General features: G+C 47.1%; 1 protein-coding gene across 2 annotated transcripts; it reads right to left on the bottom strand.

Moving 5' to 3' along the window:
- Positions 1 to 86,630: 86,630 nt before the first annotated feature.
- Positions 86,631 to 137,980, bottom strand: Lpin1 (lipin 1). 2 transcript variants are annotated; one of them, XM_042680787.1, is made up of 21 exons: positions 137,871 to 137,979; positions 129,814 to 130,014; positions 128,350 to 128,445; positions 126,842 to 127,149; positions 125,555 to 125,680; positions 123,751 to 123,858; positions 120,464 to 120,593; positions 118,655 to 118,961; positions 118,213 to 118,306; positions 117,358 to 117,548; positions 116,667 to 116,760; positions 115,419 to 115,488; positions 111,787 to 111,879; positions 109,479 to 109,558; positions 103,548 to 103,674; positions 102,326 to 102,474; positions 100,494 to 100,580; positions 96,244 to 96,396; positions 93,416 to 93,530; positions 92,635 to 92,738; positions 86,631 to 89,104 (listed from the first exon to the last, which is right to left on the bottom strand). In XM_042680787.1, exons 2-21 carry the CDS (start codon positions 130,003 to 130,005, stop codon positions 88,945 to 88,947), a joined length of 2,784 nt encoding a protein of 927 aa, XP_042536721.1. In that variant the 5' UTR covers positions 130,006 to 130,014; positions 137,871 to 137,979; the 3' UTR covers positions 86,631 to 88,944. The 2 variants fall into 2 exon arrangements, with proteins under 2 accessions (XP_042536721.1, XP_042536723.1); XM_042680789.1 differs by lacking the exon at positions 123,751 to 123,858 and having other exon boundaries at positions 137,871 to 137,980.
- Between the last annotated feature and the right edge of the window lie 6,199 nt (positions 137,981 to 144,179).

Here is a 144,179-nt window from a genome sequence, read left to right as displayed (position 1 = left end):
CTCCTGAGTAGCTAGGATGGCATTGGGCTGGAATTGAAATCCCTTTTGAAGAAGTGCTTCTCAACAGCACCATGATTTGACTCATCCTTTGTTTTGCCACCTGAAAAGTGATGTGAGTGGTCCTACAGTACAGATGGTTACTATAGTGAAAAAAAAAAAAAGGATTGATCCCAGGAAAATACAGCAATATAGCCATTGATTCCAAAGTGAAGAACGGAAGTGGAAAGCAAACACGATCTCAGGTCAAGGTATCTGTATTTTAACAGTCATGATATAATCCATTATTTCTTGGGGGGAATTACACTCACCCCCCCCCACAGGAGACAAAAGGGACAGAAGAAATAGAATACTAACTTTCATGCATGCTCTCGTGTGTATGCACATACATACACACATAAATGTGTATACACACAAACCCAGAGACCCAGGCATATACACATAATCACTCACATATGCATAGATGTATGCATGCTCACATAGGCATACCCTCACACACATACATACACGCAGGTGTACAGACACACACACAGGTTCCCATGTGCACATGCCCACATATTCATATACATAAATACATATACACATGTAAACAAACAAACACACATATAGACACACACATGAAACCAAATCCTAATCAGGAGGTCTGCAGTGACCTGCAGTCAGAACAGGACAAATAGACCTATTTTCAAGTCCCAGGGACGAAGTGCGCATGGGCAAGGCTGCTCCTTGACAATGGAGCAAAATGAAGGTTCTTCCTATAGAACAGAGGTTTCCCTGGGTCCTTTCTAATGGCCCGAGGCTTCCTCTTACAAATACTAGCACATTCCAGTAGATCAAAGAGGCCTTTCTGTAGGTGTTTGCATTATCTTGTTCTGACTTCCTCATGTTGACTTTATAATTCAGCTTTCAGAGACAGTCCCAAATGCACCACACGCATACACAGGGCACTGGAAGTGAAAAAGGGGATGAACACAGTAGGTTTTTAAGAAGCAATGAGGAAGAGGAGGAGGAGGAGGAAGAGGAGGAGAAGGAAGAGGAGGAGGAGCAGGGTGACTACAAAGTGATATTATTTCCTGCATTAGTAAGAAATCACATATGTCCTTAAACTAGGGGATATTTTTCAGGAAGTAGTAGCAGATGTATAAAAAAATGGAAAATAGGTAAATTAGAAGTTACTGTCATTTGAAGGCTTCTTCAAAAACACAGCCTGTCTCCTAACAATAAGAATGGGTGTGTGGCCTCAGTTGAATGAGACTGTTATAGCAATGGATATGGCATAGTATTGAAGCCAGCTGAAAGGGTCCTTCATAAGACCTTGTAAGGAGGCTGGGCTAGGGTTCCCTGGTATTCTGGACCTGCTCAGAGCAGTGAAAGCACTTTAGGAAAATGTCCATGAAGGTCTATACATGTAAGAAAGATCCAGTGTGTTCCGTGGTTCTCAAAGGAGGGAAGCACTGGAACTGCTGGATAGGAGCTATGTTACAAAGGACTGTATCTCAGGGTAAAAGTTCATGCAAGTCCTTGTGATTTATCATAAAGAACAGAAGATGACCTGTTCCTCTGCCTTAATACTAACTCCTCCCGAACAGAACATGTAAGTACACAAGCAGACCATCCAGCAATACATAAGGACCTGAACAGATAGAAAGTCAGGCATGGCAAGCACTCAGCTTCCAGAGAGACTGGATTACAGAAATGCAGGCCAGACCCAATTAACCTTGGAAAGGACTTGGATATGAGCTGATGTGGTATGACACTCACAGAAGGTCCACAGGAACTCATGCATGAAACAACCAAGCTGAGAGACTACACCAAGAAATTATCAACATGATCCACAACATTTAGACAGGACCCCGACATCTAATTGAATAACATAAGAGTCAAACGGGCCAGGTTAGAATTCAAACTCACTCCACATATGAAAAGCTAAAAAAGTCTCAATCAACAAAGGCCAATGCCCAGATATCTCAAATGGGAGTCTCTGAAAAGACATTGAAGATCAATTACAACAGTGCACACAAAATCACAAGTGAAGATCAATTACAACAGTGCACACAAAATCACAAGTAACCACAAATACTCCTGAAACCAATACAAATACAGAAAGCCTCGGTAATGATATAAAAAAAAATTGGAAGGGGCTGGGAAGGTGGCTCAGTGGTAGAAAGCTTGCCTTGCATGCATGATGTCCTGGATTCGATTCCTCAGCACCACATAAGCAAAAAAAAAAAAAAAAAGCTAGAAGTGGCGCTGTGGCTCAAGTGGTAGAGCGCTAGCCTTGAGCTAAAGAGCTGAGGGACAGCGTCCAGGACCAGAGTTCAGGCCCCACAACCAGACCCAAAAAAAAAAAAAAATTGGAAGAACCAATTGGAAATTGGTTCAGGAAGCTGATACCTAAAGGAACATGGTTCAAAGCCACCCTGGGGAGAAAAGTCCAGAAGACTACATCTCCAATTCACCAGCAATTCACAACACCCTCAGACTCCTAGATACAGATGGTTCTGACTTTCAGTGGGTTACATCCCAATAACCCCACTATCTGCTGAAAACATCACCGAAAATCCACTGAACGCGTGTAACCCAGTAGCCATCACAGCTCAGCCACACAATGCTCTCTGGTTTGCTGCATGGTCCCCACAGAGCTACAACTCACAGCACCGGGGCTCAAACGACCTATTGCTCACCCATGAAAAGATTAACATTCAAATTTTGAACTATGGTTTGCTCCTAAATATGGGTTTCTCACCAATATAAGGTCATTTAAGTCAAACCATGGTAAGTTGGAGACATATAGTCTTACAAATAAACAAATGGAAGTCCAAGCACAGTCATGCATTTCGATAATCCCAGCTACCAGGAAGGCAGAAATCAGCAGGATCATGGTTTTGAGGCCAATCTGAACAAAAAAGTTCACAAAGCCCCATTTCAACCAATTGCTATGTGGGGTGCACCTGCACCTGTCATTCTAGCTAAGTGGGAAACATAAATAAGAGGCTGTCAGTCCGTGCCAAATGGGACAAAAATGCAACACATTATTCAAAAAACAACTAAAGCCAACAGATCTTGGGACTGTTGCTCAAGTGATAGAGCACTTTCCTGGAAAGCGCAAGGCCCTGAGTTCAAAGCCTTGGACCACCAAAAAAGAAAATTTAAAAAAAAAAGAGTTTATAATGGCTCCTCCCAAAAATTAAATCCTTAGATACAAACTTCATAGGTCATCTATAAAGGAGTTAGCAAAGGGCCAGAAATAAATGTCTTGAGTTTTGTGGACTCCCGATAAATTCTTCTTTCTTTTTGCGTTGTTTACTTTTGTTTTTGTTGTACTGAGGAAGAAGGGATTATGGCCTTAAAAAGAAAAATGTAGCCAGGTACCAGAGGCTCATACCTGTAAACCTAGCTACTCAGGAGGCTGAGATCTGAGGATCACAATTCAAAGCCAGTCCAGGCAAGAAAGTCTGTGAGACCAATTAACCACCAGAAAACCAGAAGTGGACCTGTGGCTCAAAGTGGTAGAGTGCTAGCCTTGAGCAAAAGAGCTTAGGGACAGTGCCCAGGCCCTGAGTTCAAGCCTTACAAACCACACACACACACACACACACACACACACACACACACACACACACACACACACACACACACACACAAAAGTAAATATCCTTCTTGGCTCACTAGTCTAACAAACTAAACCACAGAACAGATTTGGCTGAGGGTGAGAGATTGCAACTTTTGAGCCATGGGATCTGCATACTAAAAACTAGTAAACTCTAACAAAAGAAATTAAAGATAAACTAAGCAAATAGTGAGACACACTGTGTCCAGGATTTGGAATATTCAATAAAGATGACACATCTCCCAGAAATGATTTGTAGATTTAATATAATATTGATCAAAATCTCAGAAGAACTTTCTTGTAGCTGTAGATAAGCTGATTCTAGTGTTTATATGGAATGGCAAAAGAACTAGAAAAGCTAAAACTTTTTTAAAGAAAAAATTAGTTTGTAAAAGATCCTTCTTGGCTCACTAGTCTAACAAACTACTTCTGGTATAGACGGAACCAGAAGTTTTCCTCCAGAAGGAAAATGGCTGCAACCACACTCTTCGTTCAAGTCTATTACCAGAATCTTGGTAGGGTCTATAACCACCCAAGCATTTTCTCAAAAAACAAAAAAAGGAAGCTATATAGAAGAGAAACACTTAACTTCAGAAAACAATTATCTTCTGGCTGGATTTAACAATAATTCTTGGAAGTGTTTCTTTCTCCTGAAAGCCTTCCTCTGACCCTTCTCATGTTAGAAGTTAAATTAAAGTATCACTGATGCATTTTCTTTTTTTTTATTGTGAGAATACCGTACAGAGGAGTTACAATTACAGGGGCAAGATAACAAGTACATTTCTTATCAAGCATTGTTGCCTCTTCTTTGTTTCCCCTTCCCATCCCTTCCTATACTCCCCTCCACCTCCCCCCCCCCCAACTAAAGTTGTAAAGTTCATTTTTCGACATAACGACTTGTACATCTCATTGTTGCAATGGGTCCACCTGTATCCCTAGTTAAACAATTTGTTTTTGCCCTTCCCCTCCACAAATTATACCAACATCAAATACAGTGAAAGCAGGGGTTATACCATGGGGGAGGGACATACAAAGCAACATAGGAATCATCTTATAAATATGTTAGAAACAATTGCATGAAAGAAAAAAACATTTAAATACTTATCTTGGGGTTCATTCCCCTAACATCAACTTATCTGACCTTTTCTGCTTGACTCAGACATATACTAGTTATTGCAAATAAGGTAAGCCTTAGGACCTATGTTTCTTTGGGCCTGGCTTACTTCACTTAATATAATTTTTTCCAAGCCTTTCCATTTCCTAACAAATGGGGCAATGTCATTCTTTCTGATGGAGGCATAGAATTCCATTGTGTATATATACTACACTTTCTTGATCCATTCATCTACTGAGGGGCATCTGGGTTGGTTCCATATCTTAGCTATGGTAAATAATGCTGCAAGCTACTTTAGAACCTTGGCCAGCAGGCTTCTTCTTGTGCAGGATGGGAGTTGTGTATAAGAAATATCTTCATACTGTTCCTACTAAGAGGTAGAAAATCCCTAAATTTCACAGCACACTAGGGAAAACACAGATGCACTGGTGAATCCTCTTCAGGGTAGCAAGAGAAGATATGAACATATTGTACATATCTCAGCCAGGTCTTCCCCTCATTCTGAGCTCAGCCTATTCAAGCATATTAAATTCTAAAACCTTAATGTATTGATTAAATGTTCAGTTTATCCACTTCTTGGTGTTTTAGCTATCACTTGATCTGTGCCCCTTTTCTGGACCCTAAGTGTGAACTCAAGGCTTCCTATGTGTTCAGCTTACTGGGGCTCATCTGGTGCTTTACCACTTGAGCCATGCCTCCAGCCCTGCTTTTTGCTGGCTATTTTGAGAATGGAGTCTCAACACGTTTTCTGACTAGGTTGGCTTTGAACATTGATCCTCTGTGTCTCAGACTCATGAGTAACGAGGCTTACAGACTTCAGTCACTGAGGCCCCATAATCTGCTGTATTTCGTCACAACTAGCCTCTCCTTGGTTGGGCTCTGAGGGATCCAACTGTTTCTTTTCCAGTATTCTTCATTCCAATCCTATTAGAAAAACTCAAATAAAGGAGAGAATGAGGACACACCTGGTAGACAAGGGAGAGGAAGAAACCTGCTAGAACCCATAAAAATTAGACAAAAGAGACAGTCTTCAACTCATGTGTACTCTAACTGAACCATTCTGGAAGTTTTGGCCCTCAAAGCTGTATGGACACATACTCCAGAGAGAAGTTGTCCAACCCTGGTCAAAGGGAGATAGACTGGATCAATGGCATTGCTTGTAAGGAACTTTTCCAAGCTCTGCAAGGTTTGTGTGAAACAGTCTTTGCTTGGGTCAGGATTTTATTACCTTTCCAATGGTCAGGATTTCACTGTCATAACTGATGGAAAACATTTGTGCAATCCTCCCAGCGCTGAATGAATAAGTAGCTCTCAGCAAGCCACATTTGTGGGGAGAAATGGGAGCAGGCACTGCAGTCCAAATAGCTCAGACCCAGCCAGACCACAGCACTAAAGTGGTAAAGTCCAAAAATGCTGGGCCTCAGAGGCCAGCCCAGGACCACCAGCCACAGAAGCTAACGTGTCTGAGAGACAGGGCTGATCCCAAGATGCGATTCACTCCGGTACTCACTGGGGTCTTTGGTGGTAATTGGAGACGGAAGCTTCCTGGACTTTTGGAGAGCCAAAGAATTTCACTTGGCCAAACTCAGGGTGTGGTGGTTAATTTTGTTTGTCTTTGCCTAGAGCCAGTAACTGCAGATCGAGGGTGGAATTTATTGGATTTTAAATTGAGAGGAAGAGAGCCAGATGAGCTCTTCCATATTAACCAAGGAAGGCAGAAAGAACCAAGAAAGAGAGAGAAAGGTGGCCAGGAGAGAAGAAAGTCCTTGTACTGAGGATTTTACTAATGACATCTCATCATTATAGCCAAGACAGACTAAAAGAGTGTCTCGCTCTTGAATTCCTGTGACAATCATTGAAAAGGAGGCTATTCAAACTGGAAGGACCTTTGCAATTGAATGGGTTCTAACCTTCTGTTTTTCAGCAGCAGCAGAACCTTTGTCGATGTGAAATCAAGAAACCACAGCTACAGCCATGAATTGGTACAGGTCTATATATCCAAGCACTCAGGTAGCGGAGGCAGGAAGATTGAGAGTTTGAGGCCAGCCTGGGCTACGTAATAAGACCCTATCTCACAACACAAATACACCATGCACACATACACACACACACACATACACACACACACACACACACACACACACACACACACACACACACACACACACAAAATCCCACAGTTCAAAAGCAGGTAAAAGTATAACCAAGGTCTGAGTTTCCCCAACAAATTACAGAATTGATCAAAGAACCAGGCAGGAGCTCTGGTCACTGAAAATCTCTAATTCTTCCCATCACATCCTACAGCTTCCTTCAGCAGACCTGATAACTCTCCCAGAATTCGCAATTCATCTCACTGATAAAATCATGAGCCTGAAGGCCAACTTCAAATCTCACCTACTGCTTCTCCCCCCCTCCCATAGACAGACAGGGACGGATCCACACACGGACTCAAGGAACATCTGCAAACAAACCTTGGACCTTTTTCAGCTACACCTATAGACATAGAGCGACTCTGAAGTGTGTTGAGCTGTGAGGTGGGAGCCTGGCACTTCCTGCCTCCACCTGGACGAGCCTTCTCCTCTGGGCGGAGGCTGGGTGCTTTCTCTGTGGAAGCAGCAGATTCAGGGAAGGCCCCCCTGGGACAGGGAAGTCAGACAGGTGCATGCAGGTGATGTCACCCAGAGTGGCTTCCAGGCTTCGTGATAAGGAACAGTCACTTGCCATGGGGGTGAGGCTGGTGCACACACCCAGGGAATGGGCAAGGACACGGGCCATGGTGGCAGTGGTACTGAGTGAGAAATGGACCAAAAAAAAAAAAACCAATGCCTTCTAATGGTGTTGCTATTACATGTGCCAGAAAAGAGTCATCACTTGGATTGTGAGCATCTCTCCCTCTCCCTTAATTGTTGTATAACAGAACTAGATAGAGTGCGGGCTTAGGAGATGGGTGTAGGCCTGGGTCCCATTTAATAAACATTGGCAGTGTTTTGTTATAAGCATTTTGCATTTTGCAATTATATTTTGCTACAAGCCAAGATACATATTCCCTTTGCTTAGAGATACAAATAGATGTAACTTTCCTTCCAGAGAAGAAAACCCACATACCTACCTTCAAATAGCAAAGACTGTGTTTCCGAGAAAATGCTTAGGTAGTGTCAGTATATAACACTGTGTCTGGTACAAAAACATGTTAGTTGTGCATTCAAGGGAAGAAGGGAAAGGGGGAGGAGAAGGGAGTGAGGAAAAGTGGGGAGGGAAAGAGAAGGCAGGGAGATCAGGAAGGAGAGAGAAGAGAGGAAGGAAGGAGGGAGAGAGGGGAAAATAGGGAGGGATGAAGAGAGGGAGAAAGAAGGGAGGGAGGAAAGGAAGGGGACAAGAAGGGGAGAAGGGAGAAAGGTAGAGAGGAAGAAAGAAAGGAAAAGGGGAGGGAGGAGAAAACAGATGCAGGAAGAGAGAAAGGGAAGAAGGAAGAGAGGAGAGAGGAAGAAGGGAAAGAGGAAAGGAAGAAGGAAAGAGGGAACAGGAAGGAAGAGAGGGAGGAAAGGAAGATAGAAGGGCTGAGAGTGAGGGGACACAATTGTGGTGCTGTGGGAGGGGCAGAGGAGAAATGAGCACGGTCTAAATACGATTTGGTAAAAAATTTAATAAATGTGAGAGGAATCCATACGTGTTAGAGCACCCCCATGAAAGGCGGCATTTATTCTCACACCAAATATGGAAAGTGCCACCGTGTCTCACTTTCTGCACCAGACCAAGGAAATGCAAGAAACAGCCCAACAGTACCCAGCTAGCAAGTCAGAGCCGGAACTCCAACTCATTTCTTCAGACTCTAAATTGGTTTCTGCAATTCCCACAGGCCCATGCTTCCAACAAGAGTTGACAAGCCTCCCTACTTGAAGACTACAGTTTGCAGGTGGGCCCTAAGTTATTATTCTAACTTCCAAACTGGAAGATTGGAGAACCTTACTGGTATAATTTCTGGGGCCTCCTTCAATTGTGGTAGCTAGAATGTGCCTATAAATCTATAAGTAAACACACTGGGTGGTATGTAAGTGGTTACAAATGAATTAACCGAAGTATAATAGACTCTATGGAGAGTTCAAATAGCATAATTCTTTAGAAAGACTAAGTCAAAGCCCAACAAAACAAGTACCAGGAAATGGGTATTTCAAGAGGGGTGGGGTGGGGAGCAAGGGGGAAAGGGGTAGAAGAATAAAGGGGTAGAGGAGGGGCCAGAATGCAGGCAAGAATTCATTGTATAGACCACAGGATTGAGAAACATAAAGGCAGGAGTGGATGGGAGGGGGTGAAGATGTTGGAGAAATGACACAGATCAAGATGAATTGCACACATAAACTGCTCTGTTAAATGGCAAAAAAATTCAATACATAACTCAAAACTTAAGACAAGTAAGAGAAGAGGTGGGAGAGTTGGGTGAGAATATTGAAAAGGGTATCATTGATCAAGATGCACTGTATTCATAAATTGCTTTGTTGAACAGCACTCCCTTTGTACAACTACTTCAACATAATTTTAAAAATTCAAAAAAGAACCTTGGCTTTCTCTTTCTCCAGCCCCATCACTAATGGTGAAAAGAAAGCCAGCTTTTGAGTTATGATCATCTTCAGGAAGAAAAACTCATTACATGCACGCAGAATGACATCACACATAGACCACGGAGGAATTATCAGCCAGGTATTTATTTATTTTTATTATTGTGAAAATACTGTACAGAGGGGTTACAATTACATGGGCAAGATAATGAGTACATTTCTTATCAAGCATTGTAGCTTCCTCCTTTGTTTCCCCTTCCCATGCCATCCTCCCCCTACCCCGCACCCAACCCTCCTCCCCCGCCTACCAAAGTTGTAAAGTTCGTTTTCGACATAACGACTTGTACGTCTCATTGTTGCAATGGGTCCACCTGTATCCCTAGTTAAATGATTTGTTTTTTCCCTTCCCCTCCACAAATTATACCAACATCAAATACAGTGAAAGTGAAAGTAGGGGTTATACCGTGGGGGAGGGACATACAAAGCAACAAAGAAATAATCTTATAAATGTGTTAGAAACAATCGCGTGAAAGAAAAAAAAATTTCAATACATATCTTAGGGTTCATTTCACTAACATCAACTTAACCTACCTTTTCTGCTTGACTCAGACTAGTTATTGCAAATAAGGGAAACCATGGGTCCTGTGTTTCTTTGGGCCTGGCTTACTTCACTTAATATAATTTTTTCCAAGTCTTTCCATTTCCTAACAAATGGTCAGCCAGGTATTTAAGGGAGCAGTCTGGTCCCATGGTTCACAATCTTCGGCTCCGTGGATTCCACTGTGTGAGACATTGAACCATGGCTTGCACTTAGCTCCTATACTTCCTTGCATGCCAATGAGAACTAAGACCTCTGCTAATAAGAACTCTGAACACAGAAGCACGAAAACGTGGCACCGCATGGATAAGACGGCTATTTGCAGTTGTTTAATTACCTGGTTAATTATGGACTCATAAAGTCGGAATGGGCTGGGGAGCTAAAGGGATGGCAGAGCAAATGCAATTGATAATCTTCTATTTCATATCCAATTAAGATTCTTTCCCTGTGTATAATTGCTTCTTGAAGTATATTCCCTATTGCCTACCTTGTCAAATCTTAATGAATCTGCCCGGCATTCTGAAAGTCTCCAAGACCTCATTCCTCCTTGTAGGAAGGTGATGGGAACAGAACATGGAGGGTAGAGGGCGGATTCTATCATGGCAAAGCCCAACCCTTGCCTTCCTGCCTTCCTTCCCTGTCCCACTTGGTCCTCCCTCAGCTACCTCATCCACAGGCTGCCAGCCAGAGACACAGTCAACCCCAGTCAGGCTCAGTACTTGCTTAACATTGACTGGAGCATCTGTCCCTTTCCAGCCCAGGGCAGAGCTCTCCTCTCGCCTCTGCTAGAACCACCACTGAATCACCAGCCTCCTCAGGTACTGCCAGGGTCATCCGCGAAGATGTGAATTGAATCAAGTCACTCTCACCTTGGAAACCTTCTCTGTTCTCTATAAACTTGGAGTCACTGTAGAGAAGTCAGGAGCCTTCAGCCACTGTGTCTATGTACCATTTGCCATCTCTCTTTGATTGGAAAAAAAGCTGTGAACTGGGTATGGTGGTACATGCCTGTAACCTCAGCTACCGGGGACATAGAAGTAGGAGGATCAAGAGGTATAGAACAGCCTGGGCAAAGGCAGAGAGACCTTATCTCAAAACCCAAGTGAAAGCAAAAGGATTGGGGACATGGCTCAGGGACAAGCCCAGGCCTTAGGCTCAATCCAGAGTATTACTCAAAAAATGCAAATGCTGAAATAAGGATACAGGTTGACCCACTGTAACAATAAGCTGTACAAGACACTATGTTGAAAGTCAACTGTACAACTTGCGGGGGAGGGAGGAGTTGGGGAGGTGGGGAGGGCAGGGATGGTAGGGGAAAAACAAAGGAGGAGGTAACAATGCTCCATAGGAAATGTACTCATTACCTTACTCATGTAACTGTAACCCCTCTGTACAGTATTTCTACAATAAAAAACACTTCAAAAATGCTATAAATAACGACACCAATCACACAATTACCAGCAATATTTACATATTTTTGAAGTTGGGTTATCTTACACTGTAAATACAGAGAATGGAATAATGTTTCCCTGAATACAATGTTACTATTAAATTGATAGTGATTTTAGAATAAAAAAATGAACTATGAAGGGAAAACTGAAAAATGTTGCTCCACCTGTTTGGAAATAGAAAGGCTCATACGATAGCTTTGTGATATTTAACAGATATTTAAAAGGCTTTAAGGTTGTCAGGCCCAAGTTCTACGCCATGTTATAGCTTTAACCTTGGCAAAGTTATTTAATATGTTGAAGATTGTTGTCTTGCTCTGTAAATTGGATATAATGATGCCAACCTCACAAAGAATTGAATTATAATAAGGAAGCACTTCATCAAATGGAACTTACAATATTGGGATTCACATTATATTATTAATGATATTACATATTGTTTCCTACCATAAAAGTACTGCCTAAGTATCACATTGCTATTTCTTTCAGTTTGTTATTAATGGCAGCCAAGGAAATAAGTTGTAGCTGAATGAAATAACCACATAGTTGTTTATAATACAAAAATACATTTTTAAATTCTAACTTAGAAAATCATATCCTAGCCTAGCATCAAGAAATAGAAGTTTTGGTTTGTTGTTGTGGTGGTGGTGGTTGTTTATGCCAGTCCTGAATCTTGAATTCAGGGCTTGGGTGCTATCTTTGAGTTATTTTGCTCAAAGCTAGCTCTCTGCCGCTTAAGCCATTGCTGAACTTCCAGCTGGCTCTAGCCTTACATTTATATCTTTTAATTTTGAGATGTCCCATTAAATATAAATAGGATACTAGGCATCAGTGGCTCAGACCTGTAATCCTAGCTACTCAGGAGGCTAAGACCTGAGGATCGCAGTTCCAACCCAGCTGGGGCAGGAAAGTCCATGAGATTCTTATCGCCAATAAACTACATAGAAAAGACCTCAAGTGGCGCTGTAGCTCAAGTGGCAGAGCACTAGCCTTGAGTAAAAGAAGCTCAGGAACAGCACCTAGGCCTTGAATTCAAGCCCCAGGACCAGACCAAAAAAAAAAAGATATAGGATGGGGATGGATCTCTATTTAACACTGCTTAGAATCAAACTGATGGATAGAATTGGGATACATATTAAATTTAATGGAAGTCAAAATATATTGTCCTTCTTTTTCCAATCACATTGGACATGGAGCAGATGAAACCCTTCCTAAGCTTGCCCTTGTTGGTTCCACTTGGATTAATTCAGCACGGAAGCCAGGACGAGTTGCTTAAGTTATTCATCGATGGGAGGTAGAAAGCAGAGCACAGTGTGAGCAGGAAATCACCAAGACAGCTCTGCCCACCTCCTCGGCCAATCAGAACACAGCCATTCTGCAAGAGACTTGGTCATTGTAAATTAATCAGCATATTCTCCACCCCATATTAGCAGGGCCAGATGTGAGTAGAGGCAAGAAAAAGGAGCGTACATCCAATTGATTGAATATTGCAGGAATGTGGGCCAACCTCATGCTATCACACATGACTGGCACAATAGACAGGAGCGGGAGGGGAGAAGGAGGGACTTTAATTACAAGGTGTTCAAGCACCCAGGAGCTGCCCACCAAGGGAGACCTAATGGGTGTCCACACAGTCACAGATCTTCGCACACGTCTGAAAATAACAGAGTGTGACACAGACACAATTGCCATGTTGTCATCTCATCTGCACAGTGATTTGACATACTGGGTATCAGTGCAGAATTAAATTAGTGGAGAGACTGCATGGCAATTTCCCAAACAACGTCTCTGACAGCCAAGGGCAAGCAAGGCCAGAAGTTGTTCTGACAGCTTAGACACCCCTCCCTGTACCCAGCACTGGCTCTGGACACAAACAATAACAGAATCCTGAAGGTTTCACCTCCTTGGGCCATCTTGAAAAAATGCAGATTTCTAGGTTCCCAACTGAAACCTACTGACCTGGCATTCTTGGAGGGTGAAATCTAACAGTCCAAATGTGTAACCCATCCTGAGCTCCTAAGGAAACCAGCTGTGTGCCCTCCCCAGGCTGGAACGCTGGGGAGTTCTAGTTGATCTGCAAGTGATCGTTGTAGTTCCGAAACTACTGCTATTGTTTTAACCTTAATCCCATACATCATTTCCCAGGAGCCTGTAACTACTGGGTGATCATATGTACACTGCTGTCATCTGAGGGAGGGATCACTGGGCATCACCGGCCCTACCCCACCTTCTTAGTTTTTATTATCTGTGAGGAGTTGTACAAAGAGGTTTCAACTCAATGTGTCTGTTTATGATTACAAGGCACCTTGATCAACATCACCCCTTCCCATCAATCTCGCCCATCACTCCCAGCCCCACCCAGCCCCCCACCCAGCTCTGTGCTCCCACTACACCTTCCAACTCCTTACCCTCCCCACATTACCCCAGGTCACAATGTTTACTGGTCCCTCTGCACCATGAGATGGTAAGTCCCATGAACCCATGGAGTCCTTTCTTGCCTGTCTTGCTGTTTATTGGATTTCCGGGGAAATAACTACTGGCTACTCAATAGTTCTACTTTAATATCTACTTCCTACCCCTAACATCTGAATGATCCAAAAAAGGAGACTCCCAAAGCATAAGTAAATCTAAGATCGCCTCATGCGCTGGTGCTTTTTATACTGTGTTCAATGTTCTTATCTAAAGGGATGGCCTTCTTCCTTGCAAGACAACTTGAGCAGGCATCTCAGCTCTAAATTTCAACCCTATATTCTTGGCAAGTCAAAAGACAAATGTCCTAAGAAGACAAGCTCACTCAGATCTTCAATTGCTGTTGGTCAATGTGACCAAGGACATCAAGTCTTAGGAGAGGCTCATCAAACCCAGGGAGCTTGGATTTCCAAGTTAGACTATGAGAGCACCCTACCCCCTAGGCATTGTCTAGTACCCCACCACTGAGCCTGGCCATCAATGGGCAGGTGTTCAGCCTGCTTCAAGAAGGATGACCATAGCCACAGATGAGGACACTGAGACACAGAGAAGTTACCTGCCTTAACTATGCAGCCAGGGACCACAGGGGACCGCAGCCAGTGAGTGTACAACTACACCTAGGTGCTCTCTTCCAGGCAAAGAAATCAATGGCAGATAGACAGGATATCGACTTCCAATTCTTTTTAGATTGCAATGACCTGAAGGCAAATTGGCTTTTCATCTGATGCTAGGAGATTGTATAGGTTGTTGGCCGAAGGTTGAGTTTGGATTAGGAATTCCACGTCATTCTTCGCCCCTAGAGCCTCTCCATCAATATTAACTTGGTTACTGATCTATGCTACTTACAAGACAGTCTTCTGATCTCTTCATCCTTGTGGCTTCTGACTGACTCACTAGTTGAAGTTCATTAGAAAACAACATTAGTAGTTTGTGACCCATGTGTATACATTGCTGAAATGAACAAGCTGAACATTCTAAAACAGGGCACAGCCAATCCAGGTAGCGGCGGTGTGGAGTTTCACTTCCTCTTTTTACATTGGTTAGGCAGAATCCTTTTCCTTTCAGGGTTTCAGATATCATTAAAATATAATCTACCCATTGGGAAATAGAAGCTCTATGTGAAATTTGTTTTTCTCTATTTCTAGCTGGGTATTTAAAACAGACTGAAGGGAAAAATCTAGGGAAATTGAAGGGATGGGTGGGTTGGGAGAGATGAGAGAGAATGATGTAAGGTGTGATATTGATCGAGATGCATTGTACTTATTGGCTGACCTGTTGAATTGTAAACCCTTTGTACAACTACTTAAAGATAATGAAAGTATAACAATAAATTATTGAATCTTAAAAATAGACTAAAACATCCAGTTTGAGTAAGGTCACTATGCCCTAAGTAGGGTGCTGGGTGTGTCTACAGTATAGAGGGAAAAGGTTGATAGCAAAGTCATTAGTGTGGTAGCCTACTTAGCTAACATAGGAAGCTGAGATCTGAGCATCAAGATTCAAAGCCAGCCCAGAAAGGAATTCCCATGAGACTCTTATTACCAATTAGCCAGCAAAAAGCTGGAGGTGATCTGTGACTCAAGAGTCACAGTGCCAAACATGAGCAAAAAGCTAAGGAACAGCACCCCAGGCCCTGAGTTCAAGCTCCAGTACTGGCAAAACATTATGTATGTATATATGTACGTATGTATGTATGTATGTATGTACATGAGTATAATATATTATATTATATTATATTGTGTTATTATATACTATATTAATATATTAATGTGTTCAAATATAGTCATATACATTATATATTATATACTATATTCATAAACTGGTATGTTGAAAGCCCCTTTGTCCAGTTTAAGATAATAAAATAATTAAAATTTAAAAAAATCAAATGAAAACAAAATAACCCACTCCATCAGCCAATGCCCATAACCAAGCCCCTTTCAGCAATAGTAAGTGACTCCTTTATCTGTCACACATTGTGAAGAACAGGAAAATGCAGGCAGACGTAGGCTGAGTCTGAGCTACACACTGTGCTCTTACTATATCTAAACCCGGGGTTCTCCCTGATCCCTAAAAGCTCCCAGCCCATTTGCAGGTCTATACCAGGGCCTGGGCCTCAAGTTCTCAACCCAAAGCATCCAGCTCAAATCCCCAGGTACCTCCCTGGCTTTTCCAACCCTAGAGCGAAAAGCCCCCACACACACCATCTTTCAACACTAGCTCACTCTTCATTGAACTGACAGCTGTATAACCATATGTAGATTACTAAGGCAATCATGTGTAGATTGCTACATATGCTAATCAATTGTTATTTATGATTACACAAAAAGAGATGAAATGTATAGACAAAACCATACCAAATGATAAAACATGACCCCCACTTAAAAAATATTTTTATTATCTTTAGGTAGTTGTACAAAGGAGTTGTCATTCAACGAAGTTTCTGAATATTGTGCCTTTTGATCAATGTTACACCTCTGAATATTCTTACTCACCCCTCACTTTTCTTATTTTTTCAGTTATGCATTTTAAAGAAAGAAACCAAATAGACAAATAAATAGACTTAACATATATTGATCATTGGCCTCCAAATGCAAGGAACTACTCATTGCATTTCCAAATTACTTTAGAAAGATAAATATCATACTCTGTCAAAAATAAATAAATAGACCACTTCAAATTCTTTCTGGCTTCCTTGCATCCTCAGTCCAAAGAGAAATATGACATGGAAGTTTCTGGTGCTGTTCTTTTTTTGGTTTTGTCTTGTCAGTACTATAATTTGAACTCACAGCCTTACACCTGCTCTGCTAGTACCTTACCACTTGAGCCACAACCCCAGCTCCGCATATTGCTGATTACTTTTGACAGAGTCACACTAATATTTTTCTGCCCAGTTGGCCTTCAATCTCGATTCTTCTGAGCTTGGTCTCCTGAATGGTTAGGATTACAGGTATAAGCCACCAGCACCTAGCTGAATTTTGAGTTTATCAGCTTACACTAAAAGTTATAATGAACAAATAGCTCAACAATGGTGAAAGTTGGTATAGTTGAGGGCTTTAAAACAGAAATATCGCCCTTTACAGTCTTAACAACAAATAGATGTACTGCAACATAACAGAGGCTAATTATGACAAACCTATAGCCATCTTATTAAATAGGGAAAAACTGAAATCATTTCCCCTGGAAGTCAAGCTCATAAACTTGTTTTTATGTTGATGTATGAGGCTGTGGTTAATTCATTTTGCCAAGGTACACTGTCCATTCCATGGAAAAACCACTATGCAGTCATGCACTCTCTTCCTGACAAACAAGAGCTGGGTGGCCTCCAGTGTTTGCTATAACAAATGGTGCCACTGAGACCTCAGTCCTGCAATCCTGCTGGTGCACATGAGCAAGAAACCATCTGTATGCAAACCTGGGAGGAGAATTGCTGAATCAGTGGTGTCAACATCTGCACCTGAGGAGATAAAGCAAGTTTTCCAACATAGTTAGACAGTTTACAATCCCGGCAGAAGAATAACCTCTGTCTTCTCTGCTTTTCTTCAGTACAAAAGTTTCACCAGTCTAATAGGGATGAATTGGTATACCTCCTGGTCACTTTAATTTCTATTCCCATGATAAACATATTTTGAAAAGCTCAATGTTTTTGTACTCTGATTGCTTGAAGTGTGCTTTGAAAAGCAGGCATTTCTGGCTTTGCTGGAACTGTCTTTATTGTTGTTTTAATGGAAGCTCCATTGTTCCAAGAGTATTTGTTAAAAAGACATCCTTCTTCTCATTGGAAATCAATTCCCGTGCATGCTGGGTATATTCCCAGATGCTATTGATCTCCATGCTTACCCTTGTGCCAATCCCAAAGTCTGGCTTGCAGCGGTTTCATGTAGCTTCAGATCAGCTATGTAAGTTCTCCAATTTCCTTCTGTTTTGTCTAAGTTGTCTATGCCGTTCTACATCCATTGTGCTTGGGAGAGGTGAGCTGTGCTGCCTCTGTGCTGGTGGTTTTTCCTTCTTTGGATGAGAGAATCTGTTCTCCACAGCTTTGTAGTCTTGCATTTGCTGGCCAGAAATTCCACCTCAAACAACAGCCTAGATCACACTCCCACCATTAAAAAAATTCTCCAGGAAAATACACACTTTTAATCAAGATTCACCTGTAGACTATCAGTAACAAAATCTTAATTCATTTCTTTACTATAATTATCTTCAAGTAGCTGTATAAAGAGGTTTCTATTCAAATTTTTCAGTTCATGAGTACAATGCACAGTGATCAATGCCAATCCTCCCATCCTTCCCCCCATCTCTCTCAACTCCCATCCCCTCAATTTTCCTACTGCTCTTTTCACGCATGTACATTGACTACTGGGACTGTTCTCCACCCTTCCTCTTTCCATTTGTCTACCTTGACTTCCCTTTCCTGACAACAGGTATTCAAGCTTCCTGGAATTTTTTAAACTGTAACTCAGTTGTTCAAAGGAGTTATGCCATTGGGATCCTCCCCTGCATCTACCTCCCTTTCACTAACATGCTGTGGATATGTGCATAGACCCCTGTATATGTTCATATACATATTTAGAAATTCAATCTCACTGACATATACGAGAGAAAACATGAGTCCTTTATCTCTCTAATCTTGACTTAGTTCATCAAATAAAATTTTTCTAGATCTCTCCATTTCCCTACAAATAATACAATAGCATTGTTTGGATGAGTATATGTACATGTATCTATGCATACACATACATGTATATGTATATATAGACACATATATATAGACACATATATATGTAGATATGTATACACGTGCATATAAGGTATATGTGTGGATATGCAGATCTATGTACAAATATATATGTTACATTTTTTGGGTCCATTCGCCATTGAAGGACATCTGGACTGTTCCCATAACTTGGCTGGGGTGACTAGTGCAGCAGCAAACACGGCTGTGCACGTGGCTTTCATGTATCCCGACTTGGAAAACCTGGATTCTCAGGAATTAAGTCCAAAACTTGAAGCCTGACTGTTTACACTTGAACCTCCATTTCTTTCCAGAAGTGTGGCCTGGGGAAGTCCACACAACTTCTCTAAGCCTCTATTTCCTCATCTAAATAAAGATCTAAACTATAAGTCTATATGAAGTCATGTACAGAGCCATACACACACACACACACACACACAAGCATATTAACTAAAGCATAGTAGATGCAGGGGAGGATTCCAGTGAAGGAACTCCTTTGAACAACTTCTCTTGTTCCAGCTTCCAGGAAGCTGGAAACATGTGTGTTGTTAGGGAAATGAAGTCAAAGGAGGAGGCAGACAAGTGGAGAAAGGAAGGATGAGTGAATACCGTTGTAATATTCAATGAATACCGTTGTAATATTCAATGCCCATGTGTGAAAACAGAACCAGGTAGCTTGAGGGGAGGGGTGAGGTTGGGAGAGGAGGAGAATGATGAAAGGGATGACAATGATCCAGATGCATTGTGTTCATAAACTGACATGTTGAATTGAAGCCCCTTTGTACAAACTACTGAAGGATAATATAAAACAAAAAACAAATAAATAATAGTGTCTAATGATACTAATTCTTGTTATCTCTCAAGGCAATCGAGTGCTGGTCACACAGATATCAATCATCACAATTGTCACAATAAGATACTTAAGTGAGAGCCAAAAATGCAAGACCCCAGGAAAAATCATTTTTGCAACAAAGAAATAAAAACAAAATGAACTGCCTGAATTATTCCCTATTCCGTGGGCTGTTTTGGCTTTTGTGGTGAGCCCAGTGACTTAGATTCTAAAAACCCAGCTTGATTTTGCTGTTTGATAGGCTGGATACTGCAAGCGATCTGCGGAACACCATCCGATAAAATTACTGCCAACTACCGGGAATATCCCAGCCAGACCATGCACACCCTCTTAAGCAATTCCAGAATCAAAGCATTTCAACCTCAGCCCTCCTCCACAGGGAAGAGGGCACAGGAGGGACAGGCCAAAGATGCTGAAACTATTTGTGACTAGTCTTCTCTGTGTGCTAAAGACTTATAGGAATGTTTCCTCAATCTGTCCACACAATTGCCCTGCAGTATAGGTACAATTTCTTCCTGTAAAGCCTGAAAAAAAAGGGGGGGGAGACCTTTAGAAGTGGAATGTTGCCTAAGAGTTCCAGTTAGAAAGCATCCAAGCTGACAATCTAGCTCTGTTCTGAGTCAAATCCAGCTTATTCCTGCCCCACACTGTCTCCCAAGTTGAACCCAAACAAACCATGACCAAAGGATTCCACGCTCTGCACGAAGCATTTATAATTTCATCCTCACTTCTTCCATTTGTCGGGGAAGGCTTGCATGTAATTAACTTAAGGATGAGTTTTCCATAAATTATACTTCAATCTGATTCGATATTTGAATAATTAAGTTTAGAACAGAAAGACTAATGAAACTAATGGTTAACCAAATTACTAGATTCTGAAAATCATTGATTTTCTCATTTGCCTGCTAAAATAAATGGATCTCATTTGCATGTACAGCTCCCACTTGCTTTAGCTTGGAGAATGTTTATCTTCCAAGTTTTCCTACAAAAGTTGCAAAATCCAGTCCTATTTCAATTATGCTCATTTGCATGGAAACCAAAGCCTTATTGCTCTTCTAATTATCACTATTATGGTTGTTCCTTTTATTTGAATACAATGTCCTTATAACTTAAAGAATACAATTTAAAACTGGCCAAGTAACTTTTTTAAAAAATGCATATGGAAATGATCAGTGTAATACAATTTCTTTCGGTAAATAAAATAAATAAAAGCAAATTCTCCTGTTACAAAACACCAAAAAACACTGTGAAAGACTTTTTCAGTAATTTCTACAGCAGAATAGGCAGAGGTATTGTGACCACATGATTCTGAATGTTTATACTCCGCATGATGAGAAGGTATTTCCTGGAATATTTAATGAATAGGGTAAGACCAGAGGGATTTCCAAGAAATACAGAAACATAAGTCACCAGTGATTTGTAAAGGAACTAAAAGTCTTCCAGTTCACTGTTTTTCAAAGTAAAGGTCACCACCTATAAACCTGATGGGTTATGATCGGCCTTTCATATTCAATAAAATACAAACATAATAGAAAACGCAGGAAAAACAACTATGGGTCTGTAAAACTTTTGCTTCAGTGAATCAAGGTCAATAAACTTGAAAACTATGCATCCAATTGATCCTTGGTCTAGGCAGAGTTTTGAAGGGCTGATAGTTCCGAGACCCCAGAAGATAACAGAGAAGACATTGGATACAGACAAAAGGGTTCAACCCTTGGCCAGCATTTCATTTTCGGTGTCGCCCTGGTAACAGGGAGATAATAGTAATTGCTGGCACTTATTTTCAAAGATGGAAAGAGATTGTGACTGTCAAGTTCAATATAAGGCATGGCATATAATAAGCAACGAAGATTGGCTGTCATTTTCCTGAATGGTCCAATAGCATTTTTGTCCCTGCTTCCAGATGTAGCCATTTTTCTTCATATGACACCACTATGTGCCTAAGTTTTCATCCTCTGTCACCTTCAGTAGCTCCCCTAGATAGCCAAGGACTAGGAACAGAACTCTGTGCCAGTCAACTCTCCATTACTCTGCTGACTGATGCTTCCTGCATACTCCACTCTGCTTTACTATGTTTTTGAAGCCATTCTGAGCCCTGTTAGGATTAACACAGGCTCCTGGGAACTCAAGAAAAGTCACGAGGAATGGTTCCATACTTCCCATTGGTTCCAAAGGTTAGGTGGGTCCTGCTCCCAGTTGGGCCCGGCTGGAACTCTGGCCTCATTCTCTGCTCCTGCCTCATTCTGCTGTCTTGAGTGTCTCTCCTCTATTGAATTTGGAACTGACTCCACTCAAAAGCCTAAAAAGGCTTGGCTTCTAGATGTGAGCCCTGCAGGTGGGCAGACAACTGCCTGCACTGGTGAATGGTCATTCTCTGAGGAGGGGCTGGGAGAGCAAAGGTAGAGACGTAGCATCTGATCAGAGCTTGCTCAGGGAGGACACTGTCCCTGGGTCTTGCTTGTTCCTGGACTTTCCAGGTGGGCAGGAAGTGAGGAAAATGAACCTGGACTGGGGATTAGATTTTATTCTAAGTCATAGCTGGTGACAGTAAAGCAAGGGTCCAACTCCAGCCATCTAGCTCCAAGGCTAGGCTCTCTCTACCAGTCCCCAGAGCCGGTCATCAATGACAAGACAATGTCTACGCCCGGGGCATGGTCAACTCATCCTAAAATGCCACATCTCCATTTCCAGGAGTCCCCACTTCCTAAAGAGAGACCTACTTTAGGGGATCCTGAGTGCCTTCCTGCATGGATGACTGAATTGAAGACACAGTACGCATGCTCTCTGCCAGTTCTGTTGATCTGGCTCCTCCACTAGGGCTGGTGAAGATTTCCTCAGTACTAAGCATAACTCTGAAATAACTGAAAATCATTTACTAAATTATAGTATGGTATAAAGCCATACAGAAGGGGGCTGGGAAGATGGCTCAGTGGTAGAGTGCTTGCCTTGCATGCCTGAGGCCCTGGGTTCGATTCCTCAGCACCACATAAGCAAAAAAGAAAAAAGCGGGAAGTGGCGCTGTGGCTCAAGTGGTAGAGCGCTAGCCTTGAACTGAAGAGCTGAAGGACAGCACCCAGGCCCAGAGTTCAGGCCCCACAACCAGACCCAAAAAAAAAAAAAAAAAAGCCATACAGAAGGAAAGACACAACTCTATCTGGTTACAACCATTTCAATATGGCCTGGGTTCAAGCTCATCTTCCCTCAGCAGGCACCCGCTGTGTCTCACTTCATACCTTCTCCCAACCTCTCCCCACCTGGAAACTCAAGATCACCACTCCCTTAAAGATCCTTACAAGACAGAATTTCATTCTTGTTCTCTATCAGTCTCTACTAGGTGACGCCTTCCTACCACTTCCTACTCTTTGCTCTGCTGTGGTTATACAAGGCCTGTGTTATCTTTCTTGTTCTATCTTGTTTCTGGTAGATGCTTTGTTCTACACATATCTTAGAACTATCCTTTTATTCCAACTGATTATATTGGGGATCCCATTTCCAGAAGAAGATTCACTTGTTTTTGCATACTCCTCTATCTAAAAAAGCTAGACAAAATTTCCAATCTCCTTAGAGGTATTGGGAAGCAAACAAGGGAGCAGGAATTTGAGGGGCTAAAGTCTGAAGAGAAAGAATAGTCTAGAAAGACACTCACATTTGACTTTAGTCACCAGCCAGAGAACTGGAGAGGAGAGGCTGGGACAGCACACAAAGACTTCTACAGTATTAGTGAGAAAGGGCTCTGCAAACACCCAGGTTTCCCATTTGAACCCCAGAAATGAAGTATTTGAAATACAGCTATACAAACTATATTGATTACCAAGAATAAAAAAGGCATAAAACTGAAGATAGAGAAAGGCTATCAATAAAAATGGATTTTAAAAATTCATGAAAACACTATCTAAAAGAAATAGTGGTCATGCTGTGCTATTAAACATGCAGCAGGCTGAGAACATGGCACAGCAGCGGAGCCTGGCATAGGTGAGCACTGGGTTCCATCTCCAACGCTGCCAACCTAAATAAAGAAGGAGTAGCTTTGCCATCAAGGAGAAGAAAAAAAAAAAGCATTCCTGGAAGTATACAGAGCTATCTCCTCACCATTAAAGGAGACAGCCCAACGGGAAAATGCCAAAATTCAACGTTTGCAAGGACTTGTATCCATCAGAACTCAGGCGAGGGGTCAGAAGCTATATCAGAAACCTGAGCGAAGAATATTTAACACAAAGAATCAGGAATGTAGGTAAAAGGGTAGACTGGATGTAGACATATGGCAAATGTGGGAGCTATAAGAAAAGAACCAAGTAATAACACTTGGAAACACACTGGATTGTCACAAGTCCTGTTTCCCCCTCCAAAATAAATTATTAGTGATTCAAATTATAGGGCCCAGAAATGTTTCATAAATCCATCACCAAAGGTGGATCTTTCTTGCTCTTGTAAATTTGTCACAATTCCCTTGTAACCTTACCCCAAACTCCCTTACAAAACAGAAGAACTTTGGAAACCATTCCTACACAAATTTCACTTCCTTTTCCTTTCTGTGATTCCTGGCCTCCAAGAACTTCCCAGGACCCCAGGGACTGTCCCCATGCTTCTCGGACAGATGGTACGAATGAAAACATCCAGGCAAGGAGCTGGTGGCCGAATGAAATGTATGTATAACTCAGTGAGTGGGAACATGCAGTCAGCGGCCTCTGTGTGCTCTAAGCAGCCTGGGAGCCGCTGGGAATGGCTGACCCAGCTCACCCTCACACCCACACCGGCCCTGCTGCAAGTGATGTTCATCTCGGCTCTGGATGTACACAAGCTGCAGGACTTGGGCTCCTGCCTTCAAAAAAATAAAACAATGTACATTTTCTCCTTGGGGTTCAGTTCTGGACTCACTGCCTTTTGTATAATTCTTCCTTGCAGCCATTCAAGCTTTAGAACTCTCCTTCCTGCCTGGAAGCTCAGGGTTGGAGGAGCAAATGGGCAAGACGGAGGAGGCCTGCCAGGTAGACACTTCCTGCCCACCGTCAGGAACCAGAGTTTCCTAGTTGAGGAATGGCTTCCTTAATACCCGCCCTGCACCACACTGGGCTGGGACCAGACTCAGCAAGACACGAGGATGAGATGAGTATTTGTGTTTTTCTACTGTGGACCACTCCCCTGGAGCTGACAGAGGAGACAGAAAATCAATCTCAGACCTGCACTCCCCTGGGCCTAGCTGTACAATCTGCCTGGAGTGCTCACCAGGCCTAAATACCTCCTCCCATCCAGGCCAGAGGTCAGGATGCCCAGCTGGTGATACTCTTAACCACGGCCTTGCCTGTGAGTTCCTCTGTGAAGACACACCTCTCACCCACGGAGGGCCTTCACAGTGTTCTTAGAATAGTGTCAAGATGTCTTTAACCTCAAAGGGAGACTTAGCACATCACCTATCTTCCCTGAGGGGGGTCTCGATGCAAATGAGCATGTTACAAACAGATTGAGATATAGTAGTAAAAGCTACATGTTACTAGCACTGGAACAGACACATAGACCAACAGAAAGGAGTAGAGGACCTGCATGTTACAATCACCTGATTCTTCACAAAGGTGCCAGAAACGGCTGGTGATGAAAAGACAACCTCATCAACAAGTTGTGCTGGGAAAATTGGGCATCCACATATAGAAGACTGAAACTAGAACCTTCTCTTTCACCCTGTATCAACTTGGAAAGGATCAGAGACCTTAGTGCCACCGCTAAAATTATAAAACTACTAGAGGAAAGCATTTCAAGACATGATCAGAGGCGACAATTTTATAGGATTCCAAGGAAATAGGAGATGAGTAATTGACAAATTTTGCATCAGATTAAGAAGGTACTGAGAGACAGTTTACAGAATGAAGAAAGCCTTTGGCAGACATCATCTGACAAAGAATTAATATCCAGGATACATAAACAAAAAAATCAAACATCAAGAATTTAATCAGTGGGCGAATGAGTTAGATAAACAATGCAGTTCTCAGAAGGAAGTGCAAAGAGTGAAAGAATATATGAAGAAGTGTTCAACATTATTAGCCATAGAGGCAATGCAAATCAAAACAACAGTCAGAATGGTCATTTTTTTTGGGGGGGAGGGGGTCAGTTGGAGGGCTTGAATTCAGGGTCTGAGCTCTGTCTTTGAGGTCTTTTACCTAAGACCACTGTGAACCACAGCTCCTCTTCTGGTTTTCTGAATGGTTAGTTGGAGAAAAGAGTCTCACAGAGACATTTCTGCCCAGGCACAGATCTGCTGCTGAGATCCTCAGATCTCAGCCTCCTGAGTTGCTAGGGTTACAGGCATAAGCCACTAGCACCCGGCTTCAGAATGGTAATTATCCTAGCTACTCAGGAGGCTGAGATCTGAGGATCATGGCTCAAAGCCAGCCTAGGCAGGAAAGTCCATGAGACTCATCTCCAATAAACCACTAGAAAACCAGAAGTGGTGCTGTGGCTCAAGCGGTAGAGCGCTTGCCTTGAGCTGAAGAGCACAGGGACAGCACCCAGGTCCAGAGTTCAAGCCCCATGACCGACAAAAAAAAAAATGTAGATGTGCATGCTATAGAGAGACTTGCACCCCATATCCACAGAATAGTATTCACAGTGGGCAAATACAGAACCAGCCTACGGGCCCATCAATGCATGAATGGATAAAGCAAACATGGTATATACAACAGAGTATTATTCAGCCATAAAGAAGAATGAAACGATGTCATTTGCCAAAAAAATGGAACTAGAAATCATCACGTTAAGAAAATAAGACACAGAAAGACAGATATCATACATTTTCTCTCTGGATTTGGAAGCAAAAGTCATGCAAGTAGAAGGGAACTATTTTGGCAAGACCAGCAGGAAGGAAGAGTAAGACAAGAGAACATGATGAAGGTAAGCATGATCAAAGCACATTGTACCCTGTGTGAAAATGTCATTACGAAACCTACTCTCATACACAGTTAAAATATGCAAAAAGAGGTTAAAAATAAAACAATCCCAGTGCCAGTGGCTCACCTCTAATCCTAGCTACTCAGGAGGCTGAGATCTGAGGATCATGGTTCAAAGCCAGCCTGGGCAGAAAAGTCTGTGAGACTCTTATCTCCAATTAATCACCAGAAATCTAGAAGTGGAGCTGTGGCTCAAAGTGGTAGAGCATTAGCCTTGAGCTGCAGCACTCAGGGACAGTGCCCAGACCCCAAGTTCAAGCCCCATGACCAAAAGAAAAAAAAAAGAGGTAAAACAAAGCCTAAAGATTGGTGCCTATGAATTATTTTTTATACCAGCAGAAAATATTTGTGCTTACAGGTTAATTAGATCTACTACGCTTAAAACTAAAAGACTAAACGATATTAATCTGCTGTGTGCTGATTTTCCAAAGATAAAAGCCTTTGGTTTGTTACCTGCCTTGTGGTGGGTGCCAATTACTAAGGTGTCAGTACTTCATCAGGGCATTCAAAGCTGTGGATTGGCTGTAACTATGTCCTTGAACCATGAAACAGGCAGAGTTGCATGCACTCTGTCTGACTCAAGCCAGCTTTGCCCTGCATAGGTGGATGCTGATAGTCCTATGAATAATATAATGGGAAAGATTACTTTCTGACTTAACCCTTCTCAAATGTCCTGTCGTGGAACAAAAGAAGACATGTTTATAAAGTCCCTGACAAGTATGGCCATTAGCTGAAGATCCTAAGCAAGATGCTCTAGGCCTTCTCTTCACACACTGGATTCAATCATTCTTATTTTCTTCCGTGTTTATTCACAAAGCAACATGCTGTGAGCTACAATGAACCAGAAAGCCAAGTTCATGGTTGTGATACAGACCACCCAGCAAGCAAGGGATGACAAAGACAAGGATAGCCCTACCTGAGCAAGACACAAGAGGTCACATGCTACAGAACTAGGTCCCTTACTCAAATTACCTACTCCCTCCATCCCTCAATTCCTCATCTATAAGATGGCTGTGAATATGCACACAGAACCATTTCTCTCTTGTAGGATTGGAATACAATAGCAAATGCGAAATCCAAAGGAGCCCTTAACACACTTTTGTTCTTATTGGAACAATAAGAAAGGAAAGGTGACTAGCAGAAGAGGAGTCAGTGATGCACAAGAAACTCAGGGTCCCCACAGTAGCCTTTGTAGGCCCAGGAGAACAGCAACACATGTGTTTCTTATCTGTGGTGGCATGAAAATACTTCACGTCTTTGTAAAAACCTCTTAAGAGCCTTACCCCACATCATATTCATGCAGGCAAGAAAAGAGATAAGGTCTTTTAGAAAGCCCGATTTATTCTCTCTCCAGACCTACAGCAGGAATGATTTAGGAGACAAACAGCACAGGGTTTCTGCCTGTCATCATGAGGGCTGCTTCCAGCTCCCAAACCTTCTGCCAAGAGATAAAGAGTTTAATTGGAAGAGGTGGCAAATTGCTACGTGTGATCCCAGGCGGCTCCCATACAGCATAGGCCTTCACTGGATCCGCAGGAACTACTTTCCACTCTCAGAAAACACGAGTGCTAATTTCTCAAAGCACCAAGTAGAAATAGTTTTCAGAGCCAGGAGCTTCAGATTGTCAATGGGCCAGCTTCTCACCTGGGATGGTTCCACTCCATAGCATTTCTGGCAGCCAAGGAGAGAAAAATCTGTTAGCTCTAGAGCTGAAAGAGGTGTAGATATCTCTCTAGAGGTGCTGCTAAGAAGTGCTGCTCTGGAGACAGGATGTTATCTTTCATGGCCCCTCAGTCCCGCGCCACCCAGGTCTGAGGGAGCAGAGCCATCTGATCTTTAGATTTAACCCTTTTTGTATATTTATTCATTTTTGTTGTATGCAAGAATCAGAAAACCCTGGGGGATTTTTTTAAATGTAATGATCAAAACCAAACCACTTGTGATGGTTCATTTTACCTGTTAACTTAGCTAGATTATGGTGCCCACGTATGTGGTCAAATGCCAGTTTAGACACTGCTGTGTAAGCATTTTTAGGTGACACTGACATGTAAATAAGTAGACTAACACATAAATAAGTAGACACTAACCCATAAATAAGTAGACTTCCCTTAAAGCAGGTCAGCCCCTGTATTATAAGTTGAATTCATCCAATCAGCTGGAGATTTTAAGAACAAAAACTGAGGCTTCCTCCAAAAAATAAAAAAAAGAAAGAGAGAAAGAAGGAATTCTGTCCAAGACTATAACATAAAAATGTTCCCCTTTTCCAAGACAACTTCAAGCTTTACCTCCAACCTACTGCTTGTTCAATGGAATTTGGACTTTCCAACAGCCACAATCTTGTGAACCAAGTTCTTTAAGTTCTCTTAGATTGTTAGACACAGGATACAGAGATGATGTATGATGATGATGATATAGATCGATGAGAGAGAAAGAAAGAGAGAGAGAAATATGTTAGGTTTTTAAAAGAGGTAGCCGAGTAAGAACTGCACCATGCGCGTGGTATTCAGGTAAGGGGTAGGTTTATTCAGTAGACCTGCTGGGACCAGGCAAGGTTGGCACTCCACGTGGCTGGGAAAGGCCTGGGAATGAGAGAGAGCTGGGAAAGAAAGGAAAGAGAGAGGAAAGAGCTAGAGCAGAGAGAAAGCAGAGAGCTAGAAAAGGGCAGCAAGAGAGCTAGGTAGCAGAGAGAGCTAGAATAGAGCAGTGAGAGAGCTAGGTAGCAGAGCTAGAATGAACAGAGAGAGAGCGCGTCTGGGCCTGCGCTAGGCCTTATCTAGGGTATGGGCCGAGAAAGGCGTGGCCACATCAAATTCAGATGTGACCTCAGAGGATGCAGATGTGACCTCTTCCAGGTGTCCCAGTTGCCTAGGTAACGCAGGTACTGGGTGGAGACTTTGCTGCGAGGAGGGTGGAGTCTGCTGGCCATCCAGGAGCGGATCTTACAAAATAGACTAGAGAGAGAAAAATAGAAAGAGAATAGAGGAGAGACATAATCTCTCTCCTCAGACAGTAGCCAGCCCCTTGAGGACAAAGGACTTGCCAACAAAGGCAGGTTCTAGGCTTCTGAGATGTCTAGATACAACCCTGCAATGGAGTCCATTTTCGTGACTAGCATGGCTTGTATAGGCCCCAGGTAGATCTGAGGCCTGGCCCAAGACTAAAATGCCCCGAACCTCCTCCTAAACAGTCAGGAGATGAAGACTCTAGCCTTGAATCTCAGGAGCAGGGTCAGGAATAAGAGACAAGGAGTCCCTGGGGCAGGCCAGAGAGTCCAGGGAGAAAAGCTGACTCCGCTGCTCCCTGGGGAACTGCAAAACCACACAGGAAGTCTGTGCTAGGTGTAAGAGGAGAAAGAACCATTGGCAAGGCCAATCACTGGTTAACACACCTGGGAGTGGAGAAGGATCCCCTTCCGTCCTAACCTATACCCCCAGCCCAGCGCTCCAGGAGACCAGGGCAGCTAGAGGCAGAGGCTGAGGCAGAGGCAGGGGCAAAGTTCGGCTCTGATCATGGTAGCATTCCAAAGTCTCTGGAGACAGAGACCAAAGACAGGAAGTCTTCTTCCTCAGGGGAGCTTCGGCTTAGCTTAGGACTTCAGGGAAAGGACAAACTAACTCCAATGGGGGCCATTAATTAAAGGCTCACTTGAGATGAAATCAGTATCCAGTTGACACTCATTTTCCATTCTCAATTAGCAGAGTCCTGAGAAAAACAATATCATTAGTCAACAGGAAAAACTGGGATATTGTTATTCTACCTTGGAATTTGGGCAAAAGAATTGCAAATTACTGTAACCTTACTGGCAACACTTACTTGACTCCCTCCAACAATGCTGTTTAGGGAGTTTCACCCCCTTGCTTCATTTTCATGCTAATGAGCCATTTCCAGGTCACCCCATTCTTCTTCCTGACCCCCATTCCTGCTGAAGGCGTGCAGCCTGAAGAGGTTTCCTCCTTGTGAGAAGCATTAACCAGCCTCTTAATTACTCCTTCTTTTATCTTCAGTGACCTGACCAGAGGCTGAACACTAGCCCATATTTCTCCATCAGTCATTTTAACTACTCCTCAGTCGCTCATAAGTGTCCTTCATTTTGTTCATCACTGAAGGACCCAGGGCTTCCTGAATAGCACATAAACCCAACCACACTTGAGAATGAAGGATGTGTATGTCTCCATTTTATAACCTTCATCTATAATGAGAAGACTAAGCATTGCAAAGGGCAGAGCTGGAAGAAAGAGGGGGTGGGGGGAACCAAGAGAGCAGAAGGGTTTTATGCAGTTCACTTTGGGAAAGATACTAACATAGTGCACCTGTCTGTTCAGAGGAGAGGTTTAGAGGGGAAAGAAGGATGGGCCTATGGAGTCCTGCATGCTCTGCCCTTGGCTTACATGAGTTCAACTTTTTGTTGTTGTTGTTGGCAGTGGGGCTTGAACTCAGGGCCTAATAGCTGTCCCCTGAGCTCTTTTGCTCCAAGCTAGCACTCTACCACTTCATGCCACAACCTCACTTCCATGCTCTGCCCTTGGGAGCCAAGACTTAATCGGCAGTACTGAAAGTAAATGACACTATGATTGGGTTAAGAGACGGGGTTGTGTTTGAGAGAGGGTTGGGGTTTCCTTCCACAGCTAAGCCAAACTCAGTGAGTTAAGCAGCCCAGAGACTCTGTCTTCCCAGTCATGAGGTATCTGAGGAGCAGAGTTTGGGGGAAATGTACATGAGGAGTTGCAAAACTGCATGGAGCAGATTGGTATAGTCATTCCAGTAATGAATCCCTCATCATAGTATACGTGCAACTCCACACTCTCTTCCCTGATTGGCTCAGCAATGTCATAGACTTGCTTTGACCAATAGGATATCAGCAAACATGACCCAAGTAGAAACTGAAGAGGCTCATTAGGGTCTGTTGTCTTGAAACACTACCACCACGATGACAGAAATTTCCTGAAGAAGCCACACAGAGATCAACTGGGGACTTCTTCTCCCGTAGCTAGCTAGCAGCCGGCCATGTCCATCTCCTACCAGTCAAACAGTCAAACGATATGAGTGGCCTCCAAACTAAAGTGGCTAGCCTGCATCAAACAGCAGCATATGAGCAAGTATGGGGTTGTTACTCAAAGCTACTGAGCTGAAAGCATCTGTTAGGTAGCAGTAGATAACTATTTTGCTTCCAATTGAAAGAACCTGCCACAATTCAGAGAAAAGACTATAAAAACCAACATTCATGCATGCTGCAACACATCAACTAGTACTGAGGAATCTTTCTACAGCTGGTAGTATGCAAAGTGTCTACAGCAAACCAAAATGCAATGCCCAAGTATTGCAGGCATTACCATTAAAGTAGGAGCAAACGCTTGCTGTGGCCTGCTGTATTGGAAATCCTCAATAATCCGGATAACTCGCTGGGCAAGAAAAAGAAATAAAATGTACATAAATTAAAAATGAAGTGGGTAAAAATCCCCAAAGCTGTTGACCTACCATGAGATTGTCTGTTATAGGTTGAAAAATGGCCACCCAAGATCTCCATCTCCTAACCCACAACTTGTGAGTGTTACCTTGCCAATTAGTCAGTTTCTTATGTAATTAGCAAAAGGATTTTGATATGAGGGTGTTATTATGGGTTATCTGGGTGGGGAGATGTGAAGAGGAGATAAAGATGACAAGAGCAAGAAATTAGAGTGACATGAGGAGAGAATCATAAGCAAAGACATGCAGTCGCTTCCAAAAGCTAGACTCAGCAAAGAAACAGATTTTCACCTAGAGATTCATAAAGAAGGGGGGGGTGGAATAATAGTCCTTCTAATACCTGGAATTTATTCTAGTAAAGCTGATTTTATTTGGCCTCCAAAACTCTAAGAGAACAAATGCGAATCATTTTAAGCCATCAAATTTGCAATAATGTGTTACAGCAGCCATAGAAACAAATACATCATCTAAATAGTAAAGTTAAAAACAAATGTTTACGGGGAGGAGAGAAAGCAAGAGAAAATGAGGGAGGGGGTAACACTGTCCAAAAACAAATGTACTCATTACCTTACTTATGCAACTGTAACCCCTCTGTACATCACCTTTACAATAAAACAAAATTTAAAAAACAAATTTTAATGATAAAATCCTTTAGAAAGATGAAAAGTTAGTTGGATACAAGCTCAACATACAAAATAGTCTGCATATTCCTGCACTACTCAAGTAAGAGATGGTACAAATATGATGAGAGCTCATGGGCAAAAGTAACAGATTCCTACAAGAACATAAAATAATCCAAAGCAACATCTACAGGCTCCTTATTAAGATATTTACAAAATATTTTGATGGCCATAAATGGAGATCATTATAAATGGAGAACTATCCCATGCATTTTTTGAAAATCATTACCAGAAAGAGTTTCCCCTAAATTAATGTCCTTTCAATGATGAATTCCAACATGGTTTCTGCAGAACTTGACAAACTAAATTCCAAAAGGGAGAGTGGACAGGAAAGGATCCACTTGGTGGCCCTGGGTTGCTCAAACTGCACATTTTAGGCAGGCCTGTCTTCAGGTTAGGCCTTGGAACAACTCCTAGGCAACCTCTCTGAATGCTTGGAATATTCTACCCAATTAAGGGTGTTTTCCTTTGCTTGAGGCCTTGGGCCATTCTGTATCAGTTTGATCAGAAAATGAATGAATGGTGATTTGTGGTGAAAGCCCCAAATACTTGCTTTATCTTGGGAGAAGGGGATGGTGTGTGGCGCTCAGGAGCTGAGTTAAGTCACACAGACACTAGACAACTACATAGCTGACCCTCATACAAGTAAGACTCTAGTCAGTTGCCCTGATAAGCCATACTCTACATACAACATCACCACTGCTGCTGGGAAATCAAATACCCATGTGTCTCCACCGGGAGGGGACACCTGCCTGGTGTCCCCTAGATATTTCCCCCCTACCCTTTTCTCTCTCTGCAGACTTGGGGCTTTCTTCTTTCCTGTGTTAAAATCTAACCACATATAATGGCTTCCGAGTTCTGCCATTCCTTCTAGAAAACCATCGAGTTGAAGAGGAGGATCAAACAACAAAGCACTAAGAAGAGCTATGTCCATGTTGAAGGAAATCAATTGAAGACTTCTAATAGAACTCTAATAAGTAAATGGAGAAATGGAACAGAAACTCTAGCGGTTGCTCTTCTCCCACTCATCTCATAGTTTCAGGCCACTTGTCATATGTTTCTTTCAGGTTGATCCTCATAATACATGACTCCTGCCAGCAAGCTTCTACCAGTTCTCAAGGCCAACTCAAGTGTCATTTGTTTTAGGAAGTTTCTCCCACTTCCCAAGGAAATGGAAAATTGCTCTCTGCAAACTTTGTTCTCACTTCAGCCCTGATCACCATGAGCGGAGCTTGTGTCCCTCCCTTATATTGTGGTCCTAGTGGGCCCAGTCAGGATGTGACTCATCTCCTTTCCCCACATACCGCAAGATAAAGGACTACAGCAGAGGTAAGTAAATGTTAAATGAATAAAGTATTAATAATGATGAAAATCAAAGTGTCATGAACTAAATAAACTATAGCATTTTACAGCATAGGAACTGTGAAAAAAGATAATAAAAACCCAAGATTTACATTGGCATAAAATAACAAGCCACCCAATGAATAACAGGTATTTATTAGACATTTCTCTGTCTCTCCTGTGTGTGTCTGTCTGTTTCTGTCTCTCATTGTGTGCCTGTGTCTGTCTCTCTGTCTCTGTCTCTGTCTCTCTCTATCTCTATCACATGCACACATGCACTAAAGGAATTACCAAGACTAGTAACAATGGTAGTCTATACAAGGAAAGCTTGCCAATTTGTTGTATTGATTGGAAGTGTCTGGAAGATGCTATATGGGATTGGTAAACTGCAAACAAACATGCCTTGAAAGTTAAAGTCCCTGAAAATTGGGTGGTTTCACTGAATTACAAACTTGTATAAAATCTCCTTTCATGATAGGATTTCTCCCTTTACCTTTAATTACTCTCCATTTAATCATGTTAAAGACCCCTGTTCCAAATCGAAGCACCATTAAAGCCCATTCATTCTTGCATACTGATACTAAGAACTTTCTCTTTTTTTAAGGAGAATTTCTCCTTTGCATCTGTAAATACTTACAGATACAATGTTTGCTAAGCAACTAAATAATGGTAGTAGAATTAAAGGAAGAACCTTAAACCTTCCATTAATCTCCCATTCTGTTCCTCTTCCTGAGCTTGGCATATGGTAGCCAAGACAGGTACATAGGACTGTTAATCACCTGAAATGTGGCTAGTACAGTGAAGAAGTTCACTTTTCAATTTACTTTAATTAACTGAAATAAAATTCAAACGGTCCCATGTAAATGTAGCTAGTGGCTACCATATTTGAAGATACAAATATTTTTATTCTTTTCATGCAAGAACTATCAGTGTTGGGTTACACTCTAAATGGACAAAATTCAATAAAATGAAATCAGTAAAATGAACAATGACCAGTGTGTGATTCATGAAAATGTAAACTCTGACACTGACACACAAAGATGAGTGTCTGCCAGGTACTGGTATCTCATGCCACCAAGAAGCTGAAGTCTGGGGATTGCAGTTCAAAGCCAGCCCAGGCAGAAACATCCATGAGATTCTCCCATAAACCACCCCACAAAGAGCTGGAAGTGGAACTGTGGCTCAAGTGGTGCAGTGCTAGCCTTGAACACACAAGCTGTCAACTCTGTCTTCAAAAATGAAACTCTAAATGGTTAAAGCCACTCCTGATACAGGTATGCGACATGAGGGAGAAATGAACCACATACAGCAGCATAAAGCTGAACCCCTGTCCCGAACAGGGCATTCCTCCTGCAAGAAAGTGACCAAGACAGACCTAGATCATCCACAGGGAGGCCCGAGGGGAGATGGCGGCCCTAAGCACGGAAGACGGAGGCCAGGGCGGAGGGGCCGAGCGCCAGGAAGGGGAACTGTGTGAACCTTACGATTTAGTCCGACATCCAACGGCATGTGTGCCGAGGGTGGAGGGGTCGTGTGTGTGCCAGGTCCGCCAGGAATGAAGCAGAACACCATCCCGATCGCGGGTGCCCCAGGGCCGCCAGCTGCCGGGCCCTGGCCTGGCCCACCCCGGAGGGCCCAGCACCCACGCACCTTCCCGCCAGCGCCTGGAGCAGCGCCCTGGGGAGACGCCAGGGCCGGGGTCCCAGGGCCCACTGTGGGTCCACAGCCAGGCTTTGAGGGGCCCACGGAACGCTCCGAACTCATTCGCTCCCCTGCGGAAACGCTGATCCCTTGCGCCTTCCCGCGCTTTCCTGGGAGGTGAGCATGCGCGCCTTGTGATGCTTTCCTGGGGGGGGGGGGGGGGGAGTGTGAGCATGCGCGCCTCACCGCGCTTTCCTGCATGTACACCTCGCCACATGGGGGTGAGCATGCGCACCTCAACCCACTTTTCTGGGGGTGAGCATGCGCGCCTCACCGCGCTTTCCTAGGTGTGAGCATGCGCACCTTGTGACACTTTCCTGGGGGGTGAGCATGCGCGCCTCACCGCGCTTTCCTGAGGGTGAGCATGCGCGCCTCACAATGCTTTCCTGGGAGCGATCATGAGCATTGGACGCAATTCCCTCAGCTTTTCCCAAAGCAAGCGCTCTCTTCAGGTAACCAGTCCCAGAGCTCCAGGGGAAGAACCCAGCTGGTGCGGGGCTGGAGCCTAGGCTTTCCTAGAGTTCTTTGGAGCCTCCCCCATCTTGGCCCTAGGGGGACTAGAGGAGCCCAAGACAGGGAAGTGGAGGGGAGGGGAGAGAGGAGGGAGGGGAAGCCGGAAGGAGGAGGACGGGAGAGGGAGGGTAGAGGAGAGAGGGTGGAGGCGAGAGGGAGGGGGACGGGAAAGGAGGGAGGAAGCGGGAAGGGGTGAGGGAGGGAAGGAAGGAGGGGAGAAGGGAGAGGGGCGGGAAGTGGAGGGGAGGAGGAAGGGGAGGGGAGGGGGGGGGAGGTGAGAGGGACAGGAAAAGAAGGGGGAGGAGGGAAGAAGGAAGGGGGAGGGGAGGGGGACCTCAGACCCCCTGAATTCCCCCAGGAACAGGTGCTGAGCCCAGATTCATGAGTTGGGCCTGATGTGGCCCAGGCTGAAGAACAGTCCCATTGCCTGCCTTTTTCTCAAGGTAGAACAGTCTTGACAGGGAAGAAAAGGTAATGAGGACACTGGTCCACCCCAAAATTCAGAGAAAACAGACTTAAAGGTTGCCTCCACATTTCACCAGAGATGAGGGGCTGCATAAAAAATTCAACTGAAGGGCTGGGGATTGAGCTCAGTGGAAGAGTACTTGCCTGCCAAGTGCAAGGCCCTGAGTTCAGTCCTCAGGTCTGGAATAAAAAAGAACTAAACTGAAAAAATACATGCAATTTATAGATGTCCTGGTTTATCATTGTGGCTTCTTCATTTTTCAGGAGATAACCCCTTCTGGAGACCTTCTCTTGCACAGCCCAGAGAGAGTCACCATTTTGGGTAGACCATCTCTAACAGCTCACTACCAAGAGTGAACTTTAAGATTTTTTTTCCTTTTTTTTTTAACTTTTATTTGTCTTTAAGTTTATTCTTTTTTTCCATATATATTTTTATTGTAAAAATACTGTTCAGAGGGGTTACAGTTACATAAATAGAGTAATGAGTACATTTCCTATCAACATTGTTACCTCCTCCTTCATTTTTCCCTACCATCCCTTCCCTACCATCCCTTCCCTCCTAACCTCCCAACTCCTCCCTCCCCCCCAAATTGTAACGTTTGTTTTCAACAAGTTTATTCTTTTTAAGTAGCTGTACAAAGGAGTTGCCAGTGAACAAAGGAATTAATGAATATAATATTTCTTGATTCATGTCAGCTCTTTTAGATTTCTTAATTCCTTGAGGTCCTTAACTGACCTCCAAGCTAAGTCCTCGCCTGCATTTCCACTTTTCCCTGCGAGAACCTTTCTCATTTCAAGCAAATAGAACTCCTTAGGTAACAGCTGGCACCTTCCAGTGGCAGTATAATTATTACATAATAGATAATAATTCCTAACAGAGTAGCCTTATCAGGATATATTGCCACAACCCCAACTTCCTTCACAAATGTACCTTAGACTCCACAAAGGGGGATTGTTCTTTGCTGGAAAGCTTTGAAAGGGCAACTGAGCTAAACAGCATTTTACAGATTTTTTACTTATAATCTACATTACCAAAGCTTAACTATTGGAAGCCATTCGTGTTTTGTTTTGTCTAAACATAATAAGGTTCTCTGGGATTTATTTTGTTAAAAGGAATAAGAATGCTTGTCATTTTTTAGCAGTTTCTATTTGATCATTTTCATGTAGCTAACCCTTAATGGTCATCCTATATGGTAGACCATTCTGGAACAAATTGTTATCTCTACAAATTCTTGTGCCGAAACCCTAACACAACAGTCTATCAGCATGACCTTGTGCTTGGAGAGAAGGCCTCCAGAGACATAAGTAAGTTAAAACAGTACCACACCTTTAAGGTAAACCCTATGGAATCTGAATGGAGTCAGAAGGAGGAGGAGGAGGAAGAAGAAGAAGAGGAGGAAGAGGAGGAAGAAGAGGAGGAGGAAGAGGAGGAGCAAGAAGAGGAGCAGGAAGAGAAGGAGGTGGAAGATGAAAGGAGAAGGAGGAGGAAGAGAAGGAGGAGAAGGAGAAGACATCACAGGAATGGCAAACACATAAAGAGGAAAAAACAGGTCAACCACCTGTAGAGCAAGGAGAGAAGCCTCAGAAGAAAGTAACTCTGGTGGCTGTTTGACATTGAACTTCCAGACTCCAGAACTGTGAGAAAATAAATTTCTGTTGTTTAAGGCAGCTAGCTTGTTGGTATTTTGTTACAGTAACCCCCTAGAAAACTAACATCAAGCTTCACTCCCAGCAGTCTCAGATGAGAAAACAGCCTGCCCGGGCCAGTGTTTGAATTTGAACACAGATTTACTGTGGAAACTTCTGATTTTAACAAGTTTTTAAGTTCTTAAATCACTTCTATTCCACTTCAGAGGTCCTTAAATCCAACTTTAAATTGACCCTTATTTCTACCACACAAAACACAGTCATGCCATGGATTAACCTGTAGCTGGTAGTGGTAACGCTATTAAATCACTTCCTTCTGACCAAGATAAAGAAGAGTAAAAAGCTGGGCGCTGGTGGCTCACGCCTGTAATCCTAGCTACTCAGGAGGCTGAGATCTGAGGATTGCAGTTCAAAGCCAGCCCAGGCAGGAAAGTCTGTGAGACTCTTATCTCCAATAAACTACTAAGAAAACCAGAAGTAGTAGCACTGTGGCTCAAGTGGTAGAGCGCTTGCTTGCCTTGAGCTGAAGAGCTGAGGGAGAGTGCTCAGGCCCAGTGTTCAAGCCCCATGACTAACCAAAGAAAAGGGGGGAGGGGGTAAAAAGAAGCAACTTAGAACCCTTCTACCTACCTTCCTCAGTCTAGCAAGTTCATAATTATGATTGTTTACCATGCATGCAGGCAGAAAAATTAAGTGTTATGATAGGAATGGAGTAAGGTAATAGTGGAAGAAACACAAAATTGGGTCAAGTTGTTTTACTGGTAGGCAACCATGAAGCAGAGATTCTGAATTTAATGCTGTAGCTCAACGAATCAGAAAGGTCAGTATTTGGTTTAGTTGGTTAGTTGATTGCCTGGATAGTTGATTGGTTGAAAAATGGATCAAATATAGCCTACACTAAATTAAGTTATAAATGTCATAACTATTATGTTATATAAGAAGGCATCTAAGTACTCAGTGAGATAAAATGTTAGAATGAATTTGTCATGAGACATCTGCTGGCCTATTCCCAGGGAATACTTTCTCTCCACTCATAGAAAACACACAAGTGAGGGGAACATGGGCATCTCTGAAGAATTCTGTAGTGTCTTTATCTGCAGGTCAGAAGTTATCATAGGCACTGTGTCCACTGAAGCAGGGCCTTTACATGCAGTGAAAACCTAAAAGCCAGCATGACAGGGGCAGGTGACACTAAATGGCTTCAGTCTTAGCTGTGGTGTTGGCTAATTGACCCCTGTGCTCTTTGAAGAGTAATAGATGAGCAGTCTACTGAATTGTTGCTTGATCTGGGTAATTGGAAGATTTCTGCTTTGAATTAACAGGCGTTTAATGTAAATCACCAAAGACACAGTCAGACTCCTTCCGTTGATTCCCAGACTTGAGCCAGATTACCAGTTGAGAATCCCCTGAAAGCAGAGAAACTCCCCTGCCTTGAGGTAGGACTCAGCCTGTTACTAAAAAGTCATGCTGCTAATACTTCTCCCAGCCTTCCCTAAAGGGGCCTACGGCCTTTCACCAAGTGACTTTGTGCATTAGAGAAAAGGAAACAACCAGACATGATATCTACTAGGCGCTGACTTAAGTTGGCCTAATTCCAAGGGGCTCAAAGCATATCTACCACCAGTATGGGAGCCAAATGGTCCCCGGAATTCCCACAGGCCCATCCCACACTTGGCCTAGTGAATTCTTGGACCCATCTGTGGCTATTTTCCAAGTTCCAGAAAGCAGAATCCCCACATCAAGTTCAAGTATTTCCTCCAACTTACCTATCAACTAACACCAAGTGTGTTTACTGACATAAGATCATTTGAATCTTTCTTAAGCTAAAGAGAATTGCTTATATCAAAAGTTACTTGAAACATGGTCAAAACAGCACTTTGCCTTATTGGGGAAATGTGGTAACTTGTTTTAGAGGAGATTGCTGCTCTGAACCGCCACTGATCAGGGAAGCCAGGCATGTTCCTGGCCTATAAGGGGTATTGATATTGTCAGCCAATTCTGGCTCTTCTGGACATTCTCAGGGAGGCAGCAAAGCATCAGAGAGAGATGATCCCTAATCACTTCCTTTCCAGAGTTCTGCCAGAATGCCCTCTTCTCTGAAGTCTGTCTTGTTTGGAAGGATCATGATCACCCACTATGTCTCTGCCTAGTGCTTGGCTTTATCTAGACCATTTCATAACCAGGGATCACCAAAGGTCATCTACCTGTCAATCAGTGCAGCCAGTGTCACCAGTGCCAGTTGGGGATGAACGCAGCGATTGGGGGGAGGGGAAGGGCACCCTAAGGAGGCAGAAGAGAGGAATGCAGGTGATCAGGCCTGCTGGTCCAAGACTAGGGTTCCTCCATGCCCCACTCCAAGCCTGAAAGTTACTCTACACAGGACAGGATTCTGTCTGTGGGGCTAAGGGCCTTAGCTGGAACCAGAGTACAGCCCAGTAAGACTTTATACTTACACTGAGTTCAGGCAACCCTGTATGGAAGATATTGAAGACCCAGTCTTTACTATGGAGCCATGGGATGGGTGAAGGCAAGTGGGAAGGGTTCTGTAGATCCCATAGGAGCCAGTAGCAATGTAGCCAGGACCCTGATGAAGGGCTTTTATCCCCCAGAAGATAAGAGTTGGCATGGTAACCTACATGTAACTCCCTCCAGCTTCCTGGGAGGCTTCCTAGAGGGGAAATTGAAGGATCACAGAAAAAGAAACACTTGAGTAGGGTCTTCACAAGTCAAGGTCAGAGTCAAAGTCAAGCAAGAGATAGTCCATGCTTCCCAGCCAGAAGGAAGAAAAGCATCTGGAACCAATTGGCTTGGGGCACAAGTTTGGCCTCTAGCTTTGATTCAGTTCACTTCATAGTTAAGAGGTCTTGCTCACTGCTCCAGCAAATCAGAGATGGTCAGCTCTCTCTCACTAGTTTTTGTAAGAATACAGCCAAACTGGAGTATCTGCTCAGCCTGGGGCCTATCCCAGCAATGGTGACAACTGTGTGTGTGGTGTCCTGGGCACTGCTCTGTGTTCTGCTCAGTCACCAGATCATTCCTCACAGCCATGGGATGAGATGGATGTCATTGCTACCACAAAGCAGGAAGCTAAAGCATCAACAGGTGACATGTACTGCTGTTGCCAATGTCACCAAACAACAGAGGGGTCACAGTTGGGAATTGAACCCAGGCAAGCTGACTCCAGCCACTAACATGTACCACTCATTAAACAGCTGAAAGGGTAGTGGTAGGTATCATGCCCAGCATTAAAGGGCTAGAGGGAAACACAGAAACTTCCTGGAAGGGTACCTGGCATAGTCGATGGGTTCTCAATAAACAAGAATTCATGATTAGTGATATCAAATGAGGTCAGTGGCAGGTGTATAGACAACCAACTCCCTGTAGTTTCTTGTCTCAGTTATCTGTGGCCATACCAATACTGTATAACACATATCCACCAAACTGCAGGGCATGCAGCCACACATCTTTCTCAGCACACATGTCTGAGAGAGCCGGGGGGGGGGGGGGGGGCGGGGGGGGGCAGTTCCCAGACTGGACTCAGCCTCACATGAAGAGGATCGGCTGTTGGCTGATCTCTAATGGCACTGGTTAGAACGTTCAGTGCAACTTGGCTTTGCTGGTCCTTCATCCTGTAGCAACCTAGCCTGGGTGATGACTGGCCGCAAGAGCAGCAAGCTGCACTGAGCAAGGATTTTCAAGTCTTTCTTGGCCCCTCAGCTTCTGATCTCTCGTGGATTAAAGCCAGTCACATGGCCAAGCCAAACTGTGAGTAGGAAAACTTGCATAGCTCCAGGTAAAAGTGTACAAGTAGGGTAGGGTTGAGTGGGGGTAGAGTAAACATTCTTCCACAGCTACAAGTCCAGTAGCTGACTACTGATCTGCCACTGGGACAATTACTAGACTATTCCACATGCCTCCTAAAGGTTGAACTTCCCTTAGTCACAGTTATATCAAAGTACCTACACTCTTTGGGCTTGCTGAATACCAAATACCCTTCTGAAGTCAAACTGTTCCCTCAATACATGGCAGAGGCTATGATAGGCCTTGGGAATAGGCCTGTGAACAAGGCAGGTAGGGGTCTTACTCTAAATTAATAATGTTCCATAGAGGAGACATAGTATAATTTCAGAGAATGAGAAAAATTATGAAAATTGCCAGAATTATCCAAAATAGAGAGCCTGGGGGTGATCTTCAGAGACAATAACTTCTGAGATTCATGTGTGTGACCTCAACCATAAGCCCAGAACCTGATACTTGATTGGCTTCAATTAATGTGGAAAATAGGATGATGGATGGATGGATCGATGGATGGATGGGCAGATGGACAGGCAGATACTGGGACTAATCTGGCACTTCCTGCCATTACCAGCCGACTGTCCTTATTCTCTCCAACACTGAGGTCCCAAAAAAGATCTTAACCAAGAAGATCCATCACCTACCCACATCTGGTGAGCCAACTCTAAGACCCCAATCACGTGTCTTCTCCCATACCTAGCAGCTGATCTGCCTCACCATTCCATGACTTTCCTGCTTAATGATTCAAGTACCCACAAAGCAAATCATGGGCAAGTCCAGCCATGCTCCTCACCTTGCTGTGCATATTTTGTCATTGGCATGTGAAAGGGACTTGAAGATGCCAGCTCTGATCCCACCAGCTCATTCATTGTCCCAACGCTTTGTCTTGTCCTCATTTACAGAATGGCTAGATGCTTTGTGTATAATCATCCTTTACAATAACTCACTGAAGTTGAGTTTGGATGAGGGAAGAGTTGTGTTTTGTTTAAGGCAAGGAGATGGAACCCAGGACTACTGTGTGCTCAGCAAATGCTCTGCCATTGAGCCCCAGCCCCAGCCCAGAGTTGGCTCTATTGTCCCATTGAGAAGTCAGGTAACTTGCTATAGAATGCAGAGCCAGCTTTCCTGAACCAATATGGTGGCATGGAAGCTAAAAGTTCCTCTTAGTATACAGTCTTTGGTTGTCCTTGGAACCAGGGCCTGCTGAAGGAAAAATAAATGTGATGGGGGCTGGCAGGGAGGGACACTTATCTACAGTGAAAGTTCATCAGTCAGGCACTGGTGGCTCATGCCTAGTTCAGAGACATCCCGGGCAGGACAGTCCATGAGCCTTACATCGCCAGTTAACCAGCAAAAAGCCTAAAGTGGAACTGTAGCTCAAGTAGTACAGTGCCAGCTTTGAGTAAAAAGCTAAGTAAGAGCACAAGGCCCTGAGTTAAAACCCCAGTGCTGGCACAATTTTAAAAAGAAAGAAAAGAAAATACTTCAAGAACTGATGGGCAACACTAATTTTAAGCCTGGATAGAATAAAATAATAGAAAAAAAATTGCCAACCTCCCCAATTATATGTGTCTTCAAATACAAAGGTCTTAAAGAACCTCTCTATTTGCAGGCCACAGCAGCCTGTCAAACAGGGGCCCAGGTAGAAAGCCAACTGTTTCATCCAGGGCTCTCTCAAACTGCCTCTGGTGAAATCAGAGGCAGACATGAAACTGGAGGTCACAGGCAAGAGGAATGGTCTCTGAGCCACTCTGCAGCAACTATACTATGGAAAGTTATTTTTAATTTGTTCCATATGAATCATGAAAAACATGAAACATTCAGGAGGTTTATCATAATGCTAAATGAGATAAATACTATGTGCTCAGGCAATAAAAAAATGGAAAATATGTATTTAGTCCAAAAATTTCATTTACACAAAGCTAACATAAGGAGATGATTTCCTAAAGAGACTAGCAGTCTGAGACTAAAGACCAATCCAGCCATCATAAGGATACAGATTGGATTTATCACTTTGGTAATGTCTCCTGACTAGAACAAGGCTTACGGCATGCGTTATCTGAACACCAAGATTAAATTCCACAGAACCTAAGAAAATGCTTGACTTGGCTGGAGCTAGTAAATCTGGCTTGGTCCAGATCCTGCTGTCTCATCTGCCCCTCCCCACCCCTGCCCCCTTCTATCTGCAGGCTGTGAAACCCTGGGAAGCTCACTGGATCTCCCTGAATTTTCATCTCTCCACTGCCATAATAACTAACTCACCACAGTAAAAGTAAGAAAAATCAAGTGAAATTAATGGATCTTGCTTGGCACACTAACCTATTGGCAGATGTCAGCTACTACTACTTTCAGAAACTGAAAAAGCAGACACAGAATCTTCTGAGGACCTCTGGTGAACTCAGCTGTGAGCGAGACATGAAGAAAAGAAGTATAAGCAAAGAGGGAGTTGCAGGCCCTGCCTCTAGGTGCGTGTGATGGTGGGTGGGTAGACAAGATGGCCTGCACTGGAGACTCTCCTTTGGCTCCTTATAGGCTTGAAGAAGAGGAGCCAGAGAACAGAAGATTATGATGGCTCGGTACTCCCCCTCAAAAGAGAGTAGGAGCATCCGGGACCCTCCCCAGTGTGGACAATAGAAAGAACTAGACACTAGGGCCCCTGTCACTGGAGGAAAGTGTGGCACCTAGCAGTGTCTGGCACTGGCCTGTGGCTGGGATGGGTGAGGTGGAGAGGACTCATCTTGGGAGCTACCAAAGAGACAGAGCCAGGAGTCTGGGCCCAACAGCTAAGAGGGGCATTCCCCAAGAGGGTGCCCATCCTGGTCAAAGTGAAACAAGAACATCTCCCCGTGCTCCATCCCACGCTCAGGGTGTGCCCCTCCATGTCCTCTGCCTACACAGGGCAGTTCTTCCCTTCGAGCCCAGACACAGATGTGACCTAGGTGGGTATTTGCTCCCTTGGGCACTGTTGGTTGGACCCATAGCCATCCTCACAGATGGTGGCTCATCACACCACAGGCTCGGGCTCTGGTTGACTCTTGGCTGCTGTTTCAGCTTCTCCAGCAATAAGGAGTGTTATGGACCCACAGGGTCTCAGACAGGGAGCCCCTACAAATGAACTATGTTCCCCAAATTCTGGTAGAAGTCTTGACACCCTCAGGACCTTATTTGGAAACAGTGGTGAGAGGCATTGATCTAGTGTTGCCACTGTCCTCAATCAAGAGGGCACTTGGGCCAGGTGCCAGTGGCTCCCATCTGTAATCTTGGTTCAAAGCCAGCCCAGGCAGGAGAGTCTGAGTGTGTATTATCTCCAATTAACCAGCAAAAAAAGCAAGAAGCGAAGTCATGAATCAAGTAGTGAAGCACTAGCCTTGAGCAAAAAAAGCCAAGTGACAGCACAGGCCCTGATTACTCACAAGTCATCAGAAGCTGGAGAGACCCTCTCTCAAACCTCAGGAAGAGCCACACCTGAGAGCTGGACTTGCTGCCCCCTTGGATGCGGAAGGATAAATCTCTGCTGGGAAACCCCCTGGTTTGTGACCCCGCCATGGTGCCTGGCAAGCTCATCTGGGGCCCATGCTCTCCCCTGGTGTCTGAAAGGCTTGGCCAACCAATCTTTTTTTTGTTGGTGGTGGTGATATCAATTCTGAAACTTGAACTCAGGGCCAGGGCTTTTTTGCTCAAGGCTAGTGCTCCACCACTTGAGCCACAGCTCTACTTCCAGCTTTTCAGCAGTTAAATGGAGTGAAGTCTTCTTCTGACATTCCTGCCTGGGCTGCTTGGAACCACAGCCCTCAGATCTCAGCTTCCTAAGTAGCTAGGATGACAGGCGCGAGCCACTTAAGCGTGAAGACACAGACTCCTGGCCAGAGGGAGTGGAAGTGGACAGAGGCAAGGCACAGGAGCACAAAGTACTTCGCCAGGTAACTCGTCTGGCTTCAGCGCTGCGAACTGCTGCAAAGAGAAGCACGGCCCACAGAGAGGGCCCAAGGTCACCCAGGGGTCAGAGGCCTGCAGACCTAGGCCCTGGCTCTGGCCATAGTCAATCTTCTGGGCTGTACCCTCCACCCTGATTCTGCTTCCCACTCAACGGTTGCAAAGTAAGCTGTGCTTAAAAGCAGGTTTCTGTTGGGAACAAGGCTCAAGTTAAAAAAGAAAAACAAACAAAAGCTCGCTTACCCACTGCTTTTGTTGGTATCTACACAAAATATTCTGTTTCCCAACAAAATCAACATCACATCAACTTGAGCTACATCTGATCCACCCAGGAACAGCTTTGACTGCTGGTGTGGCCCGGGGACATCGCCGGAGTGCAGCGATGGCTTCTCTGTCAGGGTCCTCACCTTCTGACCTGCATGCCAGGCAACTGCAATATGTCTGCCCTTCCATTCCCATGCTGGTCTCTTACACCAGGTGCAAGTCGCAGGGTAGCGAGAGGAAAGATTCCCAATCCTGTGCCGTGCTCCCCCATCATTTGGTGATAAGCCCCTGGACCAGGCAAGGCAGGGTCAGGACAGCTGGTATGGGATGCTCTCAGCCTGTGGGGGCCAGGCCTCTCCTTCAAATGCCCGGATGTAGGAGTCCCAACTCACCACAGACTTCTCTCTTGCCTTTCTCTTCACAGGCTGAATGATGCCACACAGACCTCAACCTCTCTAGATCTGGATTCAGATGAGCTGCCTCACTGGGATGAAGGCAAAGCACTGGTCATGTGGATGTAAGATTACTCCTCAGCCTGCATGCTGTGCTCATTTTGAAATGTGAAGATTTAGAGCCATCATCAAAGAGGGGCTTGAGTTGGGCAGCCACCAACACAAACTGCTGGTTCCCCTTCTGCCTACCCAATTAAGTGTCTTTCCCTCCCTCTCTTCCTTTGCTTCAGAGCTAACTCTAAACCAGAAGAGGGAAGGGCCCGGCCCTGGTTCGATGCCACGTTCTCACCCCGATCCTGCAGCTCTGGGAGGGCTCTGATTGTGCCCCTTGAAACACGGCCCTGGCACCTCACAATGGCATTTTAGCAGCAAGAACCATCATCACAAGAGTTGTCTCGCAGGATTATAACAGGACAGGAAATTTCCTGTCACCTCATGTGTTTAGAAGTATTTAAGCACACAGACACCCGCCTCCGTGCTGTGTACCACCACCAGCACTGGGTACACAGTGCCCTTCAGGGGTGCAGTCTAGCAGGAATGGGCCACACCAGGCAGCCGAGGAGTGTGATGACGCTGGTGCATTCTGCTCAGTGCATGTCACTCTGCGGTGCTGGTGCAATGACAAAACTCACCCAATGCTGCGTTTCTCAGAACGCATCTTCTCTAGGAGCAATGAGCGACACTATTTGCAAACTGGGGCTTATGCAGGAGAAGCTGCTTGCGCACTGGGTCTTGAGGTGCAAATAGGCCCATCTTCTCCTTTCCTCCTTTGACGGCTCATCACAGCACCCAGTGGGCCTCAGGGTCCCAAATCAGTCCTACTGCGTAAGCTCCTGCCCGCCCCCATGACCTCGGCTCCCTTCCCCCGTCCTCCAGCCTCCTGCCTCTGCAAGTCCTCAGCATTCCCTCTATGGCCCCACACAACCCCTGCCCAGGCAAAGGTTACCCCAAGAATCCTTCACCCGTGACACCCCACCCTCTCTCCTCTTCTTGTTCCGTAGCTCAGTAGGGGTCATGGGTGGAGGACAGGCGTGTCTCAGCCTCTCCTAAGGTCTCTGATTCTATGTCCTGCCCAGCCTTCTGTATTTCCCTGGAAGCTGCTGTCTGGCTGCATAAATCCAGGCAGGGCTAGGAGGGAGGGGGCGGGGTGAGGCAGATATTCTATGAACTCATCACAGCACGCTTACAATGAAAACAAAACCAAAAAAAATAAAATTTCAGGTCCTCTTGCCTTCTGAAGAATGCTGATCTGAATACAGAATTCAGGTGCCACAGAATCATACTGTTCATTCAGACTGATGGGGAGAAGAAAAAGAAAGAAAGAAAAAAGCTTAACCCCCTCCAACTCAGGATCGATTTCCTTGGGCTACAATAGCGACCCCTTGCTGAGGCTCTGGAGCCACGAGGGATAACTTAGTGTCTCTGACAGGAGAGGCCCGAGGGAGCAGAGGCTGTGAAGTCTGAATGAGGCATTCCCACAAAGACAGGGAAACTTCCCGAAAACAGCCTCTGTCTCCAGCTGTCAAGGATGGCATCAGATCCACCCACTGGCTCTGGTGACTCCAGGCTTTAAAAATGCCTGCTCTTCCTAAATAGCATGTTCTCCAGAATAAGCCAGGAACACTATCTGAACTCAAAACTTGTCATAAGCAGAGTGCAAATAGTTACTCGTCTAGGTAGAAGACAGGTCAGTGGTAAGCTCACATGCAATTAGCATGCAAACCAGAGCATTGTGTACAGAAAAGCGGAGTGCAAACTAGCTTCTCATATCCCCTCTATTCATACTCCACTGCAATAAGAGTCATAAAAGTGTTGTCCAACATGTGAAGAGCTCGCCTCATTTTCTTGGTTTCTGCTTCACTGTTTCTGAGAGGCCATGAGCACAGACTCCCTCCCAGAGTTCCCAAGAGAATAAAAAACGGCAGACAGGTGCAGGCTCTTTCCCTTAGCACTTGGTGCCCAGTCACTGTGTACGTCTTCTACTTATCTTCATCTGATTGGACAGCAGAGCTGTTCATCATGTACTTATTGTGCATTCATTCCTCTACTACTTACTCTACATGCAGGAGTGGGGTACCATCCAGGGGATGTTGGACATGTGCAGGTTAAAGGTCACACCACTCCCAGCCCCCACTGGGGCAGCCAAGACTTGCTTTTTAGCCTAGCATGACAACGAAAATTGTCATGGTGTCATGGTATCATGGTGTCTTTCTACGAAAGTGTTCACAACACTCCTCTCTCTCCACAGAGCAGCCAGATCTAGCACGGAGCAGAAGGGGTGGGAAGCTCGAGGCAGAAGGAGAAGCCAGGCGGGATTCACAAGAACAGCGGGCAGCCCGCACTGCTGGCTGGGTGTCGGCAGCACAGTAAAAATGACTGCGCTCACAGACAACAGGGCAAGAACACCTGGCTGCTGTACATAAGGATTGCCACGGAGCCGTGGACTGCCATGCAGCGGGGGTGGCAGGTGTGGCACGAGGTTCACCTGCCCGCACTGAGGGGTACCCGTTCACCCCAGTTCTGCTGTAGGGTTTTTCACCCTGAATGTACTACACAGACCTCTATAAGGACTGATGTTTTTAATCAAATATTAGGTTGTACCCCAGTCCTGCCAGGTTAAGATTGTGGGGGAAGTTGTACCATGTTATTGTACAAATACTAAACCCCATTATGCTGTCTTCTTAGCTCTACTGCCAATCTTCCATATCTTTCCAACTCTCATTCCTCCTAGACTTTGAAGAGGATTTCTAGGTCTTGGACCCTCCCCTTCTCCACATCCCAAGTTAGGATGTTCCAGAAAAACAAAACCATTAAGAAGGTCATAGAAGATAGATAGATAGATAGATAGATAGATAGATAGATAGATAGATAGATAGATAAGATAGATAAATAGATCAGATCAATAGATAATAAGATCTAGGATAGACAATAAATTAGATAGGTAGATAAATAATAGGATCTATAATACATAGACACATAGATTGATGATAGATGAAGGATAGATATAACAGATAATATAGATAATAGATAAATCATAGTTGATATATATCATAGATGATATAGATGATTAATTGATGATAGATCACAGACTCCAATAGATAATATATAGATGAGAGAGATCATAGGCTCTAGGATACACTGATGATAGATAAATAGATCGATAGATACATAGATAGATGTCAAGAATTTATTATAAGAACTTGCCTCATGCAAGGCCTGAGAAGCTATGGGAACTTCTGCAGAAGTTCTGCTAACTTCTGCAGTCGGCGAGCTGGAGACTCAGGAGACCTAAGGTCTGAGAACAAAGAAAGCCAATGGTATAAATTCTAGCCTAAGAGCAGGAGAAAAGGAATGCCCAGAAAGAAATAGTAGGAAGGCCAAGTTCCCTCTTGCTCAGCCTTTTTTATTCTATGCAAGCCTTCAGTGAGGAGGAGGAAGCCTGCCCATATTCAGCAGCACTTTCTGCTTCACTCAGACTCAGATGTTTATTTCGCTTGGAATCATCCTTGCAGACATATCAGGAATAATGCCTGACCAAATATCTGGGCAGCCTGGGGCACAGTCAAGTTGAAACATGAAATTAGCTGTCACAGCTCCTTGGTTGACAAGCTGCACTACAGTATAGCTTCTGTCAGATCTGGTCAGGAAGTCCCACCATCATCCTTCCATGGCTTAAATAGCTGAGTGATCTTGGGGGAAAGAGACACCAGGGAACTAGATAACTACAAATCCACCCACCCACTCTCGTGCTAGCTGGATCCTACATCAGCCTTTACATCCTTCACCTACATCCACTATTTACCATTTTTTCCAGCCCCTAGTTAATAAACCCCTCTGTTGACTCTACTACCTCTTAGGAATTAATTGTACTCCATCATGACTCTCAAATTTCCTGACCTTCCTTCCTCCTGCACCCTTGCTGTCCACTATTACCCATCTCTTTACCTTTGACTCCAAACGTAACATGCTCACTCTCTCCCATCCTGTGACACACAGAACAATGTCCCCTTCCGAGGTCCCTACTCCCAGAGCTATAAGCATGTTCCCTGATAGGACAAGAGGCACTTTGCAAGTGTGATGAAGTCAAGGACCCTCAGAGGGATTGAGATGGTCCATCTAGATTACACAGACAGTGATCGCAAAGATCCTCAGAGGAAGGAGACAGGAGCAGAGGCGGTGAGGACAACAGAGCCACCCCAGGCAGACAAATCACTGAGACCCCCATCTCCAATTACTCAGCAAAAAGCCAGACATAGAAGTGATGCTCAAGTGGTAGAGTGCCAGCCATGAGCAGAAAAGAAAAAGCCGAGTGCAAGGCCTTGAGTTCAAATCCCAGTATCCTCGAGAGTAAATAAATGAACAAGAGGCGAGGACAGAAGCAAAAATGCAGTTAGGGTTTTGGAGAAATTGTTCCTTGCCATTTCACAGATACCACACGCCAGTGCTCTTCCTCCTGGGGGCTTTGTCTAGCGTTTTTCAATTCTAAATCATCAAGTTCATGGAGGGGATCTAGCTTTGCTCAGCCCCACTTCCCAATATCTCTGTCGCAGGCACAGTCCCGCAAAAGGGGACTTTTCTTTTTAGAGTACTGGGGTTTGAACTCAGGGCCTCTCATTGGCTGGGGTTTGAACTCAGGGCCTCTCATTGGCTAGGCATTTGCTGTACCATCTGCACCATGTCCTCAGCCCTTTATTGCTTAGTTATTTTTCCAATAGTCTTTGGGGTTTGTCCACTGATGGGTTTGGGCCTCAGTCCTCCTACCTCTGCCTCCCAAATCATTGTGATTACAGACCTGAACCACCATGACGGGTTTATTGATTGAAGTAGCATGATACCTTTCTTCCCAGACTGGCCTAAAACTACAGTCCTCCCAGTAAACCCCGACCTTTGAGTAGCTGGGATTCTAGCCGTGAACTGCCATATTGGACAAGGAGGGACTCTAGCCTAAGGAAGGGTCTGGGCTTTGATTTTTCCATTAAGAGCTAGAAACTCAGAGAACATCTTGTCCACCGGCTGTTTAAGAAGGAAGTCAGTCCCTCACTCACGCCCACATCTAGACTCCCAAATCGTGAGGGCTGAAAGGGCCCTGGAGATGGTCCGCAGGGATAACTCTTTTCTGTACTGAACTGTGCCCCGATGAATCACTTCCACGCCCATTTTCTTATGCAATCTCTCCGCTCTCGTCAGAGAGGTTGCACTACCACCATCCTCCAGTCTGTGGCTGAGGCAGAGGAGGCTCAGAGAGGTTATGCCGATTCCCTGAGCTCACACAGTCAGCCGTCCCAAGCCAGGCTTTTGTGTCCTGGACAACTCAGCCTAAGTCAGTAACTCATCACCTCAGAGAGATGCGGGGGGAGGCCAATGGGAGACCAAGCCCTTGCAGGCCTTTCAGACATCATGAACTGGGAGGCGGGATGGAACCACATGGCTCCATCCCTAACGATAGACTTCCTACCCTTCCGGTGGCCTTGGTCCCTTTATTAGGAGAAATCAGGGGAGAAGGAAGCTTCTCTCTCTCCTACCATTCAAGCCATGATGTCATGCCATCCCATACTGCAACACGCGCCCCTTTGCAACCCCAGCAACCAAGTGTTCCCTTTAACACAGGCTTCTCGAGGTTCGGTAACCGGATGGAGACACTCTTCACCCCAACGAGGCTCAGGGACGATCAAGTGACATACCTGATCAAGGGCTATCAGGGTCAAGAGCTACATGGAAATCTTCTGGCACCCAGCCAAGAGACCTTTCCACAAAGCCACAGTGATGGCATTTGGCTGTGTTCTCACAAGAACATAGAGAGACAGAAGCAGAGCTCATAGGAGAGAAAAGACAACTAGCATTTTTCTTTTGGTTCTGGCACTGGGGCTTAAACTCGGGGCCTGGGCACTGTCCTTGAGCTTCTGTGCTCAAAGCTAGCACTCTGCCACTTGAGCCACAGCTCCACTTCTGGCTTTTTTGGTGGATAAGTAGAGATAAGACTCTCACAGACATTCCTGCCCAGACTGACTTAGAACCATGATCCTTAGATCTCAGCCTCCTGGGTAGCTAGGACTAAAGGCATGAGCCACCAGCACCTGGACGGGAGAGATTTCTAAATGAATTTCCTGTTCCATCTGGATTATCAGAAACTTCAGGAAAATCTTATGCATGAACAGCAGCACATGGGGGCGGGGGGGGGGGGGGGGGGAGGGGGGCGCTGAGGCTGAGTTACAGCAAAATCTGAGCAATGCATACAGAAGACAGACCATTCTATCTCTTTCAAGTATATGCCAACTAAGCTATAAAAACTTAGTAGCAATCAGTACCCATGAGGTGAATTCATTAAAAAGTTATAATTCTCAAAAGGCCTACATTACTTGATAATGTATCACCAAAGCCCTCATGAATTTGAGAATTAATTACTTGACCTAAATATTGAAGGATTGCCTCCATTCTTGAGCTCTTGGTATGAAGCATTTACCAACTTTATGCAGTATGACAATAAAGCCTGCGCTATCATGTGCTTGCCAAATTATAAGCTTACCAAAGAGGTATTGCCGATTGGTGAGTTACTATTTGAGATTTTGCTGAGCTAAGCATTTATACATATCATTCCATTAAACCCTCCAATAAGTAACTATTTAAGACAGACATCATCATCATCATCACACAATATGTGCTAAAATTATATATATATATATATATATATATATATATTAAGTTCAGTGATCCTCTACCTTTTAGTTCTGTACAACTCTGAATTTACATTCTGCATTTGCGTGTTTCCTTAGATTACTTCAGGGAATCTGCTTTATCCAAGTGAAACTAATCCAACTTTAATCAGATACAATAGAAGAGCTATAAAACTAAGTGGAATTCTGGGAAGGTAACAAGGAAATAAACAAATGAAAGAAGAAATACACAGGAAAAGAAATTCATCATTATAAGGTTGATCATGAAGCTCTGGACACTTAAATAAATATATTAAACTGATCAATTGTAACCCTGAAACCTGTGTGTGTGTGTGTGTTTGTGTGTGTGTGTGTACGTTTTTTTTCCCCATCATGGGGCTTGAACTCAGGCCTGGGCACTGTTCCTGAGCTTTTAATTGCTCAAGATGAGCACTCTACCACTTGAAGCACAACTCCACTTCTGGCTTTTTCATGGGTAATTGGAGATAAGAGTATCACAAGCATTCCTACCCAGGCTGACACTGAACTGCAGTCCTTAGATCCCAAGCAGCTAGGAGTACAGGCATGAGTCACTGACACCGGGCTGTGCAATCTATTGAGCTTCAGAAAATAAAAATAAATAGTTATCAAAGCCAAAAGAAGAAGAAAAAAGCAAAATGATAATAAATAATGCAATTTAGCAACTAAGATAATAAAGCAGAATGAGTTTGAGCTCACTGCCAGTCGAGCAGGCAGAGCTACAGGGCTGAATACAGTTGTTTATTCTGCAGGAAAGCTCTCAACCAGGAAGGAAGAGAATGCTAACAACAGCCGTGACACTGCAGCCATCCCATCCTGAGCATGCCAGGTCCTGTCTAAGAGCCGACACGAAACTTCTACCATGCATGAAAAACCTTCCACTTTATGATCCTGACTTATGTCTTATAACTTAAAGATATAAACTAAGGTTTTACAGTTAAGTCTTGGTTTAAAAGGGCCATAGAAAGCTTGATATGTTTGTTGGCCTAAAGATTCCAATTTCTAAAAATATATATATATTTAAACATAGATGATAATGTTTGAAAAATGCTGTTGAGAATATGGGGGAAAGGAGCTCAACACGCGCTGCTGGTGGGAATTTAAACTACTGCTTTGCTACGGAAGTCAGTGTGGAGATTCTGCAAAAGACTAACCTTGGACCTTCCGGATGGCCGCACCACACCACTATTGGGCATATATTGAAAGGACAGTAAATCAATATTACAGAAAGACACCTGCGTATCTATGTTTGTCACAAGGCTGGCTCAATAGCCAAATAATGAAATCAGCCAAGGTACTCAACACCAGATAAATAGATGAAGATGTGAAATACATACTGTAAAATATTACACAGCCATAAAAATATGTAGGAAAATGGATGTAATTGAAGTACATCATACTGAGCAAAGCAAGCTAAGCTTTATAAACAAACTATTACATGTTTTCACTCATATGTGGAAGGTAGGCCTAACTATACATATATATTCATAGATACATACATATGTATAGGTATTCATACACATGATTTTATATATACAAGCATATATATGTATATATAAACATAGCACATGAATCTAACTAAAGCCTACTTAAAAGTAGAAAAGCAAAGGAAAGGAAAAAAGAAAAAACAGAGGTTAAATCATTGTGTAACACATTATAAATATATATATGAAAATAGCACAAAGAGTCTCAAGGAAATTTGTTGATTGATAGGGCATTGGAGGTGAGGGTATTAGCTAACAAGAAAGATGAAAGAGGTTGGAGATCATTGGAATCAATTGTTTGCAACTAGGACAATGGAACACTAGGACTTGGTGAAATTGTTTGAGGGGGGGTAGGAGAGTGACGGATGGGTGGGGTGGGGTGGAATGCAATGTAAATGCAAGGAAAGGTAACAGTGAAATCTCCCCTTATATATCTAACACAAGCTACCTTTTAAAAAAAGAAGAAAAGATAAGGACCCAAGGCAATGGGGGAAAAAATACAAATGGGAAATTTACCAAAAAAAAAAAAAATTAAGGAAAAGAAATCTAAATGCAAATAGCCAGTTAACTCACAAAAGAGTTCAACCTTGCTATCATGAGAGAATTGTATAAACTATTAACATTATTCTCAGCCGTTATCATTACTTTGTAGATTGTTTTTATTTGTTTGTGAGCTGTAAAAAACAAAATAGACTGGAATAGAAATCCTCGAGGGCCTGACGTTGGCAGAGGTGGCTGGAGATGGCTGGAGAGAGAACGTCGCATTAATTAGGGTTACATAACGTAGGCCAGCAGCAATTACAAATGCAGCAGGTAGAAGCATGCTCAAAGGTCAGAAAACTCACCATCGACTGATGTGGTCAAAGAAAACATCCCATAAAACTGGACCGTTGACAATGACCGTGACCTTGAGGAAAGGAAAGCAAGTAGCATGGCTATCCCAGGCCTGGCAACCTGCCTTTGGTGACCAAGAGGGTAGTGAATTCACAGAAGATAACTGGGCAGAAGGAAATGAATTCAGTCTGGATTGGGGGAAAAAATGTAATGTAGTCTCTGCTTTATTTGTACACTATTTTTACATAATCTTTCAATAACCTTTAGTGTTAGACAATGAAAAAGTCACACACATACCCAGCGGGTTTTTTTGTTTGTTTGTTTTGGATCCAGTCGTGGGGCCTGGGCACTGTCCCTGAGTTCTTCAGCTCAAGGCAAGCGCTCTACCACCTGAGCCACATCGCCACTTCCGGTTTTCTGGTGGTTAATTGGAGATAAGAGTCTCACGGACTTTCCTGCCAGGGCTGGCTTTGAACCTCAATCCTCATATCTCAGCCTCCTGAATAGCTAGGATTACAGGCGTGAGCCACCAGCACCCGGCTCCCCTCAGCTTTTTAAAAAGGAAGTTAGGCTTAGAAAGGCAGAATAATATACCTGCACTTTCACGGGGATGTATTAGCAGAATTGAGCCTGGTCTTGCTAGGAAATCCTGCTTCCTCCTTTACTATCTTATCACCATGTAAAATGAAGTAACCCATTCCGTGCTTCTACCTAAGGGCTGTCCTGAGCTCGAGGAGAGCACCTTTCCCAAATTCCAAGTGGGTATGCTGAGGAGCAGCAACAACTGGTGTTGGGTGTAAGATGTTCGCAGACAAGAATTTTCTTGAAGAATCTAGATGTTCATTCCACTTCAAAGGACGCGCTGATGTTTCCCTATGGGGAAACATAACATGTGCATAGAAGGGCTGCCTGAGAGCACTGTGGGGCTGTAGCCACGGAAACAAGGGTTCATCCAGGAGGGCAAGGGCCCCCTCGGTGTGTTAATGCACCTCACACTGGAACCTAGGTTTCCAAGCACATATCTAAGGGGTCCGGTGGGCTCTACCTCCCCTTCCAGCTCTGACAGTCACAAGCACCACAGTTCACGAAGGAAGAGCCCCTGCAGCCAGGGAAACGGAAGCCATTCTCATTATCCTAAGGACAGAGACAGCCGAAGGAACCCAGGATAGGAGGGAGTGGAGATGTCTACCTCCAGATGCCAGCAAGCTCAACTCATCCCATATGGTCACAGAGGGGGAAACTGAGCCCAAGGTGGAAAAGCTCCAGAGAATTAGAGCTTGATTTAAAAAAAAAAAAAGAAAAAAGCCAAGTTCAGCAGTCCACACACCAGTGGCTCATGCTGAGATCTGAAGATCTAGGGTTGGAGCCAGCCTGGGCAGAAAAATCCATCACTCTTATCTCCAATGAACCCTCAAAAAGCCAAAAGTAGAGGTATGGTTCAAGTGGCAAAGCACCAGCCTTAAGCACAAAAGCCAAGTGAGCACATGAGTCCTTGAGTTCAAGCCTCAGTACTGTGTCTCAGGCATGTGTCTGTGTGCATGCGTGCATACACATACACACACACACACACACACACACACACACACACACAATAGAGCTGTACAAAGATGGAGCACGTGGCTCCCAGGGGAGAGAAAAGGATGTATTGCCTTGCTCTGGTCTTGAGACAGGACCTCTCACCACTGATGACATCGTTAACAACCGTAATAGTTGTATCACTTGGGCATTATCAACTACATTTTCCAGGTGATGGAACTGTGGCTTGGAGAGACCATTGGTCAACATCACGGGGTGATGGTTAGCAGGGCAAGAAATACCAACTCAAGTGCCCTGCACGTCGCCCATAAGAACTCCGATGGCCCCTCCCAGCAGGAGGCCTCAGAACCTCGTTGTCCGGGTACCACTTCCCAACCACAGTGAGAAGACACGCACCTCAAAATGCCGGTCCCGTGGATGGGACATCCATCAGGGTGATGACCGCCATCACCACAACCTGGTGGCCATCATCACGGCCACCCTGGCCATGTCAACTGTACTGAGAGACGCTGAGGGCCGTTGAACTCAATGGTTCTCGATGACTCATGGTCATCATCTGTGAGGCAACCTAACTCATCATGCAAGCAGCCAGCAGGTAAATGGCAGAGCTCCAGCCCTGAGTTCAAACTCTAGTACTGGCACCAAAAGAAAGCCTATGCAGGCCAGCCCAAAGATCCTGCTCCTCCCTGAGACACTGGTGGAATGAAAACCAACCTGACCCGGCACGTGGCCGCAGAGTGGCCGTCATCTACAAGCTCTCCTCCAGGCCCTGGCAAGGCAGGGGGATGACACCCGGTAGCCAGCGTGTGGCGGTCCGCAGGATTCTCCCCCAGCGATTCTCCCCAGCAGGACGCTGAGGCGGCTCTCCTCCCCGGCAAGGGACAAAGGCCATCCGAAAGTTTCCCACACTCGGCGCTTTCTCTGCTTTCTCTCTCAGCTGAGGCTGCGTTGTTAAATGTACAATTTTATAAATTAATTCTTCGAAGACTCACACTCATCAGCTAGCATCCCCACGCTGCAAGAAGCCACGGAAGTCACTTCCGAGCAATTGAATTTTCTACTTTCTTATACTCTTGAGGCTTTTTCATTTAAGATGATGTTCTGCAAACCTCTATTCAGCAAAATTTAACCAGTTATGTACAGAGAATCTAAAAAATGTTCACTTACAATGAACAGAGAAAGTGAAATCCCATCAGCCCCTGGATATTAAATAAAAAGGCCAGATATATCATCTAGGGTGAGAGAAAGAGACTACAGCTAGCATTAGACTGCCAGCCACCACATTCTCTGCCCACTGTCCCTGAGCTTCTTTTGCTCAAGCCTAGTACTCTACCACTTGAGTCACAGCACCACTTCCAGCTTTTCCTGTGTATGTGGTACTGAGGAATTGAACCCAGGACTTCATGCATGCTAGCCAAGAACTCTACCACTAAGCCCCATTCCAGCCCCAAAAGATATTTTTTAAAGAAAAAGAAAAAATGGAGAAAAAAGAAGAGAACAAGGAGACATGGCTAAGAAATCAGTCTTAGCAAAGAAGACATGGGAGGGAAGAAGAGACAAAGGAAAGGAGGAGAAGATAAAGGGAAGGAAGGAAGAAAGAGAGGAAGTAATGGGAAAGGAAGGAAGGGAGGGGGAAAGAAAGGAAAGGAAGGAAGCAGAAGGATCAAAGGAGGAGAGGAAGGAAAGGAAAGGGAAGAAAAACAGGAGAGGATGGAAGAGAGCAGAAGAAGGAAGGGGAGAGGAAAGAAGGGAGGGGGAGAGGAAGGGAGGGAGGAGGAGAGGAAGGAAGTTGAGAGGAAGGGAAAGAGGGAGATCATCAGTAAAAGGATCTGAACTAGGAAACAGTTTCCACCAAGAGTACTGAGTTCCCACCGCTGAACTTTACACCAAGACTCCAAGAGAGCTTCTAAATGACAGAAAGTGCTTCTACCCCAAGACACCAACATTTCATAAGAGACATGAATAAGAAAGATAACAGAGTGGTACATGGCTTGTAAATTTTAATTAAGCAATAGATATTTCTTCAGTCTCCCCTCCTTAAAGTTCTCCTGATCCAAGCATCTGCAACCAGAGATCTAAGGTCCCGAGGCAGCCCTAGCAGCCTTCCCTCTGAGGACCTAGAGTTACATTTCTCAGCAGATAGGGTTTTCAAGTTTTCTTAACAACCATCTGATGACACATTAACCTTAAGGGAGTGGAACATCGTTTGCCGAGCGACAACTTCAAAAGGCTATTTTCTTCGTCATATCAGAAAGCATGTTTTCTCAGAAAAATCTGGATTTATAATTTCCCCCAAAATGTCCCTGCATGTGGAAAGGGGTGACATCGGTCCAGAGGCATTGTGCTCATCAATTGCTTTGTTAAAGAGCAACTGCTTTGCGGGACTACTTAAAAGATATTTTTTTAAAGAAAAAGAAGAAAGAAAGAGGAGGAGGAGAAGGTAGTAGGAAATCAATTTTAGCAATGAAGAAATGACAGGCAAACAGAAATAAAGGAAAGGAGGAGAGAGAAGAAGGGAGGAGGAGAGGAAGAAAAGGAGAGGGAGAAGTGAGGGAGGGAGGGGATTGGAAGAAAAGGAGAAAAGGAGCAAGGGAGAAGAGAGGGAGGAGAGAGGAAAGAATGGAGGAAGAGAGCAAGGAAGGAAGGGAAAGAAGAGGAAAGAAGGGAGTGGAGGAGAAAGAAGGCAGCAATGGAGAACTAATTGTTGAACTCTATTAGTCGTAAGATTTTCCCTCTTGTTTACCAAGTGATAATCATCGTCCTTTCTCATTTACCAAAAGTTACACCATGAGCAGAGTCAAGATTAAAATCTAGATTTTCTGAGGCCTCCATTTCCTGAATTTCCAAACATATGCTTCAGGGGAGTTTAGCAATTGCATAATTACCCATAATATATTTTATATACTAAGGGCATCTCATGTGGGCTTTGTATGTAACAAACAATAGCAATGTTGTTTTGAGTGAATAATACTCCAGTTAACGCCATTGTTACTAAGTAATTTACACTTAGGAAACCAAGAAGATCATTTAGAAATGTGTGCGTTGAAATCTGCCATACCTTGGTTATACAATATGCTTTTCATTATTGCACAATGTCTTCAAGAATGGAACTAATAAAGCCAAGATTTCACGGTGCCGTGTGCAGACTGGAAGTTTGATGTCATATTTCAGCCCATGGTTGCTTCTATACAAGGAACAGATTAATCTATTCAATTGGAAGGAAAGACCACCCACGGCCTCTCTGTGTAGGTGAAGGTGTGAAAAACCAGCTCACAATAATTTTCTCCCAGAATGAATGGAACCGATTGGCACATCTCCAAAACAAGCATGGCAGAGCCTAAAGTCAATGGACTCAACTCCTATCCTAGAAAACTCATGAACTCGCGTAGGTCCAATTAGCCAAACTATTGGAACTGTTGAGGAATCTTCGAGAGCAATGATTTTTTATTTCTTTGTTCCTACTAATCAGTGGGAAGTAAAGGCTGGTCATAGAGTGCATTCCTGTGTGTGAATTCCCCGCAGCTCAAAGATACACACCCCAGAACACAGGCACACCCCAGAACACAGGCACACCCCAGAACACAGGCACACCCCAGAACACAGGCACACCCCAGAACACAAGCACACCCCAGAACACAGGCAGACCCCAGAACACAGGCACACCCCAGAACACAGGCAGATCGAACCATGTGCACCTGGCAAAAGCATCCCCACAGACCTCTCAATGGCAGAATTACAGGAATCATCAAGAAATCTTCCTGATGCACATAACTTCAGCCCCATAGAACTCTAGTATCAGCTTTGTAAACTAAGCAAAATGGGGTCCGCCTCTCATCATTTTCCATGAACAAAATCTGCCTTCATTCATTTATTTGTTCCAAGATAATTTTCACGCACACATACACATACATACCTATGCATAAACATACACCCATACACACACACACACACACACACACACACACACACACACACACACACTAGTCCACATGTGGCCATCATTCTTGCTGTTTGGATTGTTAGCCCAATTGTCACTCTATTCCAGAAACTTGTTGTTGTTCCTGCTACCACAGTGCATGAGGAACACACGCGTAGAAGCCGAGACTTGCTGGGTAGGATTCCAGCTCTTACCTGCAGACCCTTGCTCTCCCACAGTTGCAAACCGCTTTCTACACAGTTTCCCCAATGAGGTAAGAGCAACCACGGCACTACTGGAAAGCCAGGCAGAGTCTGTGTGCCACCCCTACACCCCATCCATGCCTACTCCTCACAGAGCACTTAGCGGGCCCTCACATTGCACATAGTGGGTCTTCACACTGCTCTAGTGCCTGACAGGTTACTGACTTGCAACCATCACCAAGACAACTCCTAGCACCATCTTCAGGCACCAGATGAGAAAAGTATAGCCAAGAGGGGTTAAGTGACTTTCTCTAGGCCACACAGACAGGAAGGCCAAACTTGGAGATTCAAACCCAGGTCGACTGACTCCAGAGTTTGTGACTTCTGCATTACATTACCTCAAGGGTTCCTCCATCCACGTCAAGGATCTTTACTTGGTGACAGAAGCCACCCCCCCGGGGGCCAGCTTTGGACAAACCCTGGGCACCCAAGAGTTAACAGCACTGTGGTCCCTCCTGTACTGTTGGGACAGAAAGAAATGACATGGGGCGGGCAAGGATCCTGGTTTATAGCCAGTGGTGGGAAAACACTGCCCAGGTGTAACTGGAGGACCAAATTCCCCACCCAGAAAGGCTCCTCAGAGGGGAAGGAAACAGACTGGCCGTTGGCTCCTCTGTCTGATTTTGCATCTCAGCAGGCCCCTGGCTGGCTGGCTGGCTGGCTTTAAATAAGTCATGACCCCATGACAGCAAGAAAATCATCCTAGACTTCTGTGGTCACTAGAAATAGGTCGGAAAGCACCAAGCGGAGTGCTGGTCACGCTGTCCACGGCTATGTGTCCCGATTTCCCTTCTCATCAGCCTGAACAATTGCTGGTGGAATAAGAGCTAAGGCTCCGTCGATTCCCAGTCTTCTTGGAGTCAAACCCGACCCTGCCGGAATGCTGGGGGAGGGAGGAAGGGGGGAGCAAAACAAAGCCATGTATGTTTAGTGTCTGCTCTCAAGCGGTGTAGAAGTCAGGACAGGGTTGGTCATGCTGAAATAACAAAGAAGAATCCAAATGGCCTGAGAATATAGGAAAAAGTGTGTGTGTCTCACTAATGTTCCGTGTTATGATGATGATGGACTCCATGCTACTCCTGCCATAGACACTCTTCATCCAGAAATCTGGTGGAGTTGGGGTGCGGGGGCCGGTGGTGGAGGGGATTGAAGTGCCTTTTGCTGACTCCGTAAAGGCTGACACCAAACAAAGCACAATGGCACCTCTAGCTCCTGACAGGACTTCCGCTCGGACGTGATGTGTGTGATTTCCACCCACATACTAACGTCTATGGCAAGGCACACGACCACCTTTTACTTTGAGGGGATGGCAAAAAGCACCTTACCAAGTGCCCAGAGAAAAGCAGAAATACTCTAAAGCAGCACCCATATGCACCACAAGCTGCATAGAAAGGTGCTCTCAGCCAAAGCATGGGCTCCCATGCCCAACTGGGGAAAAGAAACCCCAGCAAAGACAGAGCTCTGCCAAGCCAGGGGCAGGTGACTGGGTACCAGCTTGTTCTTTTATGTTAGAAGTCCTCAATCTTTTGAGCATCTCAAAAATTTCCAAGAAAGTAGTCATCCTGGTAAGGAAGGCAGAACTCAGCTTATAAAGCCCAGCATCTCAGAACCAAAGAGATCATCTACCGTGCACGATTTCTTGGAACTTTCATGTTTTACCTGAAAATGTCATGTGAATTTCATACATTACTTTACCATCGATCTCTGTGTGCTTTCATGTCCACACTGGTGCTTCTGGAAGGTACATAGAGCTCTGTCACCCCACTGTGGCCCAAGTGGTAGAAAAAAAAAAGCTCAGGGACAGTACCCAGGCCTTGAGTTTAAGCGCACGTGCACACACACACACACACACACAACTACCCACCACTTACTAAGCTCCTATTATGTGTCCCATTTGTCCAGCACATTCTCCCACTGTGCTGAGAAAGGGCAGCGTGACTATGGATCCCATGGATGCTGAGAAGGAATAGAGGCTATGTATGGCTGATAGGTTTGGGTTTTTTCTTGAATGGCTGGGAAACCTCCCTTTCCCTCACTGCAACTAGGTTCCCTTCTGCTTCCAGCTGCAAAGGAGAACCTCCAGCTTCAATTGTGAGTCACTGGCACAAAGCTCTGGCTCCCTTGTCAGAGCAAACATCCAGAAGACAAGTCATCATACATCCCAGAAGCACTCTGCCCACTGAGCTCAGGTGCAGCGTGGTAAGCACCCAAAGGCTCATCATGAAGTAACCTGGGGTCACAGGTCAGCCCCATGACCTCAGGACTCAAACTGAAACGATGCACTAACTGTACTTGGCATGTGGGCCTTTGGAGTGTCTAGTCATGAATCAAGCCAGGAATACAAAATATGCAACAAAGACTTGGGCCACATACAGTAGCACACATCCATGCTCCCAGCCACTTGGGAGACAGAAATAGGAGGATCTCAGCTTGAAGTCAGCCTGGACAAAAAGACACCAAGACTGTGTCAAAAACAAGCTAGGCAGGCATGGTAGTCTATGCTTGAATCCCGGAGGATCACAGCTTGAGGCCAGCCAAGGCAAAGTTAGTGTAAGACCCTATATAAAAACAAGAAAAAAGGATTGGAGGCATAGATCCATGGTAGAGCATTTGCCTAGCAATTATGAACTACCGCGTTCAATCCCTAGTACCAATCACCACAGAAGAGGACAATGCTGTCCACCCACTTCAAAGCAGGATGGAGAGGGAGGAGAAGGCCAGAGCTCTTGCCTGGCTGGCAGCAATGGAGGCTCCACAGGGTCTTCACCAGCCTACCCGTGCCAGTGTGACAGAGACCCTGGAGGCAGGTTTCTGGCTCAGCTGCAGGGGAAAATGTCTCACAGAAGAATCAGCTCCACCTGTCAATTCCATTTCCAAAGACAGACAGCTTTCTCCGCGCCGCAGCTCAGCGCCGAGCCTCCGCCGGTGACTTCTTAAGATTCAGATCAAAGGTGGTCTTACATACACGGAGAGGATGTCACAATTTAAAAAGAATTAAAAATAGATACAGTAATGGGAAACTTCAAACCGCTGAATATCCAAAAAGCAAAACTTAACACATGACAACCTGAAGGAGAAATGTTTGCAACTTGGATGACAAAGTGTCAGCAACATGAATGCAGTTTAATTCATACAAACCGATCTTACATGTACATCTCTCTCTCTCTCTTTTTAAGAAGAGAGAAGTCACCGAGGAAGTACAGTCCTGAGCTATTTCTAAAACATCTTATCCTCACTGGTAACGAGGAATACAAATGAAAATCAGATGTCATTTTTTCCTGACTGCCATTTTTCCCATTTTCTATACTACTCCATAGCGCCCCCTGGTGCTAGAGCACAGGCATGTCTCTCAATGTATAAAAGTAAATTCCAGGAGTGTCATTTAGGAAGATGTTCCCACAGCCCGCGAACATCATCCCCTTCCATCCCATAATTCACCTCTAGGAATCTATCCTAGGAAAAATCATCAGAAATGTGGAGCGAATAATTCAATGTGTCAACCTAAACAGCAAAATGATGAAGAAAATTTAAAGGGTAGTTCAATAAAAATTAAGTATGGTGTGAAAGGTATGACACTTTCAAGAATTAGTTGGTGCTGTAGGAAAAGGTTCAAGATAGAATATCAATGAAAAAAGGCAAACTCTGGGGTTTGAACTCAGGGTCTTAAGCTCACAAGTGTTCTACTATGTGAGCCAGGCCTCCCGCCCTTATTTCCTTGGTCTTTTTTTTTTTTTTCAGATAGAGTCTTGAGCTTTTTTTTGGGGGGGGGGGTGTCCAGTCGTGGGGCCTGAACTCTGGGCCTGAGCACTGTCCCTCAGCTCTTCAGCTCAAGGCTAGCACTCTACCACTTGAGCCACAGCACTACTTTTGGCTTTTTTTTTTTTGCTTTTTGCTTATGTGATACTGAGGAATCGAACCCAGGGCCTCATGCATGCAAGGCAAGCGCTCTACCACTGAGCCACCTTCCCAGCCCTTGAGCTTTTTTTCCTGGAGCCATTTCAAACCTTGATCCTCTACCTATACCTGCTTCACAGCTAAGGTTACAGATGTGAGTCACAATGCCCAGTCTGGTTTTCTAGATAGGGTTTCTATTGTTGTTGTTGTTGGACGGGGAAGGCTGGGCTGACCTCAAATGTCAATTCTCCGATCTCTGCCTTCCAAGTAACAGGCATGAAGCAGCATGGCTTCATAATAAAGTATTATTCCAGCATATGTATACACATATTCATGTGTTCATACATTTGAGATTATATATACATATATATAGTCTCATACTCATGACAATGATTATCTCTGAATAGTTGTATTCTATTTTCCAAACTAACAGAGATAGATGATAGATATTTAGATACTTAGATATTTAGATAGGCAGAACTTATATACGCATGTGTGTATGTGTATATATACATATAAACATCTTCATTTTTATAATATCATTGCAAACAAAGGTGGTAGGCAAAATTCTGCAAATTCTAATTGCACAAACTCTCTCCCTCTGCATATCCAGGCCCTGGGGTAGTAGCACCACACTACACTGAGTGACCGTCTTTGGCCAGCCATTTGATGTAAACAGGCTCGATGGCACTTGCTTGCCCTGCGAGCCATCTTCACTCCCTGTTCCTGAAATCTCAGGACTGTGGGAAGCCGGGTGGCCCTCTTGAATGGGGGAAGACACACGGCACAGGTGCCCACCTGACAGAGCACCGACCTGCTCACCAAGCAGGCCAGCAGCTGCCCACAGACGCATGAGTGAGCCCAGCCAAGGTCAGCCATAAAACCACCCCGCGGAGCCCAACTCAAACTGCAAACCCACAGACTCATAAAACAAATAAATTGTTGTTGTCTTAATCCATGAGGCTTTGGAGTGGTTTGTTATGCAGCTAAAACGAAATGAGATAGAGGGAAATATACTCTAGGAGTAAAATGGACAATCCTTCTTCTTGGGTCCATGTAGCATCTCTGATTCTAGGTTGTTATCTGTGATATGACAACAATGTGGCAGGCTTCACTAGTGGCTGTGAAACTCAAATCAGCGGATGCTCAGGGAAGTCGCTGACACACAGACTCAGTAAAGGAATAAACGAAGTGAATCTAAATTACTGCTACTTGTCAGTAGTTGCTGGGGGGAATTTAAGAACATGAAGAAGAAATGAATCCGATGCCTCTGTCTCCACTACATAGGAGTGGGTATACATTATTTTAGCATTTGTAATAGTTCATTACCATGAGCAGTGGTTAAAGGATAAAGCCTCAGGCCAGAATTTCAGTTGACGTCGTGTTAGAGATGTGTTGTGCACCCTCTTCCTCCAGCTTAGAATTTGTGGATAGACATCTAATCCTCCACAGCAGGAGGAGGAGGAGCCTTTGGCAGGGTCATGAGGTCACGGGGGCGGAGCTCCATGGATGAGATCTGGGTCCTTTTAAGAAGAGGCCAGTGATCTAGCTCTTCTCTTTCCCCTACATGAGTATAGCAAGAAGTGAGCTGTCCACAGTCCAAGACTAGGGGCCTCAACCATGTTAACACCCCAATCTTAGGCTTCCAGTTTCTGGAACTGTTGGAAAAAGTCTGTTTTTTCAAATTTCTTTATTGTGATTATAAAGGTGATGTACAGAGGAGTTGTCACATAAGTCAGGTGATGAGTACATTTCTTTTGGACAATGTCACCTTCTCTTGCTCTCAGTTTTTCCCTCCCATCCCCACCCACAAGTGGTATAGTTCATTTTCGACAAAGTGACTAATGAGTGTTCACCTTTGTCCCTCCATTTCTGTATCCCCCTTACCATCCCAAAGACAGATAAATGGAAAAGCAGGACAGAAAGAAAAGAAAACAAAACCAGCAACAAATAAAAAAAAAGAAACTTCTTGTTTCCATTTCCTGGAGTTCGTTTTGATAACTACTTTTGTACATGATCAGATGTACATAGGCATAAAAAGTTTCTACTTCTATAAGCCACCCACTCTGTGGTACTTGGCCTAGCACCTGAATGGGCTCGGGCATATCCTAACTCATTCATTGAGATTTTCACATCTTTACTAATTCCTTGTTGGTAAACTAAGTAATACCAAACTAATTCCTTACACCTGAGGTATCGGGACTAGAGAAGAGCTCAGGCTCACCGTTATGTTAGGTCTAAAACTAAAAGCCCAGTCTCCCCACCTGCACCTTTACAAATTGGGGCCCACCTCCTTCTCCCGCCCACAGCCTATAGCAGGCCTCATGCTCAGTCCTCCAGCCTAGTCAAGCAACCCAATAATATTCTCTTTTTATCATGTGTAATAAAACTTTTAACTATCATGTTATGAACATAATCATATATGATGGAAGTACAAACACATACTTAATGTGGGATATGTGTATCACATCCATGGTAAGATACACTTTCTCTATCAACAACATAAACCACACTGATAAAACTGATCCAGTTTAATGAAGGCAATGAGTTAGCAGAGAAACGATTGGATTTCTTCTTTAATGTACAGCTTGCTCCTCAGTAGTAAGATAATTAAGTAAATTAAAAATCAAATGAAATTATGAATCGAGTAAAATTTACATGATTGTCCATCAAGTGAAATTATTAAGTGAAATAATTTTGCTTGATTTATTTTTAGACTGATATTCTTGAGCCAGCCTACTGAGCTTCTACGTCTTAATTGTGCTGTTCCCTCTGATGGGATGTCCTTTCTACACTCAGATTCCTGCCCTGTCTCAGCACTCACCCCGGGAAGCTTCCTGAGAGGCTAGATAACAGGAGTGTCTCGCTCTCTCGTGCCCACAGGGTCCATCTGGAGCGGAGGCAAGGCCAGTGTCCTGCACAAGTGACTTGCTCAGGCAGCTCTCAAGGAGGCGGCCTCGAACAGCCGAAGTCCTGGTAGATGAGCGTGTAAGAATCCACAGAACTGTCCCACCTTGACCCAGGGCCTGTCTGGTCTTCTGAATCCCTACATCAGTCAATCACGATGGATGCCTTCCTCGTGGGGCTGGGGAGAGAGGACCGTACACAGCTCCCAGTATTTCTAGGGATAGAAGAGCCAAGGCACCAACCGCTGCCTACCACAGTCCACCCTCTGCTTTACCTTTCACCTTTGTTTCTCACACTATGCTCACGCCACTAAAGCACAGCCTCCTCCGGAATCTGATTGGTTCACTCTATGTAGGCATAGCTTCCTCCACATTCTGATTGGCTCACTCCATTTAGGCACAACTGCCTGTAGATTCTGATTGGCTCGTCCTACTTAAGCACAGCCTCCTCTAGAATCAGATTGGTTCATTCCACTTAGGTCCAGGCTTCTCCGGGTTCTAATTGGTTCACTTCGTTTAGATATAGCTTTCTCAGTATTCCCATTGGCTCACTAAACTCACCTTCTTTGGGATTCTGGGGAACTTAAAAGAGGACTGAGGCCCTATCACTGTGCAGGTCCTATAGTAGTTATCTGAAGCTCATTCTCTCCCCCATTCCACTGCCCATACTAAACTTCCCAGCACATCAGCAGCCCCGTGTGGAGTTCCTTGTGGAAGAGGAAATGAGACTTTTCACCAGAGAGGGTCCAAGCTCTAATCCCATGCCCTTATTAGGTTAGAGCTGTGGAACTTGCCTATTTACTGCTAGAGTTTTGTGTTTGGGAATGCCTGAGGGGTCACCTTGATGCCAAACACATTTCTCCCCACTCTTATCAGGAAGCATTAGAAGTAGCCATCTGCATTTCCTCATGAACAAAGGGGCCAGTCACTCCTGCCATATAGTAACTCCTTTCCTGATAACCTATTGGCACAAGGAGCCCAAAATAACCGGGCAGCAGCTGCAGCTTTGAGTTTGGTGCATCTTGCTGCAGCTTCTGATGGTAACATCTCTCTAAGAAACAAGACTTTGGACCCCCAGGTCCTAGCATTACAGGAGTAGACACAAGTCCCCACAGAAGCAGGGCAGCAGGGACCTGTGGAGACTTGTGTCTCCCTGCCAGCTTCTGGGTGCCTGCGGTCTACCTATTCTACAGCATGACTTATCCAGGCACTATGTATACCAGCAGCTATTTTTTTTTCAGGCCCCTTTATCAAGGGCTTCTTGAGGAAGGGGTCTGTTTTTGCTGATCTCTATACACGTGAGAAAATAGCCCACATTGTCTAACATACAACCAAGGTAAAGGAAGGTACTTTCTTATACCACGCATGCCATACCTCTGGATGGCATGACTTCAATTCATCACACAAAATAGTGACTATGGGAACAATGGATCAGCATTTCAGATTTTAAATTGGGACAATCTCAGGATGCCTGCAAAAAAAATAAAGTAAAATAAAAACAGTAACGACAACAACAAATACCAGCTAGCTAATGGAGCTAAAGAGCTGGCAAAACTAGAAAAACCCTAAGAAATCTATCAGGAAGAGGGAAAGGGATACCAGGATTTCCAAGAGTGCCGACCCTGGTTAAAACAATAAATGATAACAATCAGACGGAGTTGATGAGACTCATTCCCTGGCCGGCCAAGTTTCTCCTTATTTGGAAACTGGGACAGAGAGAATGTTACCAGGGGTTGCAACCTTGAGGTCTCTGTGCTTAGAACCAGAATTTGTACAGGTTCTGAGGGTGAGGGATACTGAGGAAGTTCCAAATCCACAGGGTTAAAGCCCTGTGAAGCAATTCATGAGACGGGAAAAAAGGGGGAGGGGGCAGGGAGGAGGGAGAGGAAAGCAGGCATGTTCATCATTCACCCTGACCTTCCAGGAATCTGCTGACAGACACAAAGTGCTGTGTGCCACTTTCTGCCTGGAACCTGGAGTGGCTGCAGTCTCTCAGAGAAGGGAAGGAAGGAGCAGAAATGGGGGAGGGGGATGGAAGGAGGGGAGGGAGGAGTTGGGGTGGGGATGGTTTGGGAGTTGTGTCCAGGGAGTTGTTGGATGCCATCTGCTGGTAGCAAAAAGAACTGCACATGCCCTCTGCCAAGAAGGTGAAAGGACTTGAATGTACAAGAGATCCATTTCATACCTTTGATGAGCCAGATGCCTCTCTGTGCCCTTTGCCTCCTCTGAATGTGGCATTCCTGTGAGAGAAGAATGTCTATGCCTATCTTACCATGGGAAACAGGTTCAGTGATGATTCACTTCACCAAGAGCAAGAATAGACCGATTGGTGGCTACTGAATAATCAGTCTGTGTTCTGAACTCAGAGTGGTTGGAAGCCTTCCTGGATGTAAATGCTAGCTGCATGCGTGGCTGAACGAAGTCGGGCTAATGTGTCCTTTTGTATTAAGTCTGCAGGAATCCAATGGAATCAGAAGACGAGAATGCAAAGATAAGAGCGGTAGCTGCGGTCTGGGCTGGTTCCAAGGAAAGAATGCCCCAGTGCCTGACCCGCCCTGCTCCCTTTCAAGCTGCAGCAGGACAAACACTTCAAAGCCCAGGCAGATTTCACTCCTTCCTGACCTCTGTCCAGCACTCAGCTTGTCCTCGAGGGGCCACACAAGAAAGAAAGCAGAGCTGGGGCTGCCCAGGCAGGCACTGGACTTCAAAGAGATTCAAACCAGACCAAGGTGATAGGTAACTGACCACAGGTTCTGAAGAAAGGGCCTCTGCTACTGAGCTACTTCGCGCCAGCCACCCGATGCTTTCTGCTCAAAGCAGGACCCTGGTTCCCTCAAACATCAGGCAACATTCCAACACATCAAGTCTTTTCAGATGGACTCTCTCTACTCATCCATCTATTCCCTCCCAACCTCACGCCTTCCCCCAAACACTGGGGCCTCTCTTCACATGGACATTACTGCTCAGGGGTGAAACTGTGCCAGCAGCTGACTCCTTCCAAAGCCAGCCTCGACATCCCTAAACGCTGGGATCTTCTGACATTTGGAATCCTTGTAATTCTTTGGCCTCCCTTGGGCCAACTTCTATTCAACCTTCCAGGCCCTGGCATGAGATTCGGATTTAATCTCTTGACTCCCCCAATTGCTATGTGCTGTGTGACTTTAGCCAGGAAGCCCATTTCCCTGTGGAAGTGTCCAATGGCTCTTCCTAGTCCTGATCATCATGACAGCTGTGCCACACGGTAGATTCCACGGCAGCCGGCCTCCACATGGAATTCTCGCCCTCCTTCATCCCACCTTCTCTTAGGCCCAAGAAGTCTGGCCAGAGAGGCTTCATAGGCTCCTGGCCACAGAGCCAGGAAGCCGAGGCACTACCCAAAGACGACTCTGGACCAGCACCGGAATCCCTCGGTCATTTTCAGAATAGATCCAGCTGCCACCAGCTGACAGTCACCACGCCCACATGCCAGGCCAGCCACGTGCTGGGTCCCAGATAACCATCTCCTGGCTCCATCAGAGCCCGCTCCAGAAAGCAGACCTTCCCGAGAGTGAGCTACAAACCTGTCAGCAGGCGCTGGGAATGCCTCCCACGGGAACAGCTCGCCCTTCTCGGGTCACAGGCGCGGTTCCAAGAGACTGGGCACACAGCGCCGCTGGAGGCCGGCCCAGCCAGCGCACACTCGCCCGATTGTGTGGGAACCCGGGGAGAAACAGTATCCGCTCTGAGATGCACAACGTGGCCATCGACCCCCCCAGCCCCCCCTCACAGGTGGCACCGTGGGGATTCTCAACAGGGGCCTGTCCAGGACAACAAGATACTGTTCCACAGGGAGCTCAGGGCCTTCCCACGGCTCTCCCGTCCACTTTCACTAAAGAAAAGAAAATCAGCAAGTGGAATCAAAGGAGCGCCGTCCTTGTAGAGCCTCAATAGGAACTTCATGGCAAGCCCCTCCCACCCCTCAGCGTCCAGGTGTTGGGGTAATAGGCATCGTCTCCACTTCACAGAGCCGGGAAGAACCCGACACTCATGGCCACCCTCCTCTCTCAGCCTCCAAGACTCAGCACTCCTCTCCAAGCCCCCTTCATTCCTTTGTCAAACACCACCAGGCTCGCTGGGTGGCTCACGCTTGTAATCCTTGCTACTCAGGAGGCAGAGATCTGAGGATCACCGTTTGAATGCAGTTCCAACAGGGCAGTCTGTGAGACTCTGATCTCCAATTAGCCAGCAAAAAGCTGGAAGTGGAACTGTGGCTCACGTGGTTGAGCACCATCCTTGAGTGAAAAAGCTAGGGAACTGCACACAGGCCCCGAGTTCAAGCCCCAGTACTGCTACCAACTACAACAACAAAATAATACCATGCACACTCAGGACTCACTGAGTACCTCCCATCGCCACGGCTCAGGCCCACTGGAAATGTCTCCACACTGTGTGGAGATTGGGCCCGGCTAGGAGAGGCACCATCTGCTTGAAGGTGGCTCTTCCTGGTGAACTTACCTAGTCTTCTCACAACCGTGGACATCTTCGAGGTGTCACCTGCTCCCCCGTGCTCTAGGTATAGGCGGGAGAGGCAGTCCACCGCATTGTGACTCTTCCTGCATTCCCTCAGACAGCTGTGGGAACCTGTGAAGGGATTGTCACCATCACCAGGCTGGAACAGAGAAACCCAGCCTGGCCCTGGCACCAGCCTTGGCTTTGAGCCACTGGCCCATTACACACACTGAGCTTGACCAGACAGCAGTGATCAATGACCCAGAATCAGGAGAGCAGTCATAGCACCGACCTGACACTGCTCCATCCATAGCAGACACAAACAGTACCTGGGTGAGTTTGGGGGAGGCGGGGTGGGGATTTTGTTTCATTTTATGCTGGTACTGGCATAAAACTGAGTTTTTTCACTCCAAGTGGGTACTCTACTACTTGAGCCACGTGCTCCAAGATAAGAGTCTCACAGGTGGGTCTGCCCATGCTGGCTTTGAACCATCACCCTCAGATCTCAACCTCCTAATTTTACAGATTACAGACATGAGCCACTGGCAACCAGCCTGGGCAAGTTTTTAATGCTATGTTTGGGGCCATGACATGATAGAAAAATGGCGGGAAAATGTCTCCGATCAGGAGACACGTAGAAATGCCCCCTCTCCTGCATGGCCGCCAGGAACTGCTCCCTCCTGGGAGGTAGACAGTAAACCAGTGTATGAAGAAAAAGACTTGCTGGGAATGCATCTAGATAGTTTTTCAAAAGTACAGCAGAAGCAGATTTAATATGGATTGAATCCTCATGCTCAGGAGGTTTTACATAAAATCATATCTAGTCTGTAGGACACACCAGTGAAGAATTGCCACCTCCATCTTACAGAGGAGAAGCTGAGACTCAGAGATTAACTAACACATTCCAAACCAGTCCTCACCCCACAATTCAGCAGCACCAGAAAAATCAAACTGGGAAAGATTTTGAAATAGAAAAAATTAAATTAGTAGGAGTTCTACCTAGAGGTTTCTTCCAGGCTATTTGTAAGTCTTTGAGCTGACTTCATACTGCAGAAAGTTGACAGGAATGTAAGTGCGGAAAGGCAAATGAACTTTGGCTTCTGGAGATGCTGTTGGCCACTGCCCTGTAGTTAGCCACTTGCTCTGAACGTATCTGCAAACTCCCTTCCAGTCTGCAATTGTCTATATTTCTATGTTCTTTGAATTCTTCATAGAATTTGTTTTGATAATTTGCTAGTACCTTCATTAATTAATGAGGTAAATAATACCTTTGGAATATATTCATTGCATAGTTCCACAAAATCATGATTTTTAAAACTAGGATTCAAACTCAAGGTTGCTGATTCTACTTACACACACACACACACACACACACACACACACACACACACACATACACACACATCAATGCTGATCAGGAGTTGTTATTATGCTCTCCTCCAAAGGCAACTGACCATGGTTGAAAACAATTTAAGTGAGCTCAGAAATACAGCATGTGCTTCGCATATTTAAGGACCTAAGTTCAATCCCTAGTATATGCACACACAAAAATAAGAAAGAAGGAAAGAAAGAAAAAAGAAAAGAAAGAAAGAAAGAGAGAGAGAGAGAGAGATGAGGAAGGGGAAGGAAGGAAGGAAGGAAGGATGTGTTTTCTGTGCTTTCCTGTCTCCACCTCTACCCAGTCCATAAAGCTTCAGCCCTATGTGTTCATGTTTCTCAGGGTAAACTGACACGTGATCAGACTAAACATGCAGGCTGGATTGAGGTGAACCAAACTGAACCCGAGCCCACCTGCCTATACCTATCCAGAAATATCTGCCTTCCCACAATGCAGCGCTCTGAATGGTCTTCCAGAAATAGCCCATACAGAAATATGAAGCAACCCTAGGACACCACACACACACACACATAGTGGAATTCTATGGCTCCATCAGAAAGAATGACACTGCCCTATTTGTTAGGAAATGGAAAGACTTGGAAGAAATTATATTAAGTGAAGTAAGCCAGACTCAAAGAAACATAGGTCCCATGGTTTCCCTTATCTACAATAACTAGTAAATGTCTAGGACAAGCAGAAAAGCTATGTACATATGACCATATAACCTGATGCTAAATGAAATGAACCCCAAGATAGGGACACAATAGGTTTTATCTTTGTTGTTGTTTTTAATGTACTTATAATGTACTATGTAATTTTTTTGTCTCTTTGTATGTTCTTCCCACATGGTATAACCCCTGTTTTCACTGTATTTGATTCCGGTGCCCTGAACCTTGTATATACAATTTTCTAATTTGGGGAGGGCAAGGGAAATAACAAAATGCTGAAAGAAGGATACAGGTTGACCCCTTGTAACAATGGGGGGGGGGCAGAAGGGATAGTAGGGGAAAAACCAAGGAGTGGGTAACAATGCTCCATAGGAAATATACTCACTACCTTACTCTGTACCCCTCTGTACAGTATCTTTACCATAAAACATATATATATATATATATATGTATTTTTTAATATGGTGCAACTGAAGACAATTAACTAAAATGTCCTGTCATTTGTGGACGACTCTGCCCGGTAGAATAAGCAGGTTGTTGGCTATCTTGGGCCCTGCTCTTTATCAGCTTCAGACCCAAACCAATGACGTGGTGTGATGTTGCCGCATCCTGAGCTGTAGACTCAGTTGCGCAAGTGTGCCTATCTGGGGGACAGAATAGTTATTAATTAAATTAACTCCTCCATCACACTGTTCTGAAAACACATCCTGGCTTTATTTCACACTGTAAATAAGTTCAACAATGTCGTCAAAAGCCATTCTGGAGAGATTTGACAGTGATCCCAGCCACTCTGAAAAAATGCTTCCAAATGTGGACACTTGAGCCTAGCTGGCCTTTATTTATTTATTACTCCTAGGTAGGAATTAAGAGTCCAAGTCATTTTCTATTCAAGTTTCTCCTTCTGCTGGGTGCTAGAGAGAGGGGTTTGGGTAAAAGTAGGTTTCTGATGCATTTCTGCTGAAATCCTACCTTCCGCTGGCTGGCTGACTATCATGCTTTTAAAACATTTGTATCTCGTGGGTTCTATCTTTCCAAAACTCCACTGAGCCAAAATTATCCCTAGCTCACAAAAGTTAGGAAGCTCAAGCAAATTCCATGTCCCTCGGTAGATTCTTCCAAACAGAATTATGGCGGCTGGACAAATTCATTGCATAATTCAGATCCCAGGAAAACATCTGAAAGGTAACAGGGCACGAGAGAATAAGGAAAATAAGAGGGAAGCCATGAAAAAGGCAAACACGATGACAGCCTTCACAAACGCCAGTATAACTAGCCAAGTGTTGGGAGTGACTTTTTTCTAATTATCTTTAAGTAGGCCCAACGAGTTACGATTTAACACAGCAGTTTCTGAGTGCAACACATTCAGTGTCCCTCCCGTGGTCCCTCCGGTGACGGCGTCCATCAACTGAGCTCTGGACCATGGCCGCTCTCTTCCAGCCAGCTTCAGAAGCCTTAAGGGTCTTCCTCTTTGAAAAAGAGGCACCTGTCAGCCGGGCACCAGGGGCTCACGCCTGTCAGCCTAGCAACTCAGAAGGCTGAGATCTGAGGATCATGGTTCAAAGCCAGCCCAGGCAGAAAAAGTCCGTGAATAACCAGAAGTGGCGCTGTGGCTCAAGTGGTAGAGTGCTCACTTTGAGCTGAAGAGCACAAGGATAGCGCCCAGGCCCAGAGTTCAAAACCCACGACCTATGAGAAAGAGAGAAAAGGGGGAGGCATCTGTCTGCCTTTTCAAAGAAATCTCATTTCTGACTCCCCAGGAGTCTTGGGAACCAAAGTATTGGATCTGTCTCTAATCCCTCCTGGTGGCAGAGGGTGACATGTTTATTGTTAGCTTTTGCTTTCCTAATAACTCCTTTAATTTTTTTTGCTGCTTTTATGTTTCTCAAAAGATAGACTGTCCTAGCAGAGAGCGACAAAGGCTACATGGTGTCCTTCATATGAGGAAGCAAGAACTCATTTTTTATAAACGTATAAGTAAATACTTTGGTAAGTATTCAGGGTACATAAATGTATTAGCAGAAATAGGGTTGTACTGTTCATAAAGCAATGGAAAGACCTGGAAAAATGATGTTAAGTGGAGTAAGTCAGTCCCAGAAAGACAAAGGATGCATGTTTTCCCTTGTGTGCAGAAGCTAGGTTTAGTTTATAAGCTTCTAAGTGTATACATGCAAGTGTGGGCGGCATGCAAGTGTATACAAATGTATTCCTTGAACATGGCAGATTCAAGGGAGATCTCAAATAGTGCAAGTCCTTAGAAAGGCAAACACAAAGTTCAAAAAAACACACGCCAGGAATCAGGTGCTTGAAAGAGGTGGGGTGGGGTCAGGGGAAAAGGGTGGAGAAATGAGGAGGAGAAGTGGAAGATGCAGTTAGGACAATGAGTGAGGCTGGCCAAGATGCATCATAGTCAGAGACTGAAGAACGTCAAGTCCTTGTTACAGTTCCTTAACGCGGTTTGTTTTTAAGTTGAGTACCTGCTACACACACACACACACACACACACACACACAAAGCAGACCGTCTTTTGTAAAATAACCCCTCTGCCCCGACCCACAAAGTTGTCTATCTTTCTAGAGATAAAATCCACTCACAGTGCTGTGGTTAAACCCACAGTCTGGGACTTTCAGTTCCACAAGGCCAATCAGTTTATGATGTCAACATCTGCAAGTCACTTGGACCCCAGGTAGGCACATAGAGTCAGACTCCACTGACCTGGTCTGGGACGGGGTTTAGGCACACACCATCTGCACTATCCCCCTTCCCGACTGCTTTGATGGCACAGCCCATGATAAGAATCGTGGCTGCTGAGACCCACAAGGTAGGTCTCCAACCTCTCTTGAGTAGCAGCCACAGCTGCCATTTTGGGGGAGGGCACCAAAGTCGCTGTGTCATGTGGCATAAGTGGAGTTCAAGGTGCACAGAGAGGGGGTCTGGCAGGGTGTGCACCCCCCAGAGAACCCCACCTTCACCGGGTGCCGGTGGCTCACGCCTGTAATCCTAGCTTACTCAAGAGGCTGAGATCTGAGGATCACCGTTCAAAGCCAGCCTGGGCAGGAAAGTCCATGAGACTCTTCTCTCCAATTAACCACCAGAAAACCAGAAGTGGTACTGTGACTCAAAGTGTAGACACTGCCCTTGAGCAAAAGAGCTCAGGGAAAAGCCCAGGCCTTGAGTTAAAGCCCCACCAGACAAAAAAGAAAAAAAAAGGAATCTCTCCTTCCTGGGAAACATACAAAGTGTGTTCTCAAAGAATTCTAGCCTCAGTGTGTCAGAGTTATCATCTACTCCATTTCCATCCTTTGGTGGGATGGTTGGACAAAATGAATGGCAACAAGTTTCCACCTCCTTTGTGTGTGCTAATTCTGAGGCTGGACATTATTCTGAGCTTTTTTGCTCAAGGTTACAGCTCTACTACTTGAGCCATAGCTCCATTTCCAACTGTTTTGTTGCTTAATTGGAGATATGAGTCTTACACACTTTCCTACCTGGACTTGGCTTCAAATCTGTCCTTAGATCTTAGCTTTCTGGGTAGCGAGGAGGACAGGCTGAGCCACTGATGCCCAGCTCTTCCCATCACTTTTTACAGTTTCTGCTGGTGGTAGATATCTCTCTTCTCCTGCCTCCTGCTGCCCAGCGTTGTTTCCATTGGCCACCTCCGGCGACCTCATCACTATTCCTGAAGACTCCCAGCCACCCCCACACCTTCCCTAAAACCAATACCAATAGAATACAGGATGAGGTTGCTACTGCAGATCCCAGGATGCCATAAAGAAACTACAAACCAAAACATGAAACTCCAGGTAAAATTCCACTTCTCTAAAGCACACAGCTGCTGCCACCGAGGCCCGGACGGCTCTGGTCTGGGCTTCGCTCTAACCTGAGTCCTGTCCCTCCTCGCTCAGCAGTCAGGGCTTGCCAGCCTCTGTCACAGGCCTCAGAATCCCACAGCCTCTCCGCATGGACATGGGCCTCCTGAATCCAAATGGGATCTGGAAGGCCTCCTGGCCCCATTGAGCAGCCCAGGTTCCTTCCATCTTGTGGCTCTTCCCGTAGGAAACCTTGGCTTCTAGTTGAGTTGATGGATAGAAATGGGAAGAAACCTTTGTATTGCTTTGGCTCAGAGGAACACCAGTCACCACTGCTCTAATCCCACAGACAAGAGTGTCCTGACCCCACCTGACCCAGGAGTAGGGGCAGGGAAGTGCAGGCCCATGCCAGCAGCCCTTCCCCAGCAACTCCACAATGTGGAACAAAAGCTAACTTGGTAGAGGACAACCAACCATCACAGCTGTCCTTCCCAGCCTCAGAGTCCCCGCACTCCATCCCTGACCCCCACAACACAAAAAATAATCTCCAAACCATCAGCACATTGGATGTTAGCGAGCAGGTACTCAGTGCCTGAGAGAGCTCCCTGCCTCTGTTATTACTGTACTGTAATACAGCCATGGCAGAGATGGAAAGCAGAACAGCTCAGCTCCCGCCCTTCTGTGCACCCATCAGCTGGGCTCATGGTCTCCATCTTCTAGAACATGCTGCCTGGGCTCCCTGTTCCCACCCAAGCGGACTGGGGCCTGCTGATCTTGCACAACAGAAAGGCAAGCTGTGTTTGGCGTGAGTCGTGGGGTCTGGTTTATATTTGTTCCTGGTCAAAACAGGAAGTGCTCACCCGATTTTTCAAGAAAAAAAAAGCATATTTGTCAAAACATGTTTTTTAAAAAGCAAATACGCACACTGGTTCAACTCTGAGTAAGACGTGGACATTGCTTGTAGACTTTCTCATGGCCTCTTCCCAGGGGCTGGGCCAGGATGGGTGTTGAGGCGTTTCTTGGGAGTGGAGCTCGGCTGGCTCCTGCTCGCCCTCCCTCCCCCCAGGCACTGCCCATGACTGCCCCTCCACCGCCCATGACTGGCTCTCTCAGTAGGTGCAGAATGCAGCTGTTAGAAACCACATGACACAGGAAGATAACTCCGATATCTTGCTAGATTTGGGAACCTAGGTTCTAGCCCTCTCAGCCTTTTATGTGTGTGGGGGGGGTGGGGACTGGAGGGGGGAACTTAGACAAGACTCCGTTTCAATTTCCAGAAAATTCTTCAATAAAATACCTAAAAAGTGGCCTGGAGTCCAGGCACAAGTGGCTCATACCTGTAATCCTAGCTACTCATGTGGCTGAGATCTGAGGATCACAGCTCCAAGTCTGGAGGCTCTTAGCTTGGAGAAAAGATCAACTAGTGATCAAAATATGGTTCAAGTCCCTGAGAGGCTGGATGAGCTGTTCAAAGGCACATGATGGTGGATACGTTCTGTAAGCACACTGGTGATGACAAGTCCCCAGGACTTCCTTTCAGGAGCCCCAAATACATCAAATAGTTCTCAACTGAGTGTTTCAAAAAGCCATGGCTGCCGGGTGCCGGTGGCTCACACCTATAATCCTAGCTACTCAGGAGGCTGAGATCTGAGGATCGTGGTTCAAAGCCAGCCCAGGCAGGAAAGTCTGTGAGACTCTTATCTCCAATAAACCACTAGAAAAACAGAAGTGGCGCTATGGCTCAAGTGGTAGAGCACTCACCTTGAGCTGAAGAGTGCCTGGACAGCACCCAGGCCCAGAGTTCAAGCCCCTCTACCAAAAAAGAAAAAAGCCACGGTTTACCCACAAGCACCGGTCACCCTCCCAGACACAACCGCTTCCGTAAATGTTTGTTTTCCCTTTTCAAGCCAGGCATTAGTTGGCTCACACCTGTAATCCTAGCTACTCAGGTGGCTGAGATCTGAGGAGCACAGCTCAAAGTCAACCCAGGCAAGGAAATCCATCAGATTCTTATCTCCAATTAACCAGCAAAAAGCCAGAACTGCTCGAGCACCAGCCTTGAGCAAAAAATGCCAAGGGACAGGCCAAAGCCCTGAATTCAAGCCCCAGTGTCTGTATGCACCTGTGCACACACACACACAGTTTTCCTTTCCCACAGTTCACATTGGTGTAGGCTGTGCAGTGTCACCCCTACGCTGCCCCATGAGTCAGAATTGCAACTGCCAGACATTAGCTAGTCCCTCACACTGCTGACTAAAGGTGCCGCAGCAGGCAGGGCCAGGCCTTCCTGACACCCAAGTCAAGGCTCTGGCCCCCGCTTCCTCCCCTCCACGAGGTCAAGGGCATCAGACAGAGTCTAGAGCTCTCCTGTCAGCCAGTGTCAGAGGGGTGGGAAGGTGGGTGGTCAGCTGAGATGGACGCCCACTGACACCTCTCTCCTTGCCAGGCCTCATGCTGAGATCTCTCCCCCAGCTCTACTCAAGGATGAGACACTCAGGAGAGAGCTCTTTAAGGATGTTGAAGCTGTTCCCTTATCCCGTTGCCCACTGTCTGCAATAGATGGCGCTGTAGGAATCAGAGATAAGAAGGCCTGTCTCCAGTATCAGGAGGAAGCTATGACCCCCACTCCTGATACCACCTGCCCAGCTGGCTCTCTCAGGCCAGCAAAACCATACAAGACTGTTTTGTCCAGTTTGTTTTTGTTGGTTTGGCAGTAGTGTGGTTTGAACCCAGCTTCACATTTGCTAGGCAGGTGCTCTAACCCCTGAGCCATGTCTCCAGCCTTATTGTCCACTGGTCATTTTTGAGGTAGGAATTCACTTCCTGCCGGGCATATGTCTGGACACGATCTATCTGTGTGAGGCTTCCCAGAGCTACCATCAACAAGCGCTCTGACCCTGTGCCAAGCTCTTCATTTGCAAAGGAGTCTTGAGAGCTCTTCTGCCTAGGCTGGTCTTAAACTTCCATCCCAACTATCTCAGCCACCCAGCTTGGTAGGGATTACAGGCATGAACCACTGGCACCCAGTGAAATGAAGTTTTTACAATAGCTTTGATATGAGAGCAAGAGTAAAAGGAGAGAATCTCCTACTCACCTCCTTTAGCCAGTTGGGGGGAAGGAAAAAAAAAAAAAAAAAAAAAAAAAACCTCCATCTTCAAACAGGTGTCAACAAGTATGCAGTTAACAAGCAACTCCTCCCCCTCCCTATAGGAGGAGGAGCTCTCCCTCAGGTGGGAGCACTAAGTCTTCACCCACAAGATCGGAGCAAAGGACCACCAGGAGGGAAAGCCCTGGGCATTCCCAGTGTTGGCTCCGTTGGATGCTTTGCTACTAGATTTCAGAGTCTTCCCAAAGTCCCCACCTTCCTAGAGCCAGGAAAGGGAGGTGAAAGGAATTATTAACAGAGCACGTTTCAAGCCATGGCTACTTCTAGCTCGATTTTTACCAGGGAGCCCAGGAGTTGCGGTGGTAAATGGACGCCTGGGTCCCACTCAGCCCAGTTATGCCTATCCATCCGTCAGCAGGACAGGACAGGAAAGGTGGCAGCAACCAAACCTACACGAACGCTATCAGTGGCTCGAGAAGCCCAGTGGCCATGCATTCTAAACCAAGGCTCTGTAGCACTCAGAAAAGAGAAGAAGACAGGATGACGATGGCCAGCATTGTCCCTGCCGAACGCAAAGGCCCTTGTATCCAGCCTTGGGAAGGCTGAGGTGGGAGGAACATGAATTTAAGGCCAGCCTCTGCTATATAGTCTCAAAACCCAAAAGGTTCCCCCATCCAACTCGGTCCCCAGGGTCCTCTGAGATGCTGAGTGGGAGACCCTCACCGGCACAAAAATCTGCAACAAGACAGGCACCAGTGGCTCACACCTGTAAACCTAGCTACTTGGGAGGCTAAGGTCTGAGAGTTGCAGTTTGAAGCCAGTCTTGTCACAAAAGTCTGGGAGCAAGACTCAACTCCAGTTAGCCACCATAAAGCCAGAGAGCAGCTGTGGCTTAAGTGGTAGAGCACCAGCCTTGAGCAAAAAAAAAAAAGGGGGGGGGGGATAAGGGACAGTGCTCAAGCCCTGAGTTCAAGGACCAATACTGGTATGCGCACGCACACACACACACACACACACACACACACACACACACACAAATCTACAACAGTTTATTACTAGTTTATTACCTTATTCCGTATTCATAGGGAATAAGGGCTTCTCGTGACTACATCAGTGATGTTGATGATTTACAAAAACAGTCCATGGTGCTCAGAAGTTAAATAGTTGAGAAATGTAACAACAGACACAAATGCATCTATTATAAACTCAAACCACGCAGTTTCCCTAATTGAACATTAGTGTTCATTAGAATCCTATTAGGGCTATAGTTTTATCTGCACTTAATTTTAAATGTAGTTTGGTTTTTTAATTGCAGAAGAGCTATTGTTTTATGTTCGTGTGCATTTCAAAAAGAATGACATAAAAATAATTTCTTAGCTGGATGCTGGTGGCTCATGCCTGTAATCCTAACTACATAGAAGACTGAGATCTGAGGATCCCAGTTCAAAGCCAGCCTACTCAGAAAACTCTGTGAGATTCCTATCATCCAATTACTCAGCAAAATGCAGGAAGTGGAGGTGTGGCTCAAGTGGTAGAGCACCAACCTTGACTAAAAAAGGCAAGCAAGATAGCACAGCCCTGACTTCAGTACTAGCACACAAAAAAGTAATAATACTTTCATTTAACAGTAACATTTTGAAGATGACTCTTTAAAACATGCTATGTAATATATGTGTCCAGCTACAGGCTGGCTTATGCTAAGAAATTCAGATAGCATGAACTGATCTCTGGAGGACTGGGTAAAAAGCACTTCTGTAGCCAGGCGCCAGTGGCTCACACCTGTACTCCTAGCTACTCAGGAGGCTGAGATCTGAGGATCACAGTTCAAAGCCAGCCCAGGTAGAAAAGTCCGTAAGACTCTTATGCCCAATAAACTACTCAGAAAAACCTAGATGTAGCACTGTGGCTCAAGTGGTAGAGTGCTAGCCTTGAGCACAAAGAGACTCAGAGACAGAGCCCCAGCCCTGAGCTCAAGTCTCAGGACCAGAAGAAAGGGTGGGGAAAGAGGGAGACAGAGGGGGGAGGAAGCACTTCCATGCACAATAAATTCTACCTGGTGTGTGTGTGTGTGTGTGTGTGTGTGTGTGTGTGTGTGTGTGTGTGTACACACATGGGTAGGTGTGCATGCCCATGCCAGTTATGAGGCTTAAAACCAGGGCCTGAGCACTATCCTTGAGCCTGTTTGTGCTCAAGGCTAGCACTCTACCATTTGGAGCCATAGTGCCATTTTCAGCTTTTTGATAGTTGATTGAGGATTACAGTCTCACAGACCTTCTTGCTAGGGCTGGCTTTGGACCTCAGTCCTCAGATCTCAGCCTCCCAAGTAGCTGGGATTACAGGTGTGAACCGCCAACACCCAGCTTTCTACCTGTTGTCTTTCATGGGCCACCTGGCATGGAGACCCCAGACTTTAATCCACAGTGACGTCTCCTTCAATAAAGTAGTTTCAACCTCCTCATCTAATCAATGTGTCTTTTTTAGTACACCCCCAAAATATGAATCCACAAGACAAAGGACAAAAGTGAAAATTACCCAGTGACTCCCCAAAAGGAAAATATGAAACCCTCAAACCAACAAACGTGTGACTTCAAATGTATAAACCATTTCTTCCCAGCTTGGCTCTGTGGACCATCTCGGAAAAGGATGTTTTTACAATCAGGGCAGAAATATGACTGGCTGTTCCCACATTTACATTTCTTTGTTGCAAAAAAAAAAAAAAAAGAATGTGACTTGTTGGGGTTCCAGCAGCAGAGAAAGCAGCAGAAGTGGTGGTTACTTTCCAATGTGAACTTCAAACCACAATCTCCGGTGCACAAAAGAAGAGCGTGAGTCACAGGAAGAGGCCACTTGTTTGCAAAACTCATTAGAAGCAATGCAGGCTGAACGGGCTTCCTGCTCAGTGAAAAGATCCTGGCATCGTGACAAGCCACCTCAGGGCTCTGACCATTAGAAATCTGGGCACAGCCAGATCTGTTCTGTCCCTTGGACTCTCATGGCCCTCCCTTCCCACCCCCCTCCCCTCGGCTGCCTGGCCTGCGCTGCCTTCCCAGTCCTGTGGCTCACAACTGAGAGCCCAGCCAAGGGGGCTCAGGCCGTGTCCCCTGGGGTGAGTTTCTTGGCTCCTTTTCTTCAGAGTGGCTGAATCAAGATGTTCGTTCCAGCCAGGCACCAGTGGCTCACACCTGTAATCCTAGCTACTCAGGAGGCTGAGATCTGAGGATCATAGTTCAAGGCCAGCTTGGACAGGAAAGTCTGTGAGACTCTTAGCTCCAAGGAACCACCCAAAAGCCAGAAGTCAAAGTGTGGCTGAAATAGTGGAACACCAGTCTGGAGTGGAAAAACTAAGGCACAGCACCCAGACCCTGAGTTCAAGCCCCAATACCAGGACAACAATGCTCCTCCCCGAGAGGAGGGCTGGGCTGCGTGAGCCTTGGGCTGTTAGAATTCCTGGCCTGACCAGTTAGATGCAGGTCAGTTGGGAGCTGCAAAAGGACACAGCCTCCATCTAACATGCGTGTCTCCATTAAGCACGCCTCAGACTCCTTCAGAGGACTCATTCAATCAGGTGACAGACCCCCAAATACTGCTTGACTCTGTAGGCCTAGCCTAAGAGCCTGGGATCTTGTATTCCTCCAGGACTCTCTGGCGGGCAGAGATGAGACTTGGAGAGTCACAAACCAACATGGATTTCAGATCTAAACAAATAGCCACAGACTATTTCCCCCCTTCAAAGGCAGTTAATGATTTGGACCCCAGGATTTAGGGCCAAAACAGCCCCCACTAAGGAACTATCGGTTCTTCCCACAAGCGCAGTCCACAGCTGGCTGGGCTCCAAGCCTAGCATTACAGCCCAGGGGCCTCTGTTAAAGTGGAGCCAGCATTTTCATTTGGGTTGTTGATTTTTTTTTGAAGGCTATGCAGCCATACCAAAACCAATTGTGCCCCCAGGTGGTCAGTGCGTTCCACTGACTCCCAAGACCAGCTGCTGTCTGGGCTTAGGCTGGCTTCTAGAAAACAAGTCCCTTGGCCAGCTCACAATGCAAGTGACCCAGAGTGCTACTTCTGATGCCACAGGACTGCAAGGCGTTAGAAGCAGATCAAAACTAAAACCCCGGTGGCTCTTCCCTTCCTTCTCCAAGTTCAAGGACAAGATGGAGACCTAGTGCTAAACACAGACGACCTGAGTCAGAAGGTAGGAGGGCCAGGGAGAGGGGTCCAGCTCTCAAAGGGAGCTGGTTACAACTGCGGGCCTGCTGGAGTGAGGCAGGTTCTAGGAGCTTGCTTCATTTTTTTTCCAAAGGAGCCACGTTACTTTCTCCCTCCACAGTGTCCCTGGGCCCGCGCTTGCCGGAGTTCTGCACACCGCCCCTTTAGAAAAGGCCTCCGGTACAAGGTGGTGAGCACATCCATGTTTGAACATCAAACTGATAACACATTTCCAAACCTGGGGAAGTTACCAGTGAAGTCCTAGGAAAGATGGGACGCTGGCTCTCCTGCCGGCCTGTGGCAGCGGCGTACACATGGTGCAGCCTCGGGTGCCAAAGGGGGGTGAGGGAGGGCGAGAGGTGCGTGCGGGCATGGACGGCACAGATGACAGCTCACACTAATTGGTATTCCACAGTTAAGAGCCGACATACCTCCCCGATGTCCAACAAGACGAGCTCTTCTCCAAAGTGTACAGCATTAATGCTACAGATGCCCAGAGATGAACTGTGGTAGATTGTGAAGAGTTGGGCCTCTGTTCTCCTACAAGGGCCAATAAGCTTCCATTTCTCCCAGAAATGCTAAGGCTCGGGCAGGTAAAACAACAGGAAGTCTCTGACCATGTTGGCATATAGCATTAGAAATTATGACTGAGCCAGGTGCCAGTGGCTCCCGCCTGGAATCCTAGCTACTCAGGAGGCTGAGATCTGAAGTTCAAAGCCAGCTCGGGCAGGAAAGTCCATGAGACTCTTATCACCAATTTAAACACCAGAAAACCGAAGTGGTGCTATAGCTCAAAGTGGTAGAGCACTAGCTATGGATAGAAGAGCTCAGGGACAGCACCCAGGCCCTGAGTTCGAGTCCCACAACCAAAAACAACAACAACAAATTCACACAGCTGGTTTGCAGAGAAGTCTTTCATCCATCTCGTTTATTCCAATATTTTCTACTTCCACATTGGGCACAATGCAATGAAATATTACAGTGATTTTCAGCACTGTACCAGCATTTACAAATATAGATCAAATGTTGTACAGAAAATATACTTTGAAGGAGGGAGCTGAACCTAAAAATCGAAAGGTATAACCTTTGAAGATATAACCATTTTTGTGCAGGGCTGCCTATTTTTCATTGTGTGTGATGAGCATCTGAATACTCAGAGCCATAGAATGGTTCATTAAGAAACATGTTGCCGCAAACCAGTATTCTAGCCTATGATGTTGGGGCCACAAGTTACAGCATACACACAGACAGCCCGACCCTGGTGGCTGCTGCCCCCATACAAATCCTTTTCAGAAGCCACGAGCAGATGCTACTTCCACAGCCTGGCCAGAGTTCCCACTGGACCTGACAGATCTGAGAGTGTGACTTTTTTTTTTTAAGGAAGGGGAAGGGGGAGGGATGTGGAAGTTTAAGGTACATCAAAATCAAGAGTGAGGCGATGCATGAGCTCAGAGCTCCTGTGGCCTGCAGAGGGTCAACACGGGGTAAAGTGCATGGGGACAGACACCCTCTCCCACAGCCAGACATCCTCCTAAGTGCTAGGGAGAAGCCACCCGAACCCAGCAGACTGCATTAGCATGTACATGGGTCATAGCTCTTAAAGTCCAAAAACAAAACAAAACACCCTGGTGGCAGAAGGGGAACACAGCCTCTAGGGGGCACTAGGGAGCAAGCCCAAGGAGTTTTTTAATGCCTCCAAAAGGGAATCAACTTGTGCATGCCTGTGTCTCTATGCCAGTCTGAGATTCCTCTGGCCGTCTCCGTGAACCACTCAGGAAAGGTCTGTCCCTCATAGAACCCACCTGGAAGTACCCACCAAGGAAGCAACTCTGGATTTTCTTTCACAGAAAGAATAACATTTCGTTCAACAGTTCCATCTTTGGCCCCCTGTGACTCTTTAACAATGAACTTTAAATAGTAAAGCATTTCAGTCCAGGGAGGATCACGCTCTTTAAAAAAATAATAATAATGATAATAATACACTGGAAAGTCAAGCACAATCTTTTACCAAAATAATTCCTTCACTTTTCACATTGTTCTGACCACAAGTCAGTTTATTAAAGAAGGATTAGCTTAAGAGAATGTCACTCAAATTAGTACTGTTTCCCTTGTTCTTGAGTGGACAACATTAAGGGAAATAAAGTACTTATAAATTCTTAAAGGTCAGGGTATCAGTTAGACAGAAGTCTTTGGATCGTCTAGCATGCTCATCTGTTTAATGTAACCACGACAGCTGCAATCAAAAGAATACAGCGAGAATGCTTACAACAGAAAAGTCCAATCGGAGCAAAGCAATAAATAATACCTACAAAGAATAACACTTAACTGTTTCTCTTTAAATCAACTAAGAAAGAAATCAACATCGTCATCATTTGGCCTAAGTGCTTCTCACAGTCCCCTTAGCAGCCCCACCTTGCTGGGCGGGTGAGCTGATCAATACTGCCTCAGAAAAAGTTACCCCTACTCGACTTTAAGGCTTCGAGAGGTTACTGAGAGCTAGACACCGTGCACTCCAAACGAAAGTTCTGTCACAGATGCGTTAAGGCATAAATAAGCCCAGCCTTGAGGCAAAAACAATGGGGACAGAAAGGCCAACTACGCAGGCTAGCTTTAGCCAAAAGAATTAAAGAACTCAGGGCCTACAACTGAGACTAGCCAGCAAATAACTGCAAGGTAACATTCACAAGGCCAAGGCCAGAGGTCAGACCCAGTGAGGTCTGACTGGCTCGGATGCAGGTCATGTGACCCCTCACAGCCCTCGCCCCACACACGGGCAGGGGGCCTGGACGTGGCTGTCCTGCGCATGCGCCCCTCCTTAGCCACAGATCATGTACTTCTGGCGATCCTCACGGGACACTGTCCGCAGCAGGACATGCTCAGACAGCCCTCTTCTGCAGGGGGTCTCTCTGCCCACACTGCGCAGCAACTGAGAACTAGCACCTGGGCAGGCTGTGAGCGAGGCATTGTGGGTATTATGCCCCCTGTGAGAAGCATATCACACATTATAACTGCACCCGGCTCCTGGCCTGTCCCCCACGCCCAGCTTAGAAACGTCACCCCGGACAAAGTGGGGCAGGCAGGGCAGAAGAGAGTGCTTCTCAATCTTGCTAAGAAAAATGGCCACACTGTGGCACTCTGGGGTCCCCACAACCTATTCTTTAATGGGTGACACCCAGTCTCCGGCACCATCACAAGGGCCGCTGGCTCAGGTCAGGCTGAGGCAGAATGAATGTCCTGGTTTTCAAAAGGCGGCGGCGGCTCTCTCCAGAAAGTGAAGTTGCTGAAGGTGTCGGAGCAGGGGAAGTCTGAAGAATGGCCTCGCTTCAGCAGTGGGAACACGTGGTCCACCACCTCACAGAGTCTCACGTACCTGGAAGGAAAATGGACAGCGGTGTCACAGCGGCCACGCGGCGTGCAGCTGGGACTCAGGGCCGCATTACAGCGCAGGGGGAAAGCTAAGCCCCAAGCAGTAGACTCCCAAGCAGACCCTGAGAAAGGCTGCAGTCCTTCTAGGAGGACATCTTACCAATTAGCTGGAAGCAAAAGAAACAAAGAGTCTGCAAAGGAGGAGAAGTTCTGTGGGTGTGGGGGGACTTGATTGTGCAGATTCTCTTCAGAGACCCCCCCCCGATTCAGGTCACAGGGTCCTTCACAGCCCCCACCCCCCCACACACACACACAGCCCAGATGCATAAGGGGAGAGAATGCAGAGGATCTGGGGAGGAAATCAGCATGGCAGAGGATGGAGGGAAAGAAGTCACAGACAAAGCCGGCCTCTGGAGCCAAAGACAGAGACGCACAGGCCCTGGGGTCAAGGCCTTGTTCAAGCTCTGTCACCTTGTACAAAACCACCATTTCCTCCATTATCAAAACAGTTGGCTGCACTGTTAATATCAGTACCAAACAGAATAATGCACGCAACAATAAAATAATGTGTACCGCGCACTTGATCAGTTTGCTCAAGAGCAAATCATTAATAGGTCTTGGGGGAAAAAAATCCCTGCTGGTATGTTGGGATCAAGAAGCTTGGTATTAGTCAGTGCCTACCTTGCTGTGTAAACTTGGGCAAGTATCTTGCCCTTTCTGAGCCTCAAGTCCTTCATCTTCTAGTGTGTGGGTTTCTTACTGCTCCTCCTACAGCCTTTTCTCTATTCCCAGAAGATGCTGCATAGCAAGTTCCATGGCCCGAGCTACAGCTAGAAAGCTGAAACTCTGCCTTCTCAGACTTGGAGGATGGTTCCACTCAGAACCTGGGATACACCAGCCTGCCCCCCTCCACCTTCGCCCCGGCCCTGCATGCCCTACCTCCCACCCTTCCCCTTCCCCCCTTCCCATGTGCTGGGAACGGAAGGGGCCTTGGGAATCCAGACTCCAGGAATTAAGCATGTTCTGGGGCAAAAATTAATTTTTCATATGCTGATGTGTACTTGTGTGTATGCATGTGTGTATGCACAGGTGTGTGAGTATGCATTGATAGTGTATGTGATAAGGTGTGTGTGTGTGTGCGTGTGCGTGTGTGATAAAGAGCCTCCAACAGGCTCATGAGAAACTGAGCCAGCACAAAATGGGAAAATCTTCGTATAAAACCAAGGCTTGTGTCTTTCCTGGGTATTAGAACAAACCAAGTGTTTAAATACCTCCTGGCTTTAGGGCTCCTGTGTGTGAGGCCTGTGGCTGGGGCAGAGGGCGGGGCCCTCCTCTGCCCGGGGTCTGCCCATACCAAGCAGGTGGGGGAGGGGTGGGGCCAGCTCTGTCCAGGTGGCCTCTCCCGGCTCAGGCCCTGCTGCTCCTGACGCACAGTGGGAAGGAAGGCACCGCGTGCTGCTCACATATGGCCCCGTCTCTGAACACCACCCAGACATCTGACCAGGCTCCCAGGGACAAGCACCTGCCTGGCTTAGAACTGACTGTGGATGCCAGCAGACAGCCCTTAGCGAAAGCCTCTCCTCCTCGCCGCCCGCGCGGTATGCCACCTCTGGCAGTGCACTATTAGAGACCCCAACTAAAGCCAGCACCAGGGCCCTCTGGGCTCTCAAAATCAGTGGATGGGCAAGTGAGGGGCTGGACACGCGCATGCTCCTCGCGGCCGCCCACAGCCACCGGCCTCTATTGACAACCCGGTACAGCCCACGACGGTGCTGTAAATATCCCAATGCTCCCCTCCCCGCAGGGGCCCCTGCGTCATCGGGAGACTGGGAAGGCTGGGGGTGGTCTCCACATGGGGAAGGGCCACACAGCATATCCTCAGGGCAGAGTTGAGGGAGGAGTGGGGTCGGCCAGGAAGCTGCCTGACCATCACTGTGTGGATAAAGGAGGGGAGCATCCCCGCCCCCCCTCTCCCTCCCACACCCCTTGAGGCCTACTTGGGCTGGGCCTGGCTCCGGGCTCAGGAGGTTTGTGCATAGCCATGGCTCCCTGGAGCTGGGAACCACTCATGCAGCTGAATGTCAGTCCCATTGGAACAAAGACTATTTTGAAAGGAAAATCTCTAATCCACCTAAAACCATGGGAAGTACCAGGCAAAAGCTGGTAGGAATTTGGCAGAACCAACTCCCTCTGCATGAAGAGAGTTTGACTCAGCTCCCTGGGTGGCACAGGCCAGCGCCTGTGACCCAGGTGAGCAGAGCTCGGATCAAAGGCTGTGCAGCCGCTGCAAGGGACTAGGCCGGGCACTGGTGTCTGCTGGGGCTCTCCCAGCCGGGGGGCACCCCAGGGAGATGCGGCAGAACACAGAGAGCTTTCACAGGACTCCGATGGGTACTGCACGCCAAACAAATCCAGCCAGGCACGGTGGTACATGCCTGTAAATCCAGTGTCTGGAAACCTGGGGTCGGGGGATAGGAAGTTTGAGGCCAGCCTTGGTTTTGTGTCTTGAAACACAAAGTAAGTAATCCATGGGCTGGGCTGGTAGCTTAAAGGCAGAGCACCCACCTAGTGGGCAGGAGCCCCGGATTTTAACCCTAGCACTGTAAAAACTAAAACTTGAGAACGAAACCATCAGTAATCTAGTTTAGCACACTGACTAGGAGAAACTTAGCTCGAACCAAAAATGCAAACAGGATTCTTGACAATTACACTGGAATAGGAACAACTTGGTGAAGAGATACTTAGCTCTTTGTCTTTAAATTCAGCTTCACACATCACAATGGGCTTATATTTCTAATGCATACTGTAGGCTTCCAAACCAAACATGGCAAATGTAAACAACCAGTTTACATTCATTCCATTCCTTTCCTGACAGGCTCTAACCCAGGGGTGGGCAACTAATTTCTCTGCCAAGGTACTTTGGCTATTTATGACATCATTCCTTAATAAAGACAGCCTCAGAAAGCAGAAGAAAAGCACCTGAGAAGCACGTGTGGCCTTCCTGCCCTGGGTGGGCCTTAGACAGCCCAACCGTGGGGAAAGAAAAAGGATAGTATTTCCAGTGTGAAGACGACTTGGGGATGTGATGTTACTCCACTTGCCTAAAAATTATTTGGGACAAAATACAGGCAGCTACACTATCTTTTTAAAGGAATTAGTAGTCAGGTACCATTGGCTGATGCCTGTCAGCCTCACTACTCTGGAGGCTGAGATCTGAGGATCATGGTTCGAAGCCAGGCTGGGCAGACAAATTCATGAGGCTCTTATCTCCAACTAACCAGCAAAATGCTAGATCCAGAAGTGTGATGCAAGTGATAAAGCGTAAGTTGGAGCAAAAGAGCCAAGAGAGGAATGTAAGACCTTGAGTTCAAGAGCTAGGACTAGCACAAAAAATATGGACACATGCATGCATGCATGCATATACATGCATACATACATACAGGAATTAACACAGAGGCAGAAAAGGATAAAAGAACCCTGCTTCTGGACAGGAGGGAGCTCCAGTCCAGCCCCATGGGAGCAGGTGGTACTCACGAGGAAATGTTGGTCTTGGCATGCTCCTGAACCAGCTCGCCTTTAGGGTTCACAGTGAAGATGCGGTTCAAGGACACCCCCACTTGCTTGTAGGAATACACATCCTGTGTTTGTACAGGAAACATGACATGTGGGTTAGAGAGGGAATGTGATTCCATGCTCAGGACCAATCTGAGCATCTGGTGGGTGTGGGGAGGGGGGTGTACGCTCCAGGTGTCTCCCTCCCTCCCTCCCTGCGCTCCTGGAAACAGTGAGGTCTCCCACTGTCATGCCTCGGGTTATTCTCTGAAAATCTGGTCATCGTTTTTAAAAGTAGGAGAATTTCTGGATGAACAGCTACTACTCAAGTTGTACTCTCCAGACTACTGAACTTTCCGGAAAATTTGGACCAAACACACAAAATCTCAAAGGCTATTTTATACCCTAGGAGACTAGAGACTACTCCACTCTTCAAACATGAGATGTCCAATTCAGCACTGTGGTCAAGATCCATTGTGGGCTTTCCTTCTGGTAGGAAGGATCTAATGCTATTCAACATCGCTAATTGCACTAATTTTAAGTAATGTGAAATTAGAAGTTTAATTGTCCCCATCCCCAGCTTCAAACCCAGCAGCCAACCTTCAAAGAAAACTATAGAGGCCATGCGTGACTTCATTTTTCATCTCTGCCTAGGGACGTGGCATTTACCAGGCCACCCCTTACAGGACAGGAAGCTGGCTGGACACATAGTCAGGTCACAGGCTAATGTCCAGAGCTCATCCAGACCCTACCCCACCCTTACCGCCGGCCGGTTTCCAAAAGCAGCGTAAAAGGGTTCCGTGTTTGGGAAAAACAGGTTTTTGATGTCTGTCAAGCACTGGACTTTAAACTTTTCTGGCTTCTTTTCAATCACCTCTCTGTTAAAAAGGAACAAATAAGTAATGGATTAGCCTGACAGGATAAGCTTTGTGAGTATAAACTAATTGTGGAAGCTATGAAGACAGTCCAGCCAGACCAAAAGAGCTCTAAACAAAATAGAATGTACTTGCAGCCCCAGTACAAAGCAAAGGCCAAGGATCAAGTTCACCCAAGAGCTCACCCACTGTCTAAGGGGCAAGACTCCCTGAGCCTAAAGGAGAGGGGGCAGACACCTCCAAATTCATTCTATACAACCCCACAGCCTAAGCTGGGTAAGATGGTTCACACCTGTCATTCTAGCTGCTCAGGAGGCTGAGATCTGATGACCTCAGTTCCAAGCCAGCTCAGGCAGGAAAGGTCATAAGACTCTTATTTCCAATTAACCATCAAAAATCCAGAAATGGAGCTGTGGCTCAAATGTATCAAAAGTGTCAGCCTTGAGTTAAAAAGCTAAGCAACAGTGAGAAGCCCTGAGCTCAAGTCCCAGTGTCAGCATGGGGGGGGGGGGGGGGGGGGGCCCTAAAGAGAAGTAGGCCCTAAGTACAGGCCAATCTCATCTATAAACATAAAGGCAAATATTCCAAGGATATCTGTTTATTATGCAAAGTGTGGTGATGTACAAGACCCTCAGTTATTCCAAAAATGCAACAGCAATGTAATACTGATTGCTGCACTACAACACATTATTGAGTTGAGATGGGAAGATCATCTCAGATACACAAAAGGCTTTAAACACAAATTCCACATCTAGTCAGGATGAAACTCTTAATTTTAGAATCGAAGTAAATACAGAGAGAGACAGTGACAGAGAGTGTTAACTTCCTATGAACACTATTACTAGTAAAGATGATTTCCATCATGATTTTAGTTCAATGCCATGCCTCTAGGCTTACCCAGAGCAGTAAGATATAAAATAAAAATAATAAAGATTAGACAAGACTAGGGAGAGGAGCTTTCATTATCCAATCACACAAAGACTGACGGGCAGGCACCAATAGCTCACCCTTGTACTGCTAGCGATCAGGAGGCTGAGATCTGATGATCTCTGTTTCGTTCTGCTGGAAAAGGATTCTGCTCAGTTCAAAGTCAACCCAGGCAGAAAAGACCCAGAGACTATTTTTTTTTTTGTCAGTTGCTAGAACTCAGGGCCTGAGCACTGTCCTTGAGCTCTTTTTGCTCAAGGCTAGCGTTCTACCACTTTGAACCATAGCACCACGTCCAGTTTTCTGGCAGTTAATTGGAAATAAGAGTTTCAGGGACTTTCCTGCTTGAGCTGGCTTTGAACCATAATCCTCAGATCTCAGCCTCCTGAATAGCTAGGATTACAGGTGTGAGCCACCAGTGCCTGGCTCTAGACTCTTATCTCTAATTGATCACCACAAAGCTGGAAATGGAGGTGTGGCTCAAGTGGTAGAGCATTATCCTTGAGGGGGAAAAAAAACTAAAGGACAGCGTCCAGGCCTCGAGTTTAAGCCCCAGGACCAGCAGGCACCCAGACACACATCCTACAGAAAGGAAATAACCTCCTTGGTCCCAGGCCACCATGCCTTGATGGGATACAACCTCTCCTCTAGCAGTGAAGACCTTGGCCCACCCAGCTTCTGGATGATGTGAATCTGTCCACGGGCCCAGGTCACTGGCCCCACCCACCTGGCATGCTGGCCACCGTACACAGCATATGCTAAGAAAAGCACCATATTCCAAAGCTGTCACCATAGCCAGGACACAATTTCCTGAAAATATCTGGATTGCTTTTGAGATCTATGCTGCTGTGATAACTCTTGGTACTGAAGATACACACTTTTCCGTTGTTTGCACAGCAAGCACCAAATCCACTTCTCAAACTCAGTCAAATCCCACCCTCCAAAGCCTTGCATTGGGACTTTTGGGTTGGTTGGTTTGTTTTAGCCTTACTAAGGTCTGAACTCAGAGCCTCATGCTTACTAGGCAGGTACTCTACCACTAAGCCATGTCTCCAGTCCTCATTGGGTCTTAAAAACCAAATATATGATCATTCCACCTTTTCACAGGGACTGAAGTCCTGAAGCTGATAAGCAGGTGAATGGCCCCATCCAACCATAGGGGAAAAGAGTGTCCCCAGTGCTCCCTGGGCCAGAACTGCCTTAGCTGTCTACAACATGGCCGGGAGGCTGACGGGGGGGAGGGTACTGGCCAGTGGTCTCCTAGAGAACTATTAAAATACACAGTGCCTCTAAAACTCCGGGAGAGAAGAAGGGTGTGTTCCAGGCAGCTACGGCCAGATGGGTGGCGTGGCCGGACAGGCTCCTTCAGCAGGCTAGGCTCCCCATGAGATGCAATCTGAGTTGTTTCTCCAAGAGCCATTAAGACTCAGCCAAGCTTCTCAGGGACAGGGGTGGAGAGAGGTTTCCCCAGGTAGAAGAACAAAACGAAGGCTATCTGGAAATTGGAGCCAGTCGGTCCCAGTGAGATTCCCAAATAAGAGAGAAATGCATCTGCGGAGCAAGAGGAGACAGGCCGTGGAGAGCCACCCTCGTCAGCAAAAGAACCTGAGATCGACCCCAGAGCCCCGCAAACCAGGGAAGGTGCTGGCAGGAGAGGCGGGGCGGGCCCGGCACCCACTCTAAAGTGGGGACCAGAGAAGAATCTGCGCGTTCGTGCAAACCATCCAGCGAGGGAGGGAAAGCACAGCGCAGGCGCAGAGGTCCGGTCTGTGTCTGGGGAGGGCGGCACCTGTGCAGGGCGGAGAAGAGGCTGCTGGGGCTGAGCAGCAGCGGCCCCTGGGGCAGCACGGTGCCCCTCTCGTTGACCCAGTGCAGGTAGCCTCGCGTCATGTCTGCCATCCCGATGGCCCGGGCGGAGCAGTAGAGAAACTTATATCCATTCCTGAAAGACACAACACGTCCACATGTAACGGCACCACCAGACTGAACGGCAGGCATCGCCCTCCCTTCACATCTATCTGCTTCCCGAAGGAGGGCAGGGGTGTGTTCTCCATGTTGCTGAGTCCACAATGCCACACCACTGGGTTTTCTGCAGAGAAATGACCCTCAGCTGGGCACCGGTGGCTCACGCCTATAATCTTAGTTACTCAGGAGGCTGAGCTCTAAGGATCGCAGTTCAAAGCCAGCCTGGGCAAGAAAGTCCATGAAACTCTTATCTCTAATTAACCACCAGAAAACTGGAAGTGGTGCTGTGGCTCAAGTGGTAGAGCACTTGCCTTGAGCTGAAGAGTGCAGGGACAGTGTCCAGGCCCAGAGTTCAAGCCCCACATCAACCAAAATGACCTTCAATGCCACTCACTGTGACTCATCTGTAATCCTCAGAACACCTGGCGGGTGGGGGCTACCTTCCCTCCCACACTACCCCCTTGCCCATCCCCCCTCAGGGCCCTGTTCTGCCTCAGTGTGTCTATCACTAATATTACGTCACTGTTCCTCATTTCACTCTCTCTCTTTAATCCATTACCTCCAGGAAGATGTAACACCATGCTGGGGCAGTGTGGGGCACACAGGGAACAGAAGTATCTGGCACATGGGTGAATACAAGCCACCAACTCCACCCCACTTATGTCTCCACACAAGAGGCCGTGTCTCTACACCTGTCTAATATGCCGTTCTCGAAAATCAAGGAGCAGGAAAAGTTTTCAGACAAAAACAATCTCTCAGCTTGTTTGGAACAGAGGGCTGCGTCTGAATATGAAACAGGCTTTTGAATGAACCATCTTTGTATTTCAGCTGTCTAATTAATGCAAGTTTTAAGAAAAAAAATCACCATTTCTGTGCATAGCTCTTCACATCAAAGTCTCAAAGCTGCACCTGCAAAGGTCTGAAAGGTTCGTTTTATTCAAACTTGATTTTCAGATCCATTTTGGAGTTCAACTATGCACCTGAGCTGTTGTCTCCATGTGCTTACTCTGCACAAAAGCCCTTCCTAACTTAGCTGGAACCTCAACTGGAGATGGTCTACTGTGAGAGGGGAACCATGGCTGCTGGAGGCGGAATCCTCCACCTACAGTGAAAGCTGCCTGAACCGCCAGCACATGCCCACCAACAATCTTGTCCCTTAGGACAAGACCCTGTGCTCAGAAGAGCAAACAGTGGCCAACCCATGGCCCCTGCACAAGTCTGAGGCTCCTTGTACTCTCCGCCAATCGCACTGAAACCCCACACTGGCTGGCAAGCCCGTGGGCTCAGCATGACCCTGTCCCTGCAGGAGCAGAGAAAATCAATAGCCAGAGAAGTAGAACACATGACAGAGCGGAGGTGGCTGGAAGACAGGAAGGGTCAGCGATGAACCTTCACTACCATCACCCGGAGGCCACCAAGGTTCCCGGCAATTCCACTGGGGCTCAGGGGAAATAGCAGGAGAGATGAAAGAGCAATCTCCACTCCCACTAGGTAGCAGCGGTGATATCTGTGTCCAATCTCCACCCTGCTTTTACACCGACCGAATGTTTGCCCCTAGGAGTATCCCCTAAGACACGATCCACACAGCCTGGGGATACCAGGAGCCATCCTTTTCAAGGACTGTAATGCACTTTAGGCAGTAGTCAGCTGCGGAGGTAGCCAGGGTCTCCAATTGGGGATTGAGACCATGGATCCTGCACGAGGACGCAGTTCTGTAACACGGCATGAGCAGCATTCCTGGCCTCCGCCCACTAGATGGCGTAATACATACCACTCATGACAGTCAAAAACGTTCCTGCCACACTGCCACGTGCCCTACAGAGAATACAATACCCTCCACTGGGGGTATTGTCAAGAGAAGGGACTCTGTGTCCTCACTCATAGTCCTAACAGGAAGGGCAGTCACCTGCCCCTTAAGGAAGAAAGGACACATAGAAACCCATGCGTGGTCTTGGTCTGGCCTTCCAGTCCCTCGGCCCTCGGGTTTCTCTAATGTGTTAGTTTGGGGATTTTGGTTTGGGGGAAGGGTTTGGTACCAGTCTTGGGGCTTGAACTTGGGGCCTGGGCACTATCCCTGAGCTTTTGTACTGAAGACTAAAGCTCTACCACTTGAACCACAGCTCCACTCCTGGTTTTTTGCTGGTTAGAGGTAAGAGTCTCACAGACTTTCCTACCCAGGCTGGCTTTGAAACATCTTCAGATCTCAGCCTCCTGAGTATCTGGGATTACAGATGCAAGCCAGTAGCACCCAGCTTTTTTTTTTTTTGGGGGGGGGGAGGGTTCTTCCTTTTTTTTCTGCTAACCAGGCTGGCTTTGAACATTGATCCTCAGATCTCTGCTGAGAAGCTAGGGTTACAGGTGTGAGCCACCAGCACCTGGCTTCTCTGAGGCACTGCTTACCCACCCACCCGCCCGGCACCTCCTTTCCCTCACACACTGGCTCATCTCTCACCCCTGCTCCGTCCACTGGGAGCCTTCCCTTGCCTTTGGAATGCCCCTCATCATGAGGACTCAGCTCACCTGCCACCTTCCCTAGATGCCAAAACACCAGCGTCATCCCATGGACCTGCCCCTGGCTGCCCGGCTGCAGCAATGCACCTCCCGCGCCATCACAAGCCCCTGAGGCGATGGGCGTCCTCAGTGCAGGGAGCTGCGGGACCAGAGCTACCCAGCTGTGGTATGGTCCCTGTGCACTGCAGGTGTGCAAGTCTAGCCCGTTCCTCAGACTCCTGCCTGAGGCTCAGCTTGGAAAAACAGCACTCAGCCATGGTACACACGCACTGTACCATTCCCCAAGCTGACCCAACAGCAGGGCATATCATGGCCAGCACTGGTCCTAAGGGATCATCTAGTCTACTTTCCTCCATCTTAGAGATAAGGAAGCCGGAGCTCAGAGTAAGGCATGCTCTTAGTCCAAGGGCCTCCTTCTGGAATCCAGCCCTAAGACTTCCAGTAAACCTTCTACTCAACATGTCCCTCTATTCCTTATGGCAGAGGGTAATGAGTATAGTAAACTAAAGATTTGAGGTAAACAACAACAACAAATGCTGTGAATATTGAGCCCCAGTGGTTCGAGCCTATAATCCTAAATAATCAGTAGACAGACTTGAGATCTAAGGATTGAGGTTCAAAGCCAGCCAGGACAGAAAAGTCTGTGAAGGTATGGCTCAAGTGATGGAACACCAGCCTTGGGTGCCAGCAGCTCACCCCTGTAAGTCCTAGCTAACTCAAGAGGCTGAGACCTGCAGATCCAGGTTCAAAGCCAGCTAGGGCAGGCAAGTCCATGAGATACTTATCTCCAGTTAAGCACCATAAAGCCATAAGTAGAGCTATGGTTCAAGTGGTAGAGCTCTAGCTTTATGAAAAAGCCAAACAAGAACAGAAGGCCCTGAGTTCAAGTCCAAGTACCAGCAAAAAAAAAAAAAAAAGGACAGTAGGACAGGACAGGAAAGGAAGAAGGAAGGGAAAGAAGAGAGGGAGGAACAAAGAAAGGAAGGAACACATGAAGAAAGGATGGATGCAGGCAGGCTGCGCTTTTTTAATAATCTAGAAACAGATTTAATCCAGAGTCAAAGAATGCGCACCCTTGCAGGCTTCTTTCCATTAACTATAAATACAGCAGAGCACCAGAAGCTACCGAGGAGGCCAAGCGGCAGAGGGCAAGGCTGCACTCGGGTCAGGGAAGGTTGGGAGGCCTCCCTGGAGGGCCTGCAGAGGCTCCAGCCCAATGCCACAAGTGTTTCCCGACGTGTTAAAAGCATTCCAATTAAGTGCCTGCTTCATCCCGGCTGGCTGGCTGGCTATCTTTGGCACCCCATGAACACCACCTATTTCTTCTACAATGGTTGACTCACCTATACCTCCTTTCTAGTTGCCTGGTACTGAGTTTAAGTCTGGAATTACTTAGGACTCTCCACCGCCACTCCCCACTGCCACTGCTGCTCCTGGCTTTAGATGCCCCGTTCTTCATAAGCCAGGAAGCCACCCACCCCATGCCAGCAGGAAGAGGCTGTGCACATGGCACGGGGGGCCGCCACAGTTCACAGGGCCTGGGAGCCAAGCGCGCATACTTACTGGCTCACTTTATGGTACAGCTTAGCGATGCCCTGGTGGGTCCAGTCCTTCCCGAGTGTGGGCAAAATGTGGCCAAGGGTATCTGATCTAAAACAGGGAGGCAATGGGGGGGTGGGGAGAGCAGAAGACAAGGAATAAAATAAGAAGGTCATTGGAAGGATGGGCTTTTTGTCCAGATTAAACACATCCATGCCTCACAAAAATACAAACACACAGGCCTCACAGTCCAGTGGCGCACACCTGTAATCCCAGTACTTGGGAAGCTGAGGCAGGCAGGCAGATTGAGAGTTCAAGGCCGTCCTAGGCTACATAGCAAAAAAATTAGAAAGGAAAACTAGGGGCTGGGAATGTGGCTTAGCGGTAGAGTGCCAGAGTTTAAGCCCTAGTACACACACACACACACACACACACACACACACACACCACTACAGACTATTATTAAGCCAGGAACTAGTGGTCCTAGCTAGGGCCACTAACTTAGCGGTAGAGTGCCTGCCTAGCATGCACGAAGCCCTGGGTTCAATTCCTCAGTACCACATACACGGAAAAAGCAGGAAATGGTGCTATACCTCAAATAGTAGAATGCTAGCCTTGAGCAAAAAGAAGTTCAGGGCCAGAGTTTAAGCCCTAGTACACACACACACACACACACACACACACACACCACACACACACACACACACACACACACACACACACACACACACACACACACACACACACACACACACACACACACACACACCACTACAGACTATTATTAAGCCAGGAACTAGTGGTCCTAGCTAGGGCCACTAACTTAGCGGTAGAGTGCCTGCCTAGCATGCACGAAGCCCTGGGTTCAATTCCTCAGTACCACATACACGGAAAAAGCAGGAAATGGTGCTATACCTCAAATAGTAGAATGCTAGCCTTGAGCAAAAAGAAGTTCAGGGCCAGAGTTTAAGCCCTAGTACACACACACACACACACACACACCACACACACACACACACACACACACACACACACACACACACACCACTACAGACTATTATTAAGCCAGGAACTAGTGGTCCTAGCTACTCAAAAGGCTGTTCAAAGTTCCTATCATAGTTCAAAGCCAGCCCAGGCAGGAAAGTCTGTGAGCTTTTATCTCTAATAAACTATTCAGAAAAAGCTGGAAGTGAAGCTGTGGCTCAAGTGGTAGAGTGTCAGCCTTGAGCAAAAGAAGCTCAGGGACAGCGCCCAGGCCCTGAGTTCAAGTCCCAGGACTGGTGAAAAAAAAAAAAGAAAAAGTATTTTAAAAATTACAAAGGAGACTCACAAATTTCTTGAAAGCTCAAAGTTCAAAGAACCAAATGAGCTGTGCAGAGAGGGCTACGGTACCAAAGAAGGGCACTGATCATGGGCCTAGGTTCAAGCTTGCCAAAGCACAGGAAAGGGGGACTAACCAGTGTTTTTTTTTTCTGGGGGGTCCGGTCATGGGGCCTGAACTCTGGGCCTAGGCGCTGTCCCTCAGCTCTTCAGCTCAAGGCTAGCGCTCTACCACTTGAGCCACAGCGCCACTTCCAGCTTTTTTTTCTTTTTGCTTATTTGGTGCTGAGGAATCGAACCCAGGGCCTCATGCATGCAAGGCAAGCACTCTACCACTGAGCCACCTTCCTAGCCCCTAACCAGTCTTAAAAAGCTCTCTCCAAAAGCAACTATACCAGGGAGGGTACGACAGGAGACCCAGATGCAAACAGCCACACCAGGAGGCAAGGACTGCCCCGCAGAGCAGCTCTCAACAGAGATGCCACCCCGAGGGCGGGCCACCCAGACCCCAGGGCCCATGCAGAGGCCAGGCCCACCTGGTGATGGTCCCATCGATGTCAGAAATGATGACTTTGTCGTCCCAGTTCCACAGGTAGATGGTGCCCTCACAACGGCAGGTGCCCTGGTACTGCGTGGTGACGCTGAACACCACGTCATTGGGGCCATTCTTCAGCTTCAGGCTTTTCTAAGAAAACATGAATCATGTGTCAGCTCGAGGGAAGACCCCAAAGCGGGTGTCTGGCTTCTATCCTGAGAAAGACGTTAAGAAACACACCATCCACCTGGTCGTGCATGGGGGGGTCAGAATGGGCCCTGGCACTTGCTAGGCTAGCACTCAGCCACTCCCAGGCCTTTTGTGCCTAAGCATATTTTTCTAAAAAGGCCTCAGACTGTCATTGGGATGGACCTAGCCTGTAATCCTCCTGGGTACACCTCCCCATGTGGCTTGGATGACAGGCAGACACCACCACACCGAGCTTTTAGTAGAGATTGGGGCTTTCCTAACTTTTGTCCAGGTTAGCCTGGAACCTTGATCATCCTGCACTCCCATCTCCCAAGCAGCTGGGATTGTAGGAGTGACACACTGCACCCTTATTCTAGTTCGTTATGGGTCCTGACAGGCAAATTAAGCCTCCACTTTCTCTGGCCCACCTACACTGCCGCTCTTCCCCTTTCCACAGAGCGTTCTGCTTGCAAGGACAAGGCTACCATGATGCAGCACTTCTGGAAGAGTTAAGTGATGTGCCACAAGAACTGCATAGGCAGGCACCAGTGGCTCATGCCTATGCTCTTAGCTACTCAGTAGGCTGAGATCTGAGGATCATAGTTTGAAGTCAGCCTGGACAGGAAAAGTCCATGAGATTCTTATCTGCAATTAACCAGTAAAAGAGCTGAAAGTGGTAAGCCTTGAGTGAAAATGCTAAGAGACAACACCCAGGCAGGCCCTGAGTTCAAGCCCCAATACCTGCGGATGTGTGCGCACACACACACAGTAAAAAGAACTCCGGGGTAAGTGATATCACACTGAGGGCTCCGCTAGATCAAGGAAGAAGTAAGGCTGTATAGCGCCAAATAAGGGATGGTGGGGTCCCGAGAGGGGGTAGGCATGCGGGGGGGTGGGGGGGGGGGAATAAAAGGTGCCAGGAAGTAGAAATGGGAACCATGAAATAGGAAGAACTTCAGACGTGCCCCCAGAGACCGAGGACCCTGACTGCCGTGAGGTAGAGCCTGCGCGTGCGCGGGGACCAGGGGCCTCACCAGCTGCTCGGAAGTGAGCCGCAACGTCTTCTTGTAGCTGACATTTGCCAGAAGAGGGAGGTGGCTGGTGCTTGATGGCTTGGCAGCTGCGTGCTCCTCGTCACTGGAGGATGACTCGTGCTTTATCCTAGAGCACACAGTGATGTCACCGCCCACTACAAGATGCATCTGGGTAGCCACTAAAAATGCATTCGCTCTGAGTCAATGACTCAGCCAAGCGGATCTCTCCCGAGAACCGCCTCTCGGGTGGTCATTGACCATATGGTTTTAGATTTATCAATGAGCCTGTGCTGCAGCCCATTCATGCATCGCTGCATTATTCATGTAGGGGCTGCCTCTCCTCATTTGCTTGCCCACTTACTAGCTCTCATCACTCTTTTAACCAACAGACCTCTTTTCCTGAGAAGCAGTCAAGGCTTCTAGCCTAGGCAGCTGCTAACTGGCATGACTCTACTGCTTCGCTTCAATTTCTTCAGTGGCTGAGGGCCAAGTCCTCAGAAGCCAAACTCATTAGCTCTCCAAATTCCAAATTATTAGGGCACTTCTAGGACTTCTACACAGGTGCCAGTCACCCTACCTGAACCCCTGGCAGGCCACCCCACCAAGAGGAGGCCATCTTTGCAGACTTAGAACCCACAGGCTCCTTGGGCTTTAAGTAGAATGTCTGCTTTAGGAAGTTGATAAGTAATTCATTGTGCCTTGGAGTAAAAGCCTGCAATGACATCATCTTCAGCCCAGTGATACTAGCTCTGCCTCTCAGGACCACTATCTTCAAAAAGGTCTTAGTGCCCGGCCTCAGTGGCTCACACCTATATCCTAAAGGTGTTTGGGAGACTGAGAATTGGAGGACTGAGGCTGAGGCCAGGCACACAGAGAAGTTCTCAAGACCCCTTTCTCAACCCATCATCCCATGCTACGTGGGAGGTGGAGAGTGGAGGCCTGTGGATTGAGGCCAGCCCAGGCAGGAAAGGCTGCGAGAGTCTGTCTCCAGAGGGAAGCTGGCGTGAGGGAAGGATGCTCATGCCTGTGATCTCAATGACAACAGGAACATAAATAAAAGTAGGCAGACGGAGGTGTGGACGCAGGCCTGGGAGGAAAGTGAGAACCTGATCTTAAAAATAGTGAGTTAAAAAAAGGTAAGAGGACTGGAGGCACAGCTCAGTGGCATGATGCCAGACCAGAAAGTGGGAGACTCGAGTTCAAATCCCAGTGCTGCAAAAAAAAAAGAAAAGAGGTCTTAGCAGCCTACAACTGGATGGAAAAGGCTGTGGGCCCCAGAGCAGGCATGCCCCAACCCCTCCCCATCCGTTAGCACTGAATTTGGATACACACGGTCCTCATCATCAAGTTACTTCCGTGGGCGCTCAACCTCTAGTTTCCTCTCATTTCCATGGTCATAAGATGGCCACGGGCCCCTCACAAGCCTCCACCCAAGGAACGTCTCTACACCCAAGCACTGCCTATGCTGGAGAGGTGAGCGGGCACACTGCACACGGCACCCACTGCTGCATAGGAGACAGGTGCTTTGTGCATCTCATGAGCCGCTTCCTCCCTCAGGACAGCACCAAAGGAGTTGCGGGGAGGAGCCCTGACTAAGAGATCAGAGCCACTGACTACCATCCATCCACACTGAGTCAGCCATTGGCAAAACAGGAAGCAGGCTCGTCCTGGTGCCCTAAGGCTTTAGTGTAAGAAGCCAGTCATCAGGCCGGGTGCCAGTGGCTCACTCCTGTAATCCTAGCTACTCAGGGGGCTGAGATCTGAAGACCCCAGTTCGAAGCCAGCCCAGGCAGAAAAGTCTGTGAGACTCTTATCTCCAATAAACTACTCAGAAAAAGACAGAAGTGGCGCTGTGGCTCAAGTGGCAGAGTGCTAGCCTTGAGAACAAAGAGGATCAGGGACAGAGCCAGGCCTGAGTTCAATCCCCATGGAAAGGGGTTGAGGGGGGACAGAGACGGGACACAGGATGGGACGTGACAGGAGTTGTGTAGCTGGTGACTGGTACTTTCAGTGAAGGGCCTGTCCCCATCCATGGTGGTCTGTGTCTGCTGCCCTCAGACGTCACCACCCTCCCATCCGGAGGCCCCACGCCCCTCCCACAGAGGCTGGTTAAATGTCACCTGCTTTATAAACAAACGGGCCTCCACCATGTGAAGCTGTGTTCAGACAAGGAGCTGAGAACAACACAATGTCTACGTGAACGCCTGTCACGGCACAGTACGTTCTTCAAATGGCATTTTAATTATTTGTGTGGTGACAAGCTGTTTGCTCAATGATGGGACTTTAGGGACTGTTCTGCCAATCAAGTCTGTCAATTAGAAAACATTCGCACACAACTTTTTTTTTTTTACTTCTGCAAATGTCTAATAAGGAGACTAAAAGTCACCCATATAGATGAAAAGATTCACATTTCTCAAAAGAAGCTGAGTGCTTCCCCAAAATTCCAGTCCTCTTGCACAGAAGTCAGTTCTTCACTGATAAAGAAATGCAGAATGACTAGCTGAGAAAAGTGACCCACCCATGCCTACAGAACAGGAAAAACGCGTGTCTTGGGGACCGGTGGACACAACTCTTTTAGCCACTGGAAAAATCCACCCAGCTCCAGAAAACCCCATGAGCTGAGGCCCAACTTGGAAAGAGTTACTACAAGCCATCTCAATGTCCTCTACTTTCAGCTTGCCCGTATGCTTCTGGAATCTTCCAGAACTGACAAGAGGAACAGTGGTGAGCACTTGGGCCCCCTGCCAGTGTTTGTCACCCTCTATGCCTTTTAACAGAGCTCATGTGACCATGGTCCCAGGTCAGAGTCTATCACGTGGCAAGATAGGACTGGAAGATTTCAGTCTGTGAGCCACAAAACACTTCCTTGGGACGGCTGGGACTGCAGGCTGGGATCGAACATGTGGCTTACAGTGTGGCCGAGGGGTGAGTGCACTCTGGAGGTCACTCTCATCCCCGAGTTCACAGATGGAGATGCCCTACTGGCACCTAGGTAGCAACACCTGCCCACCCGACTACCTCTGCCTGTAAAGCCCTCTGGCAGCTCGATACATCACTTCCAGGGCTGGCACAGCCCCAGCCTAGGCTTAATACTTAACACACACTTGCCTGGGCCCTTTGAGCTCACTCAGGGCTAAACAAAATTCATCCAATAACCTGTACAACTTGGGGAGGAGGGGCATGCTGAGGGGGAGGGAAAGTGCGAGAAAAATGAGGGAGGGGGGTAACAAGTTTGACAAGAAACGTACTCACTAACTTACTTATGTAACTGTAACCCCTCTGTACATCACCTTGACAATAAAATTTAAAAAAAAAAACAGGTAGCCAAGTGCCAGCAGCTCCCAGCTATACGGTAGCTCCTACCTGTAATCCTAGCTACTCAAGAGACTGAGATCTGAGGATTATAGGCTTGAAACCAGACTCATCTCCAATTAACCACCAAAAAGCCAGAAGTACGGCTGTGGCTCAAGTGTAGAGTACTTTCCTTGAGCGAAAAAGCACAAAGACAATGCCCAGGCTCTGAGTTCAAGGCCTAGAATTGGCAAAAAAAAAAAAAAAGCCAAGTACCAGTAGCTCATGCCTATAATCCCTAGCTACTCAGGAGGCTGAGACCTGTGGGATCATGTCTTGAAGCCAGCCTAGGCAGAAAAGTCCTCAAGACTCCATCTCCAATTGACCAGCAAAATGCCTAAATGGAGACATGGCTCAAGTGGTAGATCACCAGCCATGAGTCAGACATCCAAGGGAGACTGCCCTAAGTTCAAGCCTTGGAGTAGCACTTCAAAAAGTACCAGAAAGCCAGCTGCCAGTAGCTCACACCTGTCATCTTAGCTATTCAAGAGGCTGAGGATCACAGTTTAAAGCCAGCATAGGCAAGAAAGTCTGTGAGAACTTGACCGCCAATTACCTACCCAAAGTTAGAGGTATGGCTCAAGTGGTAGAGCACTAGCTTTAAGCAACAAAGCTCAGGGACAGTGCCCAGGACCTAAATTCAAGCCCCACAATTAGCACCCAAAAAAGTACCATCCATGCTCACGAGCCTGTTCCCAGTGAAGGAGCCAGAGTCAGAAAACAAAGAGCAGACTGGAATACTCGGTCTACTACCCTCTGCTTCCTTCCCACCCACGCTAAGCAAGGGCGCAGGGGCAGAGACCAGCGCACAGAAGGCTCCTCTGAGAACACAAGTGAACTATGTAGTACCTGACTCACAAACAAGCGCTCTGCCCAGGCTTCAGACCTCCCTCCACAATAAGGAAATCAGCTGGACTGTGTCCTACTTGCCATCGGAAGGAGTTTAAGTCAAACAGCCGAGGCATGAGGCAGAGGAGGCGAAATCTGAGCTGCTTCTCCTCTTGGAGAAAACCTCACCAGTTGGACTGGCAGGCAGCACTGACAACAGCCCTGCCCTGTGCCTTGGCCTCCAAGGTATGAAATGATTTCCTATGGATCGGCCCCTCAAAGAACCTGCTAGTAGTTTCTGTGTGCTGAGTAGAAAATGCAGGCTAGCCACCAGTAGCTTATACTTGTAATCCTAGCTACACATGAGGCTGACATCTAAGGTTCACCATTCAAAGCCAGCCCAGGCTAGAAAATCCGAGACTCATCTCCAATTAAGCCCCAAAAAAGCCAGCAGTGGAGCTGTGGATCAAGTGGTAGAGTGCTAGTCTTGAGCAAAATAGATCAGGAACAGTGCCCAAGCCCTGAGTTCAAGCCCCAGGACAAGCACCCCAGAAGGGGTGGGGGTGGGGGGGAAGGAAATGCAGGCCTGGCTTTCAGGAAGGCTGTGAGGATGGAAGTTACTGGTGAAGGTCATTCAGGGTCAGGGTCCACACTGCTGTTGTAAGGGCTGGGGAATGCCTCTCCTCACAGCCCAGTTGCCCAAGCCCTGTCACAGAGATAAAGCTGAAGACAACTCCAGCATCAAGACCTCAGCAACCTTCTGGGAGTGTTTATGCAAATACCGCAATGAAAACCCCTCGTGTTACAAACACGTGTGAACTAAAAACACCAACGGTGTAACTCCTTTGAAGAACTTACAGTTTAATAAAATAAATACCAGGAAGCTGAAATATGTTGTCTGAGAGAGCAAGGTGGGAGCAGGCAAATGGAGAGAGAAAGGAGTGGGTGAATGCAGTCCTAACATTCAGTGTTAATGTGGCAATGTAACAGAGACATGAGGGGATGGGGGGGTCGGGAGGGGTGGGGGTGGGGATGCATCACACTCATAAACTGACATGTTGGTGAAAACCCTCTGTGTAACTACTTCCATTACAAACAAAAGGAGGAAAAAAACATCTCTGCTGTGCCAAGTTAATATGCATCCATGAGAAAAATATCAATAGGCCAGGTGCCAGTGGCCCAGGTCTGAATCCTAGCCACTCAGGAAGCCGAGATCCATAGGATTCAAAGTCAGCTCGGGCAAAAAATGTAACACAAGCAAAAAGTCTGCCTGAAGGAGTAGCTCAAGTGGTAGAGGACCAGCTGAACGAGCACAAAATCAGGGAAAGGAAGGCAGGAAGGAGGGGAGAGGGAAAGGAAGAAAGAAGGGTAGGAGGGAAATAAAGGAAGGAAGGAAGCAACCAAGCAAGCAAGCAAAGTAGGTTCCAGGAAGCATTGAACCTGTACAGAAAAGCAAATTCTTTCAGCAGGAACTTATTGTTACCATGTCACTGTGAGAGCATTATCACCACTGCCATCTGCACAGGATAGCCACCACTTTGAGAAACCTGAGAAATACACTAGTTATGTCAGCTCATTATTTAAGGCTCACATTTACCGAAGGAAGTGACTGCCTCCATTTTATGAATGGTTACCCTGATCTAAAACAACCCACAGTGGGTCATGGAGGGAAGCAAGATGCCACTGCTGGGAGGCAGGCCCAGGCCTGAGCCGCCGTGTGAGATCTTGGACTGCCAGGACCACCCCTCTTACCTGGGGGCCATGCTGAGCTGGGCTGGCTGCTCTCCAGTACTGTGGCTCTTCCCAGGCAGGCACTGCTCTGACTTACTTTCCTGGGGAAGAAGAAAAGCAATGGTCACAGAAGGAGCAAAGCAAAGGGACTGGTACAAAAGCCTCTATTCTGCCACAGGTTCCCCCAAAGCTCAGGCAGGACCCCATAGGGGACCCTACCCCAGTAGCCACAGGAGGCTCTGTGTTTTCTTTGCAGCTCCTGGCTTCTCCTATGCACAGAAACATACAATTAAGCTGAGAAATGTTTTTGACAGAAATGAGTCTGTTATCTGTAAGTGTTGGTGGCACTCAACCAAACGCCATCATCGCCGTCTCGTCTGCAAATGCTTCATCGAGGGCTGCTTGGAGTCCTCAGGGCTTTCAAAATATTTTCTTCTAATTGCCGATTGAAATGCTCGAAAATATTTTCACACCATATTTTGCTTGGAGAAAATGTGGAAGCATTTCACTCCTTTTAATACCACATATTCTTTATAGGAAATTGCTCTTGGGATGTAGTGAAGTCCTGGATTTCTTAGAGAATTCCAGGGCCTTGGACACCACCTCCTGCCTCTTACAGACGCTGGGAATGTCTTCCAGTGGCACACCCCTTACTTTCACATCTGTGAAGTGGGGGTGAGATTCTGCCCCCCCCCCGCACTGCTCTAGTGATAATGAAGGACTGTGCACGCAACACAGAGCCCACACACAGCAGGAAAGAGGCCGGGGATGGGGGGAGGAGGGGGGAGAGGACCCAAGGACCCACAGGACCCAAGACTAAGCTGGAATAGACCAGAAAGACATATTAAAGGACAAAGGGTACACAAGGCAACCTCCTTTTCCCTTATTCAGAAAACCGGTTCATCATTTCCACCAGGGCATTTCAACAAAGAAACAAACACCATAAACTATACAATATGGTGAGTGTCTTCACGTATCATTAGTACAAATAATGGCAGGTGCTCTTGAGTTGTTTATGAGCACATAAATATGACATAGTTGGTTGTTTTTAACCTATTTATCAAGGTATATAACCTGTACCACCATTAGCCATCTTTAGTAGGCTAGTGCAGAAAATGTACATATAGCTGGAATATATATTTTAGCTTTTAAAGACATATTTGATTTCATAAATACTCCTTTCTCACCAAATTGGTGGGAATTCAGATACTCTACAAATAAAGAAGTCTTCAAAATGTACTTCAAGCTACAATTCTAGAACATTCTGCCATTTAGTAAGAAAACTAAAGACCCTTTTTGCTTTAAGTCCCCTAAGAAAAGCATGTATGTTGGCTCCAACTTGTGTCTACCCTAGAGATAATGAGACAATCAACAAAGTCAGACGCTCCATGAGAATATGTCAAAGAACAATTCGACCTAGGTAAGGCTCTACCACAGCCCTCGTCCCTTTTAAAGAGTGTAATAAACTGAGTTTGATGGGATTTATTTTAGGGTTTCAATGGATTTATTGAACCTTGTGGTTATTTAACCCAAACAACCATCATTCTCTCAACAAATAAAAGCCAAATCCCTCTATGTGGCCCAGTGTGAGTTCCAGGCATGACCACAGGGGTCAAAGCTACCCATGACCTCTGCCTTCAAGGAGTTTAAGGTCTGGAGCAGAAGAAACGAGCTGGACAACAGTCCCACTAATTGCATATATTATAAACTGTGACTAAATTTAAGAAGGAAAAGTACCTAGGCAATGCTCAGAGAGCCTAGAACAGCAGATCAGATGAATCTTCCAAGAAAAGAGAAATTCATGCTCCAGATAGATAATTTTTCTAGAAAATTAAATTATTATGTTGAAGGTCTTCTTCTTGATAAACAGAAACCTAGCCTGGTACTGGTGGCTCATGCCTATAATCCTAGCTACTCACAAGGTTGAGATCTGAGGATCGCTACTCAAAAGCAATCTTGGCAGGAAAGTCCATGAGACTCCTATCTCCAATTAACCACCAGACACTGGAAGTGGAGCTGTAGCTCAAAGTGATAGAGCTCCAGCCTCCAGCACAAAAGCTCAGAGAGAGCATCCAGGCCCCGAGTTCAAGCCCCACCACCAACAAAAATAAAAGAGACTGAAATCTTACAGAGGGAGAACAACTCTACATCAGTATCCAAACTTACAGGCAGTGACCCAAAAGCCTAATGGCCTCTCTCTCACCTTTCAACCCTGATGACTTTGCACCCTTCAACTCTGCTGTCCTGATGCAAGTACCTAGAAACAAACATCACTGCACAAAACCAAACCCTTCCAAGTACAAATGCCCACTCGGTACTCTGCCCTTACCTCTTTGATTGTGGTGTTTCGGCCCCTCCAGGAAAACCACCATCTTCCTCCCTTTTTGGGCATCTTATCCCTCATGATAGATTCCACGGTGGCCTGTTTTAAATGGATGGTAACATAAATAATGGAACCAAAAAAAGATCAACTGAGTGCATCAAACTGAAAGAAACACATGCTAAGAAGACTGAAAAAAATAGGGGAAAAAAAGAAAGAAAATTAAAAAAAAAAAAAAACCACAACATACTATTTGTGAATTAAAAATTTTAGAGAAGCAAAACCTAATGGTGTCCAAAATTACAGTAAGGTAACTTAAGCATGAAGACTTAAGGAGATGTTAAAAGAATAAACAAACAACAAATAAAACATAACACGACAACAACAAAAAAGAAAGCATTAAAAATCATTAGTGATTAGTAAGACCAGAAATTTCCAAATTAAAATGGCTAACTAAGATATTGTTACCCTCAATAGGATGATTATAAAAATAAAACATGAAATGATTACTATGATAACAAGATCAAACCATTTTAAACAAAACAAAATGCACAGGACATTTTAAGAAACATGAATTCTCCAATTTTGACAAAACAAACTTTAAAAGATGTACTTGGATTTATATTAAACTCATACTCCAAGGAAATGGAAGTTAAATGGGGGACATTACAGGTGAATTAATAACTTTCTAAGAATTCCCAAGACCAATTCTTCTCGAGGCTAATTCCAGGACCAAGGAAAATGTTTTCTAATTCCCCTTCCTCTGGTTATGCAACTTTCATGTGCAGACTCATATCTAATAATGAAACAAGGGCTTAGATCACTCTACCCAGCAAGAGATAGGCAAGGAGACAAATAATTCACACTATTAGCCTAAAGTGTACTTTCCTCTTATCATTGAAAAGATCCTTATCTGACACAAAAGAAAATCTGAGCACACGAAAATGAAAATCATATACACAATGTTCAACCATAATGCATAAAGATAAGGGGCGACACTCAGAAACTGCTTTGTTAAATGAACAGTCCTTTGTAGACTCCTATAGATAATAAAAAAATATTCTTAAAACTTTTTCAAAAGAAGAAATCATTTTCCTTATTTCTCCCTTAACTCATGAATAACTACACCCAATTTTTTTTAAAAAAACAGCATTTTGGACCTAGACACACTGATTCTAAAGTTTATTTGAAAAAACAAAATAGTCAAAAAAGCTCTCAGACAGAAGGATAATAGTAACCAGGATTTATCAAGTATCAAAAATATTTTAAAGCTACAGTAACTAAGAGTATGCAGTGCTGGTCCATGAGTAAACATAGCAGAAAACTTAAAAATAATCCAAAGTCATGGAGCTATTGACTACAAAGAGTTGTAACCAGTAATCCATGGGGGAAATGACTATTTATTAAAAATAAATGGTACTCGGATGATTATGAAGCTAGTTACCTGCCCGCATGCCCTCCTCCCTTCTTTCTTGGCAACAAAGCGAAGAATCTGGCTGAAAAGTATTGTGGAAGGTTCAGTTCCAGAAGACAAACTCAACTGGTCCACACTACTGACTGACAGCTACTCCACTGAGAGCACTACTCCAATGTTCGGCCAACAACCAGGTTAAAAGTGATCAAGTTCGAGCCAATGAAATGTCAGGAATCTGCCCCCTTCTTCCCACTCTGGATATGGTTGTGTAAGGAGACAACATGCAAAGCTGTCATTTATGACCAGGAAATGAAAAGCCAAGAAAAATCACAGAGAATTCATCAAGCCCCAACAGAGCAACCTCTAAGATTCCTGTCATAGCAGATAATAAATACATAGTATTTAAGTCATGTCTAATCATTGTTTTCTGCAGTCCAAAGTGCCCTGGTTCAATAAGCATCTGGGGAAATCCTCTTATTACTCTCCAAAGAATTATAGTTGGATCAAAGATTTAAAGTAAAACAAAGCACATGAAGAAAATACAGGGAATATTTCCACAGGTTTTAGAAATGGCGAAACAAGATCATTCTAAGTATACACAAAACCCAACAGAGAAAAGATAATTCTACATATGAAAATAATTTCTAAACTAGATAAACACCATAAATAGAAAGAAAATGAAGAAAAAGAAACAGCCGGGCTCCAGTGGTTCACACCTGTATAATATTATTACTCAGGGGGCTGAGATCTGAGTATCATAGTTCAAAGCCAGCCCACGAGACTTTTATCTCCAATTAAGCACCAAAAAACTGAAAGTGGGGCTGTGGCTCAAAGTGCTAGCCTTGAGCAAAAAGACCTCAGGAGCAATGCGTTCAAGCCCTACAAAAAGAAGGCAGGAAGGCAGGAAGGGAGGGAGGGATGAGGGAGGGAGAGAGAAAAAGAAAGAAAGAAAGAAAGAAAGAAAGAAAGAAAGAAAGAAAGAAAGAAAGAAAGAAAGAAAGAAAGAAAGAAAGAAAGAAAGAAAGAGAGAGAGAAAGAGAGAAAGAAAGAAAGAGAGAAAAGAGAGAAAAGAAAAAATACTACTAACTAAATCTGTTCAGTGCCTGTCAAAAGGACTAGCTTACATTTGAGTATTTTCCTATAAACTTTTTAAACTATATTTCTATTACAACTGCCCTTCCTTTTTCTTATTAATTTGTAAGACTTAAGAAATAATATGAAAACAGATCCCAGGGTACAAACACCAGGAAGAAGCTGACAAGGACATAACAAAATCCACTCAGCAGAACAAACATCCCCACATCACAACAGACACAGCCTTGAAGGAGCAAGCGCAGACTCAACGATGCCAGATTTGACCTTTCAGAGCCACAAATGATACAACTCTGGGCAAGAGTTTCTGCGGTACCAAGCCCTGGCTAAGTGTACCAAGGAAGCAAATCTAAGATGGGGGTCTCTATAACAAAAACCTACAATTCCACTGGGTGCTGGTGGCTTACACGTGTAATCCAAGCTACTCAGGAAGGGAGATCTGAGGATCGGGGTTCAAAGCCAGCCTGAGCAGACATATACAGTTATGACCAGGAAATGAGAAGCCAAGAAAATGGCTTATCTCCAATTAACCAGCAAAAAAGCCAGAAGTGGAGGTGTGGCTGAAGTCGTAGAGCATTTGAGAGCAAAAGCCAAGAGAGAGTGTAAGGCCTGAGTTGAAGCCTCAATACTGGCGCATGCATGCATACACACACACACACACACACACACACACACACACACACACACACACACTACTCCATGCCAAAGGAATTATGGGTATGTGCTTCTCTTGGCTCAGAATCAGGCACAGGGCTGCATCCTGTTGAGCTGCACCCAAAGTTACCTTCGTCTCCTAAAGCCCTCCCTCCCTCCCTGCGCCCATCCCTCCTAGCTACTCAGCAGGCTGAGATCAGTGGCTCTGACAGCCACTCATAATCCGGTGCAGCCAATGCTGAGAACAGGCTCCCTGGTCCTCAAGGCCTTGAGGGGGGAGTTTGGCCCTGGCACCCAGGAGGGGGCAGGACGTTCCAGATCCAAAACTCCCCACATTAGTATTCCCGAAGCTCAAGTCAGCACAGAGCAATTCAGTTGGGGGTTTCTAAAGTGAACGCTAAATCTCGTCCCCCACCCCCTTCCCAGTTACCCACGCCTCCCCCCCTCCCCCCCCCCCAGTCTTTCTCGTGTTAAAGCTCACCTTTGGCAAAGGTTTCTGGAAGGCTTGCATTGCCAGGAGCAGAGGCGCTGCTGTTGTCCAATTATAATACCTGATGGAATAACGAGACAGACGTGAGAAGCCCACAGCCCACACTGAAAACCTTCCTGATGTCTCCCACAGACTCACAGAAAGCCCCGAGGCCCCAGGAGACCCTCAGAGCCCCGCCCTGCTGCTACTTCTCTTTGCCCTGCCCATTCCGTCCGTGTGGCTCCCTCCACCATCAAACCCCAAAAGCCATGGTGAGGTGGCAGCAGGGACACAGTGACAACTGCACACAATGCTAGCTGAACGGCAGCCAAGTCCCCTGTGCAGCCCCAGCACCAGGCCATGAGCCAACCTGTGGCACTGCCTGCCATGCTTTAAGGACAGGGCAACTCCACCAGCGTGACTTCCACTCAGGAGGCAAGTGTGCCACCTGTCCACCGAGACACACGCAGTTCCAGACCTCAGATAAGGACAGCTCTAAGGGGGCAGCTTCACTGCATACCCAGCACAGCACAGGGCACAAAGCCCCCAGACGAGGCACCACACTTTATGTGGTCAATCTGAAAGCCAGTACAGAGGGGTGCTGCACTGTAATCCTAGCTACTCAGCAGGCTGAGATCAGAGAACTGCAGCTCAAGGCTAGCGGGGAGAGGAAAGTCCATAGACGCTCATCGCCCATTAACCAGCAAAAAGCCAAAAAAAGTAGAGCTGTGGCTGAAGCTGTGGCCTTGAGTGAAAAAGCCAAGCAAAAGCTCAAAGCCCTGAGTTCAAGCTCCTGTAAAAGGGGACCAAGAAAGATGGGCAGGGAAAGAGGGAAGAAGGAGAAGGGAGAGGGAGGAGAGGGGAGGGGGGAGGGAAAAAGGAGGGGGAGGGAGAGAAGGGAGAGGGGAAAGGAGAGAGGAGAAAGGAGAGATGGGAAGAGGAGAGGGGAAAGGGAGGGGGACGGGGGAGAAAGGAGGGAGGAGGAGAGAGGGAGGGGAAGAGGGGAGGGGAAGTGGGGAGGGGGAGGGAAGGAGGGAGAAAGGGAAGGAGGGAGGAAGGGGAAGGATGAAGAAAAAAACCTCAGTAGAGCTGTATATTACAATCAGACACCTCAGGCCATCTGCGACAAGGGAACCCAGAATTAGCCAATGGCAAAGAGCTTATAACGAGACTATCTGACATAGTTCTGAGGTTGAACACCTACGTCTGTATATTCCAAGGGTATGGAGCAGTGGCGGGGTAGCCTGCGACGGCACTTACTTATTGCCGATCTTCACCACCAGGTTGGGGTCGTCGATGATGGCGGGGTTGTCCACAAACTGTTGGTACGACACGGCCTGCTCCAGAAAGGCGTCTGCGACGGCCATGGGAGGGGTGAAGGGAAAAGCAAGGGCACTGTGGTTAAAAGCAGGCCAACTCCACCCACGCCTGAACGTTTCCTGAGAGTTCACACATTCCAACGGTGCAGATGATGCATGTAAAGGTGCAGCCGATGCAGGTAAAGGTACCATGAAGGGCCTGCAGCATGCGTGAGGCTGGCACCAAGCCCAGGGCGCCGCGTTTGGGGCCACGTGCCCTGCACTGGGACGTCCAGAGGCAGAGCAGTGGCTATCAGCGCCATCAGCTCAAACCCTGGCTGCCAGGGTTTGAGCCGGGGGGGGGGGGGGGGGGGGGGGGGGGGGGCACGCCCACCTCCTAGGGGTTGTGAAGAAGGGAGAGGGAGGTGAATGGAAATCAATGTCCTGTCCAAAGTAAGGCTTGAGCGGTGTGGGCGGCTGGGCCGCTTAGACTGTCACCTGGGGGGAACGGGTGGGGGACAGCGTCCCCCCTCAATGACCAAGCCAGAGGCTACAGGACTGGGGCAGCCCTACACTGCATCCTCGGGGCCTGGCCGGCCCTGACCTCCTCACCTTCCTCTTTCCTTGGCCACGCCTTAGGCTCGGGCCAGTACCTTTTGTGATCTCCCGGTGGTCGCTGAGCCCCCCGCAGAGGGAGATGGCGATGGAGGGCAGGTCCCTCAGCCCGTCCGAGGTGCTCTCCATGCCGCTGTCAATGCCGGAGCTGCCCACCGACTGCGGGGACTGGTTGGCCGACCGCACTCCACAGTCGCTGGCAGGCTTGGCGAGCCCCGGGGGGTCTCCGCTGGAAGGAGGAAGGAGGAGCTGTTGTGGGGCCTTTTCCATCCCTGAGGCCCCAGACCCATGTCACGTGATCCGCTACCAGGACCCTCAGACCGCATGTGACATCACGTGACCCTCTGCCAGGCTGCCACCACTGGAGGAGCAGATGATTTCATGTCAGGACAGGTTCGCAGTGAAGTAAGTTCACCCCAGGAGAGAACGCAATCATGGGTGGCCTGCTTTCTCCTCCAACTCTGCAATCCCTTTGAAACAAACCGTGAAGGACATACCACGGACGAGGCAGTGCTCCAACCGCTTACCCATCAGGGTGCTGGCCCAGCCCATCCTAGGGGGCGCAGGCTGGGGTCTCCAAGGACCACACGAGAATCTCTCCAGAGAGGAAAATGTCCCAGGCAGCTGATGGGCCACTGACCTGTGACCCAGCCTGGGGTTTTGTCATGGGGCACAACCTGGAGCCCGGGCTCCCATCCGGAGCTCTGGGCAGCCCTAGGCCACACACCGATGGGCACATCAGATTCAAGGGCGTGTCTGAGACTTCCTGAAGTCAAATGCCAATCCCGTTCCCCACACTGCCTTTGTGTCCTGTCTCACAATCAGGGAACACTGGACTCATGCAGACTAATCCTCACAGGACAGAAAATAGGAAGAACGGAGAGAAGTTTTACTTTTTGGGGAAATACAGGGCTGCCACTTCTGGATCCATGTCCGTGAGGTCGTCGAGGTAGACGCCGTCGGCGCCTAGATGTCTACTCCGTTTATCTGAAAGAGTGAACGATCCAGTCAGAGCACTGCCAGAAACCCGGCGGACTCAGAGCTCCAGGACCCGGGGCACTGTGGGCAGAACTGGCCCAAGAACCAGAGTGGGAACAGGTGTGTGTGTGTGTGTGGCCCTGCATGGAGCGTGACTTCACCAAGCAACGAGGCATGGCTTGCGCATTTCACAACCCTGGCTACGCATTCTAAAATTGGACTCACTTCTGGCCCCAAACACATAGGAGAAGGAAACCCTGACTTTGAACCTGGGGAGGAAGGGAGGAACTCTGCTATGCACAGAGCCTGGATAGGTTGCCCCGGAAGAGGGCTGGAAAGGAAGCCTGGGCCCCATACCCTTCTTCCTAGAAGGAGAGTCCATCTTGGCCCCCATCTGCATGGAGCTGGCAGCCGGGGACTTGAGCTCTTCGGCCATAGGTAGAGGCGGGGCGGCCGCTCCCAAAGCCTCCAGGTCGTCTTCACACACAAACTGCATTTCCATGGGAGGCTTGCTGGGCTCTGCGAGTGGCGCTTCCACTAAGGTTGGGGACTGGTCACTGAAGGTATCTGAAGACTCGCTGTGAATGGCCTGGAAGTGAGTCTTCTCACAAATTTTCCTGCTGCACAAGGGGCTGGATTCTTTCATCTTGTGTGGAGAAGATGACTAAACCAAAGAAGAGAGAGAGACAGTCGAGAAAAAGTCCAATGGAGGCATAGAATTCCACTGTGTATATATACCACATTTTCTTCATCCATTCATCTACTGAGAGGCATCTGGGTTGATTCCATATCTTAGCTATGGTGAATAATGCTGCAATAAACATAGTTGTGCTGATAGCTTTAGTGTGGTCTTGTTTGTGATCATTTGGGTAAATGTACAAAAGTGGGATTGCTGGGTCATAAAGGAGTTCTATGTGGAGTCTTTTGAGGAACCTCCATACTGCTTTCCAAAGTGGTTGAACAAGTTTACACTCCCACCATCAATGCAGTATGGTTCCCTTTTGGTCACATCCCCTCCAGCATCTGTTGTTACTAGATTTCTTGATTATAGCCATTCTAACTGGGGTGAGGACTTTATCTCAAGGATAAAGTCCAAGCACACAGGTAAAGAGAGCTACCAAAGAAATGTGGTCAATGAATAATGCATGGCAGAGACTTTTCAACCTAAGGACCACCTGTTGTTTTTCATGCATGCCCAGAAGTCCGAAGCCAAAGTACTAATTCCAAAGTAAATGAGGTTTCACATAGAACATCAACTACCAAACAGAAGTGAGGCAAATAGCGGCAAGTGCAGGCAATGTCAAGGGCTCAGTAGAACAGGAAGTGTTATCATAATGGTGTAGTCACATCAATAAGAAAAAATTCATTAGCCAGCCAGGGTGACTCAAGCCTGTAATCCTGGAGAAGGGTAGGGGGAATCTGAGAGACTCCCTCTCACCAGTGGCTGGGCATGGTGCTATACAGTTGTCCTATCCAGCTGAGGGGGGAAGGGACATAAGGCTGGGCTCAGTAGGGAACACCTACCATTCAAGTCCAAATAGGAGTCTAGCCCAGCCTGAGCATACAGTGAGACCTTTTCTCAAACCACACAAAAATGGCTGACAGTGTGGCCCAAGTGGTAGAGTGCCTGCCCAGCAATACAAGGCCTTGAGTTCAAGGCCTTGTGGTAACGTGAAGACAGTCTATAAAATCCCCTCTGATTGTCCAGCAAGCCAAGGTGGTGGCAACTGCAGAGACTGGCCCCAACGCAGCTGACCACGCCCTGCCTGTGTCCATCTGCAGGCAAGCTGCGTGGACACGTGAAATCTCAGCTATGCTACTCACTCAGGATCCAACATGCCTCTCTATGCACTATGCTTCAGTGAATTAGCCCCCAATGGTGGTAACTCATTCACAGAGATGACAACTGACCACACCTATAGGGATTTCCAGTTATGGAAAACAATTCACTCAATCAAAAGTAAGACTGATTTATGAGTGAGCCAGGTGTGCCAGTGGCTCGGGCCTGTAATCCCAGATCCTCAGGAGGCTGAGATCTGAGGAAGACGGTTCAAAACCAACACGGGCAGAAAGCCCATGGAACTCTCATCTCCAGGTAACCAGCAGAAAGCTGGATCTGGCTAATGTGGAGATCATTGTGCATGGCAGACGTGAGGAAGGACTCACCTTTGCAGCCTGTGGCAATTCTCCCCAAAGCCACAGCATTTCTAGGTTGTTCTTCTGCATGGGCCTGTCCGTGGACTTGCTGACCAATTCTGAGTCGCTTTTGGGGGTTGAGGGTCGGGACCCTGAGGGACTTAAGAAAACACAAACTCACAATGTAAGTGAGGAAAGAAACTCTTTCCTTGTCTTTGACCCAAATCCAGGGTTCAGATAACCCAGAAAATACACCTAGATGCCAGCCCCTTGGGAGCACAGCCTTGGGGCAATCCCTCCTTTGGCCACCAGGGGTCCATGCACCTGGCTTCCAGGAGGAAGATGTTCCCAAAATGTGGGTGACCAAAAACAAATGACTGCCCAATTCAGGAGAGACAAGATAAGAAATGCAGCATCTAGAAAAGAGACAGACAGACAGACAGAGGAAAAATACATGCCTGTAATCTAGTTACTCTGAGGATCTGAGATCTGAGGATCATAATTTGTTGCCAGCCCAGGAAGAAAAGTCTGTGAAATTCCTATCCTATTCCTATTATAATAGCACCAAAAAGCTGAAAGTGGAGGTATGGTTCAAGTGGTAGAATGCCAGCTTTGAGGTAAGGGACAATACCCAGGCCCTGAGTTCAAGCTCCAGGACCAGCATACACACAATCGGCTCACCCTGAGCTGAGCCCTCGACTGGCACAAGATGCATCCCAACTGTCAGGCAGCCACGCAGGGTCCTGGCAGGCAACATTATATCCCATGATTTAAATATTTACAAATCTGCACTAGCTTTGGAAACAGCAACACAGTACCATATACCGACTTTACTAGACATACACTGGCCGGCATGCCAGGGGTACCCAGACTGACATCTTATAAGCCGCTGAGTATTCTGGGAATCCTTCAGAGACCCTGCATTCTCAAAGGCCCAACTCTGTGGGGACAGTGGCATCATGCCACTTTGAGGCCAGCTTCTAAATGGTGCATCACCTTCTTACTCTCTGCTTGCTATATGTGTGCTCCGGAGACCTTCACAAAATCTTACTGCTGTGCAGCCAAACTAACTGGCCGAAGAATCAATTAACATCTAGACAGAAAGACAACACCATTTAAACTGGAACTGGTGGCTTGTGTTTATAATCCTAGCTACTTGGGAGGCTGAGAAAGGGAGGATCAAAGGTGAAGCTGGCCTGAGGGGGGAAGGAGGGGACTTGGTAAGATCCCCTCCTCAACTGCTGAACACAAGGGAGCACATGCCTACAATCCTAGCTTTGGGGCCAGGAACGCACTCAGGCAGGAACCCAGACTACCTCAGAAATAACCAGTGCAAGAAAGGGCTGGGGGCGTGGCTCAGTGGGTAGAGTGCCCGGCTAGCAACCACAAGTCCTAGAGTTCAAATCCCAACACTTCCAAGGAAGAGAAAATGCCATTCGATTATCTGTCATCTCCCACGTTTTCTCCTTGAAAGAGGGCAGTGCTTCTCCATAAGCAAGAAACAGCATAATTTTCATCCACACCTCTCACAGACTGTATCTGTCAGGCAACCTCCCATCAGTGCGTGTGGCCTCATTCATCCCAACCGAAGGCTCGAGCTTTGCTGTGGGCACGCGGGGAGCTCAGGGCTGCGCATGACGTGCACCCACCTGAGGGGATCCCTCGGGGCTCCCTTGTGGCTCAACCGGCCCTGGCTCTGGTCAAGCTACACTGAGCGTGTCTCCCCAGGCCTGATGCTGGGGCTCCCTGTCTCCCAGCCTTCCTGGCTCCCTCTCTTCTTCTACGATGCTTTCCTCCACAGGAAGGACTGTTCCTAGGTGCCACATCCACAATCACAAGTTCAATGCCAGTGGAGCAGGGAAAGGAAGTCACGCACTGTGCCCTCAACGTCTCCCCCAGCACCTCCAAGGCCCTTCAAATGCCTCCCTGCCCACGCTGCCCCTTTACCCAGCGCCAGTGCACACCTCTATCTGTCCCAGCCACCGCCACTAAATTCACTGAGACTCTTCGGGAGAGCTTCAAGGGTTGGCACATCGTTTCTGCCAGAGCTCGGAGATAATGGCTGTGTGGGTCAGATGGCCCTCAGTGGTCACTTGGCTACTCGATTCTGCCCTCACAGCACAAAAGAGCCACTGCAGCTGTGTAATGGGACTGGCCAGGCTCCAGCAAAGCTGCACAAAAGCAGAGCACAAGCCAGGTCAGTCCCAGGGCCACGCTCAACAACTGCAGCTCCAGAATAAAAGTGCTGAGCACAGTTCTCTGCTGCACCTCCCAGCTCCAGAGTCATGAACTTTCTGGCCCTTTTGTGACAGTCACAAGGGAGAGACTCCTGAGCACTCAGGTTTATAAGCTGGCACTCAGGAAGAAGCTGCCTTGTGTGCAGATCTTACACCAGAAACTCTCCTCTCAATGTGCCACCAAAATCAATCCTGCCCCCAGGCACAAACACACATGGCCATTTAGCATCTGGCACCTGAGGGATGCCAGGCCAACTACAGATGAACACAGGGAGAAGTTCAAAGCCAACCTGGGCAGGAAAGTCTGTGAGGCTCTTACCTCCAATTAACTAGCACAAAGCCACAAGTAGAGATGTGGCTCAAGTGGTAAAGTGCTAGTCTTCTGGCAGAAAAAGCCAAGTGAGAGACTGAGGCGCTGAGTTTAAGCCCCAGTACTACCACAAAAACAAGAAAACAGAATGAGTAAGTCACACACAGCTTCCTTGGCTAATAGCTTATGCCATAAACAAAGCATGGAGGTCTGCAGGAGGGAGGTCGCTGCATGGACTACAGAAAGGAATGAAAGCATCCAATGAAAACTCCAACCTGTATTCCTAAGATCCAACAGCAGTTTTGTTCCAAAAATGGTGTGCAAAAGGTCTGAATCCATTATTCAGATCGCCTAATAGACTACTTAAATATTTATAAGTAACTTGGCTTATACTAAATCAGCATCCTAAAAATATCTTGGAGACTTATTTGGTCAGACAAAAGAGCAGATTGTCAAGGTGAATATCTCATTCTTTTGGTGTTCAAGGCACTCTACAGAATTAGCTAGAATGATAACCATCGTTTCCAGAGAGCCAGATTTAGAACTTAAAGACTATTTAATCTAATAATCTATAAATATTAGAAACAAAAAGGGAAATAATATTCTATATATTTTCATCATAAGTTGGTTAGTTGGCAAAATGGATTTGTACGAGTTAGATGAAAAATTCTATTTCAAATCATCATTATAAATTATTTGGTTAATGGTAAAATAGTCCATCATCTAGGAGTTAGTTCACATTCTGTGTTACTGAAAACACACTCGTCTACCTTTCCGAAGCATGGAAATGAGAGGACTGTGGCGGGCAAGAACTAGACAGAACTCCCTCGGCTGCGACCACAAGATGAGGGGGGGTCCTTTTGCAATCTACCGGGCTGCTGGATACACATTGGAAAGAAAGAAAAAGAGATCACAGGTCAGCGGGATGAAATGCCTAAGCTGGTCTTTGGCTCCTGTCATAACATTTTTGAGAAAATGAAAATATCCAGACATCTGATGGCAGAGGGCTCTGTTGAAATCTCTAAGGCAATAGTATGAGCTTTCTGTATCACAAAAAAAAAAAACAGGAGAGAAACTACGGAAAAACCCATTTTGCTTCCCACACCACCCACGTGACCAGACCAGAGTTAATGGTCATAGATCAGTACTGCATAGAACTACAGTCATTTTCCAACGATGTGACTGTCTGGACTGCTATTGTCTCTTTTAAGAAAATCCATCATTCTGAGCATGGCAATGTACCACTTATCCTAATTGGTCATTGCATTTCACAATGCTTCTCATCTACAAAACCTGACACCATTGTTATTCTGGATTCCCAGAGCAAAGGGAAAAAAATACTTGGGGAAGTGTATTAAACAGGCCTTTGAAATTCTTAAGGTTAATATGGAGATTCTTCAACCTATTAATGGTTTCTAAATATTCTGCATTGTTTTTTCCCTCTGCTTTCTCACCATGGGGACTTTCTCAACAGACCCAGGTCAAGATCAGGAGATTCTAGAACAGTATTCAATGGGCACTGTCTCCTATACCAAGTTACAGGCTCTATGTCCCGCTGAGCTTTACAAATGTGTCTGTCTCTGTGGAGATATGTGCACAGCGTTCATTTTAAAGACCTGGCATGAAAACTGTGAACGATATCAGTAATCACTGTAACCTGAATTACTTATTTAATATTTCAGATACATAGAATGAAATGAAGTTTCACCTTTTTTTCTCTTTATTTTTTAAATGAAGTAGTAGGGCATGTGAAGTCATACATAAAGCTAAGCACTGGGTCCTAGTGGTCAGGGCTAGTCTCTGAGGCAGGCTGACCATCACAGAGCGACTCCATCGCTGGGCCCAGGCTCATCCTCCACTCAGCTAGAGCTGGGTGTGGGACACACCTGCAGCCCCGAAACCCAGCTCCCCCACTCCTGCACTGCTGCTGTGTCCCTCTGATGATCACCCTGAGCAAACTAGAATCAAGAAGGGTATTCTGATGAGACTGGCCAGGGCCCAGTCACTTCCCACTCCCCTGCTGACCAGGACGTTTTACTGCTGTGGGCCTTCGGTGGCCCCCAGCCATTATAATGTCCAGGATTCGTGTGCCACTCCAACAGAGGTGGTATCCCTGTGAGCACACACACAGACAGATGCCTGCCCAGGCCTGGGGAGCCATCTACACGCCGGCTGCCTCGCTGTAAGTTCACACCGGCCAGCAGGGGGCACCTGGCAAGTACACTGCAGAGAAGTGTTACTATTTTTTGAACTCGGCACCATGGCTCAAGCCTGGGGAAGGCAGCCTGAAGCTCGGCCTTGGCTTTCAAGCCCTGCGCTAGGGCTGGACTGAGAAAGGCTCCACCACCCCGTCCTGGGCTGGCGTTCAGCATCAGGTAGCCGGGGCAGAGCCTTTCCCTCCCGTCCTGGCCGAGGGAGCTCAGATGGAATTCTGTGGTCCCGTCAGTTTTGCTCTTCTGCAGTTTTGCTGGTCCTAATTATTTTTTTTAACCCCTACTTCTCTTTTTTCCATTCCTCCAACGGACTTGTAACTCACTGGAGCAGGACAGGTGCACACACACGCCAGCAACTCACCTGGGGTTGGGGGACCACTCTCTATCAGAACTGGGGTACGACGCTGACTGGGGGTACGGGGAGACACAGGGAAGGTTCTTCTTAGGAATATCGTCTTGGAATGGCAGTGTGTCAGTATGAAGAGTTCTGAAGAAAAAGAATAAGAAAAGGTTAAAGCCAAAGAAGGACTTGTGCTAGAATCTTACTGAAGTCGAGTTCTGATTTCTTTTTCTTGACTGTTCTGTTGGCTGCGTGACCCCCGAGCAGAGGCCAGGCGCGCAGACGGGAAAGGCAAGCCCGCGGAAACACGCCCGTGCCTTTGTACTCCGGCTAGGTTATGAACCTAACGCGCTCTGGTGGGACTGGAGAGGGTCAGGGCCTTGGACACATCGGTCAAGCCTCCCACCACGGAGCTGCCTCCCAGTCCTTTCTCTCTTTCATTTTAAGATGGGGTCTCCCTAACTTGCCCGGGCTGGCCCCCAAGTCGTGATCTTCCTGCCTCCCCTTCCCAGGGTCTGGGATTACAGGTCTACATCACTAGACCTGGCTTCCACTAGGGTATCTTACTGTTGCCTTGCATAGTTCAACTCACAAGGGCTTTGAGAGGTAGCTCCGCCCAAAGCTGACCCAGCGGGGTGCGTGTATAGAAGGAGCTGCTGAATAAATGAATGGCCACGTGCAGACTGTGTGCTGTCTGGCAAAAGAAATGGCACCGGGTAAGCGTCTCTTGATTACAAAGTGTCTGACCAACTGCTAGCTTCAGGTGCAAGCACACCACACAATACTCCATTCCACCCCTGCCCAGGCCACTGTCTGTACTTTCTATGCTGCCTGAAATGCCATGTTCTGGACCATCAGCCATGGCGGGAGAGTCAGTGCAACAAGTCTAGCTGGCCTGCTTCTGAGCCTCAGTGGAGAGGGCTGGAGGTGGGCAGGCCAATGCTGTGCCCATCCATCGCTGTTTTCATCCAGAAATAAATACATTAGATGATCAATAACAAAGCCGAGGGATATTCTTCACGTTACTGAGAAAAGATCACAGGGCACTGATGACTCAGGCCTGTAATCCTAGCTACGTGAGAGGCTGAGATCCAGAGGATCACAGTTCAAAGCTAGCCTGGGTAAGAAATTCAGCAAGACTCCCAAATAACCAACAAAGAGTGAGGCTGGAGGCGTAGCTCAAGTAGTGGAGCGCCAGGAGAATGAGTCTGAAGTCCTAAATTCAAACCCCAGAACCAGCAAAAAATAGAGGGGGAATGTAATTCATCCAACCCCCTGCAGGCCCTGCTGCGGGCCCCCAACATGCACCTGCTGCCATCCAGGGTCCCCGTGTCCTCGTCGGAGCTCATCTCTATGGGAAACATGTCCTCGTCCTCCGACGTGTGGCTGCTGTCATCTCTTTTCAGGCTGTCCAGCTGGGACTTCCGCCTCCTCTTCCTTCTCTTCTTTACCAGTGAGCAGCTGGACGGGGTCTCACTGGTGGCCAAGCTCTGGGAGGGCGTGGTGGAGTCCAGGCTCCTGACTCTGTCCACCGAGTTTCTTTTCAGCTGGCACTCCATCCGCGACACCCCTTCTGACAGGATGGGGGAGGTGGCCAGGTACATGGGGATCACCTCCTAAAGCAAAGGGCAGCATTTCCAAGAGCCTCGTGAAGTGGGGCGCAGGAGAGCCAGCAACGCCAAGGCCCTCGGGGACCCCTGGAGCCCAACACTACTGGGGGCCACAGCGCTGCCACTGCCCTGTCGCTGTCACCACAACCTAGAGTCCTGGACCCCCACTGAGAGCCATTCCCTATGTATGTGTGTGTGCATGCGTGCTTGAACTCAGGGCCTGGGCGCTGCCCTGAGCTTTGTCACTCAGGGCTAGCACTCTACAATAGCAAAGGAAAAGAAAAATGAAGAGAAAAGAAAGAGGTTGGGGCAATCACTAAGGAAAAACTAAGACACTGGGCCATGTGATATTTGATGTACTGGTTTCATCCTGCTTTGACAATGGTTTGGGCCAAGGTGGAATGCCCACCGTTACCCTTCATCTCTGTGGAAACGGCGAGGAGCCTGAAGCCGGCCAGGTGCTGGGTCTGTGTGCACTCAGATCCCTGACAGCCTGACCTGCTCAGTCCCTCCCACGGAGAAAGGGGAGCCACGGTTACCTCTCCACACAAATCCCTGCCTGCCATGTGCTCAGGAACCACTGCTACAGCTCAAACCCCCCTGCGGTTCTCCCTGCCCTCCCCGCCCCACCATCCCCTCAGTTTACCTGGCTCCATTTGCACATCTGGGCACCGAATATTGTGACAATTTCACCCACCCTTCCTCTCTCAATTCGTCTGCTTCCTCTCTCTTTGACCTCTCCCCTCCCTCCCCAAAACACAAATCTCAGCTTCCTGATAAACTCTTATGTTGTTAAACTCTATGTCAGTTGTTCAAAGGACTTTCACCATAGGAATTCCCCGTGTCTATCATACTTCAGTGAGTTTGCATACATAGACATATGACTCTGGGTAGGTTTAGATATATTTATCATTTAGATCTAACTTCCATAGGAGAAAAAAAAACACGTGTCTTTTGTCTCTCTCTAAGCCTAACTGACTTCAATGAAGGTGAATTGCTCCAGGTCCACCCATTTCCCTGCAAATGACATCATCGCTGGCATTTATGGAGATGCACTGTACTCACAAACTGACATGTTGACCTGAAGCCCCTATCTACAACTCCTTAAAGGTAAAATTAAATTTTAAAAAACAAATTTGTGTTATAAAGAAGGAAACGCGAGCGAGCCCGGGCCACGGGCGCCCGCAGCGGCCTCCACATCCTCACCTGGTCGCTATCAGTCTCCTGCACAAAAAACGCTTCCCCGTTGTCTCCCAGCTTCATGTGCAAGTCCACCGACTCCCCGTTGATTTCTATGTCCACCTGAAGGAGACGCAAAGGACACAGTGAGCCTCCTCGCCACCTCGGGAGCCATCAAGGGCAGGCCAAGCCTTTCCACACTCGCTCTGGCCCCACCCAGAGCTCCAAATCTCAGCCAACCCCCTCAATGGCAAGCACCCTGCACACAAGGTACAGCTGCAGTCCTGACCAAGAAGGGTGGATCCCAGGATGGAAAAGCCCTCCATACGCCATGGGCTCCTCCCTTTTTCAGCTGAGGGCCCAGCACAGGAGAATGGCTCAGCAGGTAGTAAAGGTCAGGTTCACACTGCAGTGAACACCTCCCCTGCCCAGCCTTTGACACCCTGGAACTTTTGTCTGCTAGAGGTTGGAATCCTTAAAATACTTTCAGCCAACATCATTCGCTTCAACTTAAAACCAATTATACCACAGGCATGGTGCCACATGCCTGTCACCCTAGCTAATCCCAAGGCAGAGGTAGGAGAATCTTAGTCCAGAGACAGCCCCAGGAAAAAGCTCAAAACCCCGTATGAACAATAAACTAGACGAAAAGACTGGGAGTATGGCTCAAATGGGAGAGTTTTCACTGTAAGTACAAGACTTTCATTTCAAAACCACAGTACCACAACAACAACAACAAAAAAAAAAAAGAACCAGGGTTAGCAGCATGGCTCAGCACTACCAAAATAATAATGATGATGGTAAAGCATAATTTCAGTTCCACATTAAGGAGGGATGTGAAATGGTTGACCTAGTTTTAAGGATTTCTTGCCATCTGTGTGGCCTATAATCTTCCCCAAAAATGGCCACATCAGAATTTTGGGTCCTTTACATGCCCTTCCAGAGCCCTGCCCCTGCCATCAGTAGGGAAGCATGCAGCTCTTCTCCGTGAGCCTGCTGTACCCAATCAGTAAGGTGCAATGGAAGTGACCCACAAGGCTTCCAAGGCGGGGTCATGAGAACACAGCCTCCACCGGCTCTGTAGCTCACAACCGGCCGCCATGCTGTAAGGGAGCCCAACACCCAAGGAGGGGCTCTGGCCAACAGCGTTGGCTAAGAGCACAGCCAAGAGCCAGAACCAGTGCTAGACATGGAGACAGGGAGTGTGCCGTGATCCCAGCCTCCAGCCCTGAGTCTTCCAGTGAAGGCCCCCAGGTCGTAGAGAGCTGTAATGAACCATCCCGGGATCCAGGCCTTGATTGACAGCCAGCGTATGCACAACAACTTAGAGTGGTCGACCAGCACAGCCAAGGTCACTGGAACTGTGTAAATTATTAACTGTCCACCACTTCCAATGGAGCGCTAGGAATGTGGGTCAAGCAGCTTAGGACAGGCGAAAGCAAAGACACACCACAGAGAGATGGTGAGCCTAGGCACCAGGCCCCGCCTCACCACTTTCTCCCGGGAGCGCAGGACCCCCATCTTCCCAAAGCGCACGTGGAAGGGGGAGCACTGCAGGCTCCCGTTGGGCTGGCGGATGACGATGATGTCGATGCATCCCGACAGCGTGGCAGGGTTCAGCCCCTTGTAGAGTTCCTTCACGGTCACAAACACCTGGCCGGCCAGCTGCCCCACGTAATTCATGGTCTGGGCCTGGGAAAAGACAGACGCACATGCACACACCAGCAGTTAACTGGAGAGCCGCCCAGAGCCAACCAGGACCCCACACACACACGTCAAGAACAGGTCCCACGTTCCGCGTCCATACTGGCTCAGATCACCTTGTTTTCTAGAATGTTCTCTACGACAGCCACCACCACAGCCCACCGCCCCCAACCCCCATCAACAAGGCCAGCCACCCCTAGCCTGGTAGGGCCAGCACACCCAATCCTAATCCTAGGAAGCCTAAAAACAGGTGTGACCAGGCTCTGGTCTGTCTTGCTGACCTCCTGGAACTCGTTTGGGTTGTTCCTTACAGCTGCTGTCACCTGAGCCTCACTCTCTGTCACTGTGTACAATTATCTGAAGGCTCTTGAGAAAGGAGCTTAGCTTGCTATATCCCTACCAGGCCAGGGTCAGTACGGAACATGAGTTACTGGGAAAGCGAGTAGCTTGATTTGTAAGAGCTCTGTCCAGATCCTTGTTCTCCAGCCTGTAAGTTCTGCCTCCATTCATCCTGTCCAACCAGTCCCTCACTGTCCTCTGCCAACATACAGGGCACCAGCCCTACCTGGCCTGACGCTGCCGCTCCAATACCACCTCGGCCGAAGGACTTGCCCACCCTCTTCCCACCCAGCCCCACACCTGGCCCTTTTTCCCACTCCACATCCCTTGCTGCTGCCAGGGAACCACCTAACAAGCCCCTTCCCACAGCACCTGAGCCTATGTTAATGAGGTGACTTCTAGAGAGGAGTTGGTCCAGAAGAACCAATCATATTATCCCAAGGTACTTTTGGCAACTAAGAAAAAGGAGATTGGCTAGAATTGAGGTCAATCACCAAAAGTCAGTAACCAATCATGCTGCTCAGAAGCCCCCATAAAAACCCTGAAGAGAAGGCTTGGTGCTGGGAGAGGGCCTGCAAGCCCTGAGCAGCAGGACACAGCCCCTCTGCAGAGTCAAGGAGCTGCTAGCTGAACACTAAACCATACAACAGGCCAGAGGCCTAAGAGTGCTGAGCTATACCTGCAGACACATGGGCCAAGCTCCCCTAGCTGGTGCACTTTAAAACTCTAAGGGAGACACATGGATCCCTTCCCTCCACTGTGGATGGCAGTAGACCTTCTAGAACATTTGGGGTGCAAAGACCCAGCTTCCCTTCCAACCACAGCAGTTACTCCCCCTGCCAAGCTAATAAGTAACACACACACACACACACACACACACACACACAAAATATCACAACACACATTTTCCGTTTTCTGGTGGTACAGATTTAACCAACTTTACCCAGAAAAGAGGGGAAGAGATAGTAAAAAAAAAAAAAAAAAAAAAGTGGAGGAGCTGGCTCAAGTGGTAGAGCACCTTGCTAGAAGATCAAACCTCAGTCCTGCCAAAGAAAAATAGAAAAATAGAAATGCTGAGCTAGACTAAATGAGATCACAAGACTAAATCAGCTGGATGCAAACTCCCAAAAGTCACTTCCTTCCATTGCTTTTGAAGTAAAAGCAATTCAGCAGGCTCAAGGAAGCAGCTAGTGTGATTTACAGGAAGATAAGAAGCCGGAGAAAAACAGCCCAGACACTTCCCTTCTTGGCCTGCTAATCTTCTTACTGCCTGGTTTTTCTCTCCCTTGAGGACTTGTGACCCTGTAACCCGCAGTGGGGGCAGGGTGGGGGTGGTGGAGGCCTACTGTGGGTAGTAAAGAGAAAGTACTTTAAAACCTCAGGTCAACAGGAGAAGCTAAGACCTAAAGAGAAGAAAGCACTGAAATGCTTCCATTTCCTGGTGAACTGCTTTACTCCTCCTAGTTCACCCCACACCAGATCATCTTTAAATCCATTGCTTTTAAAGTCAAAGTTTGGCAGAAAAGGGGGGAAGGGGTGCCAGGAGGAGGGAAGATAAATAACCGGAAGCCAAAAGATTCCTAAAATCTCAGCTAAATCTCATGAGAACCTTTCAGCCAGACTGGGATCTCTAAGCTACACTGGAGATTCACAGAGAAATTCTGAGAGTACCACAGGTGGGCATGTGTGCACATGCATTTTCTCTCTCCTCTCTCTCTCTCTCTCTCTCATTGTAATGTGGCATCTTTGGGCTGACTTTGTGGAATGAGGTTATTACTTCCCATCAGATACCACTGGACACCCAAGTTCTTCCTAGAAAAAGGTGGGACTTGGGGCTGGGAAGGTGGCTCAGTGGTAGAGCGCTTGCCTTGCATGCCTGAGGCCCTGGGTTCGATTCCTCAGCACCACATAAGCAAAAAGAAAAAAGCCGGAAGTGGCGCTCTGGCTCAAATGGTAGAGGGCTAGCCTTGAGCTGAAGAGCTGAGGGACAGTGCCCAGGCCCAGAGTTCAGGCCCCCCCCCCAAAAAAAAGGTGGGACTTAAGCTGGCAGTTCCTGGAGTGCAGGAGAAAGGCAAGGCCCCACCCCTGGCAGGAGATGGTGCCCCCAATTAAGCCCACAACCAACTCCAGGCCTTTGGCAGAGGCTCAGAAGCCCTGGCCCTCCTCAGCCAGCTCCAGAAAGGACAGCACTGGGGAGTCAAAGCCAAGGAGCATGCTGACACCCTAGACAATTCTGCATTGTATCCAAAACCACCAGCAGCTTTCTCCTAGTTTCATGAGCGGCCAGGAAATGCTGCTTTCTGAGTGGGACTAGAGAAACAAACACATCTGCCCACTAACTCCTGTCTGAGGAGACCCTGGCCCCATGTGACAATCAAGGCCAGCCCAGGTAGAAAAGCCCACGAGACCCCCTCTTCAACCCACAGCCAGGCACAGTGACTCATCACTGCCATCCCAGGCTACATGGAAGGCGGAGATTCCAGGCCGGCTCACCAGACAGACTCCAGCTCTTCAGAGGGAATCTGGACCCCGTGGTGCATGCCTGTCATCCCAGCAATGGTACAGATCCTAAAGTAGGCAGACTGAGGCTCATACACACTCTCAGAAGGAAGCCCCAATCTCTAAACCACCAGAGAAAAAAAGGCCTGGAAATACAGCTCAAGTGGCAGAGCATCTGCCTGATAAGCAAGAGGTCCTGAGTTCAAATCCTAGCACCATTCCCCCAAAAGCTCCCTGAATAGAAACAAGTATATATCACAAGAAGTCAAAACTTGTATCATGTAATAATGACTTCCATACTGAACCAAATCCTGGGAGCTCCCCGCTGCGGCAGGCAGGAAGGGAACCCTTTGGGTCCATACCTGTGTTGCTCCCCCGGAAACCACTGAGCAGAAGAGGCAGAGACCTCGTGGGCTGGCAGGAGGCACTGGCCAGCTCCCCGGCACTGAGTTTTGCAAGAAGCAAGCCCAGGCCCTGAGTCCTCAGGCGCCCGCCAAGGGGCACAAAGGGCCTGGGCAGCAGGGCTGGTGACGAGGAAGACGCCGCGACCAGCCAGCTGAGGCCCGTGTCTTTGGGACAAGGACGGGCCTCTCCAGTGGCATGCAGTGTCCACGCTGGCAAGGACCCTGCCTCAGGGTGTCTGGCTCTTGCGACTTCTCTTCTGCATGGCACACCCTCCGGCACACCGGGCCACATCACCTGGGCAAGTGGACAGGGCTCAGAGGTGGCCAAGGCCACCTGTGGTTGGGTTCCAGGGCCTCCTCCCACTGCGCTCACAGCCTGGGTAGGTTACAACCTGTCTGCACCTCACTTCTGCTATCTGTAAAACAGGTGCCCACCACACAGGACCAGCGTGAGCCAGTACACATGATGTCCTTCACAAACTGCTTCCGTCAAGCCAGGGCCACGCGCTGGCCGTGTGCTGGCCATGTGGTCACAAAAGGCTCCAGACTAAAACTTAAGGTCCAAGTTAATCCAATGGATAGTAAAAGACAAATAATTACCCTTGGACATGATTAACTGAACAGCCCTCCTTTAACCAGAACTAAAGGAGGATGTCCTTAGGAGAGGGTCCCAATGGTTCTATAGCTATGTGTGTATGACCACACAAAATGATGCTTATTGAAAAGAACTCCAAGAAATGGAAACAAAGAGGTGGGAGGTTTTATTGTACTGCTTGCAGTTACATCTTTTTTCTTTGGTTTATTCCTTGTTGTCACTCTTTATTTCTGTACCCTTTGTCTTGAATATAAGTTTATCTGATTTGGGGAAGGGAAGGGGAATCACAGAAACACTGGGGCAAAGTGTGAACCAATGCAACAGTGACACTATGTTGGAAATGAACTGTACAACTTGGGCGGGAAGGGGAGTCGGGAGGGGAGAAAGTGGGAGAAATTGAGGGAGGGGGTAACACTGCTCAAAAAGAAATATATTCATGACCTGACTTAGGTAACTGTAACTCCTCTGTGATCACCTTTACAACAAAATTTAAATTTTAAAAAAATAAAGTTTAAGATAGTCTCTACCTGCACATTCTGCATAGATTTATGGTATTTAAATTATGCACGCCCAACAAGACAGAGGTGAGAAACAGGGCAGCCCTGGCGGGCACTGTGCATCCTGCTCTGAGCAAGGCTTCAGAAGCATCCCAATTCTGGAGGGGTGTCGGTGAATAAAATGCATATGGTGTTTGGGAGGGTTTATTGGGGAGGGGGTGTTGCTTGTCGTTGTTCGGGTTTTACAAGACAGGGTTTCATTATGTAGCCCAGGCTGGACTTGAACTTTTGATTCTTCCTGCTTCAGTCTCCTGAGTGCCAGGAGTTACAGGGGTGTCCATGTCCCAGCATGCCTATCTGAATGTGTGGTGTAAAAAAAGGCTGAGCCAGGTGCCTGTGGCTCACACCTGTAAGTCCTACTCAGGAGGCTGAGATCTAAGGATCATGGGAGGAAAGTCCATGAGACGCTCTGCAATCAACCACCAGAAAACCAGAAGATGGTAGAGCACTAGACTTGAGCAAAAATAACTCAGGGACACTGCCCAGGCCTGAGTTCAAGTCCCACGACTCTCTACCTGCCCCCTCTTTCTCTCTCTTACACACACACACACACACACACACACAGACTGCTCTGCAAACACAAAGAGCTACATGGCTTTTGTCAACATCTGGTCACATGTTATCTGTCTGGGGCTTTCAGTAAGAAAAACTCCCACATGGAAACCCTGCTGCTCTGCAGGGCAGATGGGTCCTTTGAAGGGTGCCCTGCGAAGAGGGTGATGCCCAATTGCTAGCCCAGCTCCCAGACCCCTAGAGGTCAATCTGGAGGTCATCAGACCATAACCCTGGAACCTCAGTCCAGACCTTGTGCACACGTGTGAATACACATACACACAAACACACAATCACAAAAGTCATACAAAATAATACCTGAAGACCAGCATGTTATATTTATTCTACTACTTTCTAGAACTTTCTGTTCTATGTCACTTATTTTAAAAATGCTTATCAGTCAATTACACTGATTTTTCTCTCCCTGGGTCACAAGCTGCTCTATGGAAAACACTGGCCCATACCTTTGACTTTCCCAAAATATTCTAGCCAGTGCAACACAACCAGCCCAGGCCAGTGTCAGCTGCGGCTTGGTTTGTCTACCGAAAAACATGGGGAGAACAAGGGAGACAGAAAGGCAAGAGGGGAGATGTTGGAGGAAGGGGCGACGCTCCTGACCCCTCATCTCCAGGATCAAGTATGGCTCCAAGGGGAAGCCGTTTCTACTCTACACTCTGGCTCAGAGCTGACAAGTGAACGCTTCACACAGCCTGCCATTAAGCCCTTGGGGACCACCTTCGCCTTCTCCCCTCTGCCCCGCCATGAGCCCCTTTCTGATTTGAAGTCTGTAGGTTTCTTGGCAAACGGATGAGATGGGGATTCCATAGAGGATAGAAAGTGTGACTCGGGCTTGCTGGGAACTCTCGCCCACAATGAGGAGGGCGGTGCCGCCCTTCCCAGCGTCCTGAGCTCCCAGGCCCCAGCCTGGCTAGCACTGACCAAGACCAAGTGCAAGCAGGTCAAACCAACAGTCTTGATGTCCCAGCTGCATCACTCCCTTCTGGGTCTTTCTCAAAATGTTCTAAGCCACAGCTTCTGGAGTGTATACACACACACACACACACACACACACACACACATGTGAACATGCCCATACACACATATAAGGCCTTACTGGAACAAGGGCCTGACCACTCTACCCTCCCAGCCCACTCCACTCCATGCCCTTACCCAGATCATTGCCTCTCATTTAGGTCCCTACAGACCTTGAACTCAGGAGAGAAAAGACAACAAGAAGAGCTGAGTCACAGAACAAGAGGGCAACAGGAGGCAGGCAGGGGTCAGATTCTATCAGGGGCCAGCATTGGTCAGGACTGCCCTAACCCCACCAAGCAAAAAACTCAAAAAGCCCTCCTGGCCGGCTCCAAGTCCCTCCTCAGAGTCCCTACTCATGGCTCGGAACAATTTGCTCCTCCTTTCACAAATGAGGAAATTGAGGCCCAGAGAACTGAAGCCTCTGGCCTGTCATCCAGTTGTAAGCGGTCAGCTGGACTATACAGCCAGGCCTCTCACTCGGCCAGAATGTCCTCTGCTGCTTCTTTTGCAATATCTGGCCATCTCCTGACCTTCCCTGCCTCTGGCCCCGTGTCCGCAGATCTGGCAGCAGGCAGGGCCCAAAGATTTCCTTCTGGTTCAGCCTGAAGGCACCCTGCCCTGTCCAGGGCAGGCTCACACCACCACCATCACCAGGGCCTCCACCTTGGTCCCCTGAACCCAACTTCCCACCCATGCAATGAGACTCAGCCACACTCCTTGCGGCCAGCTGCTTTTCCAAGTGCAGATGAAGTGGACAGCTGTCATCTGACCTTGCACAGGACAGGACTGCACAGCAGGGCAGCCCAGACAGGACCAAGCCCACTACTGGCTTCCACAACCCCGCACAGCCCCATACACAAACAAACAGGGACAAAGGCCAGAGGCAGCACTCCTGCAGAAACAATAATCCCTGTGACCACAAATCCAAACAAATCACCATCCATCCACACACTACCAACCTACACACCCTAAGTCCAACAGACCTTCCACCACCAAGGGGGGGGGGGGGGGGAGTCTATTTACTAGGTTACCAGTTACTACTAGTTACTAGTTATTGTGCACTCCACCGAGTTTCTCTCATTCATAACACCCCCCAAGGATAAACAGTAAATTTTCTAATCCTCACCACCTCACCAATCCCTGGTTTAAAAGACACTGACTTCTGCTACCCTGGGGGAAGACGCCGGTGTGGGCAACTCTCCCAGCCACGCGGGGCTAGTTGTTTTGGCCCGAGTTTCCTGCTTGGTGTTCAAATCTAAGGTGGCCATCTGTTTACTCCAATTACTGACCAGGCAGACCAGCAGCCAGCTGCCCGGGCATCCCTCCCCGACAAGGGCGCGCGGGCTCCGGACACCCCTGACCTGCCCCGCAGACACCCCTGTGCGGGGGGGGGGGGGGGGGGGGGGGGAGGGGAGCTGGGCGAGGGCTGACAGCCCCCCCACCCCCACCCCCACCCCCACCCCCCCACCAGGGCGCAGGGAAGGTGCGGGTGAGGGCCAGGCCCAGATCTGCCACCGGAGGACCAGGGTTCAGACCCCGGGTGACCTTAGGCCCCTAGGCCCCCTCCCCGGGCCTCGGCTTCCCCACTCCTGACTCTCGGGGGAAGTTGGGGGGGGTCGGCCCCTGCAGAGGGAGCGCCCACCCCGCCCGCCCGCGGCCCCGGGGCTCCGCCTTGGGCTCCGCCGTGGGAGGGGGCTCCGCTGCCGTCGGGGCGGGCCGGGCTATGCGGGGGGGGGGGGGGTCCGGGGCTCCCCGCGCCCCCCACGCCGGGGCCCGCCGGGTCCCAGCAGCCCCCGCGCGCTCCGGCAAGGCCCACAGGATGCTGGCCGGGCCTGCGGGCCTCCGGACCCGCCCTCCGCCTACCTCCTGGAAGCACTTCCCGGAGAGTGCGGTGGGGCCAGGCGCCGCCTCGACCCCGCAGCAACGCGGACTCCGCTCGGTGCGGCGCGGCGCTCCCGGCCGCCTTTGTAGGCAAACACGGCGCCAACCGCTGTCAGCGCGGCGCGGGCCGGGGGCGGGGCCGGGGCGGGCCGGGGGCGGGGCCGGGGCGGGGCCGGCCGGAGGGGCGGGGCCCGCGGGGTGGCGCCAGGGGGCCTCGGGAGGCGCCTCAGACGCGGCCGCTTTCAGCGCCGCCAAGACACAGGCCAAGGAGGTCCCCTTTGACTTAGAAGAAGCAGGCGCCCGTCCAGCGTTGGACGCCTCTCCTGCCTTAGCTTTCCCCTTTAGGTTATATGTCTGATTCTTTCTCCACACTGTTTTCTATTCCAGACAAGACATTCTATACGGATACCTTGGGAGCTAGGCAGGCATGCAGCACCCCTGGTAAGGGTCAGCCTGGTCATTGGCAGGGCTGGGGCGGTGGGTGGTAGAAGAGTTAATGGGATCTGATCGATGTTTTCATCCTTCTTCTTGTTCAAGGATCTTGGCACAACCTTGACCTGTGACCTTTCTGACACCCACCCTCAATCTCGACCCCAAGTGCAGCCCTGTTGACCATTTTGTTACTTGCAGTTAGTTTCTCCCTCTTAGTCCACTCTTATCCCAATGATCAGAGGGGGCCCCTGGACCCTGTTAGCTTATACTGTGCAGTAGGGGGGCAGATAATGCCCAAAGGTTTAAATAAGACTGACATCAGATTGTCATCAAATTGAGACCCTGTATGGCAAGAAGCCCCAAGGCATACAAAGATACAGAGCTTTCTGGAGCAACAAGACTGCCAAGTGCCAAGGTCCTGAGGCAGGCTGCTGGAGTGATTGCAGGATCTCATAGGCCAAAACAGGGGGTAAGGTTATTATTGCTCATGTCATTCCTAGAAGCGTTTGAAGCCTGAGCACTGGATATGGAAAATGGACGACAGGAGTGGACAGGAGCAGAGCAGACAGGAGACACTGAGGGACAGGAGGGGGAGAGAACAGATGGGGGTCAGACTGTGAGGAGTATGTTTGCTCCAAGGGAAGTGGAAAGTCAGGATAATATTAGAAGCAGGCATCAGGAAGATTGTTGTTTAAAGCCAGCCCCGGCAAAAGGTTCTCAGACCTCATGTCAACTCCAAAGGCTAGGTACAGTGGTACATGCCTGTTATCCCAGGCATGTGGAAAATAAGTGAGCTAAGGTCTAGGCTGGATCAGGAAAAAGACCCTATTTCAAAAGTAACCCAGACACCAGTGGCTCACACCTGTAATCGTAGCTACTCAGGAGGCTGAGATCAGAGGATCGCAGTTCCAAGCTAGAAGTTCTCCTGAGTATGAAAGTCCATGAGATCTTATCTCCAATTAACCATCAGAAAACCAGAAGTGGCTAGCCTAAAAAAAACTCAAGCCTTGCCAGCCTTGAGCCTGAGTTCAAGCCCCATGATGGACAAAAAAGAAAAACAGTAAAACAGACTAGAGATGTGGATCAAACAGTAAAGCACCTGCTTAGCAAGCACAAGGCCTGGAGATCAAACTCCAATACACACAAAAACATCTGGCCCTGAAGATTCAATGGAGGAGGTCAGGTCTGGCTGGCTCCAGTAGCAGCTTGGAGCGGCTGCCTGGCGAGGTTTTCCAGGTTGATAAGACCCCTGGGCTATGGCCAGGGTGGACAGCTAGAGCAATTCCTGAGCAGACAGAAGGACTGTATCTGCCACAAATGAAGGAAACTTCAGGGCCCACGAAAGCAGCCCCCAGTTCCCCCGTCCCACATGTGAGCTCTCTAGGAAGCAGGTCCTACTTCCTTCAAGGGAAGCCTTTTAAAAACAGCTATCTTCCATGTGTCAAGTTTGGAGACGAGCGGCTTAGAAATGTAAGCTGGACAGGTGAAGCCTGGGGCTGGAGCAGGCTGGCAGGCCCCCAAGCAGACTTTGGTTAGCCAACAGCTGGATTCAGAGCCAGTTAGAGACAGCTTTGCTGGAATTTCCAGGCATTTCCAGGAAGGCCAAGCACGCCAGATGACGTCTTTACAAATGCACCACAAGAAGAAAACGTGTGTTGGGTCATCTTGTACACCCGGGTTGTAAAGTGAATTGGATCCTGACCTTGTGCCTCCTGGAGGCCCCCTGGCAGGGCCCTGAGCTGTGTTGTCAGCAACCTAGCCAGTGACAGCGCTGTGACTCACCTCAGGGCTGAGGTGATCCCCTGGGCCAATCCCAGACCTGGCAGTGTTCAGTCCCCCTCTCGGAAGAGGGAAATAACCCCAGGGCTGAGTAAACTAGAGGAAGGAGGAACTCAACCTGCACCAAACAACCAAGCATCCTGGATTCTAGAGACTCAGTTTCACAATCTGGGAAGTGGAGAGCCAAGGTGTAAAACAGGTCTTGGGTGCCAGACCAGCTGACTTTCAAAGTCTAAACCGGAGCTCATTGAGGAATGGGCCTTGCTGACAGTCTGGTCATCGTGAACAAAGTGTGCCCCTCAGGCTGCCGCATCCCTCTGAAGAAGGGCCCAGAGATGATGCTGGTAGCTCACACCTGTAATCCTAGCTCAGAAAGCTGAGATCTGAGGATTAAGGTTGGAAGCCAGCCCAGGCAGAAAAGTCTGCAAGACTCTTATCTCCAATAAACCACCAAAAAAAAAAAAAAAAAAACTAGAAGTGAAACTGTGGCTCACGTGGTAAAGCAGCAGCCTTAAGCAAAAAATAAAATAAAATAAAAAGCTAAGGGACAGCACTCAGCCCTGAGTTCAAGCCCCAGGATTAACATCAGAGAGCACTAGCATCCACACATCTGTATGTTATCTATCATTTCCATGGAAGACAAGACTTCTGTCTTATTAAGAATTGCTCCACCATGCACGTGGACAGGAGAAACTGCTCCGTTGTTTCTCAGGATTCCAGGAAGGAATTGCTTGCTATACAGATAAGGGTGAAGGGCCACCTCTTCTAACTGGAAACCTAGCCTTCTTGCCTTCAGCAGGAGACAACTGTGGTTATGGTCCAAGAATTGGAGAATGGTCACAGTTGAAGGACCGGCCCCCGCCCTGATTTCCCAGGTGCACAGAGATGTCAGGCAAGCCACCAAAGATAGGCACAGACTGCCTGACGCAGGCAGGGAAATCCACCTGAGCCTGGCCGTAAACGTCCCATTGTGGGCCCAACCGAAAAGCCCCCACCTGCCTAGACCCAATGGCATTTTCATTGACCTCTGCCTCCTTGCTCAGACCTCATAAACACCCAACTCCTGTCCCAAGCCCGGGAAGGCTGTGCCCCTCGCCGCTCTGTCTTAATGATCAGTCCTCTCCTGGAAGATGGAGTCCAGCCTGTTTCCTTCCTTTCTCCTCCATTTCCCTAACAACAGTTATCATTGATAACGATGGTTGTCCCAAGAATGCTAGAATTTTCCAAATCAACCACTGCACAACTATAGCACTCCTCTCTCTGCCTGCCCCCCTCAAGATGCCAGGGCTAAGGTGGGTGAGGACTGTGTTTGGGGGGAGGGGCTCCCTCAAGTCCCATAAGAAACAAAACATCCCCCCCCCACCTCCCCTCTGAGTCCCTGGTTCAACAAGTAGCATTCATGGACACGTCTCTTCAGTGCCAAGAAACAGCTAGCCAGCTAGGACGCCAACAAGAGTTTAGAAAGGAAGAAACTTTAAAAGTTAAAACAGCTGGGTACCAGTGTTTCATGCCTATAATCCTAACTACTCAGGAGGCTGAGATCTGAGGATCAAGGTTCAAAGCCATCCCAGGTAAGGGAGTCAGGAGACTCTCATCTCCAGTTAACCACCAACAAGCTGGAAGTGGAGTTGTGGCTCAAGTGGTAGAGCACTAACCTCAAGTGGTAGAGCAGAAAATGCTAACAGAGAGGGCATAGGCCCTAAATTCAAGCCCCATTACAGGCACAAAAAGAAAAAAAATTTAAAGGCAGCTGGGCATCAGTGGCTCACACCTAAAACCCTAGCTTCACAGAAGGCTGAGACCTGGAAGAGTTCAAAGCCAGCCAGTGCAAAAAAGTCCTCCAGATTGAAAGCTGGTCAGGAGGCATGGCTCAAGTGGCAGAGCACTAACCTCATAAACAAGAAAACAGAAGAAACTTGAGGCTCTGAACCTATGCCCTGGTCCCCATGGCACCAGTTAGTCCAACAGAGACCCAGAGAGGTGACCATGATAAAAAAAAAAAAAAAAAACAGGGTAGCAGTCACAATCAGATTCCATTTTACCATAAGCCGGATGCTACGCACACTGCCAACCTGCAAGGTCAATATTGTTGAACAACCCATGTTGTGGAATAAAACCAAACCAAAGTACAGAGAGGTGACTGAAAACACACAGCTGGTTAGCAGAAACAGCTCATACAGCACATGTGTGCACCAGCATACACAACACACACACACACACACACACACACACACACACACACACACACACACGCTTTATAGACCAGGGTGCCCCTCTGACCCTCTGAGTGACCTCTCTAGGGGGCGTTCTCAGCTGGAAATCTGTCTTCTCAGTGGAGCCCAGCAGTTTGGTTTTCTGTTCAAGGGAGTCCTGTGTGATTCTCTGGCCTGTGAGCAGTGATTTCCTGGTGACATTTGTCACCCTGTGTCCTGAAGACTTCCTTGCCCAGCCACGAGATCCCCCATCCAGCCCGTGGTGGCCATTCCCGGTCTCCACATCCCATCATGACATCTCTCATCTGGCTCTTTCTGTGTATACTCTCTTGGTTCTGTTTCTCGGGAGATAGATCCTTGGCTTGGGGTGGATGGGGGGCCTGGGGGGGGAGAGATGAGAGGGTTGCCCTAGCTTGGAGGGGCGGGGGCTTGCTGAGGAATAAAAGTGGTTTCCGGTAAGAAGACACAGCATCCTGGTAGCAGATAGTGAGGCTCCCTAGCCAGTCCCGGGGTCACTGTCAGGTTCAGCTGATCTACTTTGGTATGGCCTAGATAACAAGACTAGCTCTGAGGAAACAAGGAGACAATAGAGACTCATCTAATTTGCCAACAATGTAGATCTCTTACCACGAACAATTCCTACTTACAGCCATTTACGGTAATGACTGCTTGTTGTCTGGGCCTCATTCAATGATGGGGAGAAAGGCGAGGCTGCAAGCCAGGAGCTGGTGGCGCACACCTATAACCCTGCTTACTCAGGAGGCTAAGATCTCCAGGAGCCATCAGCAGACTGGAGGTTCCTCAAAAAACTAAACATAGACCTTCCCTACCACCCAGCCATACCACTCCTGGGCATCTACCCTGAACTTCACAAGCTCAGGCACCAGAAAGTCATGAATCTAGGCATTCATGCCCAGGAGGATAGTCTTACGGGTGGAACACAAAGTCGCAATGTCTCTGTGCCTCTGATCATATAAAATACATATCAAAATAAACTGCAGGAAATGGAAACCAAAGGGTTTTTTTTTCTTTTTCCTTTCTTTTTTTGTCTTGTTCATTTTTCTGTCTTTGGGGGACCAGGGGAGCATAAAAGCAGTGGCAGTACGCAGTTGAAAATTGACTATACAACTTGTGGGTGGAGACAGGAGGGGAAAACTGGAGAGAACAAATGGAGGAGCGACATTGTCCAAAGCAAAATGTACTCATTGCCTGACTTACGAAACGGTAACCCCTCTGTACATCACCTTTCAAATAACAATAAAAAATTAAGGAATAATCCAGGTTTGGAGTGAGCTCTGACACAAAAAGACCTGAGACTCTTACCTCCAATTAATCACCAAAAAGTCAGAAGTGACAGTGTGGCTCAAATAGTAAGGCATCTGCCTTGAGCGGAAAAAGCTAACAGCACCCAGGCCCTGAGTTCAAGCCCCAATATAGCCCAAAACAAAAAGATGACATTGCAAGAAGTTCATGGGAAGCTCAGAAAGCTGTCTGGGCACCAGTGAACTAGCTACAAAGGTCCTTAAAAGACACTGGCTGCGTAGAAAAGATAACGGTGACTTCCTAGATTTTAATTTTTTATATACTTACTAGTGCTCTTTATTATTATTGTTATTGTTGTTGTTGTTATTGTTATTATTATAAAGATGATGTACAGAGAAATTACAGTTTCTTTCTTTCTTTCTTTGGGTCGTGGGGCTTGAACTCTGGGCGTGAACACTGCCCCTGCTCTACTCTCTGCAGCTCAAGGCGTGCGCTCCACCACGCGAGCCACTGCGCCACTTCCAGAAATTATAGTTTCATAAGTCAGGTAATGAATACATTTCTTTTTGTTGTTGGTGGTGGTAGTTTGTGGGGCTTGAACTCA

This window comes from Dipodomys spectabilis, unplaced genomic scaffold (assembly GCF_019054845.1).
Source record: "Dipodomys spectabilis isolate Male_0828 unplaced genomic scaffold, ASM1905484v1 ptg000066l, whole genome shotgun sequence".
NCBI classification, from domain to species: Eukaryota; Metazoa; Chordata; class Mammalia; order Rodentia; family Heteromyidae; genus Dipodomys; species Dipodomys spectabilis.
The sequence above is the reverse complement of the archived record's forward strand: the minus strand, read 5'-3'. Positions and strand labels throughout refer to the sequence as shown.

Excerpts from the sequence above, each read along its gene's own strand:
- Lpin1 (XM_042680787.1), bottom strand. The coding sequence starts at position 130,005 with ATGAATTACGTGGGGCAGCTGGCCGGCCAGGTGTTTGTGACCGTGAAG. Across the intron at positions 111,880-115,418 it reads TCCAGAAACCTTTGCCAAAG|GCCACCGTGGAATCTATCAT; the intron begins GTGAGCTTTAAC and ends CATTTAAAACAG. Across the intron at positions 103,675-109,478 it reads CAGCTCAGCATGGCCCCCAG|GATAAAGCACGAGTCATCCT; the intron begins GTAAGAGGGGTG and ends TGTGTGCTCTAG.